Source organism: Crinia signifera, chromosome 2 (assembly GCF_055691185.1).
Source record: "Crinia signifera chromosome 2, ASM5569118v1, whole genome shotgun sequence".
Taxonomy (NCBI): domain Eukaryota; kingdom Metazoa; phylum Chordata; class Amphibia; order Anura; family Myobatrachidae; genus Crinia; species Crinia signifera.
The window spans coordinates 114,423,942-114,568,120 of record NC_139218.1 but is presented as its reverse complement, the minus strand read 5'-3'; the positions used below and the strand labels follow the sequence as shown (position 1 = coordinate 114,568,120).

The following is a 144,179-nucleotide window of genomic DNA, read 5'->3' as shown; positions in this document are numbered from 1 at the left end:
CCCCCAGTGTGCCCTGTGCCCCTCCCCCCCATGTGTGTGTACGCCGGGAACCCCCGCCCCCACTTCCTGCAAGTCAGCTGCGGGATTCCCAGGATTTGCGTGCTCGGCGCAAGTCACGATTTTGTCTCTACTCCTGCACAGGACACGTGTCAACTTGCTTTGTGCCGTTCCAGTCCCGGTGTTGGCTGTCAGAGGGGAGCAGAAGAGGTGAACCGCACGGTGCAAGCAGCAGAAGGTTAGGAAGGCTGCAGGGAACCTGGAACCAGAGGTCCGGACAGGATGAATGAAGAGTTGCAGAGAGGTGAATCATCCAGAGTGTCCATCAAAAGCAGCCTCCTTTGAAGCATAGTGGACCAGGTTAGTAGCTTCTTCATACACCCTGAAGCCTAACACCATACCTCCCCAAGCCTGCCATTAAGAGGGACAGCTCGCGCGCCCGGCCGTCTCCCAACTGCCGCCCCCACCACCACCACGGGACACTGTGGGACAGTTGGAAGGTATACTAACACTATCCCCCCCAGCCTAACTCTAACTATACACCCCCCTCCCCCACGGCGTAACTATAACTATACATCCCACACCCCACCAGCCTAACACTAACTATACATCCCACCCCCCACCAGCCTAACACTAACTATACATCCCACCCCCCACCAGCCTAACACTAACTATACATCCCACCCTCCACCAGCCTAACACTAACTATACATCCCACCCCCCACCAGCCTAACACTAACTATACATCCCACCCCCCACCAGCCTAACACTAACTATACATCCCACTCCCCACATCCTAACTTCAACTATACACCCCTGTCCCCTGCAGCCTAACTCTACCTATACATACCTCCATAAACTAACCCTGTCTATACACCCCCCCACAACCCAACCATTCGTCTCCCACCTGCAGCCTAACCCCACCCATCCCCATCCCCACAGCCTAAACCTAACATACACTCCCCTCCGCAGCCGAACCATACATCCTGCTTCAGCCTATAACACTAATCACAAAGACACACACACCCCAGAGCATATAACCCTAACCATACACAGCCTACAGCCTATAACACTAACCATGCACACCTCCCACAGCCTTTAACCCTAACCAGGGATGGACTTCCTACGTGAGGCACGGGCCTAGGGGCGGCACAAATTAAGGGCGGCAGGCAGCCAGGAGCTTCGCCCAGCACAGACAATGGGTCTGCTCCAACCCTCATGCCCACATCTACATTCTGCAAACGAAAATGGGATGCAGCTATAGCGGAGAAGGCCTGTTAGACGCGGCCACACACTCACACTGAGGCAGGAGAAGGGGGACGGGACTCGGGAGCTCATTCAGTGAGCCCGAGGCTACTGCCGGGCTCATTGTCGCTGCTGCTCTCTTCCAAGCAGTCTCAGGTCGAGGCACTGGGTGGGCTCTACGTGGCGTTGGAGTGCTCTTAAACATGAAATCTGTGCTCCTGTCCATCATGCCCGGAAGGTGGCTCGTCGAGAACTCGTTGATAGCAGACTGTAGACGGAGGCTCCAGGCTGCCAACAGCACAATCACACGCAGCCTCAGCGATCTGCCAGGTGAGGGGTATCACTGCGCCGGCTAAAAGGGTCCTAACTCCTGCTCACTAGCTCTGGGTCTCTAAGCATCAGATGGCCGAGTGGGCAGCGGCAGCACTGATATCACCCCTTGCGCAGCTGCCCATAGAGACCCGGAGATAGTGTTCCGTGCCATGCGCTGTTGCTAGTGCTCCCTCCGTAGGTTCTTCCCATGCCGGTGTGCACTCCCTCCCGAATGGGGGGGCAAAAATGTGGTGCCTAGGGGTGGCCTGATTCTTAAATCTGGCCCTGACCCTAACCATACACACCCACAGCCTATAACACTAACCATGCATACCTACTGCAGCCTATAACCCTAACCATACACACACCCCGCAGCCTTTAACCCTAACCATACACACACATCCCGCAGCCTATAACCCTAACCATACACACACATCCCCCGCAGCCTATAACCCTAACCACACACACACATCCCGCAGCCTATAACCCTAACCACACACACACATCACGCAGCCTATAACCCTAACCATACACACACATCCCGCAGCCTATAACACTTACCATACACACACACATCCCGCAGCCTATAACCCTAACCATACACACACCCCGTAGCCTTTAACTCTAACCATACACACACATCCGGCAGCCTATAACCTTAACCATGCACACCCCCCGCAGCCTATAACCTTAACCATGCACACCCCCCGCAGCCTATAACCTTAACCATGCACACCCCCCGCAGCCTAAACCCTTAACCATGCACACCCCCCGCAGCCTATAACCCTAACCATACACACACCCGCAGGCTATAACCCTAACCATACACACACACCGCAGCCTATAACCCTAACCATACACACACACCGCAGCCTATGACCCTAACCATACACACACACCGCAGCCTATGACCCTAACCATGCACACACCCTGCAGCCTATGACCCTAACCATACACACACCCTGCAGCCTATAACCCTAACCATACACACACCCGCAGCCTATAACCCTAACCATGCACACACCCTGCAGCCTATAACCCTAACCATACACACACCCGCAGCCTATAACCCTAACCATACACACACCCGCAGCCTATAACCCTAACCATACACACACACCGCAGCCTATAACCCTAACCATACACACACACCGCAGCCTATAACCCTAACCATACACACACACCGCAGCCTATAACCCTAACCATGCACACACACCGCAGCCTATAACCCTAACCATGCACACACACCGCAGCCTATAACCCTAACCATGCACACACACCGGAGCCTATAACCCTAACCATGCACACACACCGCAGCCTATAACCCTAACCATACACACCCCCGCAGCCTATAACCCTAACCATACACCTCCCCCCCGCAGCCTATTACCCTAACCATACACACACCCCGCAGCCTATGACCCTAGTCTGTGCAGTGTGTATGGTTAGGGTTATAGGCTGGGGGGGTGTACGGTTAGTACACCCCCCCCCCCAGCTTATAACCCTAACCATACACACACCCGCAGCCTATAACCCTAACCATACACACCACAGCCTATAACCCTAACCATACACACACCCGCAGCCTATAACCCTAACCATACACACACACCGCAGCATATAACCCTAACCATACACACACCTGCAGGCTATAACCCTAACCACACACACCGCAGCCTATAACCCTAACCATGCACACACACCGCAGCCTATAACCCTAACCATGCACACACACCGCAGCCTATAACCCTAACCATGCACACACACCGCAGCCTATAACCCTAACCATACACACCCCCGCAGCCTATAACCCTAACCATACACACCCCGCAGCCTATAACCCTAACCATACATCTCCCCCCCGCAGCCTATTACCCTAACCATACACACACCCCGCAGCCTATGACCCTAGTCTGTGCAGTGTGTATGGTTAGGGTTATAGGCTGGGGGGGTGTACGGTTAATACACCCCCCCCCCAGCTTATAACCCTAACCATACACACACCCGCAGCCTATAACCCTAACCATACACACCACAGCCTATAACCCTAACCATACACACACCCGCAGCCTATAACCCTAACCATACACACACACACACCGCAGCATATAACCCTAACCATACACACACCTGCAGGCTATAACCCTAACCACACACACCACAGCCTATAACCCTAACCATACACACACCCGCAGCCTATAACCCTAACCATACACACCACAGCCTATAACCCTAACCATACACACACCCGCAGCCTATAACCCTAACTATACACACACCCGCAGCCTATAACCCTAACCATACACACACCCGCAGCCTATAACCCTAACCATACACACACCCTGCAGCCTATAGCCCTAACCATACACATCCTGCAGCCTATAGCCCTAACCATACACATCCTGCAGCCTATAGCCCTAACCATACACATCCTGCAGCCTATAGCCCTAACCATACATACACCCAGCTCTTTTCTGCCGGCTCCATCACCATCATGTCTGAGCTTCAAGTGAGGTCTGCTGCTGCTACATTCATTTCTTTTAATTAATTGGGACGCCAGCACCTTAAATTACATTGTTTTACCATTAATTACATGTGATTTATGTATATTCTTGTATATGACTTTATTATGTGTTTATAAAATATTTTTGTTATTTCAATTGAACGGAGTCTTGTGCCATTATTGAAAAGGGGGACCTATATTACATTTAATTTTTAACTTTAATCAAAGGTATAATTGCTAATACTGTGACAGCTTTCCAATTGTTTTCTTTTATTTCTTATGAGCTGGTTTGCTTGTTATCATATGCGGCTTTCCTTGGCTATTATTATTTTTATTCAATATAGCACCAGAGGTATGGTGTGACTCACTACCTCCCTCCCTCACTACCTCCCTCCCCAAACAAATTTGATCATTGCACAAAGCCAAAATGGCTCCGGGAGGGCTGCTGAGCATGCACAGTCGTGTGTAGCTCCTCCCACGGTCCTTTGCAGGGAGGACCATGGGAGGAGGCACATGTGCAGCAGGCCTCCAAAGGGAGCCTGCCACCCTGGTCACCCCATCGACACTCCTCTTAACTCCGGCGATCCAGTCCGGAGACTGCACCACTGCCATGCCAGAAGGAGGAGGCCTGGCTCTGTGTTCCTGCTCAGCATATGTGGACAGAGGGGAGCGGCTGCCTGGAACTCGCTGCTGGAGGGAAAACCATCAAGTCAGACAGAAGGAGCAGATTGGTCGCCATCCTTGGAAGGAACCCCCAGCCTGGTGGAGTTCCATGACCTGGTAGGGTCAGCATGTCATGTATAGGTAGGCATCATTGACTCTGGCACCTGTATCCTAACCCTGTACACACACACACACACACCCATAGCCTATCCATACATTCATACATACAGATGGAGCAGCACTCATTCATCTTCCTTAAGCCATGGGTCACCATGGCTATCCTATTGTTCTCAGCTGCAATACAATACATAGAACAATACAGTAGGGCAGTGGTTCCCAAACTGTGTGCCGTGGCTCCCTGGGGTGCCTCGGGACACATGCAGGGGTGCCCTGGGTTGGTGGTCCAGGACCAACTCAAATTATTAATGGTTAATTATTTATGCGCAAAACCAGTGCTGGTGGCTGCCAGTCATAAAATGTGTACAAACAGAAGCAAATCCTGCCCTTTACCACATAACTAAACCATAGAATCACATATAAACCACATCAAATTATTATTATTTTTTGGCGTAGGGGTGCCGTGAAAAAATTCTCATACTCCTAGGGTTCCGTGATTCATAAAAGATTGGGAACCCCTGCAGTAGGGGATTAGCATAGTAATCCAATTACTCACTTAATCCTATTATAGGAATGGATGAGAGTGGCTACAACTGTACGCTCACACACACACACACACACACACATGTAGCCTAACCCTGTCCATACACACACCCATAGCCTAACCCTATCCATACACGCACACACACACACTACACATGTAGCCTAACAGTATCCATACACACATGTAGCCTACCCTATCTGCACACACGCTCATCCGCACACTATACATACACACACACACCTGCAGCCATACCCTATCCACACACACACACAGCCTAACCCTATCCATTCATACACCCATAGCCTAACCCTGTCCATACACACACACTCGCAGCCTGACCCTATCCATACATTTGTAACTTGATCTCTGCCCCAGGCAAGGGGCGTGGTTTCATTAAAATGGGCATGGCCTCACCGGAGAAGACTACCGTACGCCCCAGTTTTTGGCCCTGCACCAACAGACCTTTGCCACAACAGGAAGAATTTTTTTTCACCATATTAAGCCCCATACGGTAATGTCCCCTGCACCATATGCCCCACACTGCAATGCCCGTGATACATTATGCCCTACAAGATAGCTTCTACACACTGAGTGTCATGCTCATTGCCAGGGGTTTCATGGGATGGGTGTCCTCATTGCGATGGCTTTCATGCTCTGGGATGGGTGTCATACTCATTGTCAGGGGTTTGTAATGCTTGTAGCCAGTGGTAATGCTCGTTGACAAGGGTGTGTTATTGTTAAACATTTTAAAAAATCCAATGTTTATTCTTACAGTGAAATTTTACATTTCTGAATTTAAAAAAAATAAATTGAAAAAAAGCTATGAAATTCCAAAGACAAAAAACCTTACGGTTTCACATGTCCCATTAAGGCTTCTTACACATGATCTGGCATTTCTGAAACCTGTTGTAACTCTTCCACTCAAACGCCAAAAAGCAATGAAATTCCGATCATTAAGGCTGGCGCCTTAATGGACGTGTTCCTTGCGCAATACAGATATGGTACGCCATCACAGCCTGTGGGTAAGTGCAGATTCAGCACTCTCACAGAGTGAGATTGCTGTCACTCACACAATGGTGGAGCTGCTAATTCACAGATTTGTGTGCTCATTGGAATACACACATGCAGTCTATGCAACTGAAGGTCTGAGCAGTTATGTGGCGCACTCATCCTAATAAGTACCTGCAATCATCTAAAACGGTCTATACCTCTGAGTTACTATAGTGTTCATTCTAGCACCCGCCATCTTTGAAAACCCATGCAATTCCTCTTCCCTGCCTGGGGTGTAGCTTTCTGTTGTAGTGCTTCTAGCACAGTGTGGTCTGTATATCAGCACTGCAAACCAGACCTGTGCTAGAAGCACTACAGCAGACAGCAACACCCCAGACAGGGTAGAGGATCTGCATGGGTTTTCAAAGATGATGGGTGCTAGAATAAACACTTTTACTAGAACTATCCCACTGAGGGTCCAACATCTTTAACTCACTACATATATCCATTTCATTTAGTATTCACATGCAGTTACCAGAAACATCTTTCATAATAGCAAAAACTATAATACTCCCAACTACTATGCATCTACACTTTCTTCTCCTATACGCCTTCATGCTGCTCTGTCTTCCCTGATACCTACTACTGTGTGTATTCCCTCATCTGCATCAATGTGTCTTTCCCCATCTGCGCTGCCCTGTTTTTCCACACAGATGCCACCGTTTCCTTCTACATGTGCCACTGGCTTCCCCTCTATTAGTGATTCTCTATATCCCCCTCCATCCATGCTGCTCTGCCCACCTCATCCATGACACAGTTTCCTTCCATCTGTACTGCTGTCTCCCCTCTCCATCTGTGCTGCTCTGTTTTCCCTTTATCCCCTTTGATCTGAACCCCCTCCTCCTTCAGTGCTGTCTTTCCTCCAACTGCTCCTCTGTTTCCCACCCAATCGCATCACTCTGTCTTACCTTCCCCAATCTGTGCCACTGTTTTCCACCCATCTGCTTCGTTAGTCCCCCATCAGTGCTGCTTAGCCTTCCCACTATCTATGCATTTCTATTCCTCCCCATGTGCACCACACTGCCTCCTCCCCCAATCAACACCACTTTTACCCCATCCTCTCGGCTCTGTTTACTGCTCAGACCTTCAGTTGCATAGACTGCATGTGTGTATTCCAATGAGCACACAAATCTGTGAATTAGCAGCTCCACCATTGTGTGAGTGACAGCAATCTCACTCTGTGAGAGTGCTGAATCTGCACTTACCCACAGGCTGTGATGGCGTACCATATCTGTATTGCGCAAGGAACACGTCCATTAAGGCGCCAGCCTTAATGATCGGAATTTCATTGCTTTTTGGCGTTTGAGTGGAAGAGTTACAACAGGTTTCAGAAATGCCAGATCATGTGTAAGAAGCCTTAATGGGACATGTGAAACCGTAAGGTTTTTTGTCTTTGGAATCTTTCTATACTTCTCTACATTTAAAGGTTTGTTTAATTTAAGGTAAGAATCTTTGTAAGACCTGCTTATATATGCAAAGGTAGGTATTTGTTAAACAGTTAGACACATTCACTACGTGCTTTCATAGACTTTACACAGTAGCACACTCAATCGACACAAGTCGACATGTGTCAACGTGTTCACTCTAATACAAACATAGGTTTTGTATTTATGATACAATAACATAAACCACATCTAACACCTACAAAGGATGTTTCAGCAATGTTTTAATCCCATGGCCACTATTTTGCACATTAATTAATTCAATCAATTAATTAATTTTCATAATTATAGTTGAAAGGCAAGATTTGCAGGTCCATATATGTGAAGGGTATGTCAGCGTACACGGACGTACGCTCACTCTCACGAGCGGTGACATAAGCTGACTTTTCTATTGAAAACAATAGGAACCCGTCCGTGCAAGCTGGCGTACGCTCAGATAGCCGCAAGAAGTCGGTGGGAAGACGGCCGAGAGACGTCCGTAAACGGTGGTGTACGCTCAATTGTACGCCAGTTGTCGGAGTGTAAGGGCTGGCCCGTCCGTGTACGTTGGCGTACGCTCAATTGTACGCCACTCCCCTTTGCCGATATTTCTGGCCGTACGTATGCGGCTGAGTTGTGGGTGGACTTAACCCCAATGGCCGCGTACGGATAGTGTACGTTGTTTTGGAACGTACGCACGTTTGGCCGCACCGATCAGAATAAGCTCCCAAATGTGTGCACTGTTTCTATTTAAAATATTGCGGGTAGGAGCACCAAAACGATGACTGCTATGATGAGGGTTGATGGTGCTAGGAAAGGGGAGCAGGGTCAGAGGCGGAACTAGTGGCGGTGCTAGGGGGCACCAGCCAAAATCTTGCCTCGGGCAACATTTAGGCTAGGGCCGACTCTGCTTCTAAAACAGAGAAAAATCTAAAAACATGGGTGACACACTCACTTGGGTGACACATTACAACAGTAAAATTCCCCAAATCACATCCAAAGTTAAAGCTTTGTGCCCATGAAAACCAGTGATCCAGACTTAAAAGTTCTTAAAGATACCCGTTTAATGCCCAGTTATGTACGTGGACCCAACATAAAAGACCTGGTGATAAAGACAGATAAAACTGGTTGGGACAAACAGAAGGGCATACACTTTCTGTTCAGGAAACAGGGATGCTACAGGTGTGTGGGATGTGCAACCTGCAACTTTTCACATCCTTACTCAGGCAAAATATAGGTACTCTTTACCTAGCACGGCGCCCACGATTTTGATCGTGGGCATCGTAGGTACAAAAATCGCGGGCATCGCGGCCATTGAATGCACTAAAAATCAAGTGCGACGCGACCGACGCGATGCCCGCTATTTCCCATAGGGAACAATGTTAAATGTCTCAATTGACCCGATTTTCATGTTCAATGCCTAAATTGACCCGATTTTTCCATAGGAAACAATGTTAAATGGCCCACAGAGGCCAAATAGCCACCCTAAAGTGTGAAATGGCCCCCACAATTGTTAACGCCACCCCACGATCAACGTCAACCCGAAGCGTGGCGAGCGCAGCGAGCCCGCGAGGGGCGGCGGTACGCGTCCTAGGACCTTTTCATACCCCCACTATCCACGTCGGCGTGGAGTTGAGAATAGAATAGTGTGGCGAGCGCAGCGAGCCACCGTGCCCGAAGCGTGTGGAGCGCAGCGCGCCCCGCGAGGGGACGCGGATACCTTCACAGGTAAACACGTCCCTTCGCGGGCTTCACAGGTATCCGTGTCCCCTCGCGGGGCTCGCTGCGCGCGCCACGCTTCGGGCTCGGTGGCTCGCTGCGCTCGCCACACTATTCTATTCTCAACTCCACGCCGACGTGGATAGTGGGGGTATGAAAAGGTCGTAAGACGCGTACCGCCGCCCCTCGCGGGCTCGCTGCGCTCGCCACGCTTCGGGTTCACGTTGATCGTGGGGTGGCGTTAACAATTGTGGCGGCCATTTCACACTTCAGGGTGCCTATTTGGCCTCTGTGGGCCATTTAACATTGTTTCCTATGGAAAAATCGGGTCAATTGAGGCATTGAACAGGAAAATAGGGTCAATTGAGACATTTAACATTGTTCCCTATGGGAAATCGCGGGCATCGCGTCGGTCGCGTTGCACCCGATTTTTTAGTGCATTCAATGCCCGCGATGGCCGCGATGGGTGCCGTGATAAGTAAAGAGTACCAAAATATATACTATAAAACATCCATTAACCTGTATGTCTAGGTGTCAGAAATCGTGGTGCACGTTTGCATCTGTGCACGCATCCGCATTCCTTACCTGCTCGCTGAAAGTCTTGCAGCGCAGGCCCCTGTACTGTGCCATCCCTGGGTACTCTCCATGGCAGGATATTAGTGGCATTACCTTGAACTCTTGCCAGCATCCCACGGTGGTCCTGGGCCGAGCCCATACAACATGGGCGCCGATATGACACCTGCAATCACATGACTCTGTTGTCCAATGATTTCCCTGTGACCTTGATGCTCTGACCTGTGCACTGCCCCATGTGACCAAAGGTGTGCACAGGTACTTCCTGGAATTAATAACTGCTGCGGCTTGCAGCCAATCACAGGCCAGCAGGGGGATATAGCTGAGGCCTCTGGCTCATTTTCCCTGCCTTGTCTGATCCCTGTATCTAGTCCTCAACATTCCAAGGCTCCAGGATCCTGTTCAGAGTCCTTGTGGTTACACTGTGCAAAACCCTTTGCAAACTGGTGCTGTCATCTGCTGCTGATAATCAAGCTCCCTGGCTCTCCTCACCTGCCAGGTTACCTTCCTTGCTGTATACCATCTCCAGCTCCCAAGGGAAGAGGATAGAGCATTACAGCATCCCTCAGCAGAGTTTGCTGCTGCCCTTAAAGGGCTATACCATCTGCAATTCCCAAGTTGACACAAGTGTCAACTCTGCAGTTCTTATATTCCCAGTGTTAGTTTCCCAAAAATCATCTCCTGTATCGACTCCCAGGTCGTCAACAGCCATGTCAGCTCCCAGGCCATCAACTCATGTGTCGACTCCCAGGTTGTCAAGACCCCAGGCCATCGACTCCCAGGCCATCAACTTCACTCCGGCTCCCAGGCCATCTACAGTACCATGTCAACTCCCAGGTCATCAACACTTCCTCCAGCTCCCTGGCCTTCAACCCTCCGTGTCAGCTCCCAGGCTATTGACTACTCATCGGCTCCAAAGCCACTGTCAACTCCCCCAACCTAGCTGTGCCCGCCGTGTCAGTTTCTCATATGAACTGTCTATTAGGGCGGAGTAAAAAAAACTGAAATTGAGAAATTCAAAATCGGCTAGTTTGGAAAAGTTGTGACTTGACCTGAATAAGAAATGTGCAAAAGCTTTTTGATCTGAGTCAACATCTTCTGTTCTGGCAAGAGGACTAAAGTTTCACTTTTTAGGTGAAAATAACAAAACCTAAAATGATGTCAGGATGTCTTAGAGTGGTTCATTAATATACTTTAGCATAGTACAAAAACAGTACGAGCTTGTCCTTGTGCAAAGTGACTGACTTTGGCGGGAGAAAAAATACCTCATAATTGACCCATTTTCATGGTGAATATTGTGTTTTCTACTGAATGTGTTTATAATAGAAGAAGCACAAATGCTCTAAATATTTCAGTGACACTGTGTGAAATATAACACTGCATAATGGCCCTTAATCAGACCTGATCGCAGTACAAATTTGTTCTCAAAATGGGCAAAAAAAATGCTGCACTGCAGGTGGGGCAGATGTAACGTGCAGAGAGAGTTAAATTTGAGTGGGGTGTGTTGAAACTGAAATCTAAATTGCAGTGTAAAAATAATGCAGCCAGTATTTACCCTGCATGGAAACAAAATAACTCACACAAATCTAAAGCTGGCCATACATCTACAGATCGATTGGAACAAATACCTGGTAATATCTGAATGACAGTTTTTGGCAGTTTTCCATCATTTCAAAGCAAATGGTCAACTGTAATTTGCTCTAATCCATTACTAGGATTTTGTTCCAACCAGCCCAATCTGACAATAGATTTGTAGATGTATGGCCAGCTTAACTCTCTCTGCAACAAGGGGGGTCAGAACAAAAGTTCTGTGGCAGCGCTGGATTGGGGTGGTTATGAAAATATTTAAAAAAATTGGATGATCTTTACAGACAATTTTATTAAATGATACTTTGTTCTAATAAAATTATGATGCAAAATAGCTAGTACATAAACAATAAAATATATGTAATAAAACACTCTGCCTGCTGGATCTTGTGTGGTAGCTCTGGATCGAAAAGTACTGAGCAATTGAATATATGCTAAACGAAGAAAGTTGGTGAGGGAAGCCTGCACAAGGTGTGGGAGAGGAAGATTTGATAACGAAAAATTAGATATTGAAGATAGATGGGTTGGGGAAAGAACTGACTATGAATGAAAAGTTAATTTAAATTTAACATCACAAACCAGCCTTTGCCTTTGGCATTGGCTATGGTATATGTGATGGTCAGTGGTGCACCCCCGAGTTATAATACGTTTAACACAAAAAACTAAAATAAGAAAGACACTCGGGTGGGGTGCACTCAGTCCCCAGACTCAAAGTTGCTCAATAAAGATGCTTTTTAAATTCTAAAGATTTTAAAGTCTTAAAACTAAAGCAAGTATAAAAAAAATCACAATAAAAATCTTTAGAATTTAAAAAGCATCTTTATTGAGCAACTTTGAGTCTGGGGACTAAGAGTGCACCCCACACGAGTTTCTTTCTTCTTTTTGTTTTTGTGTCAATTGAATATATGGTATAGTTACCACTCCTTAGATGTTGGTAGACGGCAATGAGCTCAGTTGTCGTCCTGCCGTAGGTAAGTTGGAGTGTGCGGTATCTAGTAAAACGGGAAATTTCTCCCAAGTTTTGGGGGAGCAATGCTGGGCCCTAATGGGCTGTTGGAAAAAGTGGAGCACTCAGCCGATTTGTAGTGGATCCTCTCTTAGGCCCTTATTCTGATCGGTGCGGAAATTCCCGCATGCGGACGGACCGCCGATGTTGATCGTCTGCGCATGTGCAGAGGTCACTCTGCGCATGTGCAGGCGATTTCGCCGCACGGATTCTTTATACGCCGCACAGGGGGCGTAGAGGGGCGTGAGGGGCTACTTAGCCTCATTACCCTATGCATACGCCCCCCGTTTCATGGGCGTTCCCATGCAAACGCGGGGCGTATGCATGGTAATGAGGCCGTGACGCGTGTGTACGGGGTGGGCATCTGACATCGCCGGATGTCAGCTGCCCGCCTCTATACATGATTTCACACGGACAAGTGTCCGTGTGGTCTTGTGTTGCGGGACCTGGTGGAGCGTGCGGCCCTGCATTCGATGTTCGGCGACCATCGAATGCAGGGGCTGCTCCCACCATGGAGGAGGCGTATCCCCGTCCAATTTCATGCGGATCGCCACATATCCGCATACGGACGGCAGGTGGCGATCCGTATGGAAGGAGGGGATTCGCCTGCACGGTTGCGGCCGCATATTCTGATCGGGCCGCACCGATCAGAATAAGGGCCTATGTCAGGAACCAGTTTCTGTCTGTTTGGCATTTTTGCTCACTGGTGACCTCCAGTGGCAGGTCTGTTGCCATTACAGCTTTGTGTTCTGGGAGCTTAATTTATTCACTAGGCTGTGAGAAATTAAGCTAATCAAGCACTTGCTGGAATCACCTGAGGCCTTTATAAGCCATGCTCTCCTGGGGATCCGTGCCAGTGATAGCTCATTTCCTGTCAGTTCAGTTCCTGTCAGCTTCCTGGTTATAGTTCCTGCTGCATGTGCAGGGAACTTCTGTCTGGTCCTTTGTTTCGGTCTCCTGTCTGGATCCCAGGATATCCTCTGCAGCTAAGCTTCCTGCAGCCCTGCATTTAGCGTTCTATATGCTACCTTGGTCCCTGGAGTGTTTGGGTTTCTCCCTGTGGCTCCAGTTGTCTCCTGCGTCAGCATCTTCCATGTCAGCGCCTCCTGTGTCTCCTGCGTCAGTGTCTTCAGTGTCAGCGCCTCCTGTGTCTCCTGCGTCAGTGTCTTCAGTGTCAGCATCTTCTGTGTTCCCTGTGTCGACGTCTTCTGTGTCGGCGTCTCCTCACTCCTACGTTCAGTGTTCCTGTCCCGGGACGGAGTCCACGTGAATTCCACCTTCTCCCTCTCTTCGTGGGTCACGTAAGTGCTCCTGTGGAGCCCCGGTTCTTCTTTCATCTCTGTTGTGGCCCGCCGTGGCCGTTCCCCTCCGCGGGACTGTTTTCTCTTGTTGTCAGGTTATGGTTTATTCTTGTCTTCTATTTTTCCCCTTATCTTGTTCCTTAGTCTCCGTCAGGTAGGGGTTTCCCCTTTCCTCTCTGCATCCGGTTTTGGGGAATATCCGTTTTCTGTTTTCTTGGTTCCGAGGATTCCCTATCTCCTGTTGGGTTTGCGACTCGGTCGCGTTGTCCCGTCCTTGGCCTGGTGCCGGTTAGTTAGGGGTTCTTTCTCAGTTAGGCCCGTTAGTTAGAGCTGCCTCTTGAGATACCCCCTGGCGATCGCTCACCCCTTGTCTCCACGTAACACCTGGCTGCATCGGGGTCAGAGCCGGCGTAACTGGCTCTTTCGAACGCGGCGGCTACAGGCGAAGCCTAGCACTACCGCAGGGGTATTCCATCTGCCCGGGGGACTCAACAGAGTTAGTGTAGGTTTCGCTGTGGCCGTCCTAAACAGCGGTCCCAGCTACGGGCTCACGCCTGATCTCCAGCTCCCTGCCTCCTGCAGCACCACACCAGCATCCTCACGTCCCTGTCTCCGGACTTCAACCGTGGGTAACAACCAAATCCGTAACATTATCACTGGCCATACCAATATATGCATGTGTTCACGGTAGTCATAGGGGTACATGCATATATAAAATCTTGTTTCAAGGTGATTTGGGTGTTTTTTTTTATTGGTTGCGGGACCAATAGAGTTGTCCATATTAAGATTTTTTTTTTCCTTCTTTCCCTTCCAGTATTTTGCCCGGTACGGGGTTTTGCTTTGTACTCAGGTGGTCTGGTCTGTTTGTTTCATTTCTGTACTTAATTATGCAGGCCTTGCAAGCTTCCTTGATGGCCTTAAATACGGCCTTTACAGCCTTAAAACCTGAGCGGGTTAAGGATCTGCAGCAGTCATTTCTGCGATTGCAAGATCTGTTAACCCAAATTTTCCTGGACCTGTCTGGGGTTTTTGGGGCTCAACCAGCTCCTAGGGAGACCCTGGCTAAGGGGTTAATCAGGCAAACTTAAGATCAGGAGATTCAGAAGAGACATAGAAGTTTTTTACGGCCAAGGCTCACACCAGAAGAGCGGCAACGGCGTAAAGACTTTAACCTATGTCTGTATTGTGGGGAATCAGGCCACTTTCTCCAGTATTGCGAATTGCGCAGATCTGGTGGTGGTACTGGGAAGGATTTTCCTCAATCCAAGTGGTATCAGGAGGTTCCATCTATGCCTGTCTCCTCTAAGCAGGAGGAGCCTGACCACACACCCCACATACGTAGCGCTCCGACTTACAACTGGGGTCCTAAGACTAGAGCGCCCCATGTTGAGGTACGGAATCAGACGGGAATGTGGAATTCATCCACAAAGATTCCAGACAGAAAGACGTTGGATGCTAATCTTCCAGTCAGGGAGATCAACGTTCTTTCAACATTGGAACTGTTATGTCCCGTAGAGGAGTCTCAGGTTTTTCCCTCAAAAGGGGCTTCAAGTGGCATAATCCCAGAGGGGGTCCTTGAAGCCGTCACCCCTAAGAGGGTCTTGGGGAACTTAACCCCACATGGACTTATGGAGGTCATTGCTCCTGATGAGGCCTTGGGAGGCATAACTCCGGAGAAAGAATCCCTGACATCAGTCTCAGCCGGGATTTCTAGTGACATCTTCCCTGATCTTGGGGTTCACGGAGTTGCCTCTGAGGTTGTGGATCCAGGAGTGGCACTCAAAGTCCTGGTCTCCATAGGCGAGTCCGATGCCGTGGGCTCATCTAGCGGCAAGGGCGCTTGGGGCTCATTGAACGTTTTGGGTGCTCGAGGTCAGTCGAGCCAATTTGATGCCCAAGGCCCGCCGGGCGTGTCTGATGATACTTCTAACACGCCATACTTCGATGGAGATTTGGCCCAGCTCCGACCAATTGCTCAGCAATTCCTCGCTAAAATGGACTTCTCACATAATGTGAAGATAACTCCTACTTCTGCTGTCCGTTATCTCTTATCATGCTTTAGAGGAAGAGCTTTGGAGTGGGTTAAACCTCTCATAGAGGCTGACGATCCCATCCTAAGGGATCTTCCGGGTTTTCTAAAAACCATGCGGAAAGTGTTCAGCCCAAAGGCCGCAGCCCCGAGTGGGGGCCCAAAGGCCGCAGCCCCGAGTGGGGGCCCAAAGGCCGCAGCCCCGAGTGGGGGCCCAAAGGCCGCAGCCCCGAGTGGGGGCCCAAAGGCCGCAGCCCCGAGTGGGGGCCCAAAGGCCGCAGCCCCGAGTGGGGGCCCAAAGGCCGCAGCCCCGAGTGGGGGCCCAAAGGCCGCAGCCCCGAGTGGTGGCCCAAAGGCCGCAGCCCCGAGTGGTGGCCCAAAGGCCGCAGCCCCGAGTGGTGGCCCAAAGGCCGCAGCCCCGAGTGGGGGCCCAAAGGCCGCAGCCCCGAGTGGGGGCCCAAAAGTCTGTTTCGCCCCAGAAGGTGGGCAAGTCTGTTTCGCCCCAGAAGGTGGGCAAGTCTGTTTCGCCCCAGAAGGTGGGCAAGTCTGTTTCGCCCCAGAAGGTGGGCAAGTCTGTTTCGCCCCAGAAGGTGGGCAAGTCTGTTTCGCCCCAGAAGGTGGGCAAGTCTGTTTCGCCCCAGAAGGTGGGCAAGTCTGTTTCGCCCCAGAAGGTGGGCAAGTCTGTTTCGCCCCAGAAGGTGGGCAAGTCTGTTCGGTCCCGGAAGGGGACTCTGCCTGTTCGGCCCCGGAAGGGGACTCTGCCTGTCCAGCCCCGGAAGGGGACTCTGCCTGTCCCATCCCAGAGGGGGGCTTAGTCCATTTTGCCCCAAGAGGTACCCTTAAGGCTGAATCCCTGGAAAGGGCGGCCATCTCCTTGGCTGAGGTCCCAAAGACCACAGCCTCAGCAAAGGACTTGAGAGCCATAAACCCAGTTGGGGTCTCGGTCATGCTAGCTTCCAAGGAGACTTCTGAAGTTTTAACTTCTAGTGGGGTCGTTCACACAGAGAATTCTAGCTCTGAGGTCCTAGAGGTGGACGTTTCCATGTCCATTGTATTTGATGGAGACCTTGCCCATTTTATTGCCCTGGTCAAACACTAAACTTCCCTTTTTGAATCGGGACCATCTTCAGGGGTCACTTGGGCTAACATTGTAGACCTCATCATTTCTGCCTTTAGGGGTAGACCTCAGACATGGGCCTACAAGCTGATCAGGTGTAGTGACCCTTGCCTTAAGGATCTTTCCTCTTTTTGTGATGCCGTTATTAAAAAGTTCAGTCCCAAGAGGAAGATTGAGGCTTCATCAGCTCCTGGAGATATGGTCTCCAACATTAGCCAGAGGTATGAGGTCCCGGCTCTGAGAAATTCACAATCGATCCATTGCACTTTCGCCTCACCTTGTATACTCACAGGCAAGAGTCCAGCAGTTGCTCCTGCCTTAATGATGGCAGACAAGAGAGTGCTGGCTGAGTTGTCCAGTCAAAAGTCTGAGATTAAAGACTTTCACAAAGATTCCATCTATGGCCAAGGCGTTCATTCTTCTTCGTTACCCATCCCGTCTGTGAAAAAGACGTTCAGGATCTCTTCAGTTCAGGATTCCAACCCTGAATCTGATTTGATACCCCATAGCTGTAGCTTGGGGGAGGGTACCATCAGATCTGATAATGTGTGGGGCCTTAAGTTATTTTTCCCTTCAAAATCCAGGAAAAAGAGAAGAAAGAAACATTAATCTTTTCTCCTGAATCATCTTTTAGTTTTGGTTGTGCCCTGTGGTCACCCTTAGGGGGGGCACTGTCACAAGCTGTGGTTGTAGCTTGTGTTTTCATTTTTGTTGCCTTTGCCCCGTCGTCCAGATGCATTTAATTTTTGGAGGTCTGGATTTTGGGGTCTGTTGACCCCTCCTCAAGGGGGGGGTACTGTCAGGAACCAGTTTCTGTCTGTTTGGCATTTTTGCTCACTGGTGACCTCCAGTGGCAGGTCTGTTGCCATTACAGCTTTGTGTTCTGGGAGCTTAATTTATTCACTAGGCTGTGAGAAATTAAGCTAATCAAGCACTTGCTGGAATCACCTGAGGCCTTTATAAGCCATGCTCTCCTGGGGATCCGTGCCAGTGATAGCTCATTTCCTGTCAGTTCAGTTCCTGTCAGCTTCCTGGTTATAGTTCCTGCTGCATGTGCAGGGAACTTCTGTCTGGTCCTTTGTTTCGGTCTCCTGTCTGGATCCCAGGATATCCTCTGCAGCTAAGCTTCCTGCAGCCCTGCATTTAGCGTTCTATATGCTACCTTGGTCCCTGGAGTGTTTGGGTTTCTCCCTGTGGCTCCAGTTGTCTCCTGCGTCAGCATCTTCCATGTCAGCGCCTCCTGTGTCTCCTGCGTCAGTGTCTTCAGTGTCAGCGCCTCCTGTGTCTCCTGCGTCAGTGTCTTCACTGTCAGCATCTTCTGTGTTCCCTGTGTCGACGTTTTCTGTGTCTGCGTCTCCTCACTCCTACGTTCAGTGTTCCTGTCCCGGGACGGAGTCCACGTGAATTCCACCTTCTCCCTCTCTTCGTGGGTCACGTAAGTGCTCCTGTGGAGCCCCGGTTCTTCTTTCATCTCTGTTGTGGCCCGCCGTGGCCGTTCCCCTCCGCGGGACTGTTTTCTCTTGTTGTCAGGTTATGGTTTATTCTTGTCTTCTATTTTTCCCCTTATCTTGTTCCTTAGTCTCCGTCAGGTAGGGGTTTCCCCTTTCCTCTCTGCATCCGGTTTTGGGGAATATCCGTTTTCTGTTTTCTTGGTTCCGAGGATTCCCTATCTCCTGTTGGGTTTGCGACTCGGTCGCGTTGTCCCGTCCTTGGCCTGGTGCCGGTTAGTTAGGGGTTCTTTCTCAGTTAGGCCCGTTAGTTAGAGCTGCCTCTTGAGATACCCCCTGGCGATCGCTCACCCCTTGTCTCCACGTAACACCTGGCTGCATCGGGGTCAGAGCCGGCGTAACTGGCTCTTTCGAACGCGGCGGCTACAGGCGAAGCCTAGCACTACCGCAGGGGTATTCCATCTGCCCGGGGGACTCAACAGAGTTAGTGTAGGTTTCGCTGTGGCCGTCCTAAACAGCGGTCCCAGCTACGGGCTCACGCCTGATCTCCAGCTCCCTGCCTCCTGCAGCACCACACCAGCATCCTCACGTCCCTGTCTCCGGACTTCAACCGTGGGTAACAACCAAATCCGTAACATTATCACTGGCCATACCAATATATGCATGTGTTCACGGTAGTCATAGGGGTACATGCATATATAAAATCTTGTTTCAAGGTGATTTGGGTGTTTTTTTTTATTGGTTGCGGGACCAATAGAGTTGTCCATATTAAGATTTTTTTTTTTCCTTCTTTCCCTTCCAGTATTTTGCCCGGTACGGGGTTTTGCTTTGTACTCAGGTGGTCTGGTCTGTTTGTTTCATTTCTGTACTTAATTATGCAGGCCTTGCAAGCTTCCTTGATGGCCTTAAATACGGCCTTTACAGCCTTAAAACCTGAGCGGGTTAAGGATCTGCAGCAGTCATTTCTGCGATTGCAAGATCTGTTAACCCAAATTTTCCTGGACCTGTCTGGGGTTTTTGGGGCTCAACCAGCTCCTAGGGAGACCCTGGCTAAGGGGTTAATCAGGCAAACTTCAGATCAGGAGATTCAGAAGAGACATAGAAGTTTTTTACGGCCAAGGCTCACACCAGAAGAGCGGCAACGGCGTAAAGACTTTAACCTATGTCTGTATTGTGGGGAATCAGGCCACTTTCTCCAGTATTGCGAATTGCGCAGATCTGGTGGTGGTACTGGGAAGGATTTTCCTCAATCCAAGTGGTATCAGGAGGTTCCATCTATGCCTGTCTCCTCTAAGCAGGAGGAGCCTGACCACACACCCCACATACGTAGCGCTCCGACTTACAACTGGGGTCCTAAGACTAGAGCGCCCCATGTTGAGGTACGGAATCAGACGGGAATGTGGAATTCATCCACAAAGATTCCAGACAGAAAGACGTTGGATGCTAATCTTCCAGTCAGGGAGATCAACGTTCTTTCAACATTGGAACTGTTATGTCCCGTAGAGGAGTCTCAGGTTTTTCCCTCAAAAGGGGCTTCAAGTGGCATAATCCCAGAGGGGGTCCTTGAAGCCGTCACCCCTAAGAGGGTCTTGGGGAACTTAACCCCACATGGACTTATGGAGGTCATTGCTCCTGATGAGGCCTTGGGAGGCATAACTCCGGAGAAAGAATCCCTGACATCAGTCTCAGCCGGGATTTCTAGTGACATCTTCCCTGATCTTGGGGTTCACGGAGTTGCCTCTGAGGTTGTGGATCCAGGAGTGGCACTCAAAGTCCTGGTCTCCATAGGCGAGTCCGATGCCGTGGGCTCATCTAGCGGCAAGGGCGCTTGGGGCTCATTGAACGTTTTGGGTGCTCGAGGTCAGTCGAGCCAATTTGATGCCCAAGGCCCGCCGGGCGTGTCTGATGATACTTCTAACACGCCATACTTCGATGGAGATTTGGCCCAGCTCCGACCAATTGCTCAGCAATTCCTCGCTAAAATGGACTTCTCACATAATGTGAAGATAACTCCTACTTCTGCTGTCCGTTATCTCTTATCATGCTTTAGAGGAAGAGCTTTGGAGTGGGTTAAACCTCTCATAGAGGCTGACGATCCCATCCTAAGGGATCTTCCGGGTTTTCTAAAAACCATGCGGAAAGTGTTCAGCCCAAAGGCCGCAGCCCCGAGTGGGGGCCCAAAGGCCGCAGCCCCGAGTGGGGGCCCAAAGGCCGCAGCCCCGAGTGGGGGCCCAAAGGCCGCAGCCCCGAGTGGGGGCCCAAAGGCCGCAGCCCCGAGTGGGGGCCCAAAGGCCGCAGCCCCGAGTGGGGGCCCAAAGGCCGCAGCCCCGAGTGGGGGCCCAAAGGCCGCAGCCCCGAGTGGGGGCCCAAAAGTCTGTTTCGCCCCAGAAGGTGGGCAAGTCTGTTTCGCCCCAGAAGGTGGGCAAGTCTGTTTCGCCCCAGAAGGTGGGCAAGTCTGTTTCGCCCCAGAAGGTGGGCAAGTCTGTTTCGCCCCAGAAGGTGGGCAAGTCTGTTTCGCCCCAGAAGGTGGGCAAGTCTGTTTCGCCCCAGAAGGTGGGCAAGTCTGTTTCGCCCCAGAAGGTGGGCAAGTCTGTTTCGCCCCAGAAGGTGGGCAAGTCTGTTTCGCCCCAGAAGGTGGGCAAGTCTGTTTCGCCCCAGAAGGTGGGCAAGTCTGTTTCGCCCCAGAAGGTGGGCAAGTCTGTTCGGTCCCGGAAGGGGACTCTGCCTGTCCCATCCCAGAGGGGGGCTTAGTCCATTTTGCCCCAAGAGGTACCCTTAAGGCTGAATCCCTGGAAAGGGCGGCCATCTCCTTGGCTGAGGTCCCAAAGACCACAGCCTCAGCAAAGGACTTGAGAGCCATAAACCCAGTTGGGGTCTCGGTCATGCTAGCTTCCAAGGAGACTTCTGAAGTTTTAACTTCTAGTGGGGTCGTTCACACAGAGAATTCTAGCTCTGAGGTCCTAGAGGTGGACGTTTCCATGTCCATTGTATTTGATGGAGACCTTGCCCATTTTATTGCCCTGGTCAAACACTAAACTTCCCTTTTTGAATCGGGACCATCTTCAGGGGTCACTTGGGCTAACATTGTAGACCTCATCATTTCTGCCTTTAGGGGTAGACCTCAGACATGGGCCTACAAGCTGATCAGGTGTAGTGACCCTTGCCTTAAGGATCTTTCCTCTTTTTGTGATGCCGTTATTAAAAAGTTCAGTCCCAAGAGGAAGATTGAGGCTTCATCAGCTCCTGGAGATATGGTCTCCAACATTAGCCAGAGGTATGAGGTCCCGGCTCTGAGAAATTCACAATCGATCCATTGCACTTTCGCCTCACCTTGTATACTCACAGGCAAGAGTCCAGCAGTTGCTCCTGCCTTAATGATGGCAGACAAGAGAGTGCTGGCTGAGTTGTCCAGTCAAAAGTCTGAGATTAAAGACTTTCACAAAGATTCCATCTATGGCCAAGGCGTTCATTCTTCTTCGTTACCCATCCCGTCTGTGAAAAAGACGTTCAGGATCTCTTCAGTTCAGGATTCCAACCCTGAATCTGATTTGATACCCCATAGCTGTAGCTTGGGGGAGGGTACCATCAGATCTGATAATGTGTGGGGCCTTAAGTTATTTTTCCCTTCAAAATCCAGGAAAAAGAGAAGAAAGAAACATTAATCTTTTCTCCTGGATCATCTTTTAGTTTTGGTTGTGCCCTGTGGTCACCCTTAGGGGGGCACTGTCACAAGCTGTGGTTGTAGCTTGTGTTTTCATTTTTGTTGCCTTTGCCCCGTCGTCCAGATGCATTTAATTTTTGGAGGTCTGGATTTTGGGGTCTATTGACCCCTCCTCAAGGGGGGGGTACTGTCAGGAACCAGTTTCTGTCTGTTTGGCATTTTTGCTCACTGGTGACCTCCAGTGGCAGGTCTGTTGCCATTACAGCTTTGTGTTCTGGGAGCTTAATTTATTCACTAGGCTGTGAGAAATTAAGCTAATCAAGCACTTGCTGGAATCACCTGAGGCCTTTATAAGCCATGCTCTCCTGGGGATCCGTGCCAGTGATAGCTCATTTCCTGTCAGTTCAGTTCCTGTCAGCTTCCTGGTTATAGTTCCTGCTGCATGTGCAGGGAACTTCTGTCTGGTCCTTTGTTTCGGTCTCCTGTCTGGATCCCAGGATATCCTCTGCAGCTAAGCTTCCTGCAGCCCTGCATTTAGCGTTCTATATGCTACCTTGGTCCCTGGAGTGTTTGGGTTTCTCCCTGTGGCTCCAGTTGTCTCCTGCGTCAGCATCTTCCATGTCAGCGCCTCCTGTGTCTCCTGCGTCAGTGTCTTCAGTGTCAGCGCCTCCTGTGTCTCCTGCGTCAGTGTCTTCAGTGTCAGCATCTTCTGTGTTCCCTGTGTCGACGTCTTCTGTGTCGGCGTCTCCTCACTCCTACGTTCAGTGTTCCTGTCCCGGGACGGAGTCCACGTGAATTCCACCTTCTCCCTCTCTTCGTGGGTCACGTAAGTGCTCCTGTGGAGCCCCGGTTCTTCTTTCATCTCTGTTGTGGCCCGCCGTGGCCGTTCCCCTCCGCGGGACTGTTTTCTCTTGTTGTCAGGTTATGGTTTATTCTTGTCTTCTATTTTTCCCCTTATCTTGTTCCTTAGTCTCCGTCAGGTAGGGGTTTCCCCTTTCCTCTCTGCATCCGGTTTTGGGGAATATCCGTTTTCTGTTTTCTTGGTTCCGAGGATTCCCTATCTCCTGTTGGGTTTGCGACTCGGTCGCGTTGTCCCGTCCTTGGCCTGGTGCCGGTTAGTTAGGGGTTCTTTCTCAGTTAGGCCCGTTAGTTAGAGCTGCCTCTTGAGATACCCCCTGGCGATCGCTCACCCCTTGTCTCCACGTAACACCTGGCTGCATCGGGGTCAGAGCCGGCGTAACTGGCTCTTTCGAACGCGGCGGCTACAGGCGAAGCCTAGCACTACCGCAGGGGTATTCCATCTGCCCGGGGGACTCAACAGAGTTAGTGTAGGTTTCGCTGTGGCCGTCCTAAACAGCGGTCCCAGCTACGGGCTCACGCCTGATCTCCAGCTCCCTGCCTCCTGCAGCACCACACCAGCATCCTCACGTCCCTGTCTCCGGACTTCAACCGTGGGTAACAACCAAATCCGTAACACTCTAGTGTGCGGCCTGGAAGGATGGTGTGAGTTCCGTGGCCACTGGAGGCAATGCAGAGCCCTACTGGGCTAGGGAGATGGATGGCTCCCAATTGCTGGGGGAAATGAGTCCTCACTGATGGGTGACCGTATCGGACAGTTGGAATGAGGTCCACGGTCCCTGAAGGAGGAGATGGTTCCTGCTGTTTCAAAGCAGGCCGCACAAAATGAAATAAAAGATCAGTCCAGATGATGGGACAGTGTCCAGCAAGGCAGAGTCCAAAGTGCTGGTGGGGTCCCCAACGCGTTTCGCTGCTTTCCCACAATGCAGCTTTATCAAGGATAGTTTCATGATCAGGCAGACTGACTTATATATCCTAACTAGGTGATTCATCACGCCCTACGGGCGCTCTTCACACCGTCGTAAGGGGCTGCGCCCCCTTAATTTGTGAACATTTGTATATGAGAAAGATGGTTAGAATTGTATGAAAGATGGCCTGTATTGCAACTTGAGTTATAGGTGAAATGTGTTAAATAGAGAGCATATGATGTGGAAGGGGGTGTGTATTGTTTTGTTTAATTAAAAAGCGGTTACAGAGTAAGATGTACATTGATAGTGTGGATGGTACAGTGACATTTGTGGGTGTGGGGGGGGGCTGTGTGTGCATGTTGTTTAGGTGTGTGTGTGCAATAGTATAGTAGGGTGTTTCTGAGTCAGCGGCTCCCCACTGGCGGAGGTCACGACACAGGAAAACAGGAGGCTGGGTAGTGATAATGGTGTGTGGGCATAAGGGGGACTAAAGAGGAGGATGGGAGATACTGTGCAGCTTTTGCCAGTGGGTGAGGGTCCAGCGTGGCAGTACAGGAGTACAGGATGGTGGCCCTTAGTCAGTGTCTCCTCCTACTGGGTGGGAGTTCGGGTGCATGAGAGCAGGAGGCTGGGCTATGAGGCATGATAGGGGCATGTGGGCAAAACAGCGTCAGCGACTCCCCAGTGGTGGAAGTTACGGTTCAGGAGAGCAGGAAGCTGGGTAGTGATAGGGGTGTGTGAGTATACGGAAGACTAAAGAGGGGCTTAGGGGTGCCGTGAATTGCGGGAGGGGCGCGGGGGGTGCCGTGAATCAAGGGAGGGAGGGGGCGCAGGTGTCGGCGAATCGCGGGAGAGGACGGGGGTCCGCAAAGTGTGGGAGGGGGCGTGAATTGCGCGAGGGGGGGTTGCGAATCGTGCGAGGGGGTGTGCGCGGGGGGTCCGTGGATTGAGGGGGGGGGGGGCACGGGGCGCGAGGAATCACCTAGTTGGTTATATATTCTTGTAGAAGGATGGTAGGATGTTGCTGTCATTCAGAATGCATTTACATAAACAGTAATAGTAGCAGTAAAAGGTCTGACTTAAAACACCTACAGTAAAACAGAACAGGTGTTATATATTATACAAAGAATTGGTTGATGATGTGTAGGTTGACGTGAAAAAAATTGCTCCAAGAAAAAATCAACACAGAAAGTTCAACACATGTAAATGTTGACATAAGTGTGGCACTTCATCGGTGTCCATGTCAACACATGAGAATGAATATGAAAACATTCAAAAAAAGAAAAATAAATCTTCAAAAACTCATGTCAACCTTTTTCATTGTCGACCATAGCCGTGCCAGTGTTTTGCATGTGCCATTTAATCCTGGGGTTGCCGTGAATCACGCGCGGGGGTGGGGGGAGGGAGGAGGTGAGGGGTGTCTGCGAATCACGGCAGGAGGGGTCGTGGGTGGATGCCGTGAATTGCGGGAGGGGGGGTCGTGGGGGGGTGTGGGTGCTGCGAATCGTGGGATGGGGGGGCGCGGGGGGTTGCAGTGAATCGCGGGAGGGTGGGTCGCGGGGGCAGGGGGTTGCCGCAATGACAGGAGGGGGGGTCAGGGGTGGGGAATCATGGTAGGGGGGGTCGTGGGGGGCACCGTGAACCGCGGGAGGGGGGGCGGGGTTGGCGCGAATCGTGGGAGGGGGGGGTCGCGGGGTGCCGCGAATTGCAGGAGGGGGGGGTGTGTCACGGGGTGGGGCCGCGAATCGCGGGATTCACCGGGGGTGCCGTGAATTGCGGGGGGTGTGCTGCAAATCACGGGAGGGGGGTCGGGGGGGGGGTGCCGCGATCTCCACAAGAAAAAATCAACACAGAAAGGTCAACACATGTAAATGTTGACATAAGTGTGGCACTTCATTGGTGTCCATGTCGACCCATGAGAATGAATATGAAAACATTGAAAAATTGAAAAATAAATCTTGTCAACCTTTTTCATTGTCGACCATAGCCATGTCAGTGTTTTGCATGTGCCATTTAATCGTGGGGATGCCGTGAATGGGGGGGGGAGGGAGGTGCATACCCAACATGACCCTCTCCAGGAGGGACACATTGTTCTGTTTCTGGACTTCTTAATTTATGGATTACCATCACCTGTGCTTAAACACCTTTCTTATCAATTACCCTGTTTAAAATGACAGGTGATGACAATCATAAATTAAGATGGAAGTCCACAAACAGAGCATTCTGTCCCTCCTGGAGAGGGTCATGTTGGGAGGTATGGAGGTGTGGGGCGCTCACCTGGTGTGTCTGGGGAGTAGCTGTGTCTTTGCTGTGTAACATGGAGAGGCAGAGGGTGTCTGGCACTGTCTGTGGGCTCACTGGGCTGGTTCTCTGTCATGTGAGTCAGTCATGTGAGTCAGAGGCTCCACCCAGGGTTATATCTCCAGACACACTTTGAGTGACAGATGTAGCCAAATATATAAGAGATAATTAGTACAATGAGTTGCACCTGGGTGCACAGATCATCCAATCTCATTAAAAACACATAATATTATACTCAGTTTGAAGAGGAGGCAATGAAATAAATACACATATATAATTACCTTGATAAATCAATATAATTAAGGGTCATATTCAAAATAAAACAATGTCTTACGTCTTGAGTTGAGTCATCTGACCAGACCCGATCACATGATCAGGAGGAGGGCCAATTACATCACACTTGATGGAAGGTGCATCTAATAATGCTGCCCCACTTCCGCTTGGCGCGAGCAGTATAAACACGTGATGCCGCCACACGCATCATGCGTCATCCGCGCGCCGTTTCAGAAAGTGGGCGCACATGATGATGTGGATACGTACAGTGTCCGTATCCTTTTGCTCAGATGCGCTGACAGGGGCGCGGTCACGTGTCCCGTGCTGACAGGGGCGCAGTCACGTGTCCCGCGTCATCCCCTGCAGTTATTATTGTTCATTCATGGGTTTGTGCAGCAGGGTGGGTGGGTGGTTGGATTTGTGCATCAGGGTGGGTGGGTGTCTGCTTGCAGCAGGGTGGGTGGGTTTGTGCAGCAGGGTGGGTTTGTGCAGCTGGGTGGGTGGGTGGTTGCAGCAGGGTGGGTGGGTTTGTGCAGCAGGGTGGGTGGGTGCGCGGGTGATGCAGGGTGGATGCAGCAGGGTGGGAGGGTGCACCTTACCTCACCCCTCCCCCTGCTGTGCTGTGCTGCGCTGTGTCGCGTCCAGCCCTCCCTCCCCTCCTCCTTGCTCCCCGCTGTGTCCGGGAGAAACTGCAGTGCTGCTATGTAAAATTCATATCTCCCGCTGGACCGCTAGCCAATAGGCGCTCGCGGTCCAGCAGCCACCAGTTGATTGGCTTCTGGACCGCAAGCGCCCATTGGCTAGCGGTCCAGCGTGCGGGAGACGTGTTGTGAATTTTACATAGCAGCAGCACGTCTCTCGAGGGGGAGCGGGCAGGGCAACGGCGGAGGCGGGTGAGCAGGGCCGGCGCTACCCACTCAGCAGCTCCTGCATAGCAGGGAGGCGCCATGCTGAAAAGGCGCTGTCTCCCTCTCTGCTCTGCTAAAGCTGCCTCAGCGCTCACTATCACTGCCTCCTGCATGCAGCCTGTCTGACAGCGGGCGGGCGGAAGAATAAAGAGCTGCTCCCTGCACCGCGCACAAAGGGCCAGTGCAAGGCACCGGAGCACCCCAGACGAGGGGGGGTAGGGCGTCCCGGTGCCAACGGGGGGGGTACCTGCGGCACTGTGTGATCTGGCGGTGGGGTCCCTGCAGTGATGCGCGCTATCCGGCAGCCAGGCGGCGGCGCGGGAAGCGCTGATAGGTTTGAAAACTCGCCGCACGCTGATTGGCTGAATCTCAGCCAATCAGCATGCGAAATGTTTTCAAACCCAGTAGTGCTTCCCGCGCCGCCGCCTGGCTGCCGGATAGCGCGCATCACTGCATGGACCCCGCCGCCAGATCACACAGTGCCGCAGGTACCCGGCACGGACACCCCTGCAGCCTCGAGGCGAGGGGCAAAGTGCCGCCCTCCAGTTGCTGGCGCCCTAGGCAAATGCCTAGATTTACCTAGTGGTGGCGCCGGCCCTGTGCGCACACACTGTCCTCCTCCTGCGACCTGCCCCCTCTTCCTCAAGGACACTTGCGCTGAGGCATGAAGCGCTGTCTGTGAATGCCTGGATGACATGTCATGTCCGGATCCGCCCCCTACCCATTACTCCCTGCGTCTGTCAAACAAATGACGAACAGGCAGCAGCGCCGCCCTTCCTTCCCTCTTCTCAGTGTGCTGTGCCAGTGCCACTGCTAGTCCTTAACACTCCGCCCCCTCTATCTCCTCTTCTTCCATCTCCTCCTTCTCTCCCCTCCTTTCCCCCTCAGTCACGAGAGGGTTGCAATGGCGTCCTCAGCGTCCTGCCTACGCAGATAGAAGAGGAGGGACTGCACAAGAGTTAAACAGCAAAATAACAGTGAGTCTTTTATTATACATGTTTATAACAATTTGTTAAATAATTGTAGATTTTTTAAATATTAATTTAGACACTTTTTAAATAATGGGCTGGGTTATGTGCCTAAAGGTGGCCATACACGCTGCAATAGCAGCGTGCGATGCGATGTGCTCTCCTGCGGGCATCGCACAGTACAAAAAGTATGTGCTGCACATACTTTTTGTACTGCTTTCAGATCGCATCACACACACATTGCATGCATGCCATGCCATGCGATCTAGCACATAACATATGCGATTCTCGCAGTGTGTATGGGCACCTTTAGTGCCTGCAACATTTTGCGAACACAGCTCTGAGATGGTGTATGCATACATGTACATGCACCCGAGATCCTCCATAGGATCGCATGTTGCATACGCTCCCACAATCGGGCTGCAGCTTGTTGCAATGGTAATGTGAAAGGGCACAAAATGTATGGTTTGCAGGAGGGCGCCAGACACCCTAGCACCGGCCCTGCGGGTGAGCGAGCTGGCGCTGCGGCACAGCTCCGGCGCCAGGCTAGCTTCCTGCGCCCGGAGCGTGTGCTGTGCTGGCTCCGGGCTCGCTACGCCTCTGGTCGTACCCTGCCCAATGGGCGTGTGTCTAGCTCTATCTAGATATTTCCACTCGTTTGTGTGTGGTAGTGAAAGGTATACATACCTCCCAACCTTAAGGCAGGTGGAGGAGGGTAGCTGGCAAGCGCTGGAAATTTGGGGTATGGCCTAGCTAAAGGGGGATGCTAATGCTATGCCACACCCCATTTTCACCACTGTGGGGCATGAATAGACGCTATGCACATGCACACAGCGTCGATTCATGGGCGACTGGGGGGGGACTCCTAAACGGGAGGGGGAGAGAATGTGGGTGCAATGCTGCATTCTGCAGCATGGCTCTCTAGCAATATCCTCTATCGTCCGTCATGTACAACAAAGGACATCACTAACAACCCGCAGCAGCGTGCATCATTAACGATATAGTGCGTACACACGTGCTGATGCTGAACGCGATGGTCAGCAGCGGAATGGGCGGGGGCCATGCTGCATTCCGAGCATGTATCTCGCTAGCAATATACTCCGTTGTCCTGAATGTACAGACGAAGACGATGGAGGATGTCGCCAATGACACACGCATCATCAGTGACAGTGGGCAGCATGCAGAAAGCAACTTAAGATGCTTGCCGCCAGTCTCCGCATGCACTACGGCAGCAGTTCTCAAACTGCGGGTCCTGACCCCAAAGTGGGTCACGACCACCTCAGCATGGGGTCACGACTCCATGTTGCTGGCCATCAGACTAATGTGTTTATTGAGGGGGGACAGGGGATAACTCAATAAGTTAACACCCACTGCTTCCCTCTTCTATCACCCTTTTCCATCCCCTAATTACCCATTGCCTCCATAACCCATTGTCACAATAACACACACATGTGGCGGCCATTCTGTGGTAACTTGCTGGGTTCCTGTAATAATATTTATTGTCTGACGGGGTCCCAGATCAAATAGTTTGAGAACCCCTGCACTACGGCATCTAATAATTAGAGATGTGCGGGCTCGGATTTCAGAGATCCGAGCCCCCACGGACGTCATCATTCCGAGCCCGATTCCGAGCAGCGCTCAGAGATTCCCGCCTGACTCGGTCCGTCCGCGTGATTAGAACGTCATCTCCTGGCGTCGGATTTCGCGAGGCTTTATAAGCGGCTGCCGCGCCCGCCATCTTCACTCCAGTCAAGTAGTGGGTTGGGAGAGGGTGTGTTGGTGCTGCTGCTGGGGCTTAAACTTGAGCTTGACCTTGAGCTTTTGCAATCGCTGGTGCTGTCTCTCAGTGCTGCTGTGTAGTAGTCTAACTGTGTACTTGTAGTACTACTGTCTCCTCTGTGCGGTCTACCTCTGGTGTGCTGCTGTGCTGTAATTAATTATTTTATTTGCTGGGACTGTCTCCCTCAGTGCTGCTGTGTACTCTGTTCTCTGCTTAGGAGAACAGTCTAACTGTGTACTTGTAGTACTACTGTCTCCTCTGTGCGGTCTACCTCTGGTGTGCTGTGCTGTAATTAATTATTTTATTTGCTGGGGCTGTCTCCCTCAGTGCTGCTGTGTACTCTGTTCTCCTCTGCTTAGGAGAACAGTCTAACTGTGTACCTGCATGTAGTACTACTGTCTCCTCTGTGCTGGGGCATACCTCTGGTGCTGTGCTGTGCCATTTAAAAATTATTATATATATATTAATAATTAATTAATTATATTAAATAAATATATATATATATATATATACAGACATTGGATGGGCTCTGCACACACTAAATTAACTGATAATAAATAGTGGAGATTTGGTTCACGAATTGATCAATGCATTTAAGCCTGCAGCCCCCGTCAAGGGACCCCACTGTTCTGCAGGTCCTACCACTATCGCTGAAAATGGCTGCAATACACATAGCTATAACATAGCTATGTGTGCCGATGTTAAGTGTATATATTGTTTATTAGATTAATTTTTTTAATTATTCTTATTGTGGTCACATTCTCTCATGCACCCTGTTTTTAACTAAGATTCCATAGCTTGTGTTAGCCATTTCCCTAGATGATTAGTGACAGGTGTGTTGGTAGCTGCTCACCTATAAAAGCAAAGTCTGCTGTGAGCTTCAGACCTGATAGCATGCCTGGTATCAAACATTGATGTTATAGCTATGTGTATTGCAGCCATTTTCAGCGATAGTGGTAGGACCTGCAGAACAGTGGGGTCCCTTGACGGGGGCTGCAGGCTTAAATGCATTGATCAATTCGTGAACCAAATCTCCACTATTTATTATCAGTTAATTTAGTGTGTGCAGAGCCCATCCAATGTCTGTTTAAACAATGTGGTCACAAGCCATAGGTCACCCCAAAACTAGGAAAGGTGAGTGCCGATGTTAAGTGTATATATTGTTTATTAGATTAATTTTTTTAATTAGTCTTATTGTGGTCACATTCTCTCATGCACCCTGTTTTTAACTAAGATTCCATAGCTTGTGTTAGCCATTTCCCTAGATGATTAGTGACAGGTGTGTTGGTAGCTGCTCACCTATAAAAGCAAAGTCTGCTGTGAGCTTCAGACCTGATAGCATGCCTGGTATCAAACATTGATGTTATAGCTATGTGTATTGCAGCCATTTTCAGCGATAGTGGTAGGACCTGCAGAACAGTGGGGTCCCTTGACGGGGGCTGCAGGCTTAAATGCATTGATCAATTCGTGAACCAAATCTCCACTATTTATTATCAGTTAATTTAGTGTGTGCAGAGCCCATCCAATGTCTGTTTAAACAATGTGGTCACAAGCCATAGGGCACCCCAAAACTAGGAAAGGTGAGTGCCGATGTTAAGTGTATATAATATATATATATATATATATATATATATATATATATATATATATATATATATATATATATATATATATATATATATATATATATATATATAGTCCACTGGTGCTGCCTGCACTGAATCTGCCAGTCTGATGGTCTATGGTCTGGGGCTCACTGCCTAATAAATAATACTGCCATATATCTAGTTACCTGTGTGGTCTGGGGCTCACTGCCTAATACTGCCGTATCTACCGTCTGGTCTGCAGCAGCAGCAGCATCTCCTGCATGCCAGCTCCTTCTTAGGCAGGCTACGCTGTGTATCACTGGTTTCAAGAAGAGGCACAATGCCGACAACCTCTTAGAGAAACTGAGGGAAATCATCTCCCTGTGGCTTACCCCCCTTAGACTCTCCTGGGGATTTGTGGTGTCGGACAACGCCAGTAACATTGTGCGGGCATTAAACATGGGCAATTTCCAGCACATGCCATGTTTTGCTCACACAATAAATTTGGTGGTGCAGCATTTCATAAAAAATGACAGGAGTGCGCAGGAGATGCTTGTGGTGGCACGCAAAATTTGCGGACACTTTCGGCATTCTGCCACAGCCTGCCGAAGGCTGGAGCGGGAGCAAAAACTCCGCAACCTGCCCTGCCATCAGCTGAAACAAGAGGTGGTGACACGCTGGAACTCCACCCTCTATATGCTGCAGAGGATGGAGGAGCAGCAAAAGGCCATTCAAGCCTACACAGCCACCTACGACATAGGCAGAGGAGCGGGGCTGCACCTGACTCAAGCGCACTGGAGGCTGATACGAGGGTGGTCAGTCTGTTAAAGTCAGAGGAATACATTTTGGCCACAGTGCTCGATCCTCGGTTTAAAGCGTATGTTGTGTCTCTGTTTCCGGCGGACACAGGTCTACAAAGGTGCAAAGACCTGCTGGTCAGGAGATTGTCATCTGAGGGGGACCGTGACACGGCCCCAGCTCCTCCTTCATTTTCTCCCACACCTGTGAGGAAACAGCTGCGATTTCCCACACAACCCGCTGGCGGGGATGCAGGGCAGGCAGGAAGGAGTTTGGACATCTGGTCCAGACTCAAGGACCTGCCAACGATTGCTGACATCTCTACTGTTGGTGCATTGGATGCTGTCAACATTGAAAAAATGGTGGATGATTACTTTGGTGACAGCATCCAAGTAGACATGTCAGACAGTCCTTACCTGTACTGGCAGGAAAAAAAGGCAGCTTGGAAACCCCTGTACAAACTGGCTCTATTCTACCTGAGTTGTCCCCCCTCCAGTGTGTACTCCGAAAGAGTATTCAGTGCAGCGGGGAACCTGGTCAGTGAGCGGCGAAGGAGGTTGCTCCCGAAAAATGTTGAGAAAATGATGTTTATAAAAATTAATTATCACTTATTCAATGAAGACCAGGAATTGCCTCCAGAGATTATAACGGGACCTGTGATTGTGGAGTCCAGCGGGGACGAATTGATAATCTCTGAGAATGAGGAAGTACACACTGAAGGGGGCGAGGAATCAGAGGAGGAGGAGGAGGAGGATGATGATGATGAGTGACGATGACATCTTGTTGCTGTAGAGCCAGTTTATACTGGGAGATATTATGAATTGGTTTATTTTTTGTGGGGGCCCAAACAAACCAATCATTTCAGCCACAGTTTTGTAGGCCCTGTCGCTGAAATGTTTGGTTTGTTAAAGTGTGCATGTCCTATTTTCGCAACATAAGGGTGGGTGGGAGGGCCCAAGGACAATTCCATCTTGCATCACGATTCATTATTCCTACTGCTGAGACTCATTTTTAATGAGGGACTTGTCTTTGAAATGCATATAACTCTTTGCATTCCACTGATTGCTGCACCTTCATGGGTGAGAATGTGATCTCCCTGACCTGGGGGAGTCAGGGCTGGGGCAGGAAGGCTCAATTACACTTCTTTTTTTGGGCGGCTAAACTTTTTTTTATCCGTCTGGTCTGGTGCCCACTGCTGAGAGTCATTTTAATGAGGGACTTGTCTTTGAAATGCATATAACTCTGCATTCCACTGATTGCTGCACCTTCATGGGTGAGAATGTGATCTCCCTGACCTGGGGGAGTCAGGGCTGGGGCAGGAAGGCTCAATTACACTTCTTTTTTTGGGCGGCTAAACTTTTTTTTACCTGTCTGGTCTGGTGCCCACTGCTGAGACTCATTTTTAATGAGGGACTTGTCTTGAAATGCATATAACTCTTTGTATTCCACTGATTGCTGCACCTTCATGGGTGAGAATGTGATCTCCCTGACCTGGGGAAGTCAGGGCTGGGGCAGGAAGGCTCAATTACACTTCTTTTTTTGGGCGGCTAAACTTTTTTTTATCCGTCTGGTCTGGTGCCCACTGCTGAGAGTCATTTTAATGAGGGACTTGTCTTGAAATTCATATAACTCTTTGCATTCCACTGACTGCTGCACCTTAATGGGTGAGAATGTGATCTCCCTGACCTGGGGGAGTCAGGGCTGGGGCAGGAAGGCTCAATTACACTTCTTTTTGGGCGGCTAAAAAATTTTGTGGGCGGCTGCAATTACACTTCTTTGTGGGCGGCTGCAATTACACTTCTTTTTGGGCAGCTGCAATTAAACTTCTTTGGGGGCGCCTGCAATTACACTTCTTTTTGGGCGGCTGCAATTACACTTCTTTGGGGGCGGCTGCAATTACACTTCTTTGGGGGCACAGGGGCACTCCAGGGGCACAGGGGGTATCCTGTAGTGGGCTGCCACACATTTTTTTAAATATGGCTATCCACAGGTTGTTCAGTCTGCCATTTGAGATTGGGATCTTTCATCACAGAGACCAACTGCACATCAGGGTCAGGATCAGCCAGGTTGTTAAACGGGGTTTCGACCATGAATCAATCACATCATAAAATTAATTAATAATCAATCAATCAGAATCAAGCCAGATAGGGGTCTTGTTAAATATTAAACTGACCAAAACAGATACACACACAACTAGTACTGCCTCATCTACCTGTCTGGTCTGGTGCCCACTGCTGAGAGGCAATTAAACTTCTTTGGGGTTGGCTGCAATTACACTTCTTTTTGGGCGGCTGCAATTACACTTCTTTGGGGGCGGCTGCAATTACACTTCTTTGGGGGCGGCTAAACTTTTTTGAGGGCGGCTGCAATTACACTTCTTTTTGGGCGGCTGCAATTAAACTTCTTTGGGGGCGGCTGCAATTAAACTTCTTTGGGGGCACAGGGGCACTCCAGGGGCACAGGGGGTATCCTGTAGTGGGCTACCACACATTTTTTTTTAAATATGGCTATCCACAGGTTGTTCAGTCTGCCATTTGAGATTGGGATCTTTCATCACAGAGACCAACTGCACATCAGGGTCAGGATCAGCCAGGTTGTTAAACGGGGTTTCGACCATGAATCATAAAATTAATTAATAATCAATCAATCATAATCAGAATCAAGTCAGATAGGGGTCTTGTTAAATATTAAACTGACCAAAACAGATACACACTCTGCACTATCGAGCAGGTGATCACTGACATGCCAGGTGCAACGGTCTTTAGCACCCTGAATGAAAAGTGTGGGTTTTGGCAGATCCCTCTGGACAGAGCCTCTTCCATGCTTACTGCCTTCATGACCCCTATTGGGTGCTACGTCTTCCTACGCATGCCCTATGGCATCACCACAGGCAGCGAAGTTTTCCAGCGCTGCATGGAGCAACAGTTTGCTGGCTCTCCCTTTGACATCATCGCTGTCAGCATCCTTATCTGCACAGCCGGGTCCATCAGTTACTGCCACTGCTGCAACCAATGCTAGTGATGGTTACGCATGCCCTATGGCATCACCACGGGCAGCAAAGTTTTCCAGCGCTGCATGGAGCAACAGTTCGCTGGCTCTCCCTTTGACATCATCGCTGTCAGCATCCTCCTTATCTGCACAGCCGGGTCCATCAGTTTCTGCCACTGCTGCAACCAATGCTAGTGATGGTTATGCATGCCCTATGGCATCACCACGGGCAGCGAAGTTTTCTAGCGCTGCATGGAGCAACAGTTCGCTGGCTCTCCCTTTGACATCATCGCTGTCAGCATCCTTATCTGCACAGCCGGGTCCATCAGTTACTGCCACTGCTGCAACCAATGCTAGTGATGGTTTACATTACATTACATCTTCCATCTGCCACCTTAAAATTGATTAGCCCACTCCCCTACACCCATTAGGCAATGATTTAAGAGACGACTGGTAATAATAAATGAATAATAATCACAAAATTAAACAATCAGATTACATTATCACACAATCAAGCCAAATAGGGGTCTTGTTGGATGTTAAAGTGATCAAAACAGTTACACACTTGCAGACAAACTCTGATGCACAAAATGCCCACCGCTCCTTGGCTGCACATGGTAAACAGTGCATGATCAAGCCAGATAGGGATCTTTTATGAGCCTATTTTTTTAAACTGCCATCATGTCTGCCACTGCAGTGCCACTCTTACATGAGCCACGTGTTTGTGCCGCACACTTGTGTGGCTTAGCATAGTTATCCAGCTACCTCAGTGCAAACTTTGGCAATAAAAACAATATTGTGAGGTGTGAGGTGTTCAGAATACACTGGAAATGAGTGTAAATGAATGTTATTGAGGTCAATATAGCGTAGGAGCAAAAAAAAACCCACCAAATTCTGCGATTTTAGCTGTTTTTATGCTTTTTTAACAAAAAAATCAGAACCCAAAACCCCAAAAAATCCAAACACAAAACACTTAGGAGGTGTTTTGCCAAAACCCATTAGAACCCAAAACCTCAAGGTAATCAGAACCCAAAACCCGAAAAGTGGCCGGTGCACATCTCTACTAATAATGCCGTATACATGAAGAATTTGGCAAAGGGCACAGGACTAGCATCGCCTACACCCACAGGACTAGTGCCACCTACACCCACAGGACTAGCGTTGCCTACACCCACAGGACTAGCGTCACCTATGCCCACAGAACTAGTGCCGCCTACGCCCACAGGACTAGTGCTGCCTATGCACACAATGCCCACATGAATAGCCCCACTTACGCACACAATGCTCACATGAATAGCACCGCCAACCACACAATGCCCACAGGACTACGGCTGCTTACGCACACAATGCCCATATGAATGGCGCCTCTTACGCCCACATGGATAGCGGCACTTACATGCACAATGCCCACTGGACAAGTGACACTATGCATAATGCCCACATACAATAGTATTACCTATTACAACAAATAAATATTATTGCACCTTGAACACATAATACCCACATTAGGAGAAAGGCACAAGGACTGGATAAGGGGGAAATAAGCTTTTAATAAGGATGGTAAACTCTCCTTAACTTACCCATGCTGTGCTCCGAGGGCTGCTAGAGGGGCGGAGCCTGCTGGAGGGGCGGGGCCGTGTCTACTGCTGCAGCAGAAGAACTTCAACAACACTGGGAACTTGGAAGTGGGAACCTCCGTGGTCACTGTCACACTGCTGCTTTTCTACTGCCTGTCAGTGGGACAGATGGTGCAGCAGCAGACACTGAAGAGGCAGAACGGAAGTCTGCTGCCACCTTGCTGTGCAGAGCTGCTCAGTACATTGAGCAGGCTCTGTCTGGATGCCTCTCCCAGCACTGTCTGTACTGCAGCAGAACGGGCGGCCAGCGCTGCTCAGCCTCATAACCCCGCGGTGGCCGGCTCTTTGAAGTAATGCAACGTCTCGCGTCATGATGTAGTGACGCATCACCTATAGGCCCCGCCCATCGAAGCTCCGGATTTTTGTTTATCGACCACCAAAAACCGGGAGGGTGAGCTGGTTTAGCGGGGCAGCGGGAGGCTCGGGTAAAATCCGGGAGGTCCACACAAAATCTCCCGCCGGCTCTTCCCCCCCCAGCAGTCAAGTGTGCGTCATGGCACTGACGAAAGAGCGTCATGTCACCGGCCCGGCTTTACAGGAGGAAAGGAATCCCAAGGTCCGCCCCCCACAGCACTGACCCAAAAAGGTCCGCCGAACAGGAGGTGGGCAGCAACACTCAGCAGCGCGGGACTGGAACAGCTTCTGCCCGGCTGCCTGTCTGATGCGCTAAGCCTGCTGCCGGCGCTGCTGCCTGTCAGCAGCCTGCAGCTACAGTGTTAGAGGAGGGGAAGAAGCGCCTCTAAGGGCCGGCGCCTACCTGCTTTGCAGGCTGTGCTGAGCGGGTAGCGCCGGCCCTGACTGTATATGATCACAATTTAGCCAGAGATATATAAATAACCAGAGTGTGCCTCATACAGACAAATTCCAGGTACGGCTAAGCAGGACTCCAAATTTTAATACTCTATTTTTGCACATATATCTAACCCCCTATACACTGATGCATGTTGTCAGTAATTGTTCGTACTTTTAACCTCTTTATTTCGCCGTGTCTAAAACGCCCTATGAACCAAAGTTTCATTGAATAAAAGAAAAATGCAAGGGTCATTTTAAGTAAAAATAAACTTTAATAAAATTGTTATGGTACATTGTATGTACATTTAGGTGTGCATCTATCGTTGCAACCCCATTCCACCTCTCTTCCAATTTTTTGTACATATCATGGTTGCCCAAGATAGCACCCCCACCAACTAATCCAGGTGGATCTATTTCCAAAACACTAAAGAAACAATAAGCAGAGTGCAGACTTACTCCTTCCTCTTTTGACTATATAGTAAACACTCCAAGATCTATCAGTTCTTAGATATGCACAATTTGGTAAGGCTATCTCTGTAAAAACTTCACTAATTTCTCACATTATTTTTCCACAAGGTAACACAACAGTGACATCTTGTGGTAATATAAAGGTACAGACATATCTGGTTACCATGTACAAACAGCAGGAACATGTAGCACTCCTAGGGACTCACACAGTATGGTTAAAATTAATGGTGTGTGATTTTTTCAAAAGCGCCCCTCCCAGCAGCCAGGCTTCAGAACTGCCTTACTGGTTCAATCAGCCAGTCAAAAATATAGTGATACAGAAAAGAATTAGGAGTCTAGAATAATAGGCGCTTGGGTGGATGTCAAATGAAAGTCCTTTTCTTATAGATAAAAATGCGCAAACACTTTATTCATCCATATATAGCAATTTCCATAAAATCGATTTGCGGCAATATTCAGTAAAAAATAAAAAATAAAAAGAGGATTATAATCCCAACGTCAGTTTATATGCTCGAACAGACACTTCACACAAAGAGAGCGGGGCAGGGATAAGTAAATGTTATGAAATACATCTACTCTCATCTCTGAATCCTCCACTTAGGTGCTGCATACAATCTGTCACAGCTGTACCACGTGGGGGTAGTCTCCTTGTCGCTGCAGCCGTGGAACCGGCTTCCAGTGCACAAATAAATGTCCACCTCACAAGGGGATTATTCTGGTTCACTCCTTCTGGCAAATTCCTTCTCAAATGGACAAAACCATGTGCACTGCAGGTGGGGTAGATGTTTCTTGTGCAGAGAGAATTAGATTTGGGTGGGGTGTGTATTTCAAAGTGAGATCTATATTGCAGTGTAAAAATAAAGCAGGCAGTATTTTCCCTGCACAGACACAAAATAACTCACCAAATCTAATTCTCTCTGCACATTTTACATCTGCCCCACCTGCAGTGCACATGGTTTTGTCCATCTAAGAAGGAATTTGCCAGAAGGAGTGAACAGGGCAAGCATATGTTGTGGCGTTGGTATCCTTAGGGCTGCTCCGTATTGTAAAAACAAAAAAAGTTGGTGACCACGTCCACCTGCTGGCCAACACGTTTCAATCTACTTGAGATCTTTATCAAGGCTCAGGTGGAGGTGGTCACGTGGTCACCTTTATAGCACTATGGTTTTTTTTGCTGTGTATATACCTTTAAATAAAGTTTGTATGTGGCACTCTGATTTTAGATATTTCCTGCCTTCCTCTGAACCTGATGTTGACACCAGACCATGACCGAGGGCTACCTACAGGCTCAAGATAGGTAAGTATCAGTATGTATGGGCTACAGTATGTGTGTATTAAAGTTTTATTTTTATTATGTGTCAGTGTGCATTTATTTAACTATTGGTTTTGTCGTGGGCTGCATGCCGGGACTTGTGGTTCTCCAAGTTCCAGTATGTGTTCCAGGCTTGCTGGGACTCTTAGTTCCACAACAAAACCCAATGGTTTCTTCTATTTTTTTTACACTTTATCAGCCCGGTACCCACAGCCCAGGGGTACCGAGGACAGCACCAGGCTTTAGCCTGGCCAGGTAAGTCCTGAAGGGGGGGACCCCCTGACCAGACTAGTCGGTAGGGTTAATGCTTTGGCCGAGGGTATAAAAAGTCTCCCCCCCAGCTGTGGCATTACCCTGCTGGCTGGTTGGGACTGGGGCTGGTTCTAAAAATACGGGGGACCCCTATTCATTTTGGGCTGGTTTTAAAAAAATATCGGAAACCTCTATTTGGCCGGTTTTCTGATTTTTTTTTTTTTAAATCAGCCCGACTCTTTCAACCTGGTGCTGGTTATGCCCGTGGGGGGGGGGGGGGACGGATACACCGTTTTTTATTTATTTATTTATCCTTTTTTTTTTACACTGAAGCCTGCACGGATCTGATTGATCCGTGCACGCTGAAGCCAAATATGCCTGGAAAGTGTATTTTCCAGGCATATTTGGCCGGCAATTAGCGGACATATCCCGCTAATTGCCGATTCTGTCAATGGCGTATACCTTCTTATTTGTAATTACAAATACGAATGTGCCATAAATACGAATACGAATGGATGTATTTTCGGTATAGTAAATCCCGAAAATATGAATAGGTATAAAATAGGCGTATTTTTTAATACGAATACGCCTATTTTATACGAATTAGGCTTAGTAAATTTCCCCTGCTGTCTTCAATTGGGCTTACTGGACTGTAATGTGTGCGTCCAAGTCTCCAAACAGTATAGTATGCCTTGACAATTGTACTTTTACTGCTCTGTATACTGTGCACACAAATCGAGAATGGGACGCTCTTGCATCTCATTCCTGGGTTAACGGTGCTGCGGCTCCATCTGCACAGTAGACTACAATACAAGCTCTGCAAATGGGCTGTGTAATGTGCAGTGGTCAGGTGGAGTGTCTGGGTCCCCTAGGAAAATCATTTCATAATCATAGCATACTGCATTTCCCAAAGCCAATACAGCATACAGTAAAGGTGCATACACACTCGTAGAAACTGTGCATGAAAGATATTGGTGACAGATTTCCCTTGAACTTCCCAGAGTAGTTTACAAAACAGCTGGTACATGTACACGAAAGATTTTTTCGACAGATGACAGATTTTCTTGAAAGATGAAAGATTTTTATGAAAGATAACCAAGCAGGCTAATTTAAATACTGGGCCGGCTTACAGGTGGGGGTGGGCACAGCTTCTAGAGGGGATAAATAGTGTCGGCCATTTTAACTCTTTCCATTTATGCTCTGTGGCCAGTTTGGTTTGGATAATACCTCCCAAACACTGTTGCACAGCTAATTTCTGGATTTTGTGATGGATCATTATCATTACCAACTGATGACAGCATATGCTGGAGTTGCACTGATACATGATCAGGACAGGTCAGAGAAGCGGAGAAGGATTCGGTCTTGCTGGACGAAGGAGTGGCTCTTGCAGAGGGATTCTCTGTCTCACATGGCAATGCTTATTGCCTGTATTCTCTGTTAATGCTATGGTATATGTTTATGAATTCATTCATATATGGAAGGGCTCATGGAAAGGAGAAGGCTGAGAATAAGAGGATGTAACAGCCCAGAATGTTGTATAGTGTTCATACAGTTGGGACTAATAAAGCTTTGTATCCCCTTGGAAACGGAGCAGCCAGTTTTCCCTGAGGGGAGAGTCTGAGGTAACTGTCAGCAAGGCTGGAGCCCACACCATCGGCTCCAGAGTTCCCCCAAATAGTGGGTGCTGGTAAATGGATTGAGTCCCATCAGTATTACCTGTGCAGGAGAGGAAGTGACACTGATCACAGCAGGAAGCCTTCCCCCATTTCCACAGAAGCCACAGAGAAGCAGTTCAGGTGACAGCTAGCAGCTGGGGGAGAGGGCCTATGTGGGACTGCAGATCACCCATTCTGTGACAGAGTACAAGTCCAGCTAGTGACACTATCTGTGTAAATAAGACAGCAGGGAGTGACTGGAGGGGATTACAAGGAGGTAAAGGAACAGACTGTGATTGCTGGAAAACATAAAGACTCCAAAGCTAGCGCTTGTGAGTTTGATGAATTCAATGACAGACTTCTTGTACAAAGGAGCAAATATATGTATATATAGTTAGCATCCCAGTGTTATACAAAGAAGCAGTTACTGACTGGAGCGGCTATGACCAGGAGTGACAGGCAGAATCCTCACAGTCTGGAGTAGCAGATTAACAAGGCTATAGTCCGTGCAGCCTACCAGACAGTGTATAGCATACCTCAGAGACTATTTATATCTATAAAAGCTCATTGGCTGAGGAACTATAGTGAGGAGTAAATACTGCAGGAGTTCTGGTATTTACACTACAGAGATTGCAGATACTACAGAAACAATTTGTAACAGGTGGACAGATTGGCTAAGAGGACACAAATTATATAACCCTCATTAATCCGGTATCATATAGTAGCCAACCCAACAACTCTCCCTATACCCTTTGAGGAAAGGTTATCTAGGGGAAGAGCACCAGTTATACCCCCTGAGAGTAGAAATTATTATTTTCTCTGTCAAGATACCAGGGTTACCATATTAATCAGTACCAAAAGACTGTGGATGGTATTGCTGTGGGCAGAAATTCACTTTCCTTCCTGCATGAGAGGAAATCTCTATAACCTGTGGTAGACTGTAGCAGATTGAGTATCCCTGCTGCAGCCACCGGCAAGATCAGTGTTGCAAGTAAGGGGGTACGGCGTGGTACGGAGTACCTGTAAGAAATATGTTGCAGGTACGCAGTACCACTTACCTCCTGACCCACTGTCAATTTTATTTTTATTTTAAGTCTAAATATAATGCATCCGCAGCCCGCCCACCCAGCGTTATGTTTGGTGCTGTATGCAGCTACCGGCTACTGCTGATTTAGCCTGTCACATTGATAGGCATCAGCGGTGCCGGCAGCATGAAGAGCAGGCTCCACAATTGTAAGCAGAAGCTGCCTGGTTCTCCCCCAAGCAAGAGCCAACCCACCCCTAGTCATTCCCTGCTTCTCATTCCCTGTCTCCTGATTCCACGCCACTATTGTCATTTAGTCACTCCTCTAGCTTTGTGTGACCACGCCCCCTCATGACACATAGCCACCCCCATTTTTGGTGGAGGCTATCAGTACCACCAAGAAAAAAAATCTACTTGCACCACTGGGCAAGATTGTATATTCATCTGAAAGAATAAGTAGCCTGGAGTAACCTGCAGCAGATTTATTCACTACCAAGTGTAGGGCTAGGGAAATAGACTATTAATCCTCTGTGAGCATCATCGGCAGGAGTTGTACACTAAAATCTTCTTTACCATATTGGAGCGGATTACAAATACTGGTACTTATGTAGTAACTGGGCTGCCGATTTTGAAATCGGGTCCATCGCATCGCATCGCACCCGACCAAATCGCATGCGATGCGATGCGATGCGATGCGATGGACCCGATTTTTCCATAGGATTCAATGTTAAAATGGACTGAGTCCATTTCAACATGGAATTCAATGGGAAAAGGGGTCCTTTTCATACCCCTACTATCCAAGTGGGCATGGAGTTGGATATAAACCTGTGGCGAGCGTAGCGAGCCACCGAGCCCGAAGCGTGGCGAGCGTAGCGAGCCCCGCGAGGGGACACAGAATACCGTCCCCTCGCGGGGCTCGCTTCGCTCGCCACGCTTCGGGCTCGGTGGCTCGCTACGCTCGCCACAGGTTTATATCCAACTCCATGCCCACTTGGATAGTAGGGGTATGAAAAGGACCCCTTTTTCCCATTGAATTCCATGTTAAAATGGACTCAGTCCATTTTAACATTGAATCCTATGGAAAAATCGGGTCATCGCATCGCATCGTATCGCATCGTATGCGATGCGATGCGATATCGCATCGCATCGCATCTGATTGTATGCCTTAACTTAAGGCATACAATCAAAAAATCGGCAGCCCAGATACTACATAAGTACCCAAATACTTTATCCTGACATTTTATATAAAGAGTCACTGTGCTCCCCAGCACACTTACCTTACAGGACTCAGGTCTGAACTGCTGTTGGCAAGGAGCATTACATAGTGGCACTAACAGGAATCCTAAAGAACAAGACACACATACAAGTGCTTTACCTTGACTAGTCAACTTTAGACATATTGTGCACAAGGTTAATGTATATATTATTGCGCAATAATAATTCTGAAAAGAACCCCTTCCTTTTGGTGGGTCTATATGTTGATGTATGATAAAAAAGTGAGGAGTTTAAGTTGAGTTGAATTTAATGTATGCTATGGTTATTGGTTGCATCCATATACTGTAAGGTGGTATTACTTTTAAAGGCATAAGTATACCCGTCATGACCAACCTTGACATTGTAGTGTGAAATATACTGTGATTATTATCTACTTAGATAAAAATATATTGTTCAAGAGTGTATGTTTAATGAATATCATTACAGGTGATTCCCCAAGCTCACCCATATGGCTCTCATCAGCTATAAATATTAAATTCTAATCCGTTATTTCATTAATTGCTTGGGGTGGAGGCACTGAACCATCATATATTCTGAAACGTGGAACCAGACAGCGTTACATAATCATAGCATACTGCATTTCCCAAAGCCAATACAGCATACAGTAAAGGTGCATACACACTCGTAGAAACTGTGCATGAAAGATATTGGTGACAGATTTCCCTTGAACTTCCCAGAGTTGTTTACAAAACAGCTGGTACATGTACACGAAAGATTTTTTCGACAGATGACAGATTTTCTTGAAAGATGAATGATTTTTATGAAAGATAACCAAGCAGGCTAATTTAAATACTGGGCCGGCTTACAGGGGGGGTGGGCACAGCTTCTAGAGGGGATAAATAGTGTCGGCCATTTTAACTCTTTCCATTTATGCTCTGTGGCCAGTTTGGTTTGGATAATACCTCCCAAACACTGTTGCACAGCTAATTTCTGGTTTTTGTGATGGATCATTATCATTACCAATTGATGACAGCATATGCTGGAGTTGCACTGATACATGATCAGGACAGGTCAGAGAAGCGGAGAAGGATTCGGTCTTGCTGGACGAAGGAGTGGCTCTTGCAGAGGGATTCTCTGTCTCACATGGTGCTGCTTTCTGAGCTGCATGAAAAGAACCCACATGACGACAGGAATTTTCTTCGCATGGACGACGCCACCCTCAGTGAGTTGTTGGGTCTAGTGAGGTCTCGCATCCAGAGGCAGGATACTAGGCTGCGGAGGGCCATACCTGCTGAGGAGAGGCTGATTGTAACCCTGCGATTCCTAGCCACTGGCCGATCTTTGCAGGACTTGAAGTTCGGGTCTGTTATCTCACCACAGGCTTTGGGGCTTATTATACCCGAGACCTGCAAAGCAATTTATTCTGTACTCAGGCAGCAGTACTTCAAGGTAAGAACCTTTTTGAAGTTTCACATTGCTATATGCTGCTGCTCTCCACTGTATGCCCACTCATATAAAATTTCTATCTCCCTAATGGTGTGTTGCTTTAGACCCTATTTATGGCCCCAAGTGTCATTTGATTAAAAGCACGTATTACAGTATGCCCAAATTGTGTGCCGTGGCACCCTAGGTGCTGTGAGAACTTTCAGGGGGTGCCCTGGTTTGATGGCCCAGGACCATTTGAATTTTTTGATGGTTATTTTTATAGGCAAACCTTGCTCTGATTTCTGCCAATATAACATATGTAGTTGTAAATACTTTACCTCATGACATAGCTGAACCTAATGATAACATATAAATCTAATTTGATTAATTTTATATCTGTTTTATGATTTTATCATACTTGAGGCCGATGGATGCCATAATCAGTTTCTGCTACTCTAGGGCAGGGGTCAGGGATCTTTTTCACCTTCTACCCCAAAATAAATTTAGATACGATAATGTTACCCCCTTTATTTGAATTGAAGGAAATCATATAATTGTAATACATACTTTATCCACAGAAACTGATGATATATCTTGTTAGTACCGTACATAGCCTGGCAGCAAATGATGATTACTGTGTATGGCTGTGTGTGGTACAAAATTTATACCACACACAGCCATACATGGTAAACATCAATCTCAATGGCTGCCAGGCTGTATGTGGTATATTCATTGATTATGTGACGTCCAGGCAACTATTATGTCAGTATTACAAGATGATATATTAACGGCCTGTTAGAGATGGGTATACCTTGAGTGGAGCCTATATACAGAGTCTATATGCAGTAAAATTAAATTCCTGGGGTTAATGGACGGTCGCACTGCCAAGAAACAGCCGGGCATCCATATAGCTTTATATACATAGCGTCTCGTCAGCGCAATCGTCCAAAGGAATTTAAATTTTAAACCAATTGGGGTAATTTACTCCTGTTCCATGACCACTGCTCTAGGGTGTCTATTACAAATTTTATAGGGAACCACAGTATTCATCATTTTTATTCTATTTTTCATTCTAGTTACCCTCATCTTCGGAGGAGTGGCTTGCTATTGCAGCTGATTTTGAGACACGGTGGAATTTCCCAAACTGTGGTGGCGCGATCGATGGGAAGCATGTCAGGATCATTCCACCTGCAAATTCTGGATCCATGTACTTCAATTATAAGTGTTATTTCAGCATAGTGATGATGGCCATAGTGGATTCAAACTATGATTTCATGTATGTGGAGAAACCAGAGTACCCGGAGGAAACCCAAGCAAGTACGGGGAGAATTGGTTAATATAAGTATACACACACACAAAAAAAAATGTCATAACTTTCTGAGCATTTCAATACACATTCCTCAACTTACTGTGGTACTGAACTCTTTAATGTACTGTGCAGTACTCATGCTTTCTCTATAGTGGCTTCCATCAAACACACCATCTAATGCTGTACCTGACCTTCATTTACATTCACATCAACCTCTTTCTCTGTGAAAAGAGAAGTCTACCAGGCCATGCCATTTCTAGACAATTTGGCTCCCAGTGGAAACAGTTGAAAATGCCAAACTCACTCACCCCGTGTCCTGCACTCTATCACACTGACGCACTCCCTTACCCTGCAGCATGCACTCTAACACACTGACGCACTCCCACACCCTGCGCTCTATCACAATGATGCACTCACTCACCCTGCGGCAGCTATGTTCACTGTGACAGACAGTGGTTCTTGTGGATCAAAGCTTTGAGAGAAGTACGGTTCTATATAGAGCACCAAACAGTGAGTGTACACTATGTTACTTGTACAGTAGGTAGTGGTGCAGGATGCTGAACAGCTTCATGCAGGTAATGACTGGGGTCTCTCTAAGCAGGTGGGATCAGTCTCCTGCCATGTCACCTCCACAAAGTCTCTTAAATCAAACCTCCCAACATGACCCATACCAGGAGGGACAGATTGCTCTATTCCTGGGCTTCCCTCTTAATTTTTGATTGCCATCACCTGTTTTGAACAGGTTAATTGATATGAAAGGTACAGTAGTTTAACACATGTGATGGAAATCATAAATTAAAGGGAAGTCAGGAATATAGCAATCTGTCCCTCCCGGAGAGGGTCATATTGGAGGTATGCTAAAAGTATGCAAAAAGGATCTACAGATAACTACAATCACAATGCATGCATTGAATAATGCAATAGCCTTATTAGCGGTATTCCTAAGAAAAGACTCTCACCACTATATCCATTTTAAATGCAGCTGTGTGGCTGATCTTATCTAGATGTTCAATGTCTGCTGATCCACTCTGTCTGTCCCTCCATTGGTTGCTTGTATTTTACCATATTTATTATAAAACGCTTCTACTCACATTCAAGGCCATTAACCTAACTACAACATCTCTTCGCTTATATCAAAATATATCCCCACCAGACCTCTCCTACTAGATCCCATTCATAATTGCAGGATATTTGTTGGCAAACACCAAGCCTATGGAATGCCCTTCCTCACAAATTAGGACTTACCTTTAACCTCTAAACTTTCAAGCGTTCTCCGTATGACTCACCCAGGGCCGGCGCCACCACTAGGCAGCTCTAGGCATTTGCCTAGGGCGCTGACCACTGGAGGGCGGTAATGAGCCGCCGAGGAGAGCCAAGTACGCTACCAATATAAGAAGAGGTCCAGAATCCCAGCCCAAAGCTCCAATCACAGGTACATCTGTGCCCCCCATCCCATGCTACACAGACTATCCGGAGCTGCCGCGGCTGCCGCTGTACTAGGTAGCGGGGACATGAGAGTCAGGCGCGGGGACGGGAGAGCTGGCCGGAGCGGACATGTGCAATGTACAGGCGGCGGGGGCCCCATGGTGTGCAGGAACCTCTTCGGCTGGTGGATCACGCAGAGCTGAGCGGAGAGCTGTGCAGCTGGCTGCGGGATATGTGGGAGGAGAGCAGCCGCAGGTGGGACTTTGACTTCCAGAGGGGGGGTCCCAGCAGACGTTATATCTGTGAGGCAAGTCGGCTGGAGGCTGTGCCCGCCTTCTACAGGGAGCCCCCCAGCCTGTGCCCCCAGTCCCCCACAATCTCCCTGCACTTGGATCCCGTCAGTGATCCCACCCTTGCTGCTGTTCATCAGCGGCAATCTAGTGCCGCACCCCCTCTGGAGCATAGTGCCCGCTGAAATCCCCCCCAGAGGGGAGCGGGGAGGGGGGGGCGGTTTGGGGGTCAGTTGCCTGGGGTGCTCACAGGGTTTGCACCGGCCCTGAACTCACCTCTTAAAGCAGGCCTATCATATTCCAAACCCCCCACATAACCTCAATTAGCAGTCATATCTAATCCCATCAGGAATGTATTGAAATCTGGTGGAGCTGCCATGCTATGGAATTATATCCTTATGTAGACCTCCTATTATTCTTATAGATTGTAAGTTTGTGAGCAGGACCCTCCTACCTCTGTCGGCTTATTACTACCAAGTTGTTTTATCTCTGTTTCCTATTGTAAAGCGCAATATAATTTGCTCTGCTATATAAGAAAGTAAATAAATAACATGATACCAGACAGTACATCATACAGGATGACAGACTTCCCTTGGTCCTAATGACCAGCGTGTGTGCATCAAACAAATGAAAACCACACAATGCTGTGTTAGTTATGTTCATGTTTTATAGATCAAATTATCAGAATCAAAACATTTCCAAATATGTTACAGAACAATCATATAGAAATGTATGTATATAAATATTAAAAGTGGCCGATTTCATTTAACCTGGTAATACGTGCTTAACGAAAGACTTAAATTTATTCAAAATGTCAGCTATTCCCCTCTCATCCCTCATTTCTCCATTGGCAGCGAGGTCCTGCTGTATCTCTCTTTCTTGATTCTCATGGTTGCTTTCATCCTCCCTACACCAAAGAGAAAAATGTTAATGTCAGCAAATACAATAATAGTAAATCAAAAAGTAATCCATGATTAGTGATTTCAGAGTGAAATTATTTTATAGTGAAGTGGCTCTTGTATCACCGGACACTGAATACCCCCCTTAGACTTTTAAAGTTACAAATTTGATGAAAAGCAGTAAGACACAATAACCATCCTACTAGCACAGCACTACAGTACATAGGGCCAAATGTATCAAGCTTCAAAAAGAGATAAAATGGAGATTGATAAACAGCCAGCCAATCAGCTTCTACCTGCCATGTTACAGACTGGGTTTGAAATTGACAGGTAGGAGCTGATTGGCTGGCTGTTTATCACTCACCACTTTATCACTTTTTGAAGCTTGATACATCTGGCCCATAGTCACAGTCATATCCATCCTCAACAGAAATGAGCTATTTGTCATTATTCACTCAGAACTCACAATCAGACCCATTGCCACTCATTACATCCTCTGTGAATCTAATGGTAATTTATATTCCAACTTATTTATTACCCATTTCACCCAGGTTTGGCTCATTAGGTTGACAAGGTCTAGGTCAACAATATCTATGTCAACATATACTGAAGTAGAATATCACATATATCAGCAGCTGGTGTAATATATATTATGCATTCTCTGTCCGGTAAATGTGTTTTTATTCCTGTTAGCGTTTTTTCCTATTGGGCACATTTTTTCTATATATTCCTGTGGGGACCAATGTGCACCTGTTGGGGACAATTTTTTATTTACCATTGTGTTTCTTTGCTTTTCTGTAATATAAGGCAGTCATGTGCGCTCCCCACCTACCACAGAAATAAATCCTACAGTAGTGGGGTGTATTCAATGCCGTGGGTGAGAGGCGACAGCGAGCAGGGCTTCCTGCTCGCTGTCACCACTCACCCTGTCAGTATTCAACGCACCCCCTCATACGCCAATTCCCCCTCGCTCCGTTATTTGAGCGAGGGGGAAATGGCGTATGCGTCTCCAGAAGCAGCGAGAATCGCTGCGAAATACAGCTGGTTTTCTGCATTAGCCGCAGGTCTCGCGGATTTCCCCAGAACGAGGATTTCCCTAGAATGTTGAATAGGGCGATTGGCTGGCGAGGGGGTTAAACAGCGAGGATCGCTGGTTTTCTGCAATCTTCGCTGTTTAACCCCCTAGCCGGCCACATTGAATACTACCCAGTGAATCTCAAACTGTGTTCCTAGGCACGCTGGGGTGCTGCAATGCTATTGCAGGGGTGCCTCAGGATGGTGGTCCAGGACCAAATCAAATTGTTTATGGTCAAAGTCATAGGAAAACTCATTGCTATTACTGTGTATGACTAAATACACAATAGTTGTGTAAGAAGTAGTAGCATGATGTCAACAAAATTATCTGAGCTTAACCCCTTCAGTGGCAATCCGGAGAATTTTCCAAGCTGTGCCTCAGTGCCCAGTCTGGCAAGCCCAGAAAATTCTTGGGATTGCCACGGTTTACAACCGGGCAGTGTTGCTGAGTTCAATCACTGAACTCAGGCAGCTTCGCGCTGCCCGGCTCCCTCCCCTCTGCGGCACCACCTCCCCCTCCTTCTCCCTCCCCTCCGGGTTTCTTATTGAAGTCCCCGGCGCCGGCTTATGACAAGCCGGCTGCCGGGGACAGGTACACAGTGCGGGGGCGCAGGTACAGGCAGCCGCTGATTGACAGTGCAGTGGCGCTGCCCGGACCCAGGGAGGTAGTGGTGTTTTTTTTTTAAGGGAGCGCTCCTCATAAAAAACTTGCCCAGTGGGGAGCGCTCCCCAAAAAAACCCCACCACTGAAGGGGTTACATTTTTTATAAATAAGAACTGTTCAGTAATTTTATGACTTACTTTTCTGCTTTCCCAAGTTGTACAAGGCAGACAAGGGCCACAGCTGTCACCACTATTACCAATTTGGGCATCATCTTCAGAGTCTAAGAAGCTGTTCAATAACATACAGTACAATTACTTTGTGTTTGCAGACATACATTACAAGTTATTTCATCATATGCTTTAATGATAGAATATTCTTTTGTGGACTTTTCAGTTTGAATTAAATTTAGAAAATCTAAAAAGAAGCCAAAACTTACATACGCTGGAGAGATGTATGAAGCAATATTAAGGGAGGAGAAGTGATAAAGTGCCTGGGACTTTTTTCACTGGCCAATCAGCTCCTGACTGTTAAGTTACAGGCTGGGTTTAAAAAGTGACAGTTAGGAACTGATTGGCCGGTGATAAAGCAACAGGCACTTTATCACTTCTCCCTTATCACTGCTTCATTGTGTGTAATGCAGTAAGCATTGTATTTTGCTTTTACTAACACTGTATGCATGAATTAAATAACAAAATACTATTTTATTAAGAGCTGTACTTTGTATTGATAGGATTTCTGGTATAAGATCTGGAGTCTTATTTGCAGATGAGTTGAGTGCCGCATGCCCTCAGAAGTGCTGGGAAGGATCAGGTATGTACAGTATCCCTAAGAGTTGTAGTGGGATAGAATCCCATAGGTTTTCTAGAGAGTAGCACCGTACAGATGGAACCATGTTATTCAAATAGCTAAAAGTACCATTCATCGCGCTATGGTGTGAATGAGGCGCACATGTGTGTGAGATGCTATCGCACCGATTTGTGGCAATGGACATGAGAACATGTGAGAAGCTTGCAGGATCCTGTCCTGGCGAGAGGCACACCTCGGTGCACCTGCTACTCCCCCCCCTCCCCAGGAGACACTCACCTCTCCCTACTGACAACATACACGGCGTGTATTCCAGCTATCAGTCCGGAGCCATGCAGCGAAGTCCGGCGCCCGGTGACGTCATTACCAGGCCGCGCTGGGCAGCTGGAATGAGCGGCGTGTGTACTCTGGTGGAGAACTCACCACGACCGCTGCCAGAAGCAAGCCCGCAGCACAGCACAGCGGCAACAGATGGCGGGGGACCGACGCAACAGGGAAGGGGGATCTCTGCCCCACTCTGATACTATAGCCAGGACTCTTTCAGGTACCTTCAGGGGGCGTGCACTGCAGGGAGTCGGGACACCAGCTCTCTGCAACACGACCCCCTGCCCACAGAGACTGCATTCACCTGCATCCATTTGCATGGACACTTGCATACATTTCTTTGTATTTTAGTCATTGTGCACCATTTATTTAGATTAAAGTATTTATTATTACCTTTCCAGCACCGTCCATTTATTAACATAGCAACTATTAAGGGGAGCCATTTCACTCATTCATATAGAGATAGCACATAGTGCACTACTCTGTTGGCACATGGGAAGTTCCATAATCATAAAAGGCACCTACTACAAATGGGGGGGGGGACATACCCTGGTGGAACCTAGCTACACCACTGGTCCTTCCTTGTCCCTGTTTAGTTGCATAATTAATGGAAACCTTCCGGTTCTGGGTGCATACGCGGTGAGTGGCGACATCTCTGAAAACATAGGCGCCGAAACCGTGGGTGCTCTGGGGCCCGAGCACCCACGGAAGGTGAGGAGCACCCACGGCACGGCCCATGGCAGCGGGGTCCCAGCAGCGGATATGCTGTCATCAGTGGGGGTCCCTGCGGCAGATGGGAACTAGTAGCGGTATTAATACCGCTGCTAGTTCCCATCTTCTACAGGGACCCTGCTGCTGACGGCATATCCGCTGCTGCTGGGACCCTGCTGCAGCGCTGCTCCCTGACCCCGCTGCTGCTCCCTGACCCCGCTGCGGTGCTGCTGCTGCTCCCGGACCCCGACAGCGAGCAGCGGGTGAGTCCAGGGGGGGCTGTTTTTTTTGGGGGGGGGGAGGGGAGGTGTTTGGCAGCACCCAACGAGAAAAAAGGAAATCGGCGCCCCTGTCTGAAAACTGCACTTTTTAAAGGCTTGGAAACATATTTTATGAAATTTAAGAAGACTCTAGACAATACTGACAATCAGTATATTGTCAGGTGGATAGAAGCGGAAAAAAAAGTAAATAGACATGCAAAAGCACAAGGTGAGGTGAGTTAAAGAGGGTCCTAAAAATTTCAGTTCTATGACTGAAAATAGAAAAACAGATGTTTTATTATTAGGAATTAAAACATAGAATGAGATTCTGTTCAAATGAGATAAGGCAATTGGAGATCATTTAAAAAATAATAATTTTTGCTCAATATTCAAGAGAAATGAAGAGGTTGGAGTGACCACAGTTAAGTTGCAAGAACAGTCATAAAAAATAGTTAAATATAAGTACATTTAAAGTGCAGAGTGTCCTAACAGAACTCTGAAAGTGAATAAATCAGTGACAGTGACGGGATACATCCAAGGATAGTAAAAGAGCTGAAAGGGCGCTGTTAACACCTTTAACTGACTTTTTCAATCAATCACTAGCTAATAGAGTTATTCCAGAGGACTAGATATTAGGGCATGTACGTATGTCCCACTGCACAAAAATGCAAATAAAGAAATACCAACCAGTCAGCCTTACATCAGCTGTAAGGAAATTGACAGAACCACTATTAAAAGTAAGAAAACTAAAATTTATCAAGTCCAGCAATTTACAGGAACCCAATAAGCATGAATTTACTTGGGGAGATCATAATAAACAAATCTAATTTACTTTTTCTACTACAATCTACATAAGTATAATTGAACAATGTGTGAGTGTGTATGGATTTTCCATGATAACTCTTGAATACTTTAACTAATTGTGTTCAAACTTTGAACACTACCTTATCATGTTAAGGGATGATCTATGTTCAAAGATAGATTTAATTGGATGAGTCTTTAAACGCCCCCATACACTATGCGATTTGGTCCCGATTTCACCCGATTCAGATGGATCGGGCAGTGAAATCGGGCCAAATCGCAGGTATAGACACCCGGTCCGACCCAATGCGCGGTCCCGTGCGCATCGGGTCAGAGTCGAGAGGTCGGACCGGCTGCACATAAGATTTGCTAAATCTTATGTGCCGCCGGGCAGGGGACACAGGCGGCGGATGCTGGCGAGGGAGATGGGCAGGGGGATACGGAGCAGGGAGCTGTCAATGCTCCGTCTGGTGGAGGGAGCAGGGGGGGGGCGGGGGACGCTTCTAGTAGCGCAGAGGCAGCGGACGCTGCGGGGGACACAGGCGGCAGTAACGTAGAGGCAGACAGGGGGAGCCGGGAGCTGTTAGCGCTGGAGAAAAAAAAAAGCCCATAAAATAAATGGGCAGACTGTGATTGGCTGAGCGCTCTCTCAGCCAGTCAGCAATTGGCTGAGAGAGCACTCAGCCAATCACAGGCCACCCATTTATTGTATGGGCTTTTTTTTCTCCAGCGCTGACAGCTCCCGGCTCTCCCTTCCTGCCTCTACGTTACTGCCGCCTGTGTCCCCCACAGCGTCCGCTGCCTCTGGGCTACTAGCAGCGCCCCCCAGCCACCTCGCAGCGTCCTCCACCCGCCACCTGAATGTCCCTTGCCCCCCTGCTCCCTCCACCTTGTAGCTCCCCGGGAGTTGTAAATTACATCATGTAATTTTAAAAAATCCAAAGAAGAGCAACAAAGCTTATTAGGGGAATGGAGAATTTAAGCTACAAGGAAAGATTAAGCAATCTGGGACTGTTTACACTAGAGAAGAGACGTTTAAGGGGGACATGCTCAATATGTATAAATACATTACGGGCCAATATACAGAACTGTCAAACACCCTTTTTTCTGCTAGACAGGATGCGAGGGCACGAGTTTAGATTAGAAGAAAAAAGATTTTGTATCTAGAAGAAAAATTTTCTTTACTCTCAGAACAGTCAAACTTTGGAACTCTCTTCCTGGAGAAGTGGAGTCGGCAGACACTATAAATATGTTTAAAATAAGGTTGGATAAACATTTATTGGTTAAAAACATCCACGGGTACGAATAAGTAACATAATCTGTCTTTAAAATATCGGAGCATACTATACAACAAGGGATAAACTATTATAAACATAGGTTGACATTTTGTGTCATATACAGCCAATTCTGTTCATATGGGGATCGACCATATATGCTCAATATTATTAAATTCCCCCCTTGGCATCATAGGGAGAGGAATCAGTCCCAGGAAAAACTAAATGATAATGCCACTGTATAGGTCATTGGTATGGCCTCATCTAGAATATTGTGTTCAGTTCTGTAGGCCATATATTCAGAAGGATATAAATATTCAGCAAATGTAAAAAGAAGGGCAACTAAATGTGGTGCAAGGTCTACACCACAAAACTTACCAGGAAAGATGAAAAGATCTTAACATCTATAGTTTGTAGCAGAGATGGGAAAGTGGCACACAATAGAATATTTCAAATGTATTAAGGATTTTAAAAAGTAAAGTTGGAAGACAAATGTTAAAACACAAGGACACATTCTAAAACTGTAAGGAGGGAGGTTCAAAGGAAACATTACTTTACGGAAAGGATAGTGGATAGGTGGAATAGATTCCCATCAAAGGTGGTAAGGCTAAGACAACAGCAATTTAAAGTTGCTTTAATAATTGTTTTAATACAAAGAATAGCCTCATAAAGAACTAAATTCTGGATCAAACAGTATTGAGGCTACCAAAAGATAAAAAGGAGCAGACTTCATGGGCCAAGTGGTTCTTTTCTCTTTTCAATTTCTGTTTCTATGACTATCCCCCACTTGAAGTAACATTTGGTCCTTGGACCAGTCTTTTTTTCTCTCCATACATACTGTTTAGGTGAATTAATGATCACATTTAACTTCTCATATCATCTGTATGCTGATGATATGCAAATCTACCTTTCCTCCCCGGACCACCTCTATACTATGCTCTCTCATATCTCCAACTTTCTATTCAAGCTGTTCTTAGATTTACCTGCACTTTTTTAAATTTAGCATACCTAAGACAGTGCTGGGCTCTTGGACCAGTCCTGGTTCCAACAATATGGGTGAAAAAAGGAGTTGAGGTCCCCCATATTTTTGAATCTAGCACCATGCTCTAACAGCCATCAGAGTAATACCATGGAGGATACATTTTATACATGGTCCTGCGGCTAAAGAATTACCTCTGTGCCTTGGTCTCTGGGGGAGGGGGTTAGAATCCTCCCACAATAAAGAGGTGCTCCAAAGGCCTCCTAAGGCCATGGCCCCTATGTGGTTGGTGACGGGTTACACAGGTTACTCTGGCAAATATGCATAGTAAAGTGACAGCAGACTATCTATCACAGGGCTTGTTTGAGTCTGTGTGTAGAGTGATGAAGAGTGGCTGGATCAAACTGCTAAGTATCTTGGAAGGACTTTGCACTAAAGTACGGTTGTTGAATCAAACGTGTAGCAACTTTTCATTTTGGGGTTTGTATCTCTGTGTTTTTTTAAAACATTGTTTTCAGTTCTGTACATGAGTAAATGAGTATTTCTCTTCTCACTTTCTTCAATCCTTTATTTAATCCTTTCTTCTTCCGTGAATACCTTATATATTATTGTTTGAATATGTTGCACATCATTGTCCTGTAAACTCATATACAGTAGTATCCGTTAAATCATTTATTGTTCCAGTTTAGTGTACATTACATCAGTGTTTTAGTTTATTATAAAGCATTGTTTTGTGTGTATTATATTTTCCCCAAAAAATGCATTGCTAACCCTGGATCATTCGCAACTCCTGTATTTAATTAAATCTGTGCAACTTATCTTGAATCTGCTCATTATTATGAAAAAAAAAAAATAGCTTGTGCATTGCATTTTATATTGCCAGCATACCGTATATATTTGAGTATACGTTGACCCAAATATAAGCCAAGGCACCTAAGTTTACCACAAAAAAACTGGGAAACCGTATTGACTCGAGTATAAGCCTAGGGTGGGAAATGCAGCTTCTACTGGTATATTTCCCTGTATAAATAATACCAGGACACCAAAGACTGTTCCCCCTGCATAATAACAGTACACCACAGGCTTCTTCCCTACATAATAACAGGACACTTCAGGCTGCTCTCCCTGTATAGGACACCAAATAACACAACAGGCTGCTCACCCTGCATATTACACTACAGGCTGCTTCCCCTGCATAGGTCACTACAGGCTGCTACCCCTGCATAGGACACCACAGGATGCTCCCCCTGCATAGTACACCACTGGATACTCCCCCTGCATAGGACACCACAGGCTTTTACTGTCCTCGTCCTGCTGTCATGCTCTATGAGGGAAGAGGGAGGGGGTGTGCATGTCCGCCACTGTGCGGCTCCACGGAGGTGAACTGCTCCACGGAGGTATGGGAGGCAAAAAGAAGAAAAAACTATTTGATACTGAGCGCTGATTGTGCACTATTCTGCACTGCTGCTGTTACCAATAGGGGGATTACCAAAACCCCTTAGAAATCTAAACAAGCAAAAGAACAAAGTGGAACAGCACTGTGCTAAATAGCATTAATATTTATTAAAAAAAGATTTAAATATTGTGGCCAACAATTTAGACAGACAAGACTTACAAACCCAGATTAAGAGAAGCTTTTTTATGCTCCACAGGTCCTTCATAAAGATGTTATTGTTGATTGTTAGGTGCATGCATTAAAAAGGATTGTCCTTTCTTAAAATGGTTAGTAGCAATTCATAATTCACAATCCCCACGTTATCTGCACATTATAGTGGTTTATACTTAAGTGAATATCCAGGAATAACAATAGGGATCCAGCTTGCAGTCACCAACAATGTTTTCCGACCGCTGGTGCAGTCCTAGATGCGGTCTTATCCGAGATAGAATTGCTGGTTCTGTCTCAAAAAGCAGATCACTTCTTCCCTATCCTCTATGGAGGTAGGGGGGTGGGGTGGCCTTGCGCCGCTGACCAGCACCATGGGGGGAGGGGGCGGTGCAGCTGCCACTGATCTCCTCTGAGTCCTGCATCCGCTGCTGCCCTGCTCTGCTCTGTAGCAGCCAGGCCTCCTGCACTAGACATGTCCTCAATGCAGGCGGCCAGTGGCCATGTTCCTGTAGCCGTGACCATGTTCCCGAAGACGCAGCTACATTAGTAAAGCCACTGACTTGATTATAAGCCTATGGGGCTTTTTCAATAAAAAAAGGTCTGACAACCTCAGCTTATACTCAAGTATATACAGTACTTTGTTTTGTAAAGATATCTACTGTTAATTAGTTCTTTAAATTCTGAATTATTGCTGCATTATAGAAACTCTTCTTGAGACTGCACAATATTTTTCCCCAGCCTTGGGATCACTATGTTGTTACCAAACTTTGTCAGTCACTAACTTTTTGATATTCATGGCCTTAGCTTTACATTATTATTATTATTATTATTTATTTTTTTTGCTTTAATAAAGAAAGTAATATCTACTGGAAAATAAAATAATCATAGAAAAATAAACGATTTTTTCAGTATTTGAAAAAAACAAAGATCTGTAAGAATATGAGCCTTACTTACTTGTTTTTGTTGAAGTTAGCACAATATTTTTTCCCCCAAGAGTGACAAATACACATCTTTCAGCTTTTTATATTGTTGAGTTATTGTGAGAGTTATTCAACCTTTGGCTATTTGAGATAAACATGGCGTACACATCACATGCTGCTGGTGTGACACCAACATTGTAACATAAGCTTGTGATTTAACAGTTACAGTGAGAACCTGAGCTCCATCCGGTTCTCACAGGATATTGGGTACTTATGTAGTATCTGGGCACCTGATTTTGTGATTGTATGCCTTACCTTAAGGCATACAATCAGATGCAATTCGACGCGATTTTCCGCAAAATCGCATCGAATCGCATACGATATCGCATGCGATGCGATGTGATTCGATGCGATTTCGCATAGGATTCAATGTTAACAAGGTCCTGTTCATTTCCCCACTATCCAAGTGGGCATAGAGTTGATCTTATAAAGCGTGGCGAGCGCAGCGCGCCCCGCGAGGGGACGCGGAAAACATTTTTAAGTAATCCGCGGCCGCTCGCCGCGCTTTGGGCTCGGTGGCTCGCTGCGCTTGCCAAGCTTTATAAAATCAACTCTATGCCCACTTGGATAGAGGGGAAATGAACAGGACTATGTTAACATTGAATCCTATGGAAAATCGCATCGGATCGCATGCGATTCGATTTTTCCGACCCGATTTTAAAATCGGGCGCCCAGATACTACATACGTACCGGATATTGTTGTATACTGTATCTACAGATGGAGCCTTCATCATCTCTGCAGATTCTCCACCTAAATAGAGGTTTAGTCACGGCTGAATTTGTGCACGGACAAGTGCGTTAAGGTGCGTTGAAGCATGATAATATACACAGCATGCAATTCATATCTTCACCACTGGGTGGCTAATGCTAGCGCTATTGGCTGGCTTGCAGCCTAGCGGCTCCTGATTCACCACCGACCCCTGGACACCAGAGCTGGACCCCAGGACACCGGACCCCTGGCCCCAGGACACCCGACCCCGGAGCCCCAGGACACCAGACCCGGGGACTTACCTACAGGCTCAAGATAGGTAAGTGTCAGTATGTGTGGGCTATGTATGTAATAAAGATGTATTTTTCATGTGTCATTGTGCTTTTATTTAACTTTTTGTTTTGCTGTGGAACTAAGCATCCCAGCAAGCCCATTAATGGGCCGCATACTGGGTCTTGTGGTTCTCCACGTCCCAGTATACATTCCAGGCTTGCTGGGACTCATAGTTCCACAGCAAAACTCAATGGTTTTCTCTATTTGTACACCTTTAATCAGCCCAATTCCCACATCCCAGGGGTACCAGGGACAGCACCAGGCTTCAGCCTGGACAGGTAAGTTCTGGAGGGGGGAACCCTTTCTTTGGGGGGGTCCCCACTCCCCCAGGACCCTTGCCCAGGCTGACATTCATTAGGGATGAATGCTTTGGACGGGGGAGACTTGTATAAAAAGTCTCCCCGCCCCCCGGCTGTGACATTATCTTGCTGGCTGGTTGGGCCTGGGGCTGGTTCTTAAAATACGGGGGACCCCTATTAATTTTGTCTCCCCATATTTTGGGAACCAGACCTGGCTCAGGAGTGTGGGGCTGGTTTTAAAAAATCAGCGGAGCCCTACTCAATATTTTTCCTGATTTTTTACCACCAGCCTCTTATAGCCTGGTGCTGGTTACGACCATGGGGGGAGATCCCACGCCGTTTTTTTAATCTATTTATTTCTCTATTTTTTTTTACACTGAAGCCTGCACGGATCTATTTGACCCATGCAGGCTAAAGCCAAATACACCAGGAAATTGAAGTCTATTTTCCTGGCGTATTTGGCCGGCAATTATCAGCAGATTGACGATAATTAGCGGCCGTATTTTAATACAGTAAATTAAGAATCACCATTCTTTTGAATGGTGATTCCTATTCGTATTTCCCAATGGCATATACATTTGTATTTGTAAATACAAATATGAATGTGCCATAATTACGAATACAAATATGTGTATTTTTGGCATAGCAAATGCCATAGAAATTGGTTTTGCCCTTGCGCTGCCAAATCAGGATTTAATAACCTGTGTACCCAGAGGCGTAACTAGACATTCATAGGCCCCATAGCAAAAGTTTGTATGGGCCCCCTATTTAGCAACTGTTGGTAATAAATGAATATAGCACATATACCTTAGACTGTAAAGATGGGCCCCCTTCAGCTCTGGGCCCCATAGCAGTTGCACCCCTTGCACCAATGGTAGTTACGTCTTTGTGTGTACCACACTGAACAAAAGGACACCTGGGCACGTTTCAAATGATGTATAAAAATTTTATATAGGAAAAAACATATCATAAAAATACACATACATATATATAGAACTTATAAAAAATATACACAGATAAAAGGCAGATACCATAAATCAGGAAATGGGCTACTCATATGTGGATGAGGCCCTATAGTACAAATAAGCTAAAATAGCCAGCATCAGGTGGGTCACTTGTTAGTTTTGGGAAAGCGTGGGTATAGGAGCACCGTCAATGTCAATGGATGGTTAGCAGCAGCCGGAATGTTAGTAACAGGGGATGGATGGGTTAAGAAATGAGAGGGAGTAAAAGCCAGAAGCACTTAATATGCTGTTGGAAGGAGCTCAATGCAAGTTTCCTGTATAGGCGCATGTAACACCAGGTGGTAGATTCCAGGTAAAGCAGAGTCTCCTAGTGAATATGCTCACCCTACTTGATGTTGGGAGATGGAGGGGTGGGGAGCCCGATGGCAAGTGGCTCGACACGCAGCACGATGTTTGCTGGCGTCCTTGTACACTCCAGGTGGATGCGGCAGTTGAGCCGTGAGGCCGGCCGGCTGGTTTCTGCGGCTGTGCGTGTTGGGGGAGGCTCCAATCTGATCCGGGGATCAGTCTGTGACGTTCGCTCCGTACCACGTGATCGTGACCTCACAGGTGGGTTGGCATACAGACAAGTAAGGCGTCGACGCGTTTCGTTCCCTAGCAGCGGGAACTTTTTCAAGATAGCAAATGCCATAAATACGAATACGCCTAAATATTCGTATTTTACTATGACAAAATTGCCTTAGTAAATTTCCCTCTTAGAGTCCCTGGTTCGATCCCTTTAATTTTTTTTTCTTCTTGACACTATTGTTTTAGAAATCTGCACACAGGAAAATAACTGTTACTATAACTAACTGTCCTAGCATTTGCCACGCAAAATTCGTAGCACAGTACTTCTCCTAACCAAAGGGAATGTAGTATGAGACCTTCATTTACATATTGTGCTGTCAATTTATTGACTGTTAGCTTGCTTCCTTTTCTGTGAAAACAGCAGTCACCCAGGGGAGGGAAAAGGGGGGGGGGGGGGGGGGGGAACCAGTAAAGTTTAAAGCCACTATCAAAAATATTCTCTGTCAGCACCTAAAATACACCAATAAATTAATAACTAAAAATAATGTATACAAATGCAAACCAATGTGTTAAAGCAATGGTCAATTGACATTAGGTATACTGTATGTGAGTGTCCAAGTCCTGTAGCTAGTAATTTTAGTATGCATGTAGGGCATAGTTGCCTACCCTCCTGCATTGTGCAGAAGACTCCCTTAAATAACAGCAATCTTCCTCTCTCCCTCATTAGCCTAACAATCTCCCTCATTTCACCTAGACCACATTACACTGTTACATTATTGAGGAAAAAGGAATGAGAAATAGATACATTTACATGGAATCATCAGCATCATTTCCCAGCACTTTACTTTAGTATAGTATCTCTTACTAACTGCTTTGGGGCTCATCTACATTTAAGGTGTAATATCATAATATCGCTGATATCCAGGCACAAGTAAAGCAGCTCACTAAAGATAATTATCAATTGTGGTCCAAAGTCGAAGATGGAGAACAGGTTGCGCAGGAATAACATACGTCTGGTTGGCCTGCCCAAATCGGTGAAAGGAGGTGCGACTCCCACCCCTTCCAGACCAAGATCTTGTGTTACCCTTTTTCGTTGTCTCAACTACCTCCACTAGATGGAAAGATAAAAAACCTGGTATGGGAGGGACACAAACTCCATGTTTTCCAAGACTACTCTGCTGAGCTGTGAAGAGCTAGAAAAGTGTTCTCTCCTATATGTTCTAAATTAGCCACAGACGGCTGGAAATTTGGCCTACTCTATTCAGAGCAACTTCGCATCTACAATGGGTCTTCATTTAAAGACTTCTGCTCGGGGGGCCTGGCCTGGATGCTGAGCTGAGTGGAAGCAAGTGAGCAAAGCTCCTCAGTATCAACCCTAATATCCATATCTCGGGTCCCCCTACCTAACTCCAGACACCCCACGATACCTGGTACTGCCTGCGGCGAAGAGGGGAGTAGAGCTGCGGAGCCGGGGGACTCTCAGTGAGCCCTTGCGGGTTGCGGCCTATCTCCCGGTGTGAAGCCGGGACCTCGAGTGTCGGGCGCACGGAGGGGGCCATGACGGAGGTGACGCTGCGGCCGGGAGGCGCTGGACAGCACAGAAGCTCACCCTCGGGCAGTGCAGCTGCCGGCTGAAGCTGCCGGATCGAAGAGACCCGACCTGCACCGTTACCGCGACGACTACACAGCGGTGACGAGAGGCAGGACCCTTGAAGCGGCGGCCATCTTGGAAACGGAGACCCGGCGTCATCAGCCGCAGGGACCGCATCCCACCCTTGCTGAGGCACTGGAAGCGCACTGAAGCTGTGCCGGTCCCCGGGCATAAGGAGGAGGGCGACATCCAGCTGCTGGGCTGCAGAGACGCGGCACACCATTCCCAGCGGCCTGAAGGAGGAGGAGAACTGCACCACTGAGGCCTGTGAAAGCCCAGGAGTGCCCAGGAGGTCTGCCGGTGACAGAGATCAGTGGCTGTCTGGTCAGGTACTGGGGAGGAATAGAGGAGCCGGAGCATAGGGGAGGGCATTGCATACTGTACTACTGTGGTGGCCTCTGATGCTAGAGCTGACCTGTGACACTAGGGGGCCTTGGTCCCACCAACTGGCAGTTTACGATTGATGGTCTGCTGCATTCCCCTGGGATCTAGAGGTCACAATACGGAGGACACCCCCATTATTGTAGCCCCCCTGGCACTCCTTACCACAACCGGGACTCCCTGGAGCGACCCTCTGGCAATCAGGGAGTGTCAAGCTATATATCCTTTGCTAGCAGGGATGGGCGCTCGCATATGATTCTCTCCTTTCGATCACCCCACGTATCCTAATGCTCTGCAACGGAACACCATATGTCTAATAATTAAAGTAATGCTGCATGTCTGACCAAACCTGCTTCCCCTCATCGCATTATTATCTGATTGGTTTCGGCTTTTTATACAGTGTTTATCCCGCCGATATGCCTTCCAAAAGGAGCAAAATCTCCAAATCAGTGTCTCAGGTTCCCTTTTTCAAACCGAACCCCAGGAACTCAAGTGGCGGGTCAGAGACCAACATCACGCCCTCCCGGCACTCTGTGTCTAATCCCCCTCCCTGTGACCCTTCTACCTCCCATGATATCACGCCGGGACCCCCGGCATGTTCGGAGATCCCTGACGATGCAGCCCTAACGGTGGGCACCCTGAAGATACTGCTCACCCAAATGAAAGATGAGGTGACGTCCGAAATCCGCACCTCACTTCAGTCCTGCCAGCGCTCTATTGACGACCTGGGGGAGCGTACCAATGCCCTTGAGACCAAAATGGGGGAGATGTTAGGATCCCATAACGATCTGATAGACTCTCATGCCTCCTTGGAGGAGGAAGTGGCTGCGCTGAGGGAGAGGCTAGTGGACATGGAGGACAGATCACGGAGGAATAACATTAAGATACGGGGTATCACTGAGAACATTTCTAATAGCAGTCTACACGACTTTGCCGTTGATCTTTTTAGGAAATTGCTCCCGTCAGCTTCCTCCGCGGATCTTCTTTTGGATAGGATACACAGATTACCCAAGGCCAGGTCGGCTCCTGAGGGCGTCCCGAGAGATGTCCTGATGAGAGTACATTTCTTCCACATCAAGGAGGCGCTTCTTAAGGCCGCAAGGCCCACGGCGGAGTCTGCTTCGGTTTTAGGCTCCTTGCAACTCTATGGAGACTTCTCCAGAGCAACTCTACTTAAGAGACGCTCCCTGCAGCCCGTTACGTTGGCCCTCAGGAAGGCGAACATCCAGTACCGTTGGGCCTTCCCCACCTGCCTTCTCATACAGAGAGAAGGCTCTACAATTTCTGTTACTTCCGCTGAGGAGGGTTTGAAGCTTTTGTCCGCTTGGAAGTTGAGCGACACACCTGCAGGGGCATCTCCGGCTCGGCGACTTCAGCAGGACTGGTCGCTGGCGGAGTAGTAGTAAATATATTTGTCTAGCCTCTGATAATAAGTACCTGTAGCCGTGTCATTTTGCATGCAACGGACTGTGTGAAATTTGTATCCTTATTTTGCAGATACTATCAGGCCCGGCCTCGGTGAGGCTAGGCTGCCCTGGATTATCCAGGCAACAATATTAGGTATTATGACCGCATAGGTTACCTGGTTGATGAAGCCCGGACTAGCCTGATTGCCCTGTTGGACTCACCTAATTTAAAATCTTGTTGATATTTGGCTATAGGTGCTGTTTCGTCATATTTAGTTTAAAGTGCATAACTAGACGATAGTAGCATATAAGTTGTTTTGGAGATAGCCCCTATCTGGGCATGTGTCTTGATGTTACTCAGACATGTATGCTCCACAAGTTCTATTTCGTCATTACTTCTTCAAATTAAGATATGTTGTGATATATTCTGTGTTAAGGATGTCTTATTTCTTAGGATAATTGTGGGGTGATTAACCACTACCCCCACACAACCTAGTTGAGATGACCTCTGTCAGGTCTCTCACTACGACTCCTTATGGAGTCGCCAGTTCTATTCTCTTTTTTCTTCTCTCTACCTCTTTGCCCCTCCTTTTCCCTCATGTGTCCTGTCTCCACCTTTGTATGTCTCAAGCGGTCTCACTCTGGGTGACTAGGCGCTACCTTGTAACGTTACATACGCTCCCTACCTTGAAATTTGATTATGGTTCTCATTGTCACATTAAATGCCAAAGGTTTAAATTCTCCCCAAAAGAGGAAGTTGGCTTTGGCATATTTTCATAAATTGAAAGCACATATCGTTGCTGTCCAAGAGACACATTTCATCAAAACAGCCCCTCCAAAATTCTCCAATAATAGATACCCACACTGTTACACTGCAAATGGCCCACATAAAAAAGCAGGTGTCGCTATCTTAGTGTCTGCTTCTTGCTCTTTTACTATCAACTCACAGTATGCTGACCCGGACGGCAGATTTTTAATCTTAGTACGCCAATTGGACGGGATTGAGACTACACTTGTCACTTGCTATGCCCCGAACACTAGGCAAATTACATTTAGCAGGAAACTCCTTTCTATTGTGCAGAAACATACTAAAGGCGCTCTTTTGATACTAGAGGACTTTAATATGGTATTGGATTCAGTTATGGATAAGTCCCGCCTCGCAAGTCGTAGAGACCTAAATTCCCCTGACCATTCCAAGAGGTTTAAACAAATTATTAATGAGTACGACCTCCAGGATGCTTGGCGCGCCAAGCACCCTGGACAACGAGATTATACTTTTTTTTCGCACCCTCACCAGTCATATTCGAGGATAGATCTCGCCCTGACTGATAAATGGACTCTGGCTTCTATCCGTAAAGTTGAGATATTGTCCATAACGTGGTCGGACCATTCCCCGGTACTACTGGTGTGGGATCTGGGCTCCATCAGGATTCCACCGGGTCCATGGCGGTTGGGAGGGTCAGCTTTGACAAATACGGACTCAAGGAAGTCCATTCAGGACTCTCTATCTCTCTATATCGCTACTAATAAACCAGAGGACACGGGGACATTCAATCATTGGTGTGCGTTGAAAGCTGTAGTGAGAGGTTCTGCAATACAGGCAGCAGCCAGGGTAAAGAGGGCAGAAGCCAGGGATCTGTTGGCGGCGGAGGAGGAGCTCTCTAGACTAGAAGCGGCCCATAAGGCTGACCCCTCGGACAGGGCTACTCATAAAGCACTGTTGCAGGTTAGAGATAAGATAAACGCCTCTTCTCTCCGAGAAGTACAAAAAAAATCTCTAGATTAAATCAGTGCTTTTACCTTTATGGTAATAAGGCCGGAAGGCTTTTAGCCAGGAAACTGAGGGGTAGAAGAGCCAAAGCAAGAGTAGATCTTTTGATTAACTCCAAAGGTACTAGAGTTGTTGACCCCTTCCAAGTTGCGGACACATTCGCAGAGTATTATACTAAATTGTACAATCTCAATACGGATCCACACACTCCCCAGCCTTCAGGAGCTGACATAAACGCTTTCTTGGACAGCATTAGGCTGCCGATGTTGGACCCTGGGGTCTGTCAAAACCTTAGTGCCCCCTGGTCTCTGCTGGAAGTTGAGACAGCTATTGATGGCTTGCCCCGGGATAAGGCCCCTGGCCCTGATGGATATTCCTCAAATTTTTACAAATGTTTCAAGGCGGAGTTGGGCCCGGTGCTGACTAAAGTATTTAATGAGGCATCTCTGACGAAGGGGTTTCCTAAAGAAATGCTCGAAGCCCGAATAGTAACCATTCCTAAGCCCGGTAAACCTCCCACCTCGGTTCAGAACTATAGGCCCATTGCGCTACTAAATACAGATTTGAAACTGTATGCTAAATTGATAGCCAATAGGCTAGCTCCAATACTTCCATCGCTTGTAGGAGGGGACCAGGTGGGCTTTGTACCGGTAGGACAGGCCCTGGACAACACTCGTAGGGTCTTCAACGTTGTGGAAGTGTGTGACCGTTCTAAATCCCCACTATTATTGCTTTCATTAGACGCTGAGAAAGCGTTTGACAGACTACACTGGGGTTATTTAAGAGAAGTACTATTGCGTTTTGGTCTTAGTGGCTGGTTCTTAGACTCCATATTCGCTTTATATACTTGCCCGTCCGCAAGAGTGTTCGTGAATGGATGTTTATCCTCCAGTTTCCCGATAACTAACGGCACAAGGCAGGGGTGCCCCCTATACCCGCTCATATTTGTGTTAGCTATGGAGCCCCTGGCCGAGAAGATTAGATCCAATGGCGGAATAATTGGACCGACTATAGGAAATATCTCACATAAAATATGTCTATTTGCAGACGATGTTCTACTATGCCTACAAGAGCCGGAAAGATCTCTGCATGCCCTCCATGAGGTCTTGGAGGTTTACTCCTCCGTTTCATATTATAAGCTCAATACATCCAAGACCGAAGCTCTCCCACTAAATATCCCCACTGTAGAGGTGACTCGTTTGAAGGACAGGTATCGTTATGCGTGGCAAGGGAGAGCAATTAAATACCTAGGAGTGTATGTTTCTAGAGACATACATCTGATTAAATGCAATTTTCTGCCACTCCTACACTCCTTCCAAAAACTAATAACTGAGTGGTCTATCCATGAAATCTCCTGGTTGGGTAGAATTGCAGCCTCCAAAATGGTCCTTCTCCCTAAACTTATCTACCTCTTCCGAGCAATACCTAGGAGGCCTCCCAAGTCCTTAATATGTAAAATCAACACCCTTTTCACTAAGTATATCTGGAAAGGTTCGAAACCCTGATTAGCCAGAAAGATTATGGTACTCCCAAAAGCCCTGGGGGGAGTAGGGTACCCTGATATTGAAAAATACCATATGGCCTGCATACTAAGCCAGGCTAGGGACTGGTTGGATACTAGCACTCCGAAACCATGGGTTGCTCTGGAGCGGTCAATGTCTACGACCATTCCACTCGCAGATCTGCTTTGGGTTCCCCACAGGGACATCCCAGGCAGATTGGAACTTAGCCTAGCTACAAGAGCGACACTGGAGGTGTGGTCCGGGGGACTTGGTGGTGTGGGGGGACTAGGCCTGCCTAGTGCAGAAACTTCGCTTGTGGCCGTTTCTAAACTTATTCCCAATCTGAAACTAGACTCATGGATTGGTGCAGGGATCTCCAACCTGGGACATCTGTTCGAGGCAGGAACCCTCTTACAATTCTCTGTTCTACAGGAAAAATTTGGGCTACCTAAAAACGATTTTTATAAATACTTGCAAATCCGCCATTGGTTATCTGCTATCCGGACGGGCCCGGCTCTTACTGTACCTGCCCCAGGGTCCCTTACCTCCAAATTGTATAACCGGACACATAAAGGAGGTATCTCCAGGTGGTATGACTATTTAATCTCTGAAACTAAGCAGGGGAAATTGCCAGCCCAGCTTAAGTGGGAAGTGGACCTTAATGTGTCTTTTAGCGAGGAAGTTTGGGACTCTATCCTTTACTCTGGTTTCAAAATGTCCAAATGCCTACAACATGCTGAAATGTTTTTTAAACTGTGCCACAGGACGTACTTCACTCCCAAAAGACTACATGCTATTTGGCCGACTGTCTCACACCTGTGCTGGAGGAAGTGTGGAGGTGTGGGCTCTATACATATTCTGGCAATGTCCATTATTATCCCCATTCTGGGCGGAAATATCTTCCCTTATTAATGCTGTACTCAGAACTCGACTTCAGTTAGACCCAGTAGTTGCACTATTACACCATTCTGACTTAATTACAGGGGGGGATCTGTATATTATGAGACATATCTTAATTGCCGCCAAAGCGGTTATTGGACAATTATGGAAGTCGACGAAAATACCCTTGGTTCGACAAATTATCAATAAGGTACATAGCCACTTCCTCTTCGAGACGACAAACGCTCGGTACTCCTCCTCGGCTTCCTCAATCCATTTGAGGTGGTTTAAATGGAGTGAATACCGAGAGTCCCAGGGTCTCCCGATATCCAGCGAGGAGGCATGGGATCTTTCAACCCTCAATTCCCCCCCTCAACCGCAGGAGCAATGATCCACAACAGTGCTGACAACTGCTACAGCCAGACTTGCGCCCTTAACTGATAGGCTGTCTGCCCAAACATTGCTATTCATCCCCCCGTATTCCTCTTGTGTCTATTTCTCTTCTCTTCTTCTCCCTTCAAAACTTTTCTTCCCGGCCGGCCGGCTTGGGCGGTCGTATCTCCTTCTTTTATTCTTTCTATTAATATTCCTCTATCGTTTTAAATATAGGTCAATGTTTACTCATGTGTTTTGCTAACCGTAACATTTAGTCATACAACTGTATTTTCTGTATGGTTCAATTTCAATGCACATGCTACTATGTATGATTGCACCATATTTCTTAATATGTGATCTAAATCTGTGACCTAATAAAAATTTATTGAGAAAAAAAAAAGACTTCTGCTCTCCATCTGACTCCTCGGCCTACCTAAGAGAGCTATCGCATACAGATTCCTCGGACATTGATCCCTGAGATTGAAATTACAACCTATGCTCCTCTACTTGGCAAGTCCCCTGCTGAAAAGATACTTGTACACCTTTTGTTCACCCATTCATTCCTTCTTCCTCCCACTCGGGACAATTAGCAGATTGGAAGAATGAAAATCAACAAGGTGCCACACCTACGTGTCCGCAAATGGTTCATTTGAAATGGTATTACTGTTATTATAATATGTTTTCCTCTTATTCGTACTCCACCCTTTTTGTTCATATACCTATAGGGATATGGCGGTGTGGGACTGAGAGTCTGTTTCTGTCTGTCTACCTATCTGTACCGGATTGCAGTTATGTTTCCGAATTGAGGGTGATTCTCGGGTAGAAAGTTACGCTATAGATATTATTCATTTTATATTGTGGGATTTACCCTCTCCTTTTTTCATAGTTGATAACCATGAGGGTGTCCGGATGGATGGGCGCAACATGTCTGGTATCAACCCTATTGCAACATGTCATTTCAAACTATAGGAAGTTCAGCCCTGGATACTTGTATCCTGTGGCTGCTAATGCTTTTGTACTATTTTTGTGTGTGTATTTTGTACCTATTTGCACTCTTTACTTGCTGCTACTCTTAAAGAGAGGTGGGGTGTCAGCTCTAGGATAGTTTATCTTTTTCATTTGTACATTGCTTAATAGAAAAAGGGGTGGTGGTGACCCTGACCACACAGAGTGGGTCTGGGTGCAGGTGCGCCTGGCTGGAGCTGTGTTTCCCTAGCTGCTGCTCTGGGACAGGATAGTTAGTCCTGTACTGAATGAACAAGAAAAGAAAGGGGTGTTGAGCTGCGCTTGGTATAACTTTGTAAAAAGTGAGGTAATGAAACCTGTAAAGTTGGGTGAAAAAAATTAGGGATTGGTTGATCTAGTACAAAAAGATTTTTTTTTTTAAATCTTCATTTTTATTTAATTTTGCAAAAAGACATATACATAATAAAACATACATTTAAATTACAACACAATACGTAGGTACATTCACTCATTTTTCTCCGGGGAATTCACAGGGGCATTTTGCCCTTTACCCATGCCCCATTCAGAAGCATGGTATATGGGTATATATTCTCTTCCGTCGCTGTACAGTTTGCTAGGGCACCTTCCCCTTAGGATTCTTCCCAATCTCCCTGATCTAGTAGGGGGGTGGGAGGGGATTTCGATTCTTTTACCCCTTCTCGAGTTGCTCTCGGTAATATATGATTAATGCATTGTTCTCCCTTCGTTCTAACTCTGTACAAGGAAGTCTCTTCCTATGTTTGTCTCTGTTTCGAGACCTCTTCTCTTTTATAGTTACCGTGCTCAAAAAATTATCAACATACGTGCATTTTGGTGCCCTGCCTAAGCCTATAGAATTGTCAAATGTCTACTTGCTTTTTTGCTAGCGTGTGATACATCTCTTTCTGTGTTTATATGTGAGGAAAAAAAAAAAAAGGAGAATACAAATACATAAAAAAAAAATTTCGATCCCTACTTTTCTTCTATTTATTCATATATATTTTTATTCTTTTTTTTTTTTTCTTTTTTTTTTTTTTTTTTAATTTCCTTTTTCCCTTCTTTTTTTTTTCTCCTTTCTTTATGGGTGTATATTTAATGTAAATTTATTTCTTTATACAAGGGTGATTGTGTCCACGGTTTCCAAATCTGTTGAAATTTATTTATCGTGTTACGTCCGTGTGCTAAGTGCTTTTCCTGTTCAATAACATAGTTCACTCGAGACTTCCAGGCATCATAATCAGGAGCAGCGTTGGACATCCATGCTCTCCCCACCATTACCTTGGCTATTGAGCATACATTGTTTACATACATTCTCTCATTGGACCCACCTCTACCCGCAACCACTCCTAGAATACAGCATTTTGGGGTTAGAATTACCTCTGGAATTCCAGTGGCTACTATATCTTGCGTGACTTTATCCCAGAACTCCGCTACCCACCTACATTCCCACATTAAATGTATAAATGTCCCGGGGAGTGTTCCACATTTGGGGCAGTTGGGCGATGTTCTCCCAGCGAATTTTGCCAGTTTAGTAGCTGTCATGTATGATCTGTGGAGTATAAGGAATTGGGTCTGTTGAATACGGAGCGAGTTTGTGGCTTTTGCCACTGCCACTTTTGCAGCTGTCCATTCCTCATCGCTTAATTTCCCCACGTCCTGCTCCCATTTTCCCCTTAATGCTGTTAAACCATCTATATATTTCATTTTTCCCAGGTTGGCATATATCCTGGAGACTACTTTTTTTTTATCTATTGCTTTGATGATTTTTTTAATCGGTGACTCTCCGAACAAGGGAGGGGAGTTGGGGAAGTATGTTTCCAGTATACTTCTTAATTGGAGGTAACGGAAGAAATACGTTCCAGGTAGGTTATATTCCTCCTTTAGCTGAGAGAAGGATTTAAGGCCCCCTGGATCGTAAACCTGAATAAGAGTGGTTACTGCAAACGGTTGCCAGGCCTCTCTAACCTGTAGGGCCTTGCCCTCTCTAGCTGTGAGTAGATCTATTATTCGATATTCATTATCTAGATATTTTATTCCCATGTTATGGTTTACTTCCCGCCAAATCTTCATTGCTTGCATGACTAAGGGTAGATCCCTGGGGTATTTGTCTCCCTGTATAATCCTATATAAAGGGCTGATATCCGGTGTAGATACTGCTACCAAAGCTTTGGTCATATGAATACCATATTCCTCCTCTCTTAGCCATGTTCTTAATTGGGCTGACTGAGCGGCAATATAGTACCTCCTGAAATCAGGGAGCCCCAGACCACCATCAGTCCCTGTCCTCATTAAGTTGTTGAGTTGAACCTTTGGTCGGGAACCGTTCCAAATAAACGACGAGATAATACTATTGAGTTTTCTAAATAGTGATTTTGGGAGATACTGTATATTGGAGATTGTTGTATTATGTACAAAAATTTAGGTAGAACTGTCATCTTCACCAAGTTGACCCTTCCGGCCACGATCAATGGCAATCTACTCCATGATTTTATTTTTTTCCCTAACCACTCCATCAGAGGTTGTATATTCAATGGAATAAACTCTTTAGGATCCCTGGATATATGGACTCCAAGGTACCTAAATGTTAAGGCCCATTGTAACTGTGATGGAGAGGATAGGGGGTAGTTCCCTGGGTCCCCTACTGGAAATATGATTGATTTCGTCCAGTTAATCCTAAAACCGGAGTAATCCCCAAATTCCTCAATCCACTTAAGTACTAAAGGAAGGGATACTGTATGTTGCTTTAGGAATATTAATAAATCGTCCGCATATAATGAAATCCTCTCCATCTGGCCTGCGCCCCCAAAACCAATATCTCCCGGGTATTGCCTAATCAGGCATGCCAGGGGTTCGATCGCCAGGGCAAACAGGACTGGGGAGAGGGGACACCCCTGCCTGGTTCCCCTGGCGAGTTTAAAAGAGGGGGACGTCCAGCCATTCACGGATACCCTGGCCGATGGGTCTGCGTATAGTAACTGAATCCATTTTATGAAGTTTGGACCCACTCCATACGCTTTAAGGACCTCCCATAAATATGGCCATTCTACAGCGTCAAACGCTTTTATAGCATCTAGTGAGACTATGGCGGCCTCCCTCTCGCCTGTACCCAATATCTGCAGGTGGGAATGAAGTCTACGTATATTTATGCTGGTGGCCTTATCTGGCATAAAGCCAGTTTGATCTGGATGGACCAGCGAAAATATGTGTTTGTTTAATCTCTCTGCAAGAATCTTGGCCATCACCTTCGCCTCGAACGAGATGAGGGAGATAGGCCTGTATGCATCCATCTCTAATGGGTTCTTGCCTGGTTTTAATAGCATAATTATTTTGGCCTCTGTCATTGATTTCGGAACGGCCCCCGACTCAAAGCTGCCCCTAAGTGTTTCAAACAGTAGGGGTGCAAGTGCCTCTGTATATTTTTTATAAACCTCCGCTGGGATGCCATCTAATCCTGGGGCTTTCCCGCTGGGTAAGATTTTTATTGCATTCCTCACTTCTTCAATTACCAAGGGGGCGTCAATCTCCAAGGAGGCTTCCTCCCTCAACTTTGGAAGCTGAATATTGTCCAGGTAATTCTTTATTTCCTTTACATTGTGCTCTAACCTGCTAGTATATAACTGGGTGAAATATGCCTCAAAGGCACCCCCTATCTGGGATGGTGTATTCACTATTACCCCCGCTTGGTTCATTATCGCTGGTATTATATTTGGTGGACTTTCTGCCTGTGCTAGGTAGGCCAGGTACTTTCCTGGGCGGTCGGAGTTTTGGTACCTTTGTGTGGCTCTATGGGACATTATATTTAGATTAACCTTTTTTATAGCCTCTAGCCAACTCGTCTGCGCCTCCTGCCACTCTACATACGAAATATTGGACTTTTTTATGCGATATTCTGTTTCCTTTTTGAGACAGTCCTTCTCCTTGACCCTTATAGCTTCTCTGCTCCTTTCCTTAACCTCAGCTATTTGTTTTCTGAAAGTTCCCCTCATAAATGCCTTAAATGCATCCCATATTATAGGCAACCCTGCCGAACCCTGATTTTTTTCCCAGAACTCCCGCCACTGGCTCACTAGATCTGAGTCCAGATCGATACTATGCAGCCATTTCGGGTTCAATTTCCAAAAGTTGCACCCTCTATCATTGGGCTCAGCAAATTCCATATATACTGGGGAATGGTCTGATATTCCCCTCGGTCTATACTCGATCCTGTGTACCAGTGGCATGAAGTTCCTAGAAACCAGCACCATGTCGATCCTGGAAAATGCTGCATATGTAGCTGAGAAGCAGGAGTACTGCTGGGCGCTAGGATTGAGCTCTCTCCACGGATCTACCCATCCTATATCCTTGATGAAATTGGCGAAGCCCATATTCCCTCTTGCTCTTCCCGAGGAGACACTCCTCCATCTATCTAGCTGAGAATTCAAAACATTATTAAAATCTCCCATACACAACACCAGCGCAAGCGGGAAGGGGGCCACAAACTCGGAGGCCTTTATCAGGACCTTATATGCGAATGGTGGCGGGATGTAGATTGCCAATATTATCATATGCAAAGTATTTATCACACAGTCCAAAAAAACATAACATCCTCCGGGATCTGTCAAGACCCTATTGCAGGTGAATGCCAGAGTTTTCCTTACTAGGAGTGAAACACCCCTGGATGAGGACGTGAAGGGAGCGTGGAATGTGTGGCCAATCCATGCTTTTTTGAGGGCCATTAACTTCCCTCCTACTAGGTGTGTTTCGGATAGACAGATTATATCCGCCCCGTAATGCCTCAATTGGTTCATCACTAGGGATCGTTTTATTTGGTCATTTAGCCCACGTACATTCCACGCGAGCGCCTTAATTGTCCCTATGGCCATTACACATTACCTTTCCCTCACGTCCTTCATCCTGAGGCCGCTTTTGACAAGTAGTCCCTTCCCCTAGGGCTAAATCTGTACTTGTATCCTGGGGTAGGGCCCCTCCCACCAATAACCCCATGAGTTTCCCTCCGAAAATGAGCTTATACCTACATAGTAACATACGATTCCATACATGACAACCCCGATACATATAACCCTCCCCCCTCCCTGTATACCCTTTTCCGCTAGGCATACCTAATCCTCCCCACCCCCACACCCCTAACAAAAAAAAAAAAAAACAGAAGAAAGAAAAAACAAACAGAAATACAGTGAATATATACACGCTTACACCCCTCTTATCCCTATTCTTTTTCTAGGGGGCTATACCAGAGAAACCACCAATTTGCAGGGGGCTCCCTGACACACCATTTCGTTTTCATTTTTTATTTTTCCTCTATTATTCTTTTTTGCAGTGTCCTGTGGACTAACATTCTGCCAACTGCCGACCTCCTGGGGACATTTTGTCTAGCCATTTAGCAGCCTCGTTTGGTGTGGAAAAGAAAAGTGTCTCGTCATTGTTTATTACCCTTAACTTGGAGGGAAATACCATTGAGTATTTTATGTTTTTTTCCCGTAGTTTTCTTTTAATATCGACAAATTTTGCTCTGTCCTTTTGTACCTCCAAGGCAAAGTCTGGGAACACCGAGACTTTTGTCCCGTTGTGCTCTAGGGGCCCTTTCAGGCGTATCAGACGCAATATAGTGTCCCGGTCTTGGAAATTTAGTATCTTTGCGATCAAAGTTCTTGGAGGGGCTCCTGGTGGTAGTGGCCGGAATGGTACCCTGTGTGCCCTCTCCACCGAGAAATGATCTGTGAATGAAGATTTCCCGAATTTAGCACACATCCATTCTACAATAAATTTAGATGCGTCTGCACCCTCCTCGTGCTCCGGCAAACCCACAAAGCGCAGGTTGTTTCTTCTTAATCTACCTTCGACGTCTAACATTTTACTCCTCATTTCGGTGATTTGCAGGGCCATTTTATTTACTTTATGCGACCAATGATTATTGGTGTCTTCAAGTGCAGATATACGGACCTCTGCCTCTTTAATCCTTTCTGTGGTTACCTTGAGCTCAGTTTTTATTGCAGCCATATCTTGTTGTACCTCGTTGATTTGTACGGACAGACGTTGTTCTGAACTATTTATTGCCTCTAAAACTTGTTGGAGTGTAATCTCCGGGACTGAGGTGGGGCTTTTGCTTTTTGTTGGTGTTGCCTGCGGGGTAGACGTGGGGGTTTGTGCCGTATTACGGGCATACCTCTCCAGCCTGGCGGCAGCTGATGAAGTGTTACCTGTTTTGCCCATTTTGTTATGGGCGCTTAACAGTGTGGTCAGTCTGGCCCCTTGTGCTGCTTAGAGCTAGCTGTCTTGCACTGTATACACTTCCCCTTTAAATAGCAGGCCTCGCTCTCCTATTCACAGCCCGCAAAACATAGACAGTCACGGATAATAATAAATGTATTTATACTGCACCAGTTCGTTGCTTCCGATACTTGAAGCTTTCAGGAGGCTCCTTGCTTTATACAGGAAACCGCGGTCCCAGGCCCACAACTGTTGTGTAGATATGCTTGTTTTTAGGGGTTCAGACCGCAGCACAGCTACCACCTAATTTAGACCTGGGGGTCCCCTTGGGCCACGCACAGATCCCAGTCCGGTAATACCACCTCCACTGGTTCCATTTGGATTACAAATTCCTACAGTAAGGTAGAGGTAGAGGACCCATCCCGCTCCAGTCCATCCAGCGGAGGGAGTCGGCAATCCGTGTCAACTTAAGCCGCTCCTTATTCTTACATCTGGTCCTCCCTCCCTACTGCTCCAATTGGGCATATCATTGCAGCTCCATACAGGACGATTTACATCTCAGCCCTATACAGGACTCTTGGGACTCTCCGGGCCATACATTTTCCCCAGTTTGGTTGGTGAGATATGAATTTTATGTGATTCTAGAGAATTATCAATGTATTCTGGCTATATGTATTTTAGACATTAAATCTTTTTGTACTAGATCAACCAATCCCTCATTTTTTTCACCCAACTTTACAGGTTTCATTACCTCACTTTTTACAAAGTTATACCAAGAGCAGCTCAACACCCCTTTCTTTTCTTGTACATTGCTTAATGCCTGAATTACATATTTGTACATTCCCCAGCCAAATGGAGGAAAATTTTGCTATATCTCAACAAAACAAGTGCTGATTTAGTCTTTCTACAGGAAATGCACCTGACGGCTCCAGAGACTTTGAAACTTGGGATGCTCGTATGGTCGATTGCAGCTTCATCTTTCTATAACTCCAAGCCCCGCAGAGTGGTCATATTATACAGGAGAGCTCTTCCATTGGAGATAACTGACACGTTATCAGACGAGTGGAGCAGATATGGCATAGCCAGTGTTACAATGTTCGGGGATGTCTCTCACTTTAGTCAATGTCTACGCCCCAACCCCATCCTCCAAGACTTTTCTACAAAAAATGATAGCTTTGATAGCTTTGCTCACTCCATACATTGCCAAAAGTATGGTGGTGGGTGGAGATTTCAATCTTATCTCTTCGACTATCTTAGACAGAACAAAGTCTCCCACTGGTGCCAATTCTCTTCCCAGGGTGGGTATCCCCCTATTTACCAAGATGCTGGGTCTGGGTAGATGTTTGGTGTGCTTCGAACCCCACTGACAGGGATTATACCTGCCCCTCCGCCACGCACGGCTCTCTATCCTGCAGAGATTATATTTTCTTGTCTCATACTCTATTCCCCCTGATGACTGCTTCTACCATTTCACCTATTTTCTTATCTGATCATGCTGTGGTTGCCTCCAGAATATCCTTTCCCGATGACCCCAGCTCCACTAAATTATGGAGATTCCCATCCAGATTCGGCAAATCTATCATATTTTAAACCATGTTGGGGTCTGCGTGGGAGGACTTTTCCTCTAACAATGCACTCGGATTTGGAGTGCGAGTCTTAAGGGCCAGCAGTGTGAGGAAGTTCATCCTCAGATGTCCAATTTTCCCACAGCTGTAGCACTTTTTGACCAGTTGGAGCTCTGATGATCCCTGATTACTTGCAGGGATGCTGCGGAGAGATTGCTGGCCAAGAGCACCCGGGTTGGACGGTGCTTGCTTTGGGGGGCAATGAGCTGAAGAGAGGTGTCCCCCTGGCGGTACTGTCCTTTTCAGTGGGCTGCTACTTGGGCGTTTCAGCCCCTGTGACTGAATTGCCACATACTTGTCTGCTAGCTAAGCAGCCATCTTTACGCTGGTTGGCTCCAGATCTAGCACCCACTCCTTCACTTCTTGGGCACACCTTCGGTAGAACTGCTCCTTGCAGATCAGGTCAATCAGTGTGTCCAAAGTTGTATCCTTTGATTCCTTCACCCACTTCACCAAATAGTGCCACATCTGGGTGGAAAACTGCTCTTGGGTGCTGCCAGGATTCTTAGGCAAGTCCCAGAACTTTTACCTTTAGGACTCAGGAGTGATGAAAAAACATTGGAGGAGGGCCTTTGTGACTACATCGTAATCCCCACAGTCCTCAGTTACCACTCCTCGATAGGCCTCTCTATGCAGGGTGGGCACAAGGTGTCTTACCCACTCTTGTTTGAGCAAATCATGGAGTTTACAAGTCCTCTCAAAAACTTGGCAAACTGAATCCGTCCCACTCTGGGGGTAGCAGCTTACAATGACCCTCAGGGTACCATGGCCTGTGGTGCCTGCTCCGCATACCACATTTGAATGATGAGCATGCATTCCCGCTATGTTGCCCTTTCCCCTAGTTCCGCTAGTCAATCTGCTAGGCTACGCATTCTACTCCCTCTGGGATGTGGGGACCCTGACCCTGCTAGGGAATGATGGGAACTATGGCTGCTGCAAGAGGGGGCAGGGCTTGTTAGTCTCATTGGGTCCAGGTGAAGGTCCTCTAGGGCTGTCCTCTTGGACGTAGTCACCCTCAGCGTGTTCCACCTCCTCCCGACTTGACTCCTCCAAGCTCATGAGTGCTGTCCTCATTATGCTTACAGTTGCTTTTAAAGGGACATCCACACCCTTTTCCGGACACACGATCTCGAGATCGTCTTTTGACATAATGCTTAAGTCCGCCATCTTGCACGTTCGCCTTGCTGCAGTTACTCCTCCCTGAGTAACTCAGCTTCTCCAATCGGGTGACCGAAAAGTTGACTGGGATATCCCACCGCTTGCCACCAATTTCTGTGACTGGATGCCTGCCCTACGCTCTGGTTATGCCCTACGGGATCACAGATGGCAGTTTCTAGTCTCACGGAACCTGGCCAATAAGGGGATTCCCTGTTAATGTCAGCATAGGCGGATTACCCATGGAGCGACACGGGGCTGTCACCCCTGGGCCCCCACACATTCTAAGACCCTCACCCCCGCCACCCCACTGCTGGGGCAGTGGCAGGTGGGTGGCAGGCAGCGGGATGGGCAGCGGGTGGGTGCCAGTGTGTCCCTGCGGTGTATGTGAGCCGAGGTCCGCCGGGGGGTCCCTGCGGTGGATGGGAACTAGTAGTTCCCATCTGCTGCAGGGACCCCACTGCTGACCTCACATCCGCCGCAGGTACCCAGCGCAGCACCGATCCCCGTAAGGTACCATCCGGGGGGACGGGGGGTCTGTGTGTGTGTGTGGACTGTGCCATGCCAGGCCGGGGGGGGAGTGTGTGTGTGTGTGTGGGTGGTGGTGGTGGTGTGTGTGTGTGGGGGGGGGCACAAACTGTGTTGCCCAGGGCCCCCACAAACGTTAATCTGGCCCTGAATGTCAGTAACTGCCTTTTACTGTCTACACCCACTATGCAGTGGGTGGGGATATCTATGCCACCACCAGACTCCTACCATGTGGTGGCTGGAACCACAGATACCTCCTCAGGCCCAACCGCTGGCACCTGTATACTACCTGCTAGGTTTTATGCATCGGCACGCTGCTGACACACTCCCGACTGGCGTATGTTAGTTCCCCACTGGCATCTGCTTCAGTAGATGGCAGAGCGGAGCTTGGAGACGCTGGATGCTTTACCCAGTACAGCCGGAGAATGGAACTATGTTTTGACGTATTCCTGTTAGTCGCAAGATGAAAACGGTCATCTTTAGGCAAAGGATGTTTATTTTGCTCAAAGATCTGAAACGTTCTCTTCTCCAATCTCTAGGAGGGTCAGCATACAGATGTTACAGCTTCAGATACAGGCAGATGTACAAATACCAGAGCTCACAGACCCTTTTTACATAGGCAGAAAACACACTGGCATGGTCAGATCCTCCCTCTATACCTTTAGGATTTGCATATCAATCAGACCATATTACTTGCAACGCATAACTAAATCAAGATTACACACCAAAAGGATAAATCCAATTTCCTTGGAATATTTCACTTCCAGGAACTGTGGAGATCATTTGATTGTCTCCTGGACATGTTTACATAAAGAAACACAAAAGTCTGTGCATTACCAACACTTTGCACACAGGAAGGCAAATACCCAGCCCACTACCGGCTGTGCAGTCGTCACTCACAGACATTCAGGAGGAAACGACAAAATTAGCATCTAATTTCCTCATCACAGCGATTCCTTCCAGCCGTCATTACAAAATGCATTTTACAATTAAAATACATCTGTGGTACACTTCTTATATAATAACAGATTTTATACATTTTATACATACTCTGTGCTTCAACTCACTGCAGCGCTGCAGCAAGGGTCCTGTCCCAGCACAGTGCTGCTCATATAGTTGAAAACACATTTTAAACATGTCAAGTGCCCTTGTCCAAAATGGCGCCGCGGCACAGAGGGTTAACCCTTTCAGTGCCAATGCAGCCATTACCCACATGTGCCGGGGTCTCCGGCCACATTGCCACTTTGCACGTATTTGGTGGCCATAAATATGGCCACCAAATACAAATACGAATGAATATGACATCAGAAAATATGAATCATGTGAATAAGGCAGATTAGCGAATTTGCCCTATTAATTCACGATTCATATTTTCCATGAAATACGACCGATGCCGGTTGTATACATTCGTATCCGGGATCGGCCATATTTCGGCATGACAGTAAAATTCCCTCTACAGTATGTCTTTTTTCATGGCAACTGAAACTTCATAGATGTAGCATTAAACAATATCCTGTGAGAACTAGAGATGTGCGGGCTCGGATTTCAGAGATCCGAGCCCCCACGGACGTCATCATTCCGAGCCCGATTCCGAGCAGCGCTCGGAGATTCCCGCCTGACTCGGTCCGTCTGCGTGATTAGAACGTCATCTCCCGGCGTCGGATTTCGCGAGGCTTTATAAGCGGCTGCCGCGCCCGCCATCTTCACTCCAGTCAAGTAGTGGGTTGGGAGAGGGTGTGTTGGTGCTGCTGCTGTGGCTTAAACTTGAGCTTGACCTTGAGCTTTTGCAATCGCTGGTGCTGTCTCTCAGTGCTGCTGTGTAGTAGTCTAACTGTGTACTTGTAGTACTACTGTCTCCTCTGTGCGGTCTACCTCTGGTGTGCTGTGCTGCCTGTAATTTTTATTTGCTGGGGCTGTCTCCCTCAGTGCTGCTGTGTACTCTGTTCTCAGCTTAGGACAACAGTCTAACTGTGTACTTGTAGTACTACTGTCTCCTCTGTGCGGTCTACCTCTGGTGAGCTGTGCTGTAATTAATTATTTTATTTGCTAGGGCTGTCTCCCTCAGTGCTGCTGTGTACTATGTTCTCCTCTGCTTAGGAGAACAGTCTAACTGTGTACCTGCCTGTAGTACTACTGTCTCCTCTGTGCTGGGGCATACCTCTGGTGCTGTGCTGTGCCATTTATTATATATATTAATAATTACCGTATTTATCGGCGTATAACACGCACAGGCGTATAACACGCACCTTCATTTTAAAAGGGAAATCTCAGGAAAAAAAGTTAAATTTCTAAATAAAAACTTTGAAGCAAATTAAGGGTAACTCAGAAATATATACCGGTAAATATGTATACAGATAAAGCAGAAGCCAGAGAAATTCACTCATCATTTCCCCCCCCCCCCCCGCCCCCCCAGCCCCCCCAGCCCCCCCAGCCCCCAGGTTTATTACAGTGTTATTACAGTGTTTATTAGCATACAGCATTTATTAACATACTGGATTTTAATAGATACTAGCAGGGCAGCACAGTTATCCTTCTCCTCCTCCAGGCTACAGCCAGCGCTTGGGAAGGCTGATGACGCTGCTGTAGCCAGGGAGGAAGGAGTCACTGTGCAGGGAGGAGCTTTAAGCGTGCTGCTGCTGCTCACCGTCGGGTCCTCGCAGCAGCAGCACGAGAACACGCGCTTAGTAGGCGCCGTGGATGACTGGATGACTGCGCGCATAACAGCACTGGCATTACAGGTACCGTCGGGTGAAATTACCGCCGTATAGCACGCATATCGGCGTATAACACGCACCCATCTTTTCCCCCTGTTTCTAAGGGGGAAAAAAGTGCGTGTTATACGCCGATAAATACGGTAATTAATTAATTATATTAAATAAATATATATAGTCCACTGGTGCTGCACTGCTGCCTGCACTGAATCTGCCAGTCTGGTGGTCTGTGGTCTGGGGCTCACTGGCTAATAAATAATTAAATACTGCCTGCCTAATAAATAATTAAATACGTCTGTATATCTCTACCTTTGTGGTCTGGGGCTCACTGGCTATACTGCCGTATGTACCGTCTGGTCTGGGGCTCACTGGCTAATAAATAATTAAATACTGCCGTATATCTCTACCTTTGTGGTCCTGGGCTCATTGGCTATACTGCCGTATGTACCGTCTGGTCTGGGGCTCACTGGCTAATAAATAATTAAATACTGCCGTATATCTCTACCTTTGTGGTCTGGGGCTCACTGGCTATACTGCCTTATGTACCGTCTGGTCTGGGGCTCACTGGCTAATAAATAATTAAATACTGCCGTATATCTCTACCTTTGTGGTCTGGGGCTCACTGGCTATATTGCCGTATGTACCGTCTGGTCTGGGGCTCACTGGCTAATAAATAATTAAATACTGCCGTATATCTCTACCTTTGTGGTCTGGGGCTCATTGGCTATACTGCCGTATGTACCGTCTGTTCTGGGGCTCACTGGCTAATAAATAATTAAATACTGCCGTATATCTCTACCTTTGTGGTCTGGGGCTCACTGGCTATACTGCCGTATGTACCGTCTGGTCTGGGGCTCACTGGCTAATAAATAATTAAATACTGCCGTATATCTCTACCTTTGTGGTCTGGGGCTCACTGGCTATATTGCCGTATGTACCGTCTGGTCTGGGGCTCACTGGCTAATAAATAATTAAATACTGCCTGCCTAATAAATAATTAAATACTGCCGTATATCTCTACCTTTGTGGTCTGGGGCTCACTGGCTATACTGCCGTATGTATCGTCTGGTCTGGGGCTCACTGGCTAATAAATAATTAAATACTGCCGTATATCTCTACCTTTGTGGTCTGTGGCTCACTGGCTATACTGCCGTATGTACCGTCTGGTCTGGGGCTCACTGGCTAATAAATAATTAAATACTGCCGTATATCTCTACCTTTGTGGTCTGGGGCTCACTGGCTATACTGCCGTATGTACCGTCTGGTCTGGGGCTCACTGGCTAATAAATAATTAAATACTGCCGTATATCTCTACCTTTGTGGTCTGGGGCTCACTGGCTATATTGCCGTATGTACCGTCTGGTCTGGGGCTCACTGGCTAATAAATAATTAAATACTGCCGTATATCTCTACCTTTGTGGTCTGGGGCTCACTGCCTAATACTGCCGTACCTGTCTGGTCTGGGGCTCTCTGCCTAATACTGCCGTACCTGTGTGGTCTGTGGCTCACTGCCCAATACTGCTGTATCTACCCTCTGGTCTGGGGCTCACTGCCTAAATATTGCCGTATATCATTATCTACCTGTCTGGTCTGGGGCTCTCTGCCTAATACTGCTGTACCTGTCTGGTGTGTGGCTCACTGCCTAATACTGCTGTATCTGTATAACTGCCTGCTGGTGCATACTCACTGACATATATAATTGCACTCCAGTGGCGCTGTTCTGTGACATAACTCCACAATAATAATGGAGATCCAAAATATGGAGGTTAACAAACAAAGGAAAGATGAAGATGCACTTACTCATAGTTCTGAAGCTGCTGCCACTAGTCATGACATAGACGATGAAATGCCAACAACGTCGTCTGCCACGGCCGATGCCCAGTGTGAAAGCAGAGGGCATGTACAATTGAAACCAAACTTCCGTAAAAGGAATAAAAATATGAAATGTAAATCGTTGGAAGAGAAACTTAAACTTGGCAATATGCCATTTACGACACGGAGTGGCAAGGAACGGCTAAGGCCATGGCCTAACTTCATGACTAGTAGTGCAGCTTCAGATGACGAGGAAAGTCCTCCTCCTCCTCTCTCCCCGCCCAATAGGAAATCAAAGAGAGTTAGGCTGACACCGACTCAAAAAAGTCTGAAAAAATTTCAGAAAAAAAAACAGAAAAAAATTCAGAAAATAAATCTGGAAAAAACTCATCCTTTTAAAGACCTATCCCAAATCCCCACGGAGAGTCCGAGGGTGGCGGTGGTTGTGATGCCGGACCTTCCCATCACTGTACGTGAAGAGGTGGCTCCTTCCACCATTTGCAGTACGCCCTCTGCATATGCTGGAAGGATCACCCACAGTCTAGTTCCAGATTTTATTAGTGAAGGTGATGTTGTACACCAGGAGGAGGATATTGATGTAGCTGGCACTGAGGAGGAAGTTGTCGAGGAGGATGGAGACTTGGTTTGCTTAAATGACGCACCAGGGGGGAATGAGGCACCTGTGGGGGAAAAAGTTGTTGTCTATGGGATGAAAAAGCCCATCGTCATGCCTGGACAAAGGACCAATAAATCCACCTCTGCGGTCTGGAATTTTTTTTATCCGCATCCGGACAACAAAAGTATTGCCATTTGTAGCTTATGTAAAACTCCAATAAGCAGGGGTAAGGACCTTGCCCACCTAGGGACAACCTCCCTTCAACGTCACCTAAAGACGCGTCATGGTTCAGTGTTTAATCTAGAAAGTGCGGCTAGCAGTCCAGCGACACCTAAATCACTTGGTCCTCCTTTTGTAGCCAAATGCCTGAAAAGCACACCACCAACTCCCTCCTCGACAAATTCCTCCTCGATCCGGATAGGGGGGAGTCCTGCAGTCCATCTCACCTGCATGAATGACTCCATAGATTCCTCCGGAGGATCCTGCAGCACTACGCCTACTACTACTACTACTGCCGCTGCTGCTGCTGCTGCTGCTCCTGGAAGTCAGTCATCATCCCAGAGGGGAAGTCAGTCATCATCCCAGAGGGGAAGTCGTAAGACCGCTACGTCTTTCACTAAGCAATTGACCGTCCAACAGTCATTTTCCATGAGGATGAAATACGACAGCAGTCATCCTATGGCAAAGCGGATAACTGCGGCCTTGACAGCTATGTTGGTGTTAGACGTGCGTCCGGTGTCCGCCATCAATGGAGTGGGATTTAAACGGTTGATGCAGGTATTGTGTCCCCGGTACCAAATCCCGTCTAGATTCCACTTCACTAGGCAGGCGATACCCGCGATGTACAGGGAGGTAAAAAAAAGTGTCCTCAGTGCCCTGAAAAATGCGGCTGTACCCACTGTACACTTAACTACAGACATGTGGACAAGTGGATCAGGGCAAACTAAGGACTATATGACTGTGACAGCCCACTGGGTAGATGCATCGCCTTCCGCAGCAGCAGCAGCAGCATCTCCTGCATGCCAGCTCCTTCTTAGGCAGGCTACGCTGTGTATCACCGGTTTCAAGAAGAGGCACAACGCCGACAACCTCTTAGAGAAACTGAGGGAAATCATCTCCCTGTGGCTTACCCCCCTTAGACTCTCCTGGGGATTTGTGGTGTCGGACAACGCCAGTAACATTGTGCGGGCATTAAACATGGGCAATTTCCAGCACGTACCATGTTTTGCCCACACAATAAATTTGGTGGTGCAGCATTTCATATAAAATGAAAGGAGTGTGCAGGAGATGCTTGCGGTGGCACGCAAAATTTGCGGACACTTTCGGCATTCTGCCACAGCCTGCCGAAGGCTGGAGCGGGAGCAAAAACTCTGCAACCTGCCCTGCCATCAGCTGAAACAAGAGGTGGTGACGCGCTGGAACTCCACCCTCTATATGCTGCAGAGGATGGAGGAGCAGCAAAAGGCCATTCAAGCCTACACAGCCACCTACGACATAGGCAGAGGAGCGGGGCTGCACCTGACTCAAGCGCAGTGGAGGCTGATTTCCGTGTTGTGCAAGGTTCTCCAGCCGTTTGAAGTAGCCACACGTGAAGTCAGTTCCGACACTGCCTGCATTAGTCAGGTGATTCCCCTGATCAGGCTGTTACAAAAGCAGCTGGAGAAAGTGAAGGAGGAGCTAAAGCGGAGCGATTCCGCAAAGCATGTCGCTATTGTGGATGAAGCCCTCCATACGCTTTGCTAGGATACGAGGGTGGTCAGTCTGTTAAAGTCAGAGGAATACATTTTGGCCACAGTGCTCGATCCTCGGTTTAAAGCGTATGTTGTGTCTTTGTTTCCGGCAGACACAAGTCTACAAAGGTGCAAAGACCTGCTGGTCAGGAGATTGTCATCTGAAGGGGACCGTGACACGGCCCCAGCTCCTCCTTCATTTTCTCCCACACCTGTGCCTGTGAGGAAACAGCTGCGATTTCCCACACAACCCGCTGGCGGGGATGCAGGGCAGGCAGGAGGGAGTTTGGACATCTGGTCCGGACTCAAGGACCTGCCAACGATTGCTGACATGTCTACTGTCGGTGCATTGGATGCTGTCAACATAGAAAAAATGGTGGATGATTACTTTGGTGACAGCATCCAAGTAGACATGTCAGACAGTCCTTACCTGTACTGGCAGGAAAAAAAGGCAGTTTGGAAACCCCTGTACAAACTGGCTCTATTTTACCTGAGTTGTCCCCCCTCAAGTGTGTACTCCGAAAGAGTATTCAGTGCAGCGGGGAACCTGGTCAGTGAGCGGCGAAGGAGGTTGCTCCTGAAAAATGTTGAGAAAATGATGTTTATAAAAATGAATTATCACTTATTCAATGAAGACCAGGAATTGCCTCCAGAGATTATAACTGGACCTGTGATTGTGGAGTCCAGCGGGGACGAATTGATAATCTCTGAGAATGAGGAAGTACACACTGAAGGGGGCGAGGAATCAGAGGAGGAGGAGGAGGAGGAGGATGATGATGATGAGTGACGATGACATCTTGTTACTGTAGAGCCAGTTTATACAGGGAGATATTATGAATTGGTTTATTTTTTGTGGGGGCTCAAACAAACCAATCATTTCAGCCACAGTTTTGTAGGCCCTGTCGCTGAAATGTTTGGTTTGTTAAAGTGTGCATGTCCTATTTTCGCAACATAAGGATGGGTGGGAGGGCCCAAGGACAATTCCATCTTGCATCACCATTCATTATTCCTACTGCTGAGAGTCATTCATATGTGGGACTTGTCTTTTCAATGCATACAACTGTTTGCATTCCACTTGATTGCTGCACCTTCATGGGTGAGAATGTGATCTTTCTGACCTGGGGGAGTCAGGACTGGGGCAGGAAGGCCCAATTACACTTCTTTTTTTGGGCGGCTAAACTTTTTTTTACCTATCTGGTCTGGTGCCCACTGCTGAGACTCATTTTTAATGAGGGACTTGTCTTGAAATGCATATAACTCTTTGCATTCCACTGATTGCTGCACCTTCATGGGTGAGAATGTGATCTCCCTGACCTGGGGGAGTCAGGGCTGGGGCAGGAAGGCTCAATTACACTTCTTTTTTTGGGCGGCTAAACTTTTTTTTACCTGTCTGGTCTGGTGCCCACTGCTGAGACTCATTTTTAATGAGGGACTTGTCTTGAAATGCATATAATTCTTTGCATTCCACTGATTGCTGCACCTTCATGGGTGAGAATGTGATCTCCCTGACCTGGGGGACTCAGGGCTGGGGCAGGAAGGCTCAATTACATTTCTTTTTTTGGGCGGCTAAAAATTTTTGTGGGCGCTGCAATTACACTTCTTTGTGGGCGGCTGCAATTACACTTCTTTGGGGGCGGCTGCAATTACACTTCTTTGGGGGCGGCTAAACTTTTTTGAGGGCGGCTGCAAATACACTTCTTTGTGGGCGGCTGCAATTACACTTCTTTGGGGGCGGCTGCAATTACACTTCTTTGGGGGCGGCTAAACTTTTTTGAGGGCGGCTGCAATTACACTTCTTTGTGGGCGGCTGCAATTACACTTCTTTGGGGGCGGCTGCAATTACACTTCTTTGAGGGCGGCTAAACTTTTTTGAGGGCGGCTGCAATTACACTTCTTTTTGGGCGGCTGCAATTACACTTCTTTGGGGGCGGCTGCAATTACACTTCTTTGGGGGCACAGGGGCACTCCAGGGGCACAGGGGGTATCCTGTAGTGGGCTGCCACACATTTTTTTAAATATGGCTATCCACAGATTGTTCAGCCTTCCATTTGAGATTGGGATCTTTTATCACAGAGACCAACTGCACATCAGGGTCAGGATCAGCCAGGTTGTTAAACGGGGTTTCGACCATGAATCAATCACATCATAAAATTAATTAATAATCAATCAATCATAACCAGAATCAAGCCAGATAGGGGTCTTGTTAAATATTAAACTGACCAAAACAGATACACACACAACTAGTACTGCCTTATCTACCTGTCTGGTCTGGTGCCCACTGCTGAGAGGCAAATAAACTTCTTTGGGGGCGACTGCAATTACACTTCTTTGGGGGCACAGGGGCACTCTAGGGGCACAGGGGGTATCCTGTAGTGGGCTGCCACACATTTTTTTAAATATGGCTATCCACAGATTGTTCAGCCTGCCATTTGAGATTGGGATCTTTTATCACAGAGACTAACTGCACATCAGTGTCAGGATCAGCCAGGTTGTTAAACGGGGTTTCGACCATGAATCACATCATAAAATTAATTAATAATCAATCAATCATAACCAGAATCAAGCCAGATAGGGGTCTTGTTAAATATTAAACTGACCAAAACAGATACACACACAACTAGTACTGCCTCATCTACCTGTCTGGTCTGGTGCCCACTGCTGAGAGGCAATTAAACTTCTTTGGGGGCCGCTGCAATTACACTTCTTTGGGGGCACAGGGGCACTCTAGGGGCACAGGGGGTATCCTGTAGTGGGCTGCCACACATTTTTTTAAATATGGCTATCCACAGATTGTTCAGCCTGCCATTTGAGATTGGGATCTTTTATCACAGAGACTAACTGCACATCAGGGTCAGGATCAGCCAGGTTGTTAAACGGGGTTTCGACCATGAATCACATCATAAAATTAAATAATAATCAATCAATCAATCATAACCAGAATCAAGCCAGATAGGGGTCTTGTTAAATATTAAACTGACCAAAACAGATACACACACAACTAGTACTGCCTCATCTACCTGTCTGGTCTGGTGCCCACTGCTGAGAGGCAATTAAACTTCTTTGGGGGCGGCTGCAATTACACTTCTTTGGGGGCACAGGGGCACTCCAGGGGCACAGGGGGTATCCTGTAGTGGGCTGCCACACATTTTTTTAAATATGGCTATCCACAGATTGTTCAGCCTGCAATTTGAGATTGGGATCTTTTATCACAGAGACTAACTGCACATCAGTGTCAGGATCAGCCAGGTTGTTAAACGGGGTTTCGACCATGAATCACATCATAAAATTAATTAATAATCAATCAATCAATCATAACCAGAATCAAGCCAGAGAGGGGTCTTGTTAAATATTAAACTGACCAAAACAGATACACACACAACTAGTACTGCCTCATCTACCTGTCTGGTCTGGTGCCCACTGCTGAGAGGCAATTAAACTTCTTTGGGGGCCGCTGCAATTACACTTCTTTGGGGGGCACAGGGGCACTCCAGGGGCACAGGGGGTATCCTGTAGTGGGCTGCCACACATTTTTTTAAATATGGCTATCCACAGATTGTTCAGCCTGCCATTTGAGATTGGGATCTTTTATCACAGAGACCAACTGCACATCAGGGTCAGGATCAGCCAGGTTGTTAAACGGGGTTTCGACCATGAATCAATCACATCATAAAATTAATTAATAATCAATCAATCATAACCAGAATCAAGCCAGATAGGGGTCTTGTTAAATATTAAACTGACCAAAACAGATACACACACAACTAGTACTGCCTCATCTACCTGTCTGGTCTGGTGCCCACTGCTGAGAGTCATTCGTATGAGGGACTTGTCTTTTAAATGCATACAACTTTTTGCATTCCACTTGATTGCTGCACCAATCGCCCACTGCTGGTTGCAGCTCTCACCCTGCATTAATTTGGGAGTCTGCCACTGCAGTCTTTTTTTTTTGGAGCCTTGAAACTTTTAGGGATGCTGTACTAGCCGACACCTTTAGGTGGACTCTGGTCTGTCTTGTATCCAGCACAGTGGTCTCGTGTGCAAGAGATTGTTCTCTGTCCTCTTTTGGATTTGTGTCACCATCACCATCTTAATGGGTGAGAATGTGATCTCCCTGACCTGGGGAGTCAGGGCTGGGGCAGGAAGGCTGCAATTACACTTCTTTTTGGGTGGCTAAACTTTTTTGTGGGGGCTGCAATGAAACTTCTTTTTGTGCGGCTGCAATTAAACTTCTTTGGGGGCGGCTAAACTTTTTTGAGGGCGGCTGCAATTAAACTCCTTTGGGGACGGCTGCAATTACACTTCTTTTTGGGCGGCTGCAATTAAACTTCTTTGGAGGCTTCTAAACTTTTTTGTGGGCGGCTGCAATTACACTTCTTTGTGGGCGGCTGCAATTACACTTCTTTTTGGGCGGCTGCAATTAAACTTCTTTGGGGGTGGCTGCAATTACACTTCTTTGGGGGTGGCTGCAATGAAACTTCTTTTTGGGCGGATAAACTTTTTTGTGGGCGACTGCAATTAAACTTCTTTGTGGGCGGCTGCAATTACACTTCTTTTTGGCCGGCTGCAATTAAACTTCTTTGGGGGCGCCTGCAATTACACTTCTTTTTGGGCGGCTGCAATTACACTTCTTTTTGGGAGGCTAAATTTTTTTTTACCTGTCTGGTCTGGTGCCCACTGCTGAGAGTCATTTGTATGAGGGACTTGTCTTTGAAATGCATATAACTCTTTGCATTCCACTGATTGCTGCACCAATCGCCCACTGCTCCTCGGCTGCACTGTGTAAACAGTGCACAATCAAGCCAGATAGGGGTCTTGGTGCTTGTTTTGAGGTTGTAGCAGGGGAGTGCAGCTACGAGTCGTAACACCTTGAGAGAAGATCAGTACTTCTCTACCGGCAAAGGACATCCTCCTCGACAGAGCGCACAGCTTCACGAGGGACGCATGTGAAGCAGTGAGCAAAGGGAACACCCGCCTAGTGAGCCAGATCACCTGAATCCACCCTAGCGATCAATAGAGTTACAGAAGTCGCAGCCAGATAGCCCTCTTCCAGCTGCCACCTAGTCATTGATTAGCCCCCTCCACTCCACCCATTAGGCAATGATTGACGAGACGAATGGTAATAATAAATAATAAATGAATAATATTACTAATCACAAAATAAAAAATCAGATGAAATTAATTATAAATAATCATAATCACAATCAAGACAGATAGGGGTCTTATGAAATATTAAACTGACCAAAACAGATACACACTCTGCACCGAGCAGGTGATCACTGACATGCCAGGTGCAACGGTCTTTAGCACCCTGAATGCCAAGTGTGGGTTTTGGCAGATCCCTCTGGACAGAGCCTCTTCCATGCTTACTGCCTTCATGACCCCTATTGGGTGCTACGTCTTCCTACGCATGCCCTATGGCATCACCACGGGCAGCAAAGTTTTCCAGCGCTGCATGGAGCAACAGTTCGCTGGCTCTCCCTTTGACATCATCGCTGTCAGCATCCTCCTTATCTGCACAGCCAGGTCCATCAGTTACTGCCACTGCTGCAACCAATGCTAGTGATGGTTACGCATGCCCTATGGCATCACCACGGGCAGCAAAGTTTTCCAGCGCTGCATGGAGCAACAGTTCGCTGGCTTTCCATTTGACATCATCGCTGTCAGCATCCTCCTTATCTGCACAGCCGGGTCCATCAGTTACTGCCACTGCTGCAACCAATGCTAGTGATGGTTTACATTACATTACATCTTCCATCTGCCACCTTAAAATTGATTAGCCCACTCCCCTACACCCATTAGGCAATGATTTAAGAGATGACTGGTAATAATAAATGAATAATAATCACAAAATTAAACAATCAGATTACATTATCACACAATCAAGCCAGATAGGGGTCTTGTTGGATGTTAAAGTGATCAAAACAGTTACACACTTGCAGACAAACTCTGTGCTGCACAAAATGCCCACCGCTCCTTGGCTGCACATGGTAAACAGTGCATGATCAAGCCAGATAGGTATCTTTTATGGGCCTATTTTTTTAAACTGCCATCATGTCTGCCGCTGCAGTGCCAATCTTACATGAGCCACGTGTTTGTGCCGCACACTTGTGTGGCTTAGCATAGTTATCCAGCTACCTCAGTGCAAACTTTGGCAATAAAAACAATATTGTGAGGTGTGAGGTGTTCAGAATACACTGGAAATGAGTGTAAATGAATGTTATTGAGGTCAATATAGCGTAGGAGCAAAAAAAAAAAAAAACAAATTCTGCAATTTTAGCTGTTTTTAGGCTTTTTTAACAAAAAAATCAGAACCCAAAACCCAAATAAATCCAAACACAAAACACTTAGGAGGTGTTTTGCCAAAACCCATTAGAACCCAAAACCTCAAGGTAATCAGAACCCAAAACCCAAAACCCGAAAAGTGGCCGGTGCACATCTTTAGTGAGAACCGGATGGGGCTCAGGTTCTCACCATGACTTTAATCACAAGCTTATGTTACAGTGTTGGTGTCACACCAGCTGCTTGTGATGTGTATGCCATGTTTATCTCAAATAGCTAAAGGTAGAATAACTCTCTGCTCTACAATATAAGAAGCTGAAATGATGGATATTGGTCACTCTTGGAAATAAAGCTTGTGCTAACTTCAACAAGGACAAGTGAGTATGGCTCATGTTCTTACTGAACTTTGTTTTTCATATTCTGGGAAATCATTTATTCTTCTATAATTATTTTATTTTACAGTATAGACTACTTTATTGATTTAAGTAATAGTATAATGCAGTAATAATGCAGAAATTAAATAATATATAATCATTTCTAATCAAAGGGTTATGGTATAACATATCGACGGTGTCTAGACCAACCATGTTATGGTTGACCATGCTTAGTAGAACTGTCTAGTTAGATACCTAAAGGTAGTCGACAGCGTCTAGATCGACAGTTCGTGAACGTTAGATGCAAGTGTTTGGTCTACAGGAAATATATTGACAGTCACAAGATCGAGATGAGTTTTTAATTTTTTTTGGGTGGCTATGTTGACAGACCAAGTGTCTGTTGATCACGTTCCATTCGACCTAACGCTTGTGTCTAAATTTCATTACTGTCAATCTAGACCCTTTCGACTATCTTTAGGCATCTAACTAGATGCATTAGACAAAATGTGGTCGGCCATAACGGAATGGGATCATTTGGTCTACAGCAAGTTGGTCGACAATCATTAGGTTGACACCATGAGGTTGACATGGGGATAGGTGGACATGGGTCAATGTTGACACGGTTCCTGGTCGACAAGTCATTAGGTTGACGCAAGCATTAGGTTGACATGGTCTAGGTAGACAGTCAAAAGGTCGACATGGGGTTTTTGACTGTCGACCTAGACCATGTCAACCTAATGCTTGTGTCGACTTAATGACCTGTTGACCTAAAGCCATGTCGACCTAGAACCATGTCAACCTTGACCCATGTCAATCTAGCACCCTGTCGACCTATCCCCATGTCGACCTAATGGTGCCAACCTAATGATTGTTGACCAACTTGCTGTAGACCAAATGTCCATATCCCACCATAACATGGTCAATCTAGACACCGTCGATCTGTTGACCTGATACAAAACAAAGTATGCTGGCAATATAAAATACAATTCACTTGAATATTATGTTTAAATGTTTTCATAATAATCACCAGAGTCCAAATACGTTTCACAGATATAAATAAATACAGTACTTCAATAGAAACAAGTGTCTGTGGCACTAGGGAATAGCTTAGTGTGTACTGGGCTGTGTAACTTCTGCAGCAACCATGCTGGAGGGTTGCCAACCTCCACAAATTACCACAAAAAGACAAATAGCATGGGGCGCTCAAGTAACACACTATATTAATCAATAAAATGTATTGAGTACACAGACAAGACAATATATTAATACACATAAAATATGAAAATGAAAAATAAATAAAAATAAAAAGTATAGATAAATAAACTGAACAATGAACTATAAAAATAGATCTTAATAATAAGGGCATGTTGCTATACATAGGAATTCAGTACAATCACCGTGTCCGGGTTTTAGTAATTAGTCCATTGGAAAATTGTTGAAATTGGGCTATAAGGAATTCCTTAGGGGATCTGCTCAGTGCTGATATAATGTTTGGCTTTAAAATAACAAGCGCATCCAGCGCTTAACAGTTACAACCAGTGTGCCCAGCAAGCTGCTGTGGATAATGTCAATAATGCAGTAGGGTGGTATACAGTATTACCGGTACTTGAGGGTCACCAATCAGCTAGATGATCACCGTTATGTTGGAGGGCCTTGGAAAGAACCCTTACAGACAGGGGCTCACGCCGCTCTCGTTGTAGTAGGTGCGGCTGCAGCTTGACGCTGCACTTGTCTCATAGACTGCTCCCTGGCTTTGGCATCTGAGATGCCTGGCTTCAATATGTCCTGTCTGCTAGATGCTGTTTCTTTCACCGGACCCTTGCGGTGTGGCAGCACAATGGTGTGCTCTGCCACAGCTCCAAGCGTGCCTTGATGTTAGCTAATCACAGGGGTCACTTGCGGTGCTGGATTAATGGGTGGTTAGCTTCCAGATGTCAGACTCCTAGGAAAACGCGTTTCTCCTCTCACAGGGCAGCTTTCTCAATTCCAGAGTAGGAGTCTGGTCATTTGGCAGGCATTAAACACTTGTCTTCTCAGTTAGATCAGGTGTTGTTTTTTTATGCAATCTGTTTTTATTGAATAAAGTCACAAACCATCATTACAATGAGACAGTACAGTGTAATAGTTGAACAAAAAAAAGTTAATTACCCAAGTGGTATGTCGTTTTTATCTATAGAAACGTGATGCAATTGTATGTAATTATATTCATCAGATAGAACATGAGCATTGTATAATTATCCCTCTTACAAAACGAATGCACATTGCCTGCAAAGAGAAAGAACCATCTGATGAGATTGCAGTAAAGAGGAAATCAAAGAAAAGAAAGTAAAGAGGGGGGGGGGGGGGAGGGATAGGGTTGGTGGGGAAGGGTAATGCCTTAAGACCATTATAACTCCTGAACCTGTTCTGACGAAACATAGCGGTAATAATCTGAGGATTCTTTAAAAGTGAGCCAATTGAGCCACGAAGTGTTAAAGGTCTGTGCGGAATATTTCAAAAAGGACGTTAGATCCTACATAGACATGTAAAGGTCCAATCTACGAAACCAGTGTGAGAGGGGAGGGGGTGCCACAGATCTCCAATCACAGGGAATAACTGCCCTGGCAGCATTCAACAAATGCCTAAGTAGAGAATTCTTAAATCGGGAGATGGGCATATCCATAAGACCAATCAACCAAAATTTCCAAATCCCTATACCAGCGGGATACTATTTTATACTGGGTTTCCAGTGTCTGAATTGATGAGGAAGAAGACAAATTTAAATATTTGGTTCCATTGGTCCTCCGAGAGGTCTCGACCCAACTCCTTATGCCAAGCCTCAGTGAAGGCATGTGTCAGGTTTGGGAGGTTACTCAGACATACTTGGTAAAATTTAGAAATCAAGTGCTTAGGAAGCTCGTGGGAGAGAAATAATGACTCAAAATGGGTTGGTTCCCAGCCTTGACCTCGTTTAGGGAGAGAAGAAACATAATGTCTGGTTTGATGATAGAACCAAAAAAGACCCATCTGAAGGCCAATATCTCTGTGTAAGTCTGCAAAGGAACGTAAGCCCGATTTATCCACCAGTTGAGCCAGGTAAGACACATCCACTGAGTAAAGACTGCAAAGGTTTCGCAAGTGAAACCCTGGGAGAAATTCAGGATTGTTGATTATAGGATTAAGAATTGTCACACCTGGGTCAAAAAACTGTAGATGTCTGTGCTTGTTCCAACACTGAAGTGTTGGTGTCAGGGTCGGGTGCCGTACCATAGGGGTCTTCTTAAGCCATGGAATGACACGGGGGGGGGGGGCGGGTGCACCCACCAAGTGACATTCAATAGCTGGCCACTGTTTGGATTGCACCGGTCTGGACATTTCTACTATTCTAGTAATATGAACAGAGTGGTAATAGCTAAGGAAATGGAGAAGTTGTAGGCCACCTCTTTCCCGGCTTTGAATAAGAGCTTGTGGGAAACCCTGGGTCTACGATTTTCCCAGACAAATTTATCTACTGTACTTTGTAGTTCCTTAAAAAAAGGATGAGGGTATTGTAATTGGGAGGGTTTGGAGTAAGTACAGTATCTTAGGGAGGACATTTATCTTTATTGTGTTGATTCTACCCAACCATGACAATTTGAGAACAGACCATTTTGCAATAGAAGCTTTGAGGCTGGCAAGTGCAGGCACAAAGTTAAGCTAAAAAAGATTTGCATTATCTCTGGACAGGAAGACCCCCAAATATTTAATATGGGTTGGGTGCCAGTGGAAAGGAAAGGCCTTTTTTAAGTCCTTCAACTAAGTTTTCTGGAGCAGATATATTTAGGGCTGTAGATTTAGTGTAATTAATTTTGAAGTTAGATAGGTGCTCAAATTTCTCGAAATTCCAACATCAACAATGGAAGGGATGTAGAAGGGCTAGAGATAGATGCCAAGAGGTCATCTGCATATAGAGCTGAATCCCTCAAATTCCACCTGCCCGCACCGCCATCTTCACTCCAGTCTAGGAGCAGGGTGGGATAGGGTGCGCTGCTGTGTACTGTCTCTGCTGGGGCCTCGTGTGCTGCTGTGTACTGTGTCTCTCTTCTCTGCTCAGTGCAAAGATGACTGCTGTGTACTGTCTCTCCTCCTTTTTGCTGGGGCCTGCCTCTGCTGTATAGTTTACTGGTGAATTTTCCTGCTAGTGGAGGCATGCGAGTGTATGTGTTCTCATACACATCCCCTCACATGGTAAAGATTGGATTAGGCATTAGTGGGGCAAGTATTCAGCCGTGTGGCGGTTGGCATCTCAAGCACTTGGTAAGCTACGATGTTTGCAGCTTACCGAACCAACCTGAATTAGGGACTGTGTGCACTGGGACGTAACTGCACTAGTTTCTAATCCTCCGGAATAACTCCTATAGCTAGTGACTGCTTGAATAATTCAGTTATAGGTGTTACAAGTGCCCCTTTCAGCTTTATTAGTGTCCTCTGCACTAAGGGCCTGATTCTTGTTGGCTCGCAAAGAAGTGTTAGTTTACTGCTTTGCAAGCCTTGTAATGCTGCCGGGGTGTGTGAATGCCAACCGACAATACACTTCAAATGTCTCCGCAGCATTGCAAATGGATGTTTTGCAAAAATGACCATTTGCAGGCTTGCGTGCTGGCCAAATTCTTTCAATGTTTGCTGACCATCGAATGATTTCTATTGTGTCCAATAATCTAAGTTAGTCTCTGGTGATTTAGATTAGCGGCTACCTGCTCCACGAACAAGGCGGGCAGCTGATAACTGGTGATGTTAGCTGCCTGCCCCTGGAAGGCAGGTGGCCAACCCTCTTTGCAAGGGGATGCCCAGCTTTTTCCTGGGAACACCCAGCATTTTGGTGGGTACGCTCAGGAAACACAGGGCATTCATATGCGAATGCCCCCTTCATGCCTCCTAAATGCCCCCCTTTGCAAATCCCATGAAGACTATGCAAGTCTTTGGAGGCGCCTGAATAGAAGCCCTGCACATGAACATAATCAAATATGCGCAGAGCTTCACCATCGAAATCCCTGTGCGAACGCATGGGTGAGTTTGCTAATCAGAATCACCCCCTAAATGTACTTGTATTTAACTATTTTTTTTTCTTTTAAGTGAATACTGAGAAAAAATAATTATTAACATGATGTACAGTACAGTTGCCTAATCTCCTATGACCAGTCTCATTCTTTATTTTAATTATTATTAACAAAGCATCTGCTTTCTCCTTTCACTTGTAGAACTGCCATTTTGTGGCCCTCTTTACCTTCTGACTTTCTCCTGACCTTGTGCCTGTTCACGTCTAATTACCTTTTTAGCTTTTCTCCACTTGACAATATAATGCTTTTTGTCAATATTGTTTTGTCTTCTTTTGCTTCCTAAAATATGTTTCCAAACCTTAAAAAAATACATTTTAAGACATTTTGCCACTTACAGTGCATGCACCAAGCACTGGAATGTGGTAAATTCTGAGGATTGCATTGAATGGACAATTTATGGTGTAAAGCTGGCCATACATCTAGTTTTCGATTGTCAGATTGGCCTGGTTGGAACCAAATCCTGGCAATGGATGAGAGCAAATGACAGTTGACCATTTGCTTTGAAATGCTGGAAAACTGACAAAAACTGTCATTCAGATATTACCAGGTTTTTGTTCCAACCAGCCCGATCTGACAATCGATCTGTAGATGTATGGCCACCTTTAAGGGCCCCATACATCAGCAATTAATTGTGACAATTTTCAGATATGGAGATGATTGCCACAATTTATTTTAGATGTGTGGGCTCCCCCTTTTGGCAATCCCAATCAAAATCGCTAATCGATTGCTTAATCAGATTTTTAAACATGCTTAAAAATCTGGTATTATCTGCGGATCTTTTTTATATGTGTGGGCAGCCGCATTCCCAATTCGTCTTCTTCATCTATTTACATTATGAACAGCTGAAATGACAATCGATTGGGCAATTTCCAGATATGAAGATGCAATCTTTAGATGGAAAAATCTGCCGATCACTGAAATAAATCTGTAATGTGTGGGCAAAGTCAGATAGATTGTAAAATCCATTTATCTGGCCCAAAAATCCCTGGATCTGGAAATCCATTAATTGTGATTGCTGATGCATGGGGCCCATTACTCAGTAGGAAGCATAAGGGCTTTTATCAGATTTTCTCTATTAGAGGGATCCAACCTGGATCGTTCCCAGCCCTGCTGGCAGCACATGGCACTCGACGCATTTGCAAGTAAGACTCCAGGACTTAAACCCGGAAGTCTTATAATCACAAGTCGCTCTTAACGCAAGAGATGTCTTTGATTTAGTTCATGCATACAGTGTTAGTAAATGCTGTGCAGAGGGTGGCAGGATGTATCACAAGCAAATTGTTTACTGCATCTCGCCCAGTGTATGTAAGGTTTGGTTTCTAGTAGTATTTTCTACATTTAAACCCAAAATGAAACGTCCACAAAGGAGTATTCTATCATTAAATTCATGATAAAATAAATTGTTAAGTATGTCAGCATACAAATAGTAACTGCAATGTACTTTATGTTCTTGAACAGATTCTTAGACTCTCAAGATGATGCCAAAATTGATAATACTGGTGACAGCTGTGGCGCTTGTCTGCCTTGTACAACTTGGGAAAGCAGAAAAGTAAGTCATCCAAATTACATTTCACATTTCATATTTATTTAATTATTTATTTATATATTTGTTTATAAAAATTTAATTTATTTTCATTTAAACTCAGATCATTTTGTGGATATCATGCTACTACTTATTACACAACTGTAGTAATGTTAGCCATAAACAGTATTAGAACTGCTTTTTACCCTATTCCATTGACCATACATAATTTGATTTAGTCCCGGACCACCAACCTGAGACACCCCTGTAAGAGCATTGCAGCACCCCAGGGTGTCTAGGCACACAGTTTGAGATTCACTGCTGTAGGATTTATTTTTGTGGTAGGTGAGGAGTGGACAGGACTGCCTTATGTTACAGAAAAGCAATAAAACACAGTGGTACATTAAAAATTGGCCCCTAACAGGTGCACATTGGCCCCCACAGGAAAACGTAAAAAAACAGTTGCACCCAACATCACATTGGCTACTAACAAGAATAAAAAAAAATTGTCCCAGACAGAAAAAAAAACATTACACACACACACACACACACACACACACACATACTTATATTAAACCAGCTGCTGAGATAATCTCCATATAACACCAGTAACAGCAGGTACACATCACATTACATTGCCTTTAGTCCTGCCATGCTGCTGGATAAAATGTATGCTATACTGGGATAGGGGCTGGCTGGCTGTCAGACCTCTAATATGGACAGTGGGACTCTGGCAGTGCATGGTGGGTCCATACGACATAATTTCCAGCATATACACAGGTCTTCTCTGAGGATGTTTTGCAGAAGCACAGTAATGGAGCTCAGTGCCAGTATATGTGATATTAATACTGGTCTGAGCCGCATTACTGAGCCTTTGTAAAACATTTATATAAAAGACAGCCTCTGTCATTGGATCATGGATAGGACAAATTTTGTAAGTTCCACTTGGGACCCACTGGGTCCTAGGCAGGCACCTAATGGGAAATTTAGGCCTGTTCAGTGTTAGTCAATATGCAAGCTTCCATTCATAATTTGGCTTTAACAGTATACAAGGAATATAATATATGGAGGAAATGTTACTGGAAAAACATAATTATCACTGAGACAATATGTCAGGCAACATTTTAAGTATGGATTAGAATTGGGGGTCCATGCACTCAGATGTCGACATTTACATATGTCCACATGTTTCTTGTGTTGCTATCCAGTGTCAATCATGTGCATGTCTATCTTTTCATGTTGACATAGATATTGTTGACCTAGACATTGTTGTCGTTTTGGGCTACACCTGGGTGAAATGGTTAAAAAAAAAATGGAACATAAATCACCATTAGAATATGTCCCTCAGATTCACAGAGGATGTAATAAGAGGCAATGGGCATGGCTGTGAATTTGAAGTGACTAAAGAAAGACAAAGAACTCATTTTTTGTTCGGGGTGGATATGACTATACCTATGTAACATAGGCCCCTTAACCAACATTAATGTTAATAGCTTTACTGAGGATAAGGACAAAGCAGAACTGATATATACATTTTTCTCATCAGTGTTTAATAGGGAGGAGGCTACAGTGGAACTGTTAGGTACAACAATTGAGACAAGCCAACTTGACCTTAAAATTGAATTCCTCTGCAGATGAGATTAAAAAGAGGCTCAGCAAAATTAAAACAAACAAATTCCCATGTCCGGACGGGGTTCTAATGGAATTAAGGGAGGAATTAGCAAGCCTCTGTATTACATTTTCGTGAAATCATTTAAATCCAGTAAGGTACCTAAGGACTGGAGAATAGCAGAGGTAGTACCATTATTCAAAAAAGGGATGACCCAGCAAATTATAGACATGTGAGCTTAACATCAATAGTGGGCAAACTATTCAAGTGAATATTAAGGGAATATTAAGGGATGGTATCCTAAACCATTTGGAATTGCACAGTATAATCAGTATTACCCAACATGGGTTTGTAAAAAAACGCTTGTGCCAAACATATCTAATTAGCTTCTATGAGAAAGTTAGCAACAATGTAGACAGTGGAAATGCTGTAGACGTGGTCTTCCTGGATTATGCCAAGGCTTTTGACACTGTATAACATAAGAGGCTAATAAATAAATTAGAGGGACTGGGCCTTGGGGAAAAAATTGTAGAGGGGTAGGAAACTGGCTGCTGGATAGTGAACAGAGAGTGGTTGTAAATAGTGGTTTCAGATATGATACCTGTACTAAGTGGAGTGCCACAGGGTTCAGTGCTAGGCCCACTTTTATTTAACATATTCATTAATGATATTAGGGTGGGCATACTCAGTAATGTTTCAATCTTTACTGATGACACAAAACTGAGCAGGGTAATTAGAACAGACATAGATGTATCTATGCTTCAGAGTGATGTAAATAAACTTGATGAGTGGGCAAAAAAGTGGAAAATGAGGTTCAATGTGGATAAATGCAAGGCTATAAATCTCAGAAGACATAACCAGTGTGCTAATTATAACCTAAATGGAGTGGCATTGGGTAAATCAGAATCGGAAAAGCATCTAGGAGTTCAAATAGACAACGAACTGGGGTGCTCAGTGTCACGTAGCTACTAAAACGGCTAAGAGGATACTAGCCTGTATGGTGTCTAGGGATGCAAAGGTAATTATGCCACTTTATAAAGTATTGGTCAGACCACGCCTAGAATATTGAGTACAATTTTGGTCCCCTTACCACAAAAAAGACATGGAACTGGAAAAAGTCCAAAGATGAGCAACAAAGATAATGAAAGGGTTAGATAAATTGAATTATAACGACAGATTGAACAATTTGGGATTGTTTACCCTAGAAAAAAGATGTTTAAGGGGGGACATGCATAACATGTACACATATATCAGGGGCCAATATAATTAACTGTCAGACACCCTCTTTGTTTTGAGGAAGGTCTTTAGGACATGTGGGCATGAGTTTAGACTAGAGGAAAGAAGATTTACAGTCAGGGCAGTAAAATTGTGGAACTCTCTTCCTGGGAAAGTGATGTCAGCAAAGGCAAATATTCTTTTAAAATAATGTTAGCCAATTATCTATAGGGCAAAAACATCATGGGGTACACATAACAATTAAAAGCTGTATATAATTAAATCAGATTTCAGTTATATAAGGGATGAAGTAAATAGATTATGCTCTTTAATAACTAAGGTTGACCTTGATTGACGCAAGTCTTTATTCAGCCTTAACTACTACCTGTATGTAACTATGTAACTATATGTACTGTCGTGCTGTTCTACTAGGATGGCTCACTGCTTATTATCAAATTTGTAACTTTAAAAGGCAAAAGGGGGTATTCAGTGTGTGACACTATTTCCAATATTTGTAAATATTGGTACATACCTATTAGATGCTGCCATTTCCATCCACATTGCAGCCATGCAGATTCTACTTTTTGAAAAATTTGAATCTGCATTGTGAAAAACGGATGCTAGATTGTCAAATCCTGTTCTTGACAATTTGTGACCATTTCCAAAAGTCCGTGGCTGCTCCGACTGTCGGAAAGTTTCAGTTATAACATATAGTGCCTGTTCACTAAATTATGGTTTACATTTTGATTTACTAATATTGTAGTTGCTGACATTACCATTTTTCTTCTTGGTGTAGGGAGGATGAAAGCAACCATGAGACTCAAAAAAGGGAGACACAGCAGGACCTTGCTGCCAATGGAGAAATAAGAGATGAGAGGGGATTAGCTGATTTGTTTAATTATATTAAAAGTAAAATTGGTTAAACAAAATCTCCCATTTTTATTAATGATATACATACATTTGTATATGATTGTTCTATAACATACCAGGAAACATAATTTCTGTCTGATAATTTGATCTATTAAACATGAGCATATCTAACGCAGCATTGTGTGGTTTTCTTTTTTTCTATTTTATTTTATTGTATTGAGGCATCAAAATTCAGCTTTACAGTGAGAATAAAAACAATAAGTCAAATATTAAGTGGGTACATATCTTTTGAAGTTATACGATTTTTACACCGATATCTGTTATTTCATTTGCTGGATGCATACATGCTGGTCATTAGGACCAAGGGAATTCTCTGTAATCCAGTCTGATGTACTGTCATGTACATGTGACTATATCTATCTGTAGATCCTATTTGCGTACTTTGCACATGCCTCCCAACACGACCCTCTCCAGGAGGGACAGAATGCTCTCTTTCTGGACTTCCCTCTTAATTTCTGATTACCATAACCTGTGTTCAAATACCATTCTTAGCAATTGACCTGTTCAAAACAGGTGATGGCAATCGTAAATTAAGATAGAAGTCCAGGAATAGAGCATTCTGTCCCTACTGGAGAGGGTCATGCTGGGAGGTATGTTTTGAGAGACTTTGTGGAAGTGACATAGCAGGAGACAGATCTCTCCTGCTTGCGATATCCCAGTGATCAGGGATGTCGAGAAGGGGGGGCAGTTTAGGGGGGTGAAAACACATGTTAAAGTATAGGGGGAGTGTTATTGTCACCCCCCCAGTAGCAGCACACACGTACAGCATGTGTTGTGCTGACAGCAGGCTCAGCATGAGTGTCTCACTGACAGAGTGAGGTAGGTATATGCTGCAGCTGCTGGGGGGGGGGGGGGACAAAATAACACTCCCCCTATACTTTAAAGTGTGTTTTCACCCCCTAAACATTTTGGGGGCATGGCCTAATAGCGTGAAGGGCTCATGCCTCCCTCAATTAGGCCACACCCAAATTTTGTTACAGGGCCCAGCATACCTCTTGGCTGCCCTGCCATTGATTACCTGCATGAAGCTGTTTCTGTTATGGTTGCTGCCTGGGCGCTGGATGAAACGGTACTTATGTAGTATCTGGGCTGCCGATTTTTTGATTGTATGCCTTAAGTTAAGGCATACAATCAGATGCGATGCGATGCGATATCGCATCGCATCGCATACGACCATGCGATGCGATGCGATGCGATGACCCGATTTTTCCATAGGATTCAATGTTAAAATGGACTGAGTCCATTTTAACATGGAATTCAATGGGAAAAAGGGGTCCTTTTCATACCCCTATCAAGTGGGCATGGAGTTGGATATAAACCTGTGGCAAGCGTAGCGAGCCACCGAGCCCGAAGCGTGGCGAGCGAAGCGTGGCGAGCGAAGCGAGCCCCGCGAGGGGACGGTATTCTGTGTCCCCTCGCGGGGCTCGCTACGCTCACCACGCTTCGGGCTCGGTGGCTCGCTACGCTCGCCACAGGTTTATATCCAACTCCATGCCCACTTGGATAGTAGGGGTATGAAAAGGACCCCTTTTCCCATTGAATTCTATGTTAAAATGGACAGAGTCCATTTTAACATAGAATCCTATGGAAAAATCGGGTCCATCGCATCGCATCGCATCGCATCGCATGCGATATGGTCGGGTGCGATGCGATGCGATGGACCCGATTTCAAAATCGGCAGCCCAGTTACTACATAAGTACCGATGAAACTACTGGAGGCAGGGAGCTGGAGGTCAGGCGTGAGCCCATAGCCGGGACCGCTGGTTAGAATGGCCACAGCGAACCCTACACTGACTACATTGAGTACCCCGGGCAGATGACAAACCTCTGCGGGAACTAGTCTTCACCTGTGGCCGCCGCGTCCGAAGGAGCGAGTTAGGCCTGCTCCAACCTCGATGCAGCTAGGTATTATGGATGGACAAAAGGTGAGAGATCGTCAGGGGTAACTCAAGAGGATATTCTAACTAACGGGCCTAACTGAAAGATGCCCCTATCTGCCGGCACCTGGCCAATGACGGGAATGCGACCCAGTCGCAAGCACAAGAGACAGAGTACAGGGAATCTCCACACAAGAAGGAGACAATGCTAGAGGCGAATCCCCAAAACAAAACCAGAACTGAACGGGGGAGGCCCTGCCTATTAAATGCATAGAAAGGGCAAGCAAAAGGAAATGAAGATAAATAACTGGTAACTACCAGAGGGAGGAAATGGGCTTGGCCCACAGCGGGGCGCAGTCTTGAACCCCAAACAAACTAAACAACGGGCTGAATGGCCCAATAACTAAAAGAGCTTGGCAGCTCTCCAAAAGAACAAAATGGAAAATAACCAGGCTCCACAGGAGCACTTTCGTGAACCGAAATGGTAATAACCAGTAAGACTGGACCGGGCACAGGAACTGAAAACTGTGTGATGGCACACCAACCAAAAGGCCAGACACTGATGCCAGGACTGGGACAGGAAGCTATCATTGGCAGAGTATTGCAGGAGAGCCTGCCCTATAAAGAGCTCAAGTGATTAATTACACCTGATGGAGATCCAGGCAGATCACAAGCTTGTGCTTAACAAGCTCATTACCTCGCAGACTAGTGAATAATTAGCTCCCAGAATATTGAGCTGATATGGCACAGACCTACCACTGGAGGCCCCCAGTGAGTCAAATGCCAAACACAAACTGAACAGAAAACAAAACAGACAACCATTCAACCTGGTTCCTGACAGTTTCAGCATGCTTCACCACTACCTACAAGTAGCATAAACTATTTGGTAAACTATACTTATCTCCAGAACCATACTTATCTCAAAGCTTTGATCCATAAGAACCAGTGTCCATCACAGTGAGCAAACAGTCAGGGCCGCTGAGAGGGGGGGAGCGGGTACAGTTTACCAGGGCCTGAGGCTGTCAGGGGGGCCTGGGTCCGGACAATCACACACACCTTTTTTTTAGTTTGGCCAGCGGCGGATGCACGGGGGCGACAGTGCGCTGGGTCGAGAGCAGGGTCAGCGGTGGCGCTCCGGCTGCATGAGATCAGAGCAGCCAGCAGTCAGTCTACCCACCTGCGGACTCAGAGTGCAGAGCTCTGCAGACAATCACGCGAGAGAATGACATCCTCTAATGACTCTCTGTCTGCAGCTGCAGCAGCCAGCTCCAGGACCGGATGCACATAGTGAGGAGGAAGGGCAGGAGCTCATGGAGGCTGAGGCTGAGCTGAGCCATGAAAAACAGCAGCTGCCTGATGTGAGTACAATTTAGGAACTTGTTTTATATTATATCTATATCTATATATATATATATATATATATATATATATATATATATATATATATATATATATATATATATATATATATATATATATATGTCTATATATATATATATATATATACAAATACATAATATATATATATATATATATATCATATTATATCTACTGTATATATATATATATATATATATATATATATATATTTCAAAACATAGCTCTAAGACACCGGCGCATAAGACTACCCAAATGTTTGCATAGCGGTTAGTGTTGGGAAAGTTTTATTTCCTCAGAAAACTTTATCTTTTAGATTAAAAACCCTTAGGACTTTTTAAATATACAGGTGGCAGCCTAATTCCCTTATAAGCCGACTTGGTTAATTGGGTAGATTTTTGTAGGAAGTGAGAAGAGAAAACAGGCGTCCAACCTTACTTATATACAATATGACCACAGATATATGATAAATTTAATATATATATATATTAAAAAATTATTTAAAAAAAAAGGCATATAAAATATACATGGTTATACGAGGTGAGGAACACAAAAAAGGGACAGAGGATGAAAGTGGGATAAATTGATGCACAATTTGACATGAAAAAGTTTTTCTTTCAATGTTAAAAAATCATTTAGTGTACTTAGCTCACTAAGGAGGTTATTCTGGTTGGTGCGTACATTTCCGAAATCTTTCGGAGCAGTCCGCACGCCACGCTGTGCGGACATCGTCCGAAGAAACGCCCACCGTACCTCCGCATACGGACGGACTTACACTAGAAGAACAGGGCGTGTTTACGGACGACATCCAAACCTTGCGTGTGCGGTGGACACACACATATTCTGCACGGTCTTACAGCGTTTGCACGGTCTTACCGCGTCAGAACGGACGGGGCCCTGGCCTTTAGCACCGATGCGGTGTATTTTCGCAAAAATCACCACTCTTATCTGAACTCCGAAATCAGTCACATGACACACTTATGCAATTAGGTAACCTCATTAAAAAGTGTTTGTTTGCTATTGGAATCAATTAAATCCTAATACATACTTAAACACATTACTACTACATTCATTACAGACATTAACCCTTACATCATGTGAAGTTCTATTTATTCTTTGTCATCCCTTTATCTCGGTTTTATGTATGCATATTATATCATAATTGCACGTGAAATGCAATATTCTACAATGTGCTAATTATTACTAACACATACTTAAGGAAACTTAACAACAGTTATAAACACAGTGTGTGTGTGTATTTTGGGTACTTGTGAGTTATCCGGGCGTCCGATTTTTAAATCGGGTCGGATCGGGACATCGCATCGCATCGCATGCGACCATCGGATGCGATGCGATGCGATGACCCGATTTTTCCATAGGAATCAATGTTAAAATGGACTGAGTCCATTTTAACATGGAATTCAATGGGAAAAAGGGGTCCTTTTCATACCCCTACTATCCAAGTGGGCATGGAGTTGGATATAAACCTGTGGCGAGCGTAGCGAGCCACCGAGCCCGAAGCGTGGCGAGCGTAGCGAGCCCCGCGAGGGGACACGGAATACCGTCCCCTCGCGGGGCTCGCTTCGCTCGCCACGCTTCGGGCTCGGTGGCTCGCTACGCTCGCCACAGGTTTATATCCAACTCCATGCCCACTTGGATAGTAGGGGTATGAAAAGGACCCCTTTTTCCCATTGAATTCCATGTTAAAATGGACTCAGTCCATTTTAACATTGATTCCTATGGAAAAATCGGGTCATCGCATCCGATGGTCGCATGCGATGCGATGCGATGCGATATCGTATCGCATCGCATCTGATTGTATGCCTTAACTTAAGGCATACAATCAAAAAATCGGACGCCCAGATAACTCACAAGTACCGTATTTTGTTGTTTGGATAATGTTAATTGCTCTAAAATTATAGTACATTTCTGTATTGCAAGGATCTGCACACTACAATAACATACATCTATATACAGTATGTACCTTTTGCTACTTAAAATTATTCTAAACAATTTACACATATACTGTTTAATGTAAAAAAAAACACACAGACAACTTCTAACTGTAATCAACTATTTATTTATACAACAAAATATTTAAAAGTAAAAATGTAAAAAAATAAAATAAATCACAGCAGCAGGTCAGTTAGGTCCTGCAGATCTGCCAGGACCAGGTGGAGGTGTTCCCTGAGTCGCAGGAGGGCCCCACGTACACCCTCATCTGCTTGGGTAGGCTCATCTGTGGGCATGTTAAATGGGGTAAAATTAGTAATGATATTCATGAATACATTTAACATAGTCATACATAAATTTAATAAATGCAAGGTGACAGGTGTGTGTGTATATATATATATATATATATATATATGTGTATATATATATATATATATATATATATATATATATATATATATATATGTATATAGAGACATATATAAATATATATGACACATACATCTATACATACATGCATACATACTAAATGGAAAGCCTGTTTTTTTCCCTCTACCCTTTACTCTGTAGAACACCTCACAGTCATAGTGCTCCTTCTGAATCCAAACCCACCCATGACTAAGCTATGAGAAGCATGTCATGAGCTCCACCAATAACAACTCATCAAAAAGCGCTCAGTGTCTGTTCTCTGATGCAACGTGGCATGGGACTTAGTCAACTCTCAGGAATGTACATTACATTTGTGCAATCATGCATGGCTTGGCTGCTGATGGTCTGCTCCACAAATCATTGTCATAATGCCAGGTAGGTGAAGCTGCAGCACTAACCCACTCCCATGCACAAAATCATTATTAAGACAAAATCAACCAAAAATTATGTTTGCAAAAATACATGCAAACCACAGGGGGTGGTTAGCTAGAGGAGGGCCCAGGGGCACTGACCACTTGTGACTCCATTCTAAGCCACGCCTGTCCATACTCCATTTATGCCATACTTAATCTAGTTTAGAAATATCAATTCACCTATATAAGGCTACAGATTGTACGCTTGCAGCAGGGACATGTAACCCTTAGATGAGCACGTCATCCCTTTCTTCCAGGATACAGATTAACTACACAGGTTCAGAGGCAGTTGAAATGGACCTGAAAGCCATCCCCACAACCTGTGTAATTAACATGTGTCCAGGATGAAAGGGATGGTTTGGACACCCTATCTAACCCCTAAGTGTGTCTGTTGGTACCCAGTTTGTTTTATGACTTTATAGTATTTTCAAACACAATTGAATCACCAGTGCTACATAGCAAATAGTAGACGAAAAAAGGAATAATGATTCTTTATGTATACATACCACTTTCGGGCGCCTACAACCCCACAGGCCTCCTCCTCCAGCTCCACCTCCTCCTCTTCTTCCCTGGCCTCCTCCACTGCCACCACCTCCTCCTCCTCCACTGCCACCACCTCCTCCTCCACTTCCTCCCCTTCCTCCGGCACCTCCTCCGCCTCCACTTCCTCCGCCTCCCCTTCCTCCAGCACCACCTCCTCGGCCATCTCCTCCGTCACCTCCTCCTGGGCCTGCCCCGCCTCTGCCTCCTCCCGGGCCTGTCGTGCTCGATCCAGTGCTGTGTTGGAGAAAAGAAACATTAGTGCCAATTAGGGGTCATTGGGGCAGATGTATTAAGCCTTAACAAGTAATAAATGCAAAGGTGATAAGTAGAGATAAATGTCCAGCCAATCAGCTCCTTACTGGCTTTTATCAAACACAGCCTGTAACATGGCAGTTATGATGTGACATTTGGCCCATTGTATGCATCACAAACAATACTCTTAGACAATTACATATTATATCCACATTACAGGATGTCAAACAGGAAGTAGCACACATATAGTGTATGCCATGTTTAACTCATGATCAGCCAGTTTACCTTATTGGCTTAAAAAAGTTCATGTAAGCAATAATGTACAAATGCCTATTTAATGTGTAAACACTCACATCGCTCAATCCTGGCCCTGATTTGCTGGAGCAAATCTGGCTGTCGACGCCTGAGGTCTGACCATCGCCGCTCCAGCTGAGCGATGGTCCTCCGCACCTGGGTGCGGGCGTAGATTCGGCGGCGGGCCGCAGCATGGGCACTGCGCTTCTGCCTATTACTGATGAATGGGCCCGCACGCCCCAGCCTAGTCTCCATAACGGAGACCAGTGCCCTGAGCTCCGCAGGTGAGAATGGGGCTGCTCTCCCATAGGCCGCCATCTTAGCAATGGCGCAATACAAGCAATCATGTCCTGTAATTGGTTGTTCACAGTGATATTTGGTATTAACTTTATTGTTCATTTTTACATTAACAGCGTGTATGCGCCACAACAGACGGCTAAAACATTGCATCGCAAAACAACACTTGCTGTAGGTTTGCATCGCTGAGCTGACCTTGGCATTACTTAGTATCTACAAAACAGACAGGGTGAAAGAAGTTGGGAAACCATTATACTCACCAAACATGGCTGAAAACAACAGGTGAAATAGTGTGCAACACTATCCAGTTACACATAACTCTACAAGGTACTAAAATAGACAGCTTTATTAGTGTGAAAGCTATACACCAGAAAAATAGCAAATAGTGCAAGACCTTTTCCCAATATTAGGCCATGGTGCCATGTAAACACTTACCTTATACCGGCCCACACTAGAGATGTGGATTCAAATGTACCTAGCATCAAGGCAGTATTAAGAGACCTATCACATGTGATTTGGATGCAAGCACTGATTACTATTGCCTGAGTTGTGGAGTGGATTAACATATGGAATGGGTTAGTGTCATTTGTTGTACATACCAAACAAGTGCACAGTACAAATGAACATTCACATATAGATTTCATGTCTGACCACAGTTGTAGGTGTTTATTGGTGTTTAAATCTGCCAATAAGTACAAAATCTGACTTAGAAAGTATGCCTGGTTTTGTACTTTTGTTTGTCCGCTGGTATGTGCGTGGCCTAAGCGCCGCACGGTGTACGTACGGAACGCTGCCGTACGGAACGCAGGGTGTGGCTGATGTACGCCAATGACAGAAATAGTATATAAAGGTGTGCTAGAAAAACAAAATGTTGTTGCTAACATGGCTGGATCTCAATCTGAGGGAGACCAAGAGTACCAGGAACTCATTGCTCGCCTGGACTCCAGCACCTCCTATGTGCCCCTCACCACAGACCAGCCAGTGGGAGAAGAGCAGGCAGCTGGCCCAGCAACATCAGGCCAATGTACAGATGCCCAATCTGCAGCTGGGCCATCTTCTGCCTCAGCAGAATAATTGGGAACACAGCAGGTGGCTTCCCAACAGAGTAGCCTGGCCAGCACTTCAAGTACAGCGACAGGTGGCCGTGGCCGTGGGCGTGGCCGAAAGAGGCCAACAGAGGAACCAAGCAGCAGGAACATGGCATTCGAACTGCAAGAGCTTGCCATACTGGTACCCCGTGCACGGGATTGGATAGAGTGTCCACAGGACAGGTTGACACACACAAGGAGATGGAAGATTTGGGAGGACATAACTGTGTAGGTTTAATGCGGTAGCTCCACAAGTTCGTGAGGCGGAGCATGTAAAGAAGAGGCAAGTTCAAGTGTGTTACATTTGAGCAGAACAAGACCTGGAATGTTTTTATTAGATGTTAGATGGAGTTGGTAAATGGTCGGTCACGTTGCTAGGAGCAACAGACATGATTGCCATGTCACTTAGTCGATAGTTATTGTAGGGTGAGTGTGAATGTATCTTCTAAGGGTTGGTTTTATAGTTTAATATAATGTAAGTTATGTGTAATGAAGCACATGTTGTAATCTGTTGCAGATTGCAATGGCTGCTACAGCAAACACCAGGAGTGACATGTAGTAATATGTAACCTTTGATTGCAGGTGGCACGACTTCAAAACCAACCTCAAGAACAAACTGACCAAACGGTGGGAACATAGCCACACCTCTGGGGCTGGCCCCATGCCAGGCCGCCTGAAGCTCAGCCCCTGGAGGAGATGGCAGAGTGCTGTATTGCAATTGAGGAGGTCCGGGGGGTGAGCACCATGGATAGTGAGGCCCCAGTGGACGTTTTTGTTTCTGTTTTAGAAGGTAATTTGTTTGCATGGCATAAGTGGTTTGTACTAATTTTCCAGGAATGTGTTGTAATTGTATGTTTCTCTTTCTTTCAGAAGCATCCCCACCGTTTGGTCGAGAATCTCTTGAGGAGGTGGAGGAGTCAGTGCCACCTGCCACCAGTGGCAGCCATGTGCAGCAGCAGCAGCCAACGGCCACAACAGATTATGACAGGTGGGTGCAGATGCTTGGGCAGATTCACCAGCAGGGAGAGTTAGCATCAGAGCGGATGCGTAGGACCGAGGAGGTCATGCAGGGTATTGTCAGCACCCAGCAGGCAATAGCTGGGAGCCAGCAGGCTATTGCTGACACCCAGCAGGCCATGGCTGGCACCCAGCAGTCCATAGCTGCCAGCCTGCATGTGCTGGCAGATCAAGCCCTTCGCCAAAATTACCTCCTCCACCATAATGAGCTTATGGTGGAGCTAGTTACCACCAATAGGGCCCTATTGTCATTTGTTTCTGGTGCATTTCCAACACCAGCACTCCCTGCTGGCAGAGGGGGAACACCATCCCCCCCTTCACCAGCATCTGCTCCACCTGGGCCACCATCCCAACGTGGTCGTGGCCGTGGCCGAGGAGCTGCTGCTCATGGCAAGGAGCCTACCAGGGCCAAACGTGCCAGAAAATGAACTTGTGTCCGCATTAATCTCCACCCTTATGTCTTCCCAAATCTTTCATTTAGCTGTGTGTGTCAGCTTCCTGTGTCCAATCCCGTGCAGAGGGTACCCACATTTGCCCTCGGTTCGAATGTCTTGTTTGGTTCCCCTGTTGGCCTCTTTCGGCTACCATTACTGTCTGCTGTACTTGAAGTGTTGGTGCTATACTTTTGTTGTGAAGCCACCTGATGTGTTCCTAATGATTCTGCTGTGGCTATTGTTGCCATATACAATTTTGCACAAACAGATATAAGTCAGAAAATGCTAGTAACAGCACAAATATTTTGAATTGAATTATGTTTTATGATGTGTGTTTTCAATCATGATTAATTGTACTTTGCGGCAAGAGTTTAGATCATTGGGTATAGGACGGTGTATTGGCTAATCAATATAGACAGAAGGCCAAATGCTTAATACAGTATAAATGAAACGGATTAATCCCATGTTTTATTAATGAAGTAAGCAATGTATACACTATGGGCCAGACTCCAGCCATCTGGTTTCCTTTCTGGAGAATGTAGACTGCTAGTACATCATCCAAGTTACATTGCAGGACAGACAGGACACAATTGTATTTTGACAACAGGAGTGTAAAATAGATTGATGCACAGGGAGAGCCCAGAAACAGGAAATCTCGCAATGGAGATTACCACTAGCATCTAGACAAGCAGGAGACCCTGTCACCATTAGCATCTATAAATTCAATAACGTCATGAGAACAGGGAACTTCAATCTGCGTTTTTGGGTTAAAAGGGAGATATAGAGGTTTTGGTAGTTCAGATCAGAGGGACGGCTGAGAAGGAAGGACCCTGAGACGTCAGGTAGTTATTCATATTTACCCTCAAATATTCTTTCAAGTGTATAGTATGTGTATTGTGTAGGTTAGTATAAGTGTTTTGTTTGTTATGTAGGTACCATAAATAAGGAAGCGTATAATATTATAGGACTTATTATCATTGTGTTTCTTATCTTGTATTATTTGTGTATCTAGAATAAAGTATCATTTTAATAGAGCTGACATTCCGTGTCTCGAACTCTCTTGTGGGGATCTCTAAATATCTCATAAGAGATCTATATATGTATACAGTACGTTACTATTATCATCCTTGCTGGCGGGTCGCCAGAACGTACGCGCTGGCGACCCGCCAGCAGCCACGCCAGCGAGGAGACTGAGACGCGCGTGCGTCTCACGCGTACGCGCGTCTCAGTCTCCGTCGCTAGCGCGACGGAAACCCTGTCCGTCTCCGCCTCAGGGAGACGGACAGGGTTAGGGGGGGTTAAGGGGGGTGCGGGCAGGCGGCGGGGACCCCGGGTTACCGCCGGCAAGCCGGCGGGGACCCGGGGGAACGGATCGAAGCGCCGTCGGAAGGGGACGCGCGCGCCTCTCGTGCGCGTGCGTCCCCTTCTCACCATCGCCATGGCGCTGGCGGGGGATGGCGGCTGGCGACGCCAGCGCCATCCCCTGCAAAGATGGGACCTGACCCATCTGTATCTGACTTGCACTATATTGTATAGGGACTGCAAGGTTGGTTGACAATTGTATTCTGTAACATAATTTTCACATAGTCAATGAGCTGGGATGAAATATATGTGTGAAGTATATTTTAATGGTTTAGCTCCCAGACAGTAGATATAGCAGTATTTACCCTGTGGGTCAATCACACTTATATGTATCCAAACGTTTATGTGAAGTACATCTCTGTGTGATTGACTAGTGATTATATTGCCCCTCTAGTTACAAATCAACCTATCTTGTAGGCCTATTATAATATAAAGGCAGATATTAAATACATAAAGTGTTGTATCAATATATAATATAATCTATATCATATGATATGATATAATATATATATATACACACACATCAGAGAGACCCCAAACTCTACACTATGTATGTCAATAATACATTGTTTTATTTTTATTTATTTTTCGACATTCCTGGTATGGTACCTTTAATTTGTTGCATGTGTCCAAAAACATGCTTTTTCCATTTTCTGTTTGACGTTATTGTAATAAATTTATATTTTGATCCCCAAATGTGTGGTTTTATTGGTAAATGTACAAGTGACATGTATATTTATATTAGTGATAGGAAGTTCTGTCCATTGCTTGCAGTGTAAATGTGTGTCAAAAATGCAGCATATATTTGTTTGTTTAGTAATGGTCCATTTAAGCTGCAATGGTTCCAATTGAAGCAATGACAAGAGTGTAATTAATGATTAATGAGTAAAGGAGTGGATTGTATTGTGTTCAGCTGACATTGGTTGCGGTGCGCCCGTACTGATTGGGCGTTCCGAATGCCTAGCGCATGACCGAGTGGTGTCCGCAAAGCAATACTTGCTTTTGAAGACCGCATGTTTCCTGCCTTTTTGTTTGTGTGCATTCGGTGTGCTGTCCGAATGAGTGCACTCCCTCGTGTACGCCCATGTTTACGCCCAGTTTAGCCCACTTTGAAACTACGCTCCTGTGTAGTTCCGAATGACGCCCATAATACGCCCATATTTCACGAGTGAATGCGGTGCACATTTCTGTACGGTATTAGTGCAAACAAGTACGGAGACCATGCGTGGCACATGCGCATAGCGTTGCCCACGCATGCGCAGACGGCTAAAAAACGCCATCCGAAAAAGTTCGGGAAAGTACGCATCGACCAGAATAAGGCCCTAAGACAGTTTTTTTCCCTCAAAGTCCTTTCCCCGGTTGGGAACTAGGGAGCAGAGTATCAGTCAAAGCTTAGTAGCATAGAGAATTAGTGGAGGGACCCAAAGTGTTTTGTCCAGCTGTGGACTTCTTCAAGGGGAGCAGGGTAGTTTATGTCAAATTGTGCATCAAATTATCCCACTTTCATCCTCTGTCCCCCCATCCCACTCCCTTTCCATTTTTGTGTTCATCACCTGATATACCCATGTACATTTTATATGCCTTTTTTTATATTTTTTATATATATATATATATATTGAATTTATCATAGCTCTGTGGTCATATTGTGTATAAGTAAGGTTGGGTGACTGTTTTCTCTGCTCACATATATATTTTTGAGTTTGGTTTTCTTTTTTTGTGTGAATTGGACTCACATGCATGGAACGATACTAACTATGGATATGTTATGCTCCTTCACCAACACTGTCCGCATATTAGTAAACTTCTACCGGACCCATGTGACGTCCGCATGAGGGACACGTCTCCTAGCGTAAGCCGATGTGTCACCCACTATCCACGCCATCCCGAACCGTGGCGAGCGGCGGCGGTACGCATCCTATGACCTTTTCATACCCCCACTATCCACGTCGGCGTGGAGTTGAGAATAGAAAGTGTGGCAAGCGCAGCGAGCCACCGAGCCCGAAGCGTGGCGAGCGGACGCGGAGACCTTCACAGGTATCCGTGTCGCCTCGTGGGCTTCACAGATATCCGCGTCCGCTCGCCACGCTTCGTGCTCGGTGGCTCGCTACGCTCGCCACACTTTCTCTTCACGACTCCACGCCGACGTGGATAGTGGGGGTATAAAAAGGTCGTAGGACGCGTACCGCCGCCGCTCGCCACGCTTCGGGTTCACGTTTATTGTGTGGGGTGGCGTGAGGGGTGCATTTAACATTATAACCAGTCATTAGGGAGATTGAACAAGTTAACATCACATCTTATCAAATTGTATGGCATTGGTTAACATTGCGCAATATCGCATTACATACCATCACATGCCAAATGGTATGCGATGCCATGGGCGCTGTGATAGAACACAAGTAACACAAACTCTACTCCAACAGTTCATAAAAAAAAAAAAGACACCAACTATCACATTAATACTAACAGGACACATCATGATACAAATTTAACAAAAAATTAAAATAAATGTAGAATCCCTGCAAAACACAATGCACTGTAGTGTTATTCATTAATATGCAATCTAAGACCACTAATATTTACCTCAGATATTTGGCAGATTATCCCAAAAAACAGGTAAATATGTCCCAAATACTGTATCAACAACTGGAATAGAAAGGAAAAAAAAGCGAAAAATAAATCTTACATGCTACTTTAATATTTCATAATAAGTGCAATATTCACCACATTTCAATACATGCTAATACAAGCACGGACATATAGCAAATGGTTATGTACCACCAAATGTAATCCAATATTTCATTCTACAAGAACACAGCGTAACATGTGCTAGAAAATTAAACAGAAATGTGTCACCCACTATCCACGCCAACCCGAAGCGTGGCGAGCGGCGGCATTACGCGTCCTACGACCTTTTCATACCCCCACTATCCACGTCGGCCTACGACCTTTTCATACCCCCACTATCCACGTCGGCGTGGAGTTGAGAATAGAAAGTGAATAGAATAGAAAGTGTGGCGAGCGCAGCGAGCCACTGAGCCCGAAGCGTGGCGAGCGCAGCGAGCCCCGCGAATGGACGCGGATATCTGTGAAGCCCGCGAGGAGACACGGATACCTGTGAAGGTCTCCGCGTCCCCTCGCGGGGCGCGCTACGCTCGCCACGCTTCGGGCTCGGTGGCTCGCTGCGCTCGCCACACTTTCTATTCACAACTCCACGCCGACGTGGATAGTGGGGGTATGAAAAGGTCGTAGGACGCGTATCGCTGCGCTCGCCACGCTTCGAGTTCAGATGCCATGGGCGCTGTAATAGGACTCAAGTAACACAAAGTCTACTCCAACAGTTTATCCCCCCAAAAAAAGACACCAACTTGCACATTAATACTAACAGGACACATCATGCTGCCTGCTGCACCATTCTAATAACAACCACATGACACCTCAAACAGCTATACCTATATATCTGTACCAAGATAACATTACAGTCTAGTCACCCTGCATTACTATCACAAATGACAGGCTATTCTGCATGTATTACACCACACAGTACATAATTTCCGTGCACATGATCCCCTCTGCACATAAACACTTTTTACACACATGTGCATTATTCACATCACCCTAAATCCTGTACCTCATCACCCCCTTCACATGATCACTCTCTGGACCTATACCAGGGTTGCCGACCCTCCGGAAATTTGCGGGAGTCTCCCGAAAATCGGGTCCCCCCTCCCAGCCCCCGGAAGGGTGGGCAACCCTCCCGGAATCAGGGGGACCCCCACTGAGCCCCCCGATCGTGGCATTTAAATGCCGCAATCCGCGGGTCTCAGAGGAGGGGGCGGAGCTAAAATGGCACAATCATGTCATTTTAGGCCCGCCCCCTCCATGGAGATCAGTTTTTTCGGCTATTTGTCGTAATGGGGGCGGGGCTTAATGACGTCACCGTTAAGCCCCGCCCCCTCAAACTCGTCATGAAAGATTCCTCTCCGGGCTTCTCCCAGAGAGGATTTTATGCAAGTCGGCAACCCTGACCTATACATGACCAGTACCCCTGCACATAAACATGATCCACGCACAATAGTATCTGTACCCCACCCTGCATCTCATCACTTCGGTACATAATCAAAAATCCCCACATATTTACTTGATCTCCCCACTCCCCCCTGTGCCCCCCACCCCCCTGAACATTAATACTTGTACCCCACCCTGCATAACAGGGCCCCTGCACATAATAAAAACTAGCCATATGTACATATCATTGCCCCCAAAGCGCCCCCCCACCCCCTGAATATTAATATATGAACCCCACCCTGCATAACAGGGCCCCTGCACATAATAAAAACTAGCCATATGTACATATCATTGCCCCCAAAGCGCCCCCCCACCCCCTGAACATTAATATATGAACCCCACCCTGCATAACAGGGCCCCTGCACATAATAAAAACTAGGCATATATACATATCATTGCCCCCCAAAGCGCCCCCCCACCCCCCCAGACCCCCCCCACCCCTGTATATGCCCCTCCCAAACCCCAGACCCCACCTATGCAGAGTAATCCTTAAATTCCACTTACTTTTTTGAGCAGGGGCAGGGAGCCAGACTCAGGTGCTGCAGCCACAAGATTAATTAGCTTTAAAATGGCTGCAGTTGTCCTTCCCCAGGGTCCTTTTGGCGCCTTTGCCTGGCAGCAAAATCGTGTCGGTCGGAGGCATTCCGTACAGTTCAATGCCTAAGATCGACGCGATATTTCATTGTAGAAGTACTCTGCAGCACTTATCATGTACGCAGGGCAGCCGAGAGGAATGCCGGGCCCCGGTAAAATGTTGGGGGCGTGGCCTAAGTGTGTGTTGTGGGAACCTCCCAGACTTAGGCCACGCCCCCAAAATGTTTAGAGGAGGGTGAAAGAAAACTCTAAAAACTGTAATCTCAGAAGCAGCACACACCTACAGCATGTGCTGTGCTGACTGCAGGCTCAGCATGACCTCTCACGCTGTCAGTGAGACACTCATGCTGAGCCTGCTGTCAGCACAGCACATGCTGTAGAAGTGTGTGCTACTGTTGCTGCCCGGGATGGATGGATGGAGGGGAAAGGGAGGGGTCAGACCAGGGCCCCTGCGGGGCCCCTTCAGCAAGCCTGGGCCCGGGTAATTAGTACCCTCTCCCCCCCTCTCTCGGCTCCCCTGCATGTACGTCACTTATCATGTACGTCGCGTCGGTCGCGTTAAACTGTACACCGCACAGTAAAACCCGACCGACGCGATTTACCTGATAAGTGCGGCGGAGTACTTCTAAAATGAAACATCGCGTCGGTCACAGCCCTTGTACAATGGGCCCGACGCGACTGACATGATAAGCACTGTATAGTGCTTATACAATGAAATATCGCGTCGGTCGGACGCATTGAGCTGTAAGGCTTACAGCACAATGCGTGCGTGCACTGCCTATACATTGAAATATCGCGTCGGTCGGACGCATTGCACTGTAAAGCTTACAGTACATTGCGTCCGACGCAACGTATGTCGACTATGCATGTCAGCATGGAGTTGATAATATTTAGTGTACTGATCACAGCAACCCACTGAGCCCAAAGCACGGCGAGGGCCACGAGCCCCGCGAGGGGACGCGGATTATTTTGCAAGTAATCCACGTCCCCTCGCGGGGCTCGCTGCACTCGCCACGCTACGGGCTCGGTGGCTCGCTGCGCTCGCCACACTTTCTATTCTCAACTCCACGCCGACGTGGATAGTGGGGGTAGGAAAAGGTCGGAGGACACATACAGTAACACCACCCCTCGCCACGCTTCAAGAATGGCGTGGATAGTGGCGGTGTGTGACTACAATCCATTCATCCTTCCAAAATCATTCAGCTGAGATACGAAAGACAAGTTTTTTAAAGCAGTTTTTAAATTTTACTAAAAAATGAAAAAGGCAAGAATAAAGGCATTTTATTGCAAAATAAACATATGACAACAACAATAATGGGGCAATTTTGAACATTAGGGGGGAAGTGTTCTGAGTTCAGTCTTTGGGCAACAAAGTTAGTGCATGTAATATGCGTCCAAAGGGGTCATCACGTGCGAGGCTCTTCCGCCACATGAACTCTTCGAGATAACTTTGCAGCATATGTCTGGCGGTGCCCCGGTGACGTTTGTTTCTCCATTTACACGCCCCCCACATGCATTCGATATTCTGAGTGTGAACCCCTGTTGTAGGGTCCACGAAATTATATCTGTGGTTGACCCGGGCATGGTCATATCCTGCCGCTCGGAGCTGGTCCGTACTGTAGGCCCTCCAACAGTCTGTATAAACTGTAGACCCAGGCTCCACAAACTGCAAAATAGCCCCCATGAGGGTGTTGGCATCCCGAGTGTCCACTTTAGTGGCAAAGCACTGTCCGGTTTCCCGGCATATTCCGCCAAACACCCATTGCTGGGGTAACACGCGGCCCACATTCGCCTGCCTCTTGACGAAGAGAGTCTCGTCGACCTCGACTACCTTGTCGGGACCTCCAATCCGGCGCTGCCGCTGCGCCATGAGGTCGAGCAGGCAGGCCTCCCGCATGTACTTGTTGTACAGTATGGCCGTTTTCTTGGAGATGCCCAGGTGCTTGTCACAATACTCCACACTGGCCATTTCCTCGACCCAGGAGAAGATGAACCGGACCAGCGTCACGAGCGGCAAGCAGCAGCCAGGGAAGAACATCGCCGCTCGAAGACTCCTCTTCAGGCGGCAGTCCCTCACATTGCAGGGCCACAAAGTCTCCTTAAGATTCATGGGATGGCCATTCCCACACGTAGCCTCTGCTGGCAGTGGATGATGGCGCTGGAGAAACGGCACTGCCTCCTCCTCACTTGCAGGCAGCGAGAAGAAATTCACCTCAGCCATATCAGAGAAGAGGAAATCCACAGCACAGCAATCCACAGCACAGCAATCCACAGCACAGGACTCAGGATCAGCAGGGCTCAGGATCAGCACAGCAATCCACACCACAGGATTCAGGATCAGCAGCAATCCACAGCACAAGACTCAGGATCAGCAGCAAATAGTATTCAAAGCACAGGATCAATCAGGAAGATATCACCAGCAAAGGATCAATCAGCCAAAATATCACCAGCAAAGAAATACACGTCTCACTCCAACCAAGACAAAACCCACAAGGAGCTTGGGGAGAAGCTAGCAGAAGGGGCCGGATTTGGAAGGGGCTGGATTTTTAGAGTAAATATTGACAGTGATGAGGTGACTGTGCAGATTACAGAGGGCAGATTTAATGTTTACATAGAAACACACAGTAAAACATATGTTATTAGGAAGAATTTATAGGAGGCAGGACTAGAAGGGTTAATTGGGCCTATTACAGATGGGCCTATGAAGCGGGAAAAACATAGGGGGAATGGGACATTAAAAGTAACATGCGACGCGACCGACGCGATTGAGCCAATCTTTAGCTAAAAACGTAACCATCGGGCACATCGGGTCCATTGCGTGTACATATTTACAGGTACCCGACGTGATTAACAATATGCCGATGTAAAGGCCGACCGAAAAAAGTCCATCGGGAGTATCACAAGGGTCGATGCGACGCGATGCTAAAGATGGACCCGATCTATATCGTTGTGGCCGTGCTAGGAAACAAGTGCCTAGAATTGAATTTTTGGTACTTGTGTACTATCACGGCGCCCATCGCATTGCAGACCATAAGGCATGCGATGGTATGCGATGCGATGCGACGAGATTTCCCCTGATGTCATACAATTTTAAAATTGTATAGCATTGTATATGGCATACAATGCCATACAATGCGATTTTAAATTGTATAAGCACCCTAATGGGGGCTTACAACGTTAAACGCGTCCTCCGTCCTTTTTCATACCCCCACTATCCAAGTCGGCATGGAGTTGATTTTATATAGTGTGGCGAGCGCAGCGAGCCACCGAGCCCAAAGCATGGCGAGCGCAGCGTGCCTCGCGAGGGGACGCGGAATACATGCAAAGTAATACGCGTCCCCTCACGGGGCTCGCTGCGCTCGCCACGCTTCGGGCTCGGTGGCTCGCTGCGCTCGTCACACTATATAAAATGAACTCCACGCCGACGTGGATAGTGGGTGTATGAAAAGGTCGGAGGACGCATACCGCCGCCCCTCGCGGGCTCGCCACACTTCGGGTTGCCATACTGGGGGGTGGCGTGGGGGTGCATTTACTTTGTAAGCACCCATTAGGGTGCTTATAAGCACCCATTAGGGTGCTTATACAATTTTAAATCATATAGGGGGCTTATACAATTTTAAATCGCATCGCATCAGTGTGCATCGGGTGTATGGCATGTGATGCGATTAAAAGTCGTGCGACTTAATATCGGGGGCGCCGAGATAATACACAAGTACCGAATTTTTAGGCTTAAAAGTGCTGATAGCAATAGCTACGTACATTTTGACAGTTGCCATTATCATAAATGGATACAAAATATCTCATATACACAATATAGGCGAATTAGAAAAAACTGTAGCTCTATTGAAAAATTCGACGAACAATCAAAAATCTTCGATGCTAGATTTGAGGAAAAGAAATATCCTGTTTCCCTTATTAGTAATTGTAAAGAAAAAGCTAGAAGTTTGAATAGACGAGATATATTGGAGAATAAAAATAAAAATGAATCTGTAAAAAGCGAAAAATTCTGTTTACCATTTATCACTAAGTTTAACTTGTGTGATAACGAAATAAGAGAAATTCTTAATAAACATTGGGATGTTACAGGCTACAGCCAAAGGATTATCAAGAAAGGATATAGAGCGGCAAGTACCAGCAAACGTGAATCCCTCATATACCCCAAGGAAAGAACTCAAAACACAGTGGAACAGATACGCTTTGTAGGCACCTTTTGCGATGAATGGCGGGAGATACAGGGAATCCTCCAAAAGCATTGGGGAATACTTGTTACGGACCCTGATTTGGCCGGCACTCTGGGAAGCCGGATACAAACTAGCTGGAGGAAATCTCCCAATTTGAGAGATGAACTAGTGCATAGCCATTTTGAAAGAAACAGACATAAAAAGAAGAAATATATGGGCACCTTTAAATGTGGCGATTGCAATACATGTAAATATATTGTACCAACAACAGGAATCAAGGACAGATACGGCAAAGAGTTTAAAATCTATGATTTCATAAACTGTAAAATGACTGGGGTGGTCTACTGCCTTAACTGTCCGTGTGGATTACAATATATAGGACTAACAAGCAGACAACTCAGAATCAGACTGATGGAGCATATTAGAAACATCAAAAATGCAGAACGCGATCGGAACAACTGTAAGAAACTTACCAGTGTCGCAAGACATTTCCTAAAACAACACGGAGGGAACCCCGACAAACTACAAATGTTCGGAATAGAAAGGCTACATTTGGGCATAAGAGGAGGGAATGCGATGAAAGAACTACTCAAAAAAGAGTTAAAATGGATGTTCCGCATGAATAGTGTCGAACCTTGGGGCCTGAATGAGATGAACCAATATACTTGCTTTCTTTGAAAACCATAAAAAAAGTGAGAAAAAATCTCAAGTATTCCCAGATCACTTTGGGAACTCGCTTCAATAAACTTCAAATAAATATATGTATATATGTATTATAAAGAAAATTTTCGTTTTTTTTTCTGTCCTCTAAATTTTATGCCTATCCTTATCTCTATTCCTTCTCGTGTCCCTTCCCCTGCCGTTTCCTTCCCACGGTTTATAGTCCTTTTCACATATCTTTACAAATAAAACAAGGATACAACAAATATCAATATGAAATAAGAAAAATTGAAGCATATGGTAATACCCATACACATCTGAAGCCCAACATGGGCCCCTGTGACTCGGACAGATAGTAGCATTGTACATGTAATCTTAAAAAAGAATCTAGAGAGAGATAAGCTATGTAAATTAAAGGATAATGGGTACACACGGGTCAACCATATAGGAGAACCATCGAGGTAAAAGATAACTCCAAACATAAAGATGGGACCGGGATAAAAATGGTACTGATATTTGCCTCAAGAGACAGAGTATCACTTCTAGATGGCAAAATCTAAGCTCTCTGAAACATCAGGACTGAGGTACAAAAACCTCATGATCCAGCACTATCAAAGAAATCAAGAACACAGGGCCCATTGGATTACTTAAATGGGCTAACACAGAAATATTAAGTAGGACATAATGTCCAATAAAAAATGTTTTTAAAAAATCTCAAAAATTATAATAAAACAGCAATAACCTAAATATAATTTATGGGGCTAGATAAATCTCCGGTTAACTGAAAAGAGCTTCATCTCTGAGAGCCTTGTAAATAATAAAAATAAAAATATGAGAAGATGTATCTGATGAAAACGCACTGGAAACAAAGGAAGACATAGCGATGCAGCATAATTACCAACGAGCAGAGGGTGCTACAATGTGACTAGATGATGACTGTCCAATCAGGATGGAGGGCGGGGGATTTAAACCTGCCTGGGAGAATGAACGGGTTGATGCCTTGAAAAAGCTTGTGTGAAACGATCGTAGGCTGTAGATAGAGAGGATACAATGGCCCTTATTCTGATCGGTGCGGATATTCCCGCATTCTTACGGTGCGGTCCGCACGCCACGGTGTTTTGCCGCGTGCGGCCATCGTCCGTAGAAACTCCCACGTGTCCTCCGCATTCGGACGGACTCACTCTTTAAGAACAGGGCGTGTTTACGGACGACATACAAAGCATGCGTGTGCGGGAGAAACACTCCGATTCGGCACGGTATTACAGAGTATTACAGAGTATGCTCGGGAATACCGCATCCGAACGGGAGCCAAGCGGTGCTACCGCACGTAAGCGGAGTATTTACGCCAAACAACCCACTATGAAGTATCTTCTGCTATACATCACATGACCCACTTATTCAATTACCTATCCTCATAAAAAACTGCTTATTTGGAACATGTCGAATACACATGTGTATTGCTAGTATTAATATTCTGTCATGTCCATTGTTAGCAGTTTGAAAGTGTCTGACAAGTACAGCATATGTGGGTGTTTAGTACGGGTTCCTTGAAGCAGCAATGGTTTCAATTAAAGCACTGACAAGCGTCCTATTAGTGAGTAATGAGTAAAGGAGTAGATTCTATTGGGTTCAGGTGTTAATGGTTGTAGTCATTAGGCGTACGTTCGCCTACCGCATGAACGAGTGGTGTCCGCAAAGCAATAGTACACTTGTGGACACCGCACATTTCTGGCCTTTTTGATCGCGTGCATTCGGAGTGGTTTCCGAATGTACGCCCCCCAACATAAGTGTACTCCCCCGTGTCCGCCCATGTTTCCGCCCCGTTTTGCCCACTTTGAAACTACGCCCATGTGTCATTCCGCATGACGCCCATAATACGCCCCTATTTCCCGAATGATAGCGGTGAACAGTTCTGGACGGGATCTGGCCGAACTGGTACCGAGTCAAGGCGTGGCACATGCGCGGTGCGTTCGCCACGCATGCGCAGACGCCGTAAACACGCGATCCGAAAGTATGCGGTAAAGTCCGCGTCAATCAGAATAAGGGCCATTGTGTGTGTAGATAGCCTACATTATATTACATGGAAAATGTCTATATGCTTATTCTGTACTATTTAACCTCAATAATTACAATTTGACACAATTAATGGTGTCTGAACTGTTACCTATGATAATTTAAGAAAAGGGAGCGAGTACGCAGTTCAACCAGGGGGAACACTGACCGTGTAACCCGGCTATCACTGAATAGCAGCGGCAGCGTGTATCTCAGACGGCGCAGTTAAATCCTGAGAGACATGGCAACCTAGCAGCGATAGGGGAAAGGTGTACCACACGAACCCCTCGTCTGCTGGATTATCTATTAACACTATCCAACACTTACTGCAGTCACTCACTGTTCATGCCAGATTGGCGGAGCAAGGAGCCGACACAGTACGGCTCTGATATACAAGAAATCCCATTTGCACACTGTTATGTTTAAAACGTATATGATATGTATGTAAGAGAAATCATGAACTTAATACAATAAATGTACAAACATTAGTGCATATTGAAGGGTGTATAAGCAGCAAATATAGTGTGTTTGATGAAACCAGGATAATACTGACTGCGCAGCCCGGAGCCTGTCTAATTGCTGCAACAGCGCATATTTGATGAAACCAGGATAATACTGACTGCGCAGCCCGGAGCCTGTCTAATTGCTGCAACAGCGCATATTTCAGATTACAAAGCCAATTACTTTGAAATCTCATAACCTAGCAGGAAAAGAGGGTAAAGTGTTCTATATGACACGAACCCCCATAGATTTATGATCATCTAACGCTGCTAATACCAATTGCAGTGATCAATGCATACTTTAGGCAAGTGGAACTAGTCGCCGGCACAGTACGGCACAGATGATAAAACTTAGCCTGCTCCCTGTTCTAAACAATAATTACCTCGTGAAGGGTACCTCATCATTAATAAAGATTTATGTGCAGATTCATATGTAAAATTTTGCCGCGTAAGAAACATGGCATTGCTCCGGGCACCGTGGCACCTAGCTACACAACTGCAAATAATCCAGAGCACCCGCATCCCGGACACTGGAGTGTTTTCCAAGGCACCTTCAACAAGGGGATTTTTTATATAAACTCAACCCAAAACTCAGCCCACCAGCTGACAGGAACAGCCAGCAACACATTCACGCGCGGCTCCCAGTAAAGTATGTAGGCACTGTTGAACTCTAGTGCTTTAGTGTATGGGAACAGGGCAGGCAGCTGACATCCGGTGATTAGCAATGCGCATTACCAAATATTGCTCTCCCATGCGAATGTACGAGGGAGCGAATGAACCAGAATCAGGCCCATAGCAGCTGAGATACATCATGGAGGAAGCATCAAGCAATGGAGCCATTAACAAGCTTAACTGTGATAATCAGGAGGGTTTCAGTTATTCTGATAGCAAGTCAAACCCTGTACACTGAACACATTTTTGATCTTAGTACACATGCCACGGGAAAGGAATTGTATGAAGAATTATAATGGCTTAACTGCATGGCAGTACTCTTTCAGAGTATCACCGCAACAAACAAATACCACAGAGATTCATTGTGCATAATGTTTCCACCAATGGCTGATATAATGCAGCATTTTGCTCCAAGTGGATAAGCATACTTAATAAATGCTCCATGGACTTCATTTTGGTGGTCGTTAAATTGGTCAGAAACTTACAGCTTTTAGAGAAAAAATAAACGGCTTTTGAAACAGCATTTACCCATATTAAGCATGGATACCAGCTTGAACAATACCTCCCAACTGTCCCGATAAACACTGGAATGTCCCGTTTTTTGGGGACATTCCCGCATCCCTCCCACGGCCAGAGGTGTCCCGCTGCACAAAGCCGGCCCTAGTGTAAATGATGCCATAGGTAAGATTTTGGCTGGTGCCCCCTAGCACCGCCACTAGTTCCGCCTCTGATTCTGCTCCCCTTTCCCAGCACCATCAACCCTCATCATAGCAGTCATCATTGTGGTGCTCCTACCCGCAATATTTTAAATAGAAACCATGCACGCAGCCCAAACAGGGGTGTGTTCTTGCTGGGAAGGGGCATGGCCAGACAATAGTACCCCCAATTCAAATTATGCCACACAGTAGTGCAACTTTATTCACATTATATCATGCGATGGTGTCCCTTATTCATGTTACATCTCATAGTAGTACCACTTCACCTTATGTACAGTACTCCTCACATTATTCACAATATAACCTTATAAAAAAATCCTGAGAAAATATTGTATTTTAAGCACCCTCCATGGCCACACTGCAACCCAGCACAAAGCAGTGTGTGCTGGGCAGAGGAGAAGAGCTGCAGCTGCTGCTGTCACTTAAGGGAAGGGGGCCTGGGGCCCCCACTGGGCCCTTCCATCAGACTTTGGCCTGGGTAATTTGTACCCCCTACCCCTTTCTCTCGGCACCCCTGATAATACCACACAGTATTGCCCCTTACACATGACACACATTATTAATGTCCTTATAACCATAATGCCCCTTACACATTATGCCAACCTTTATTAATGCCCTTCATACACATAATGACACACATAATGCCCCTTACACATTTGTTGCACATTATTAATGCCCTTAAACACATGATACACATAATGCTCCTTACACATATGCCGAACACTATTGCACAACCAACCCACCCGCAGACAGCATTTGCACAGCCGCTAACACTGTGACCTCTGCCTCTGCTTGGATACAGATGTTTCCTCATACATCTTGCCTCATTAGGCCATGCAGCTCCTGGCCAGTTCTGCTAACGTTGGGTGCCTTTTTTGCTGGAAATTTGTCTTATTTGCATTGTTATGTGACCAGGACACACAAGGAGCTTCCAATGATTAAAATGATATGTAGCATGAATATATTCTGTGTGCGACTGTGGCTGTACCTGCATACAGAATGCTATGTTACAATGATTTCGATGAATACACTATTTCATATGCAGATACAGCCTCACTCACACACAGAATATAGGCATGCTGCATATCATTTTAATCAGCAGAAGCTGCTGGAGCATTACAAATGCCCTGGGCAATTGCCTAGTTTGCCTATGCCTAAGGCCGGCTCTGCCGCTGCAGGGGGGGTGGGGGCATTTGGGAGTCCCCCGCCATCTGACAGAATAGACGCTGTGCAGTGACCGAAAATGGGGCGTGGTCCTAATTTGCATATGCCGCACCCTCATTTTAATATGCCACACCCCCTTTTCGGGCGTAGTGTCTCTATTCTTCCTTTCAAAAAGTTGGGAGGTTTGTTGAACTGAACAGACAAATTGAAAATAGTAAATTATAGGAAAGACCTCATAAAATTGAAGAAAGAAAAACTACATAAAGTCCAGGCAGACTATACCCAGCACCACATATATCGATGGTTGCATACCGAAACTTGCAATACGGGAAAGGGTCCATGCAAATACCAAAGATACAGATGGTGAGATATGGCCCAGACTGGTCTGGCAAGTACATCATTTAGTGTGAGTGACTCCATGCCTTCTACCCTAAGATCAAGGAGACAAGCGAATCTCCCTTTAGGGGTCAAGACCCAGTCCAGGGGGCCAGGACCCCAAAAGAAAAAGAAAATCCACCAGAAGCGGTGGTCAAAGTGGAAGAAACAAGGTGTCACATGTGATCACACATCCACAGAGTCTAATTTTTAACAGCACTTATGCTGCCCATACACGCCCCGATACGGGCGTGCTTTCCGTGCTTAATTAGCACGGATCACATTGCATTGCATTGCCTGTGCACACGTTGTGCATGCAATGCGATGCAATGTGATGAGAACAAAGTACAAAAAGTATGTGCAAGCACATACTTTTTGTACTGTGCGATGAGGTGCCGCGGGAGCGCGCACCTCAAAGCTCACATCGGGACAGTCCGCATAGCAGCGTGTATGGGCTGCTTTACACCTAATTTAACAGCACTTACAGAAACAGAAGCCATAGTTTTATCGAAAGGCTTGACATTTGTACCGACTGCACATTACAAAGAATTCCAACACAAAGTAGATAATTATATACTACAATGCAAGTTGAGATAACATAAACATTTTGGTAAAGGTGACATGTCCCAGATTGAGACACCACAATCTCACATGACATCTATTAATAAAAAGTTGACCACAGCAGCTCATTTGATCCAATAGCGTATAATCATACAATTAAAACTTTTGCAAGAATGGTGTACAATACATATTTTTTTTATTCACTTTCTTTATTGGTATTTTTTCATGTAATAACAATACATTAATAACATTTATAACATACAAATACAATACGATATATTACTAACATTTAACAAATACAGACAACCCCATACACATTAATCCCCCCCCCCCCCCCCCACACCCCCGTCGTCTAGATGTATACACTGGAGATATGTTTTTGAGTCAACTGCTTGCTTCAGTGTTGATTAAGCCCTTTTTACGTGTTTGTTTTCTTTTTTTTTTCTTTTTCTTTCCCTTTCATTTTTTTTCTTTCCCCGCCCCGTGCTCTTCCTATACTCAACTTGTATAATAATAATATTTTAAGTAATAACCTGTCAATCAATTATATATTAATTACCGTGCCTTTAAGGGCTTATAGCCGTGCATTTATTTACGTGTTTGGTGTATCTATCTTTAATGTGTGCAGCGTGTTTTACTTATGTTGATCATAGTACCATACATAATACAATACTATTTAATAGGTAATATGTTAGTGTTGGTTTTTTTTTTTTTTTTTTATTATTATTATTATTATTATTATTATTATTATTATTATTAATTTATTTTTTCCCTTTCTTTCTTTTTCCCCCTTTATATGGGTATACATCTTGTGGCATTTGTGTTTAGAGTGATCTGTGATATACATACTTTACTTTATACTGGTCAAACAGATTCCTTTGTGGTTGACAAGGTTTTCACTCAAACTATTATCTCCTCCTCCTCTTGCCAGGTTAGGTGGTATTCCCGCCATTTGTCCCATTTATCATGATATTTTTTTTTGTGTGTTTCTCGTATCGAACATATGTTTTTCATGTTTCATAGTTTCTGTAACCAGTGCTCTCCACCCTGCCAATGCTGGGCTTTTTGTTGAAAACCATATGCGAGCTATCACAACTTTCGCCATTGTAATTAAACTAATAGCATAGGAGTAGAGCATTGGTGTGCAATCCCCCTCGATTCCTAGACCCAAGAGACAAGCTCTAGGATCTAGTTGGGTTGTTAAGGTTGTTGTCATTCTAATGAGGTTACAGACTTTTTCCTAGAAGGAGTGAACTTCTGGGCAAGCCCAGATCATATGAAGAAAATCGGCCTCTGTAATCATGCATCTCGGGCATCTATCATCCTCCCTAAATCCAGCCCTATACATCCCCGTTGGAGTACGATAGATTATATGAAGAGAGAAATAATGTATTTGCTGGTATCTGACGGAGGAAGTTGCCCACTTAATAGACCCCAGTACATTTTCCCAGTCTTCCAACAATATTGGGCCCAAGTCCGTCTCCCATTTCGTTTTCAATTTCTCCAGTGGGGATACGGATTGACATCTATTTAAGTTATTATATAAACAGGATACCCGACCTCTGTTACCACAGCCTTGGAGCGTTTTTTTTTATCGGGGATTCAGATATGGCCAGCTCAAGCCCCCCAAATTGGGCCTGATTTGCATGCCGTAATTGCAGATATCTGAAAAAGTATTCCTTTGGCAAATTAAATTCTCCTTGTAGTTGTCCAAAGGTCTTGAGTACCCCATTGATATATATTTGACTAATAACTGTGATATCATTTAAGTACCATATATTGTCGAAAGACATTTTTTCTAACTCTGGATATTTTTTATTAAACCACAGGGGAGTTTCTGTATCTATCCCCGTCCATTCTGCTGGAGAGTGAAGGGATCTCCATATTAGCACCGCCTGGCGGAGAATGGGAGGGAGTCTATATGCAGAGATTCCTGATAGCAGTAGTGCAAGTGGGGAAGCCCATTGGCCTATCTGTTCTTTGAGATATGCTTGCAATAACGGGTCCTTTAGCTTTTTGACCCAGCCCACGAGATGTGCCGCTTGGGCTGCCATATAATAGTTTCTTAAATTAGGAAGCGCCAGTCCACCTTGTTTTTTGGAGTTATATAATGTTTTAATTGCAATACGCGGTGTCTTTTCGTTCCATATAAAGGAGACTGTTAACTTTTCTATCGCTTTAAACACTTTTTTTGGAATATAAATGGATAAATTCTGCCAGATATATAAATATTTTGGCTGTATTACCATTTTGAACATGTTTATCCGCCCAGTAAGTGTCATGGGTAATTTTTTCCATGTGTGCATATGGTCTTTAAATCTATCTGTTACTGGTTGAACATTAAGCTCCACATAACTCTTTGGGCAGGGAGTAATCCATATGCCTAGGTATTTAATTTTCACAGTCCACTTCAATGAAGATGCGACCTGCTGATTTTCTGGTATATGACCGGAAATTGGCATTATGTTCGATTTCTCCCAATTTATTCGTAGACCTGAAAAGTCGCCAAATTTATTCACTACGTCTAAAGTTTGCTGTAGGGATTTTCCCGCATCTTGGAGAAACAGCAGCACATCATCTGCATATAACGCTATAACTTCAATTTCCCCGACTTTATTACCCTTTATTTCTGGATCTACCCGTATTTGACATGCAAGGGGTTCTATAACCAATGAGAATAAGGCCGGGGACAAGGGACAACCCTGTTGTGTACCACGTTTCAGTTTAAAGGACTTTGAAATATACCCATTTATTTCATATACCCACTCTTGCCACTGGATCTGCGTAAAGTAGCTGGATCCACTTAATGAATTGGGGGCCAAAGGCCAATTTCCGCAGCACAGCCCACATGTAATTCCAATCCACTGTATCAAAAGCCTTGGCTGCGTCCAAAGACACAACCAAGGGTTCTGATTTTAGGCTCTGGCCTCTCTGCAAATGGTAATATAAACGCCGCAGATTTTGAGATGCAGTTCTCTCAGGCATGAATCCCGATTGATCAGAATGTACAATGGTAGTTATTACGCGATTAATCCTCGTAGCAAGCATTCTGGCCAGTATTTTAACGTCCGTATTTAACAGGGATATTGGCCTGTAAGATTCCGGGAGTAAAGGATCCTTATCTTTTTTTATTATTAGTATAATCAATGCTTCTGACATGGTAGCCGGAAGAGAGCCCCATTCTAGTAGTTTATTAAACAGCTCTGTAAGATAAGGGACAAAGAAGTTTGCAAATTTTTTGTAAACTTCGGCCGGAATTCCGCCCCTTCCCGGAGCCTTAGAGGCTGGAAGCAATGATATAGCCTGCCCTACTTCCTCCCTGGAGAACGGGGCTTCTAACGAGTGCGCGTCTACCTCGGAGAGGGATGGCATTGTTATTGAACTGAGGTACTCCTCTACTTGTTTTTCCTCGAGTACCTGCGCTGAGTCATATAGATCTGAGTAGTACCCCGAGAAAACCTCTACCATTTCCCCTGCCGTGTAGCATATTTCCCCATGTTTTTTTTTTACGCTGGATATTATATTATTGCTATTATCGACTTTGGCCAGAAATGCCAATTGACTACCCCCTGCGTCTGATTCATAATACTGCCTGTGCCTGGAGAACATCATCTGTCTTTTTGATTTGTCGTATAAATATTCCACCCACTCCTGTTTTGCTTCTATTAACTGTGTTCTAACGCTACCATTCCAAGAGCTAATATAGTCCCGTTCAAGTTGTTGATATTTAATTATCATCTCATCTTCCTCTTTCTTACCCTTTCTTTTTATCTCTGCAATCTTTTTAATAAATGTCCCCCTTATCACTGCTTTTAAAGCATCATGCTTAATATCAATATTCAAATATTGCTTATTATCAATATTGTACCCCTCCCATTCTTGTACCAGACCTTTATCTGTACCCATTAGTTCCAGCCAAAAAGGGTTTAATTTCCAGGTCACTTCACCACGATCCAACATTAGATCTATAGTCAGAAGGACGGGAGAATGATCCGAGATCCTGTGGTAAATATTTTACATCGATAATTGCTGGAGCTAATATTGGGGATATTAGGGCAAGATCTATTCTTTTTTTTTTTTTTTTTTTTTTTTTTTTTTTAATTCTTTATTTAAATAAGGAGATAACAATAAGCACACATAGGACTATATGCAGTAAGTACATAATACAAGATAGGTCAGGTAATTGAAGTATCGATCTCCTAGTATATGGTAAATTTTACAAACCAAGAATGAACATAGTAAATACATAATACAAAATCAACAATAGGTCAGAGAAAAAGGGGAGTTGGGGGGGGGGGATGGGGGGTTCGGAAGAAGGGGGGGGGGATAGCAGTGTGCAAGTTAGGGGGGATGTGGGCCATTATCGCGGGTTTGGTTGTCCAAGGAAGGAGTGGTTAGTAATTGGGGAGGTCCCGAAACCAATTGTAGCCATGGGTTCCATATCGTGTAAAATTTCTGGGGGCAGTCATGCAGATAGTAAGTAATCTTTTCCATATTAGCGACAAACCCTACGTAGTTGATTAGGGCAGGGATGGGGGGGGCGACCGGGACCTTCCAATTCTTGGCAATTAGGGATTTTGCCGCTGTCAAGACATGAGAGAGTAATTTGTTCATTTTGGGGTCCAAGTTGGGAAAGGGACGGGCTAGGAGGAGAGACCAGGGATCCAACGGCAATGCAACCCCGGAGAGGGAGGTTAGAATGTGTAGGACTTCACGCCAAAAGGAAGCAATCTGGGGGCATGACCACCAAATGTGGAGAAGAGTACCTCGTTGCCCACAGCCTCTCCAACAGACGGGGGAGGCAGAAGGAAACATTTTAGATAGTCTATCTGGGGTGTAGTACCATCTGTAGTATAACTTATACGAGGTCTCCTTTAGTCTTGTGGAAATAGAACATTTTGCGATATTCTCTCTCACCTCTTCCCAGCAGGAATCATCTGGGGGGGGCCCAGGTCCCTCTCCCAGTCTCTCTCGTGACGCAATGTCGCTTCAGATGTGGTCTCTATTAAGATGGTGTATATGGAGGAAATCATGCCTCTCTTCAAGGGGCTTTCTATACAAAGTCTCTCAAAGGGCAAGGGGTCCCTGCTAACTTCAAGTTGGGGAAGTGAGTTTAAAAAGTGGCGCACTTGAAAGAATTCAAAAAGGGGGGGGGAGAGAGGGCTAAACTTGCATTTTATTTCATCCAGGGAAACCCAAGAGTTGTTAGCTCTGAGATCTGATACTCTGTGTACTCCAGCGGATTTCCAATGTTGGAAGTGGATAGGTGGGAGTCCTGGAGGAAAGTCAGGGTTGTCCCAAATAGGGGTGATGGGAGAATACGGTGAGGAGAGTTTATATTTAGAAAGAGCTTTGGACCACAAGGTGAGGTGAAACTTAATGGAGGAGAGGGGGAACGCCTTGGAGTTTTGCGAAGGCTTTGATAGACCCCATATAGAGGCTAGGCAGTGGAGCTTTAAATAGGACCTCTCAAGATCCAGCCAAGCTAGTTTACCTTGGGGGGCGAAAGAGGCCGAGATCTGACTCAGGTGTGCAGCTAGGAAATAGAGCTTAATATCTGGGAGCCCTCTGCCCCCGCCAGATCTCGGGCGTCTGAGAACGTGGAATGCTAATCTAGGGGGTTTGTCTTTCCAGATGAATTTTTTCATGGAGGATTGGACATCTTTAAGAGCTGAGTCGGGGACATTAATGGGGAGAGTTTGGAAGAGGTATAGAAGTTGCGGGAGTATACTCATTTTTACAGCAATAATCCTCCCCAGCCAGGAAATTATATGCGTCTTCCATTTATTGAGGTCTGATTTTATTTTGTGGAGAAGGTAGGGGAAATTCTCTGAGTATAGGGAGTTATAGTTAGAGGTGATATATACTCCCAAGTATTTAATCTTAGTATCCTGCCAAGTAAGGTTATAGGTGGAGTGTAAAGAACGTTTTAAGCTGGCAGGGGCATGTAGTAACATTGCTTCGGATTTAGAGTAATTAATTTTATAACCTGATAGATTACCGTATTCAGCTATAATTTCGTAGAGGGCTGGGAGAGAGTGCTGGGGATCAGAAAGAGTTAATAATACGTCGTCCGCAAAGAGTGAGATTTTATAGTTATGAGGGCCAACAGGGACGCCACTAATTTTATCTGAGGACCTAATAAGGGCAGCTAGTGGTTCGATAACCAGAGCAAAAATTAAGGGTGAAAGGGGGCATCCCTGACGGGTGCCGTTTGATAGGGGAAATGAAGGTGATAAAATACCGTTGGTCATAACTTTGGCTATAGGGGCAGAATATAGGGCTGACACCCCCGTCAGGAATTCCTCAGTTAAGCCGAAGGCTCGAAGTGTGTGGAAGAGGAAGGGCCAGGAGATGCGATCAAAAGCCTTCTCGGCATCTAGTGCTAATATGATAGAGGGAGTTTGCCTGTTGTTAAGGATTTGAATAAGGTCGATGGTCCGTCTGGTGTTGTCCCTAGCCTGACGGCCTGGGACAAAACCAACTTGATCATAATGAATCAGACCTGGGAGAACACCGTTAAGACGTGTGGCGAGGATCTTAGCATATATTTTTATATCTAGGTTGAGAAGAGAAATCGGCCTGTAACTTGCACAACTGCGGGGGTCTTTACCAGGTTTGTGGATTACTATGATTTTAGCTTCCAGCATTGTACTGGGGAAGGTGGTGCCATGCAAAACTGCATTGAATAGGCGTTTTAGGTGAGGGGTCAATATATGTGCAAATTTTTTATAGTAGGCAGCGGTAAAGCCGTCAGGGCCGGGTGCTTTGGAGGTTTTCAGCTCTTTAAGAACAGTGGCGATCTCCTCCTCCGAGATGTCTCTATTTAGGTTCGCTGCTGATTGGGCTGACAGTTTGGGGAGATTAGCACGCTGGAGAAAATCGGCTATCTGGGCATCAGGTGGGGCAAGTCTCTCTGATTCATTTGTCAGGTTATAAAGTGAGGAGTAAAAATCCTGAAATTCGCGACTTATTCTTTCTGGGTTGTATGAGGGAGTACCGGATTTAGAGTTAATGGCCATTATATTGTTTTGGGTGTTCTTAGCTCGGAGTCTAGACGCAAGGAGTTTGTCTGCTTTGTCTCCTTTTTCGTAGAAGGTTTGGTTAAGCTTTTTCAAAGTATTTGCAGTACGCTCAGAGAGGGCTAGGGCTATGTCTGATTTGGCTTTCTGTAGGAGTTCTAGATTGGCTTGAGTGGGGGATAGTTTGTGTTGGCGTTCACATTGCTGTAATTTTATTGAGAGTAAGAGAAAGTTAGAGTCTCGAGCCTTTTTAAGCCTGGAGGCAAGGCTGATCAGATGTCCTCAGGTGACAGCTTTGTGGGCCTCCCATAGTGTGGTTGGAGAAGTGTCGGGAATATCGTTAAGAAGGAAATAGTCTGATAAGTGGGATTTAATCAGGTTGAAGTGGTCCGGAGAATGTAATAGAGAGTCGTTTAGTCGCCAAGAAGCAGGAGGGGGGCGGGGGGTGAGGGAGTTGAGGACTACGTGTATCGGGCAATGATCTGTCCAGACCATAGGTTCTGTATTAACCGAATTGAGTTGGTGTGTCAGCCCCTTACTGATCAGAATCATATCGATCCTGGAGTAGGACTTGTGGACGTTGGAGTAAAACGTATAATCTCTCGTTAGGGGTTCTAACAATCTAAAAGTATCGAGTAAAAGGTGTTTTCGTATAAGATCCAACAGGGTTGCGGAGGCCGGGGAAAGTGTTCTAGGGGTAGAGTGTGCTAAGGGGGCTGAACGATCTAATGTAGGGTCCAAGACCTCGTTAAAGTCGCCTGCAACTATTACTTCTCCCTTACTGTACTGAGACAAGAGGGAGTCTAGTTTTTAAAAAAAATTTGATTGATTTTGGTTCGGGGCATATACATTTACTAGAGTGCAGAGGGAATGATTAAGGTTACCCACCAGCACCAACCACCTGCCCTCCTTGTCAGCGTGGGACTCTATTAGATCGAATGTGATGTGGGACGCTAATAAGATGGAAACACCTCGTTTCTTTTGAGTGTGGTCACATGCGTGGAAGGTTAGGGGGAAATATTTTGATTTTAAATCTGGATGGAGGGATTTTTTAAAGTGAGTTTCCTGTAGGAAAACGATATCACTCTTAGATTGTTTAATTGTAATAAAAAGTTTAGTACGTTTAGTCGGGGAGTTAAGCCCCTTGACATTTAGGGAGGTTAGTTTAAGCACCATGTCGTTTGTGGGGGTGTCAAATAATGTGGGCTTATGTCTGTCATAGGTAGGGATGTTAGGTGCTGGGGAAGCATGAGGGCTCTATAGCAACAAAAGCTGAAGAAGCGGTGAGTAGTAGTGTAGTTATCTTGGTACACACTGCTGGGTGGGAACGGGGAGGTTGGGAGCGGAAGGGGAAAGGGGGGTAATTGGAGGCCAGAGGGGCCCATCTCTGGCACAAGATGTCGGTCAGGGAAGGGAAGGTCACATAGTGACAAAGACCGATGGAGGGTGTTATACCCTTTACAGGGGGGATGGCCTGGATCGCTAGCCATCTTCCCAGATGGTGGGAGCATAGGTGTATGGGGGGGACCTTACGGGTCTAAAATGTAGTTAGTAAACATCACAAATATGTATATAACGTGGTTTAACAGGTTCTTCAGCCTACAAAATGAAACAGTCCAAAGGGTGGAGACTGATGGGAAGTCTTTAGGACATGTAACGACTGTTACGGTCACCTAGAGGTACGGGGCATGGTAAACGAGGTATAACCTCAACAAAAGACAATTATAAAAGAACAGATAAGAAAACATTAACTATACCAGTCCCGAAGAAGGGCTCCACTTAACGTAGAGCAGAGTACTCAAATACAGACGTAGTCAATCGATGATCAGGTAGGGGCTTGTACCGACAAGGTTTTTCTGGAGTTGGGAATCTTCGTCCAGTCCCGGTTCAGAGGTCGTCTCGGAGTTGATGATGGCTCAGGTGAAGGGGCTGCATGTGAGTGAGACATGGGAGTGGACAATGGAGCTGGGAGGGGGCAGTCCAGAGTAACTAAAAGTTGTTTAGCTTCCTCAAGTGTTTTAGCAGAGTGGAGATAGCTTTGGTGCCAGACGAGGATACGGAAGGGAAAACCCCATCTGTAACGGATCCCCTTTTCCCGGAGGGCAGAGGTTATTGGTTTAAAGTCTCTCCTTTTAAGTAGGGTAGCTGGAGCCAGGTCTTGGTATATTTGGAGGGAGTGACCTTGAAATTGAAGATTTGGCTTCTTCCTAGCCTCTAGCACTTCGGCCTCGGTGTGCTCTGTCAAGCATAAGTTGGTCTTCTGGTGTTGCTGGGGAGATGAAAGTGAAGAGTTTTTTTAGGTAGTCCCCTAGGGTGGTGAGCTCAATTTCTTCTGGGATCCCCCTGATGCGCAAGTTATTACGCCTGTCTCTGTTGTCTTGGTCCTCCTGGCGATCTTTTATGTCCTGGACCTCTTGTTTAAGTATTTGTAGCTCGTCAGCCTGCTCTTGTTGGGTTTCTACTAGCTCATCCGTTTTAGATTCCAGGTGGTCTGTTCTAGAGCCCAGGTCGTTCACGTCCGCTTTTATGGAGTTGATAGCCGAACGAACCTCGGATTGTATTGCTTGGACTGATTTTCTAGTCTCCTGGATCTCTCGGAAGAGGGAGCGTAGATCTTTTCTAGTTAGGGGGGAATGGTCGGACTCCTCGGAGTCGGAGGCGTCTACTACAGAGGATGCCGACTCAGATGGAGGCTTGTCGGATGTGTAAGCAAATTTTTTGAGGCTTTGAGATGCCTCCGCCCCTGCGAGTTTCTTGTTACTTTTAGGCATGGTGGAAGGACACTTGATGGAAGGCGTGTGTGTCGGTACAGCCGGGTATTTGAGAACCTCTTGTGTTCACATGGATTACACTTACAAGCCAGAAGATAAGACCCTAAGGAGTGGTCCCTTTAGTAATTACATCGTCATATGGATGTAAAGGAGGGGGCAGCAGGAAAACAAGGGATTAATGGTTGTATGGGAACCGGTAGAGTATATCTGGCAGGAGGTCAGGCAAGCGTAGATAGAGACCAGTGTATAATGAACTTTACAGGCCCCTTATGTAATTGAGACAGATACAGTGAGGGGGGGGGACACAGGTAGAGAGGAACTGAATTATTATACACCCCTCAGGTATGTGTGGGCTGAGGGGGCAAGGTAAAGGTGCCTGCTTATTCTCCCTTTTGTGGGGGGGATGGAATATGATGTATTCAGAGGGAGCAAACCAGTGATATGCAGCTATAGGAGGAAGGCTGGATGAGGCTGCAGCAGACAGGACGCCTCTGCCACCTCCAAGATGGCCGCCGCCAGGCACTGAGAGAAGTAGATGAAGATAAAGGTAATATTACCTAAAAAACTGAGGTGCCTGGGCACTCATCCAGGGCAGGCAGGGGTACAGAGGGACCAGGTGAGGTGGCCTGATCACTGGTGTCCGGCTGGCTCTTTTTCTGGCTCTCCTGCGCTGCGCGCGCGTTCCGGAGCCCGAATCCGGGGTTGGTTCACAAATCTAGGTCCCGGCTTTGCTGTCGCGGGTAGGCCGCAGTCCGCAGACTGTTGCTGGCAGCTGCCCCGACTCCGCAGCCTCCCGCGGGTGTTATAGGAGGGCTTCTGGGGGACTCAGGGGCCCGGATCTAGGGTGTATGAGCGAGGGGGAGAGCAATAAAGATCGCCACAGGAGACTTGGGCCCAGAGCTCAGGCGATCAGTGTCTGCCCGCGATGGCGTCCAGGCCACGCCCCCGGCAAGATCTATTCTTGAATAGGTGTTGTGCGTGGGTGAATAGCATGAGAACTGTAGTGTTTCTTGGTTCCTTTGTCTCCAAATTTCTATCAACCCAATTTCTCCTATTAGTTTTGAAAAAAGAGTGGGGACAACCTTGCTCGGAAAGAGCATCCTTGCTCCACTCTCCTTCCATCTATCGGCATTTTTACTCATAACATTATTAAAATCACCCATGCACAAGAGAGGGATTTCCGGGTATTCTGCTATGAATTTTAACAATTCATGTAGGACATCATTGTTATATGGGGGCAGGATGTACACCACCATTATATATAGGGGTTTGTAATTTACAATAGCTTTAAGAAATACATATCTACCTTTTGTGTCTACCAAACTCTTTTCAACACGAAAATTCACATTTTTTTTAACCAAAACGGTTACACCTCTTGCGTTTTGAGTAAAGGTTGAATGAAACGTGGGGCCGATCCAGGTTTTTTTTAATGCCCTAACCTTGTCACCGTATAGATGCATTTCGGATAGGCAGATTATTTCTGCTGAATGTTTGCGAATTTGGGACATCACTAGGGATCTTTTTACCCTGTTATTTAAGCCCCTAACATTCCAACTCATAATATTTAATCCTTTTACTCGTTTAGTCATATTACAGTGTTGGTTGGCATAATGTTGGACACGGGTGCCCTAGTACTACCTTTTAATACATTTAGCTTTATGGTGCTTCAAGTGCCACGTTTTTCTCAATGACCCAAGATTACATACATAAGTCCAGGAATAAGAAACAGAAAAAAAACATTTAAACATTTAGACAACAGCCCATACATCGTCCCTAAGCAGTAATAATGAAACAGACATATATATATATATATATATATATAGACAACATCCCGTACATCATCCCTTGTGCCCACCCTAACCCACCCTGTATAACCTCTCCCCAAGGAATACCTAACTCCCTAGATAAAATAGTCTACCTGTCTAACCCTTTTGAGAGATGCAGGAAATAATTTCCCACCTCTATCTATAGCATGTGGATACTCCCTCTAACATAATTGTTTCCCTGGTGAAGGGTCTAGCACAGAAAAAAAAAACACGAAAAAAATAGAAAGAAAAAAATATTTTTTTCTTACAAGTATAAAGGTGAATGGAGCTTGTACCCATCAGGAACAGCCTGTTATCTGAACCTGGGGATTAACCTCCTCACATTGGTTCTCTGCTCGATCTGTCAGAACCTTTATCATCTTAAACAGCAGCACAGTAAAAATAAAAATAATAAAAAATAAAAAATGTATTAATGGGCCAGTCATGGAGATGCACAGTTATGCAATATATGTCCATACATTTACATGTAGGAGCTTTGTTCCTGTCAAAAGACACATTTTATATCATAGCATACAGCCTACCCTTGTCACCTAGATACTATTACTTTGGTAACAAACAAAAAAAAAAACCAATCATAGAATTTTCCTTATGTCAACCCCTAATGTTCACATCGCACTAAGTCGTGCCTCCACCCATTTTTCTGCTTCGATAGCGCTGTTGAAGAAGTGGGTAGAGTTCTCATAAATTACTCTCAGTCTTGCAGGAAACTGCATTAGAATATTGTATATTTTTATCGCGCAGTTTGCATTTAACCTGCATTAAACTAGCACGACTTTTCTGTACCTCTATTGCAAAATCGGGGTATAGAGAGACTGCATGATTATCGTACAGCAATGATCCCTTGGTACGGGCCAAACGTAACGCAGTGTCCCTGTCTTTAAAGTGCAAAAAGCGAGCTATTAGGGTTCTTGTAGGGGCTCCGGGCTTAGGTGCTCCCCCCCGGTATTCTGTGTGCACGTTCAACAGCAAATTGTTGAGAAAATACTTCCTTAGTAAAAAGTTGTATCATCCAGCCTTCCACAAATTTTTCTGGGTCCGCACCCTCGGTTCTCTCTGGCAGACCTACTATCCGTATATTATTTTGCCTCAGTCTGCCCTCCATATCTGAGAGCTTGGATTGAATGGATGTCACTTGAGTTGATAAATCATCCACTTTTCTTTTTAAAGGGGAAGTGTAATCCTCCAGCTGTGATATGCGCTTTTCTGTTTCAGTTACTCTCTCTCGCATTTTCTGCAAATCTTGTCTGAGGAGGGACACATCAGACTGTACTTGGCCTATTTTTTCCGTGACCCTGTGCTCAGATTCAGAAATTGCCTGTATTATTTGCTGTGTGGAATGGACTGGCTCACTCATGGAATTGTCTATTTCAGTGTGTGAAGCTGGTGAACTTGGGACACTTTGAGTGTTGGCTCTGGATGACTGAGTATTACGTGAATATTTTTCTAGTTTGGCAGCTGCCGCAGCTGCAGCACCAGTTTTTCCCATACTTCAGTTATACCAAGGTTGTCTGTATAGGTCCAAAAGAGTATTTTCGCATACAATATTTACACAGGCAGTCAATAGTTTAACTTTCTCTTACAGTATATCGTGGAACAGGGGGAGAGCAACAGTTGGCACCTGTGTGCTTCAGTGTATCCCCAGATGAAAGGGGGCCTTTCAATGTGCCCGCAACCAGCAATGTAAGCAACAGGG

The 144,179-nt window shown here is 46.1% G+C and overlaps 1 protein-coding gene and 1 long non-coding RNA gene across 3 annotated transcripts; one reads left to right on the top strand and one right to left on the bottom strand.

Moving 5' to 3' along the window:
* The first annotated feature begins 44,861 nt into the window (after window positions 1-44,861).
* Window positions 44,862-104,089, top strand: LOC146058827 (uncharacterized). 2 transcript variants are annotated; one of them, XM_083171048.1, is made up of 5 exons: window positions 44,862-45,465; window positions 46,518-46,758; window positions 51,773-51,852; window positions 100,174-100,264; window positions 103,858-104,089. In XM_083171048.1, exons 1-3 carry the CDS (start codon window positions 45,019-45,021, stop codon window positions 51,784-51,786), a joined length of 702 nt encoding a protein of 233 aa, XP_083027174.1. In that variant the 5' UTR covers window positions 44,862-45,018; the 3' UTR covers window positions 51,787-51,852; window positions 100,174-100,264; window positions 103,858-104,089. The 2 variants fall into 2 exon arrangements, with proteins under 2 accessions (XP_083027174.1, XP_083027175.1); XM_083171049.1 differs by lacking the exon at window positions 51,773-51,852.
* LOC146058828 (uncharacterized) lies at window positions 49,139-58,791 on the bottom strand. The gene is made up of 3 exons (XR_014469981.1): window positions 58,756-58,791; window positions 51,240-51,330; window positions 49,139-49,372 (listed from the first exon to the last, which is right to left on the bottom strand). It is a non-coding gene; the product is annotated as an uncharacterized LOC146058828 (long non-coding RNA).
* Window positions 104,090-144,179: the final 40,090 nt, after the last annotated feature.

Excerpts from the sequence above, each read along its gene's own strand:
- LOC146058827 (XM_083171048.1), top strand. The coding sequence starts at position 45,019 with ATGGATCATTATCATTACCAATTGATGACAGCATATGCTGGAGTTGCA. Across the intron at positions 45,466-46,517 it reads TCAGGCAGCAGTACTTCAAG|TTACCCTCATCTTCGGAGGA; the intron begins GTAAGAACCTTT and ends TTTTCATTCTAG.